At 36.9% G+C, this 144,179-nt stretch overlaps 3 protein-coding genes and 3 long non-coding RNA genes across 11 annotated transcripts; 5 read left to right on the top strand and 1 right to left on the bottom strand.

The window, feature by feature from the left end:
* Positions 1-2,428: 2,428 nt before the first annotated feature.
* On the top strand, positions 2,429-4,285 carry LOC105186968 (uncharacterized). Of its 2 annotated transcripts, XR_850066.2 has the most exons (4): positions 2,429-2,501; positions 2,603-2,664; positions 2,793-2,861; positions 3,403-4,285. It is a non-coding gene; the product is annotated as an uncharacterized LOC105186968 (long non-coding RNA). The 2 variants fall into 2 exon arrangements; XR_850065.2 differs by lacking the exon at positions 2,793-2,861.
* A 2,643-nt stretch (positions 4,286-6,928) lies between these two features.
* Positions 6,929-14,226, top strand: betaCOP (coatomer subunit beta). 2 transcript variants are annotated; one of them, XM_011147511.3, is made up of 10 exons: positions 6,929-7,072; positions 7,351-7,767; positions 7,874-8,207; positions 9,168-9,456; positions 9,560-9,900; positions 9,994-10,255; positions 10,416-10,783; positions 12,657-13,101; positions 13,184-13,419; positions 13,491-14,226. In XM_011147511.3, the coding sequence occupies exons 2-10, from the start codon at positions 7,400-7,402 to the stop codon at positions 13,719-13,721; spliced, it is 2,874 nt and encodes a 957-aa protein (XP_011145813.1). In that variant the 5' UTR covers positions 6,929-7,072; positions 7,351-7,399; the 3' UTR covers positions 13,722-14,226. The 2 variants fall into 2 exon arrangements, with proteins under 2 accessions (XP_011145813.1, XP_011145814.1); XM_011147512.3 differs by lacking the exon at positions 6,929-7,072 and adding an exon at positions 7,083-7,242.
* A 3,270-nt stretch (positions 14,227-17,496) lies between these two features.
* On the top strand, positions 17,497-20,338 carry LOC105186964 (uncharacterized). The gene is made up of 3 exons (XR_850063.3): positions 17,497-17,607; positions 18,189-19,041; positions 20,087-20,338. It is a non-coding gene; the product is annotated as an uncharacterized LOC105186964 (long non-coding RNA).
* A 5,653-nt stretch (positions 20,339-25,991) lies between these two features.
* Positions 25,992-32,447, top strand: LOC105186963 (uncharacterized). The gene is made up of 6 exons (XM_025304043.1): positions 25,992-26,061; positions 26,168-26,271; positions 29,487-29,561; positions 29,656-29,962; positions 30,219-30,661; positions 31,003-32,447. The coding sequence occupies exons 1-6, from the start codon at positions 25,992-25,994 to the stop codon at positions 31,558-31,560; spliced, it is 1,557 nt and encodes a 518-aa protein (XP_025159828.1). The 3' UTR covers positions 31,561-32,447.
* A 3,607-nt stretch (positions 32,448-36,054) lies between these two features.
* On the bottom strand, positions 36,055-41,311 carry LOC112589695 (uncharacterized). The gene is made up of 2 exons (XR_003113705.1): positions 40,706-41,311; positions 36,055-36,283 (listed from the first exon to the last, which is right to left on the bottom strand). It is a non-coding gene; the product is annotated as an uncharacterized LOC112589695 (long non-coding RNA).
* A 411-nt stretch (positions 41,312-41,722) lies between these two features.
* CrebA (Cyclic-AMP response element binding protein A) lies at positions 41,723-135,963 on the top strand. Of its 4 annotated transcripts, none has more exons than XM_011147507.2 (7): positions 41,723-41,921; positions 46,572-46,802; positions 128,032-128,362; positions 131,514-131,836; positions 132,286-132,564; positions 133,292-133,435; positions 134,076-135,963. In XM_011147507.2, exons 2-7 carry the CDS (start codon positions 46,728-46,730, stop codon positions 134,259-134,261), a joined length of 1,338 nt encoding a protein of 445 aa, XP_011145809.1. In that variant the 5' UTR covers positions 41,723-41,921; positions 46,572-46,727; the 3' UTR covers positions 134,262-135,963. The 4 variants fall into 4 exon arrangements, with proteins under 4 accessions (XP_011145809.1, XP_025159806.1, XP_011145810.1 ...); XM_025304021.1 differs by lacking the exon at positions 41,723-41,921 and adding an exon at positions 42,896-43,299; XM_011147508.3 differs by lacking the exon at positions 41,723-41,921 and adding an exon at positions 46,319-46,486.
* Positions 135,964-144,179: the final 8,216 nt, after the last annotated feature.

Genomic DNA, 144,179 nt, shown 5'->3' with positions numbered 1-144,179 from the left:
AGCACTATATAGGAAGTGGCATCCGGATACTGAAAAACTTTCATCATGATAAACCACCTCTTATCGCCGAAGTATTGGAGATCATCAAGCCTATTTATGAAGATTTGTCATCGGATACTTTGTTGCATTGGAAATCCAAAATAACAACGAATCGCTCAATTCTCTTATTTGAACTTTCGCTCCAAAGCATCTATATTCGGAAGCAAAAATTGCAACGACCAGAAATTATATTTAACGACGGATTTACGTCAGCTTTAAAAGTCTTGGACATGATGGAAGTGACCATTGGACAACAAGCGGAAATGCACGCGAACTCTCGATCTCACGGCTCGTTTAATTCGGTCGGAGTGGCGCTTGTCCGACTTCGCTTGAGAAGAAAGTGCACAACACAGGGAAGAGCTATCAGCTCTGCACGATTTTTACGAGCAAAAGGACGGTTCACTCTATGGTCCTGATTGATCGTAAGTAAAAGTGTCTCTGTGTAATCAGTACATAAAACTTTAAACACGTTTTTCTCAAAACCACTTTTTTCAAATTAATATCTCAAATATAATTTCCCATAATATCTCAAAAACTAGTTGAGCAATTGAGTCGTGCTTGTGCACACATCTTCAGCATATGTGTGACTATAGCCCCTACCACGATGAAATCGAAATTTTTTTTTTTTTATAGCCTTTTATAGCCTTTTATAGTTTTGTATTTTTTATAGCCTTCCAAAGGTGAAAAAATGATCAGGAATCGATACTCAATTTTCTACATAGCACCATTTTTTAGATTTTCACGATTTTTTTTTCATTCTGCTACCGTTATAGCGACACTCCTACTAATTAAGAATCTCTTTGGTTTTTTCGTTTCAGGTGAGCAGAACAGCCGAAATTGATGGGCGCCATCAAGCACCGTTTCTTTTTTCACGTTCTTTTAATATATCTTTTATATCATCTATTTGTAATTGTTTAGTCATATAAAAATTTGCAAACGTATTTCAAACATGTATAAACATATTGCAAAAAATCATTTCGCAATAACCCTTATATTTCTCCCCAAAAAAATCACTAATATAGCATAAAATCTCGACCGTTAAAGATAGAATACCCCTTTTAACCTCAATGCTCTTTGTAAGATATCCAAGAAAATTCGACGAGAAAAATTAAATATTGAGAAATAAGGTTTCGTTAGACAAGTTTGAATTATAGAAAGCCATTACAACATTAAAGAATTCTTTTTTATAAGTAAAATCCTAAAACAAATATATATATATATATTTGTCTCGACGATATCATTCCTATTGAAAATATCTTTGAACAATATTGCGACTTAATTTAATGCATGTATTCTTTAGTTTTTTCTTTAACCCAACAAAATTTGTCAGGTATTTATTACAATATTAACACGTGTTTCATGCTTATAGGAAAAGATTTTTGAATCAATCAAATAATCCCAAGTAAATTTGTATGCATATATTTGATAACTCTATCCCTGAGTCTCGCTGCGCGCTATACACTAATATTTAATTCTTTTAAGCTAGCTGCGAGCTCCCGATGACTGTCTTTGGCGTTTCGAAAATCCTAGCATCTTCCAGGCAAGTCACAATATTTTTTAAGAAAGTCGCACTGCCCGCTTGAAGTCGCGCGTCAACCTCCTTTAAGCCTGAACACATCAAAACAATTATAGCTTTGTTTGTTTAAACAGGAAGAAGCATGTACGTCTGTGTTGAGCTTTCAATGATATAGCTGATGGTGACAAATTATGTACATTATAATCAACTTTATCGTATCATTGAAAATTCAACATAAACTAACATCGTTAATTTAATTTTACATGCCTGAGCATCTTAGATATTTTGATAGTCAAGTTTTCAGTTACATTATCCGGGCACCCAGGTATTTTTCAAATTATTCGAAGAATTCGATTATTTCCCTGACAACACACGATCTCCTAGGAATGTCCTAAGAATATTTCTAGAACGTTAAGACGCTCTCAGACCAACCTCAGAACGTCCCCTGGATATCTGTGCTGACTAAATGTTTATTTTTTGTTGATCTTATCTTAAATAGTACGCGTATATGTGTATACGAATCGAAATAAATATATTTACATAAAAAACATGATTTTGTTAAAACATTTTCTTAATCCGATATACCTGGATAATAGCCACGAGTTTGGGCATTCGAATATAAAAATGCCGGATTATATTGGCCTTACATCTCCGTGTATCGCTTCCGTCGTGATAGTTACGTCACACTCTATAAAAATAAACACAAACTTCTCGAAAAACTTAATAACAAACTACGTTGGACAAACGTCCAAGTTAGAATTATTGTTTGAAGTGTATCATATCTAAAATACAAAGAGACATGTTGTCAGCCACGTTCAAATGCGAATCGTGGATAAACATAATGTGATGGAGCACATGTTTATAAGAGCTGATGTTTATAAGAGCTAATTTACGCAGGAGCGTAAATAGTTCAGTAAATTCTGTTGTGCCGCGACGTGTTTGCTTTGTACGTACATATCGCTATGTTTAAAATTTTCTTCAGTAGTAATATTTCTTCCATATTTCTTTGCTCATTTATTTATTGTTTAACCATCCATTTTGTTATAGCATTGTAAAAAAACATTTCTTGGTCCTTTGCATCATCTAAGTGGAAAAGCCACACGATAAAGGTATCAAAAGATTTTGCTATATATCATACAATGTTATTCTATTGGATAGATGTTGTTATCTGCTAAAGCATATTGTTGGAAAATTGATCAAAAAGACTGTGCTTAACATTCGCTTTTTGTTATTATAGCCACCCGTTGGCAATAAAATCGGGTTTCGAGATTCCGCGTTGCAGTCTCCTTTGCAGAATATTGTTGTTGTAAGAGAACATATAAATAGATAACTAAGATTTCTTTTGTTTCCTTTGTGAGATGGCCTCTCATATTTTCTCGAACATCTCGCGAGTTCGAATCGTCGTGGTGGGGCTTCGTGAATTCGAGTAGGGACATCGCGAGATATTGCAACGCGATTTTCGATGCTCGTCTATCGTCATCGATTATTTAATTATTAAAACAACAATTTAATTGTGTTTTGAATAGAGTAACACATTGCGATACATTTCAATTAGCAATATATTATAAAGATTGAATAATAGTCAATGTTCCGTGAAAGGTCACGCGGAAGCCAGACCAATGTTTAATCAATATCCGTTACACTTGCATTACAAATATCCTGCTAAATATTTACCTTTAAGAAGTGGTATAGGCGAAAATGCTGCCTGGTCGGTAAAAAGAATTTGATATACGATGTCGTGATCAGCCCGCCGAGTTGAAAGATCATACAGCTTGTAATATGACAGCGCCACAAAATACAAATCTAAACGTATCTTGATGAACAAAACGAAATTCTTATTTTCACAGATGAAACTCGCACTGATATTGATGGCCCTCGTGGCCTCAAGCAAGACAGAAAGTACGAATTTTGGCCGAAGCACGAGAGTGGAGAACCCCTTTGTCATCCTAGACAACATCGTGGATTTCTTCGACGAAATGAAGGGGATGGTTGAAAAACATTGGAGCTCTATTTCAAAACAGAGCTTGAAACTGTTTATAGAATTGTACATGAAATTGAGAGATTTCGTGGCTTACCTCGAAACAAAGCAAGACGTTTACCGTGTGATACGATTTTTCTCTTATTTCGGTATAGACTTTTACAAAGTAATAAATATTGCGCACAACTTTCTCGGACTCCCTCCATTCGTCCTAGCCGAGGAAATATTTTTTGGCGAGGACATCCCAGCCGGGAACATTATAACCTTTCATGATTAGATAGCGTATAATAATTAGAAGAAAGCCTAAAATTAGAGTGAATTCATTGAGGAAGTCATGGAAATTTTACCCTTATCAAACTCCTGATCTTCTACAGCTCGATATTAACGGAATCCAAGGCTTTCTCCGATTTCATAAAACAAATCAAATCCGACAATTTCCAACAGATCTTCAAGGCCTATAATCCTAATATCCGGAAAATCTTAATGTAATATGGTGTTAATCTTGAGCACATCAAGAACGTATTAAAGTATATCTTCAGCAATAATTCAGCAATAATTCAGGGTTCCCGACCGCCACTTAATAAAAACCGACACCGTCGTGAAACATAAGATTCCTTATTGCCAGACACATCAATGATATTTTTATTCAAAAATACACCTCGTATGTGTCTCGTAGACATTATATTCGGTTATGTAATTCTGTACTTCAAAATAGATTAAAGTAATAAATATCAATCTCACTGCTATATACACACGCATACTGCGGCATATTTTTTCTCCTTCCATCGGACTTCCTTTCCTTTGTTCTATGTTATATTTAAAAGAAATATTAATACGAAAATTTAGACGTCAATCGCTAATAGATTATTTTCAAGTTTTATTTCGTGGAATTATAGTTATAATATTCTATTCTTTGTTTATTGCCCGTCACGCTATATTTGTAGATAATATCGCAAATTGTATAGATAATAAATAAGTACTAAAACAAATATATCCATGATATATAATATTGAGATGTTTCAAACGCGAGTTTATACAATGATGTAAAATATATCAGAAAAGTATGTGAATGTTATTTCATTTTTCTAGTGCATCTAATCATTGCATCTAATATTTTATATTTATTCATAAATGCTCTGGAATATTTGTAAGTAATATAAGCAAAAGGCATACGACTTTGTGTTGCGCACTTCTATAAAATAAGGTTTCAAGGTCTGACTTTGATTACTTGCTGTTTGAATTATTTGTATTCATCTACATATTCTATACAGCACGGACAGTTACAGCAACATTGCTGCAACGTTGCAGCAAAGTTGAAGCGATGCAGCAATGAGTCTGTTCTTTATAGCTGCGCTACTGAACTAGTGCAATAAGTTAGAATGAGAAAAAATATAGTTGTCTCATTTTAACTTATTGCACTAGTTCAGCAGTGCAGCTATAAAGAACAGACCTAATATTGCTGCAACTGCCCGTGCAGTATGAGATAATACACAGTGTGGCTAAAAAGTTTAAGACTAAGCTCATAAACAACACGGAAAGTATAGTAAAAAAAATTTGTATTACTAATTATTCTATACATAATCCTTGTAAAGCTATACATTGTACGACACGCCCGGCTAGTCTTTTTAGAGCATGCTGGAAATCCGTTGCTGGAATGCTTCGTAGATCTCTCGTTGCGTTATCTCTTGGATCGTCTTGATATCGTCGAATCGCTGTCCTCCTACCTTCAATTTCAGTTTTCTTTGAAAACAAAAAATAATCCGCCGATGCCGAATAATCGGCGAGTACTGTGTATAGTGTATCAGAGTAATAGCTTTTTGCTAAAACCTGCAGGAACCAATTTTCATTTACATGCAAATCCGGACGCACACGCGCGATGTATTTCAGTAGCCGATCCGGACAATTTCTTTATCGATGTTTAATTGTTTCACGAGCAGTCTGATCGTTAACTGACGATCGTCTTCCAACGCACCGCGAGCAGCTTCGATATTCGTATCAGTCCGGCTGATACGCGGACGCTCCGTTCTTCCGTCATCCTGAATGCCTTCTATCTTTATCGTCTTGAAATTTACCAAATCACAAAAGTACATTCGACCGAAACAAACACTCCTCACCGTAGGCGTTCTGCATCATTTGATAAGTTTCGACAGCAATTTTACCATTTTTTAAACAAAAGGTGATCGCACATCTCTGTTCCAAATACAATTCCATGACAACCGCAAATAACAAACGACACGCAAAACGTTGGCAAAATCTTGGCGAGAATTCAACGGAAATTGATGCAACTTGGCAACTGTATGCAGAAGGCTTTGGACTATATACTTTCGTTTGTCGCATACAAATAACGCCACTTATACGCCACTTATTACGTTTCTATTACATCAATCTTAAAACGTTTTCAGTCACACTGTGTATGTATATATCATAAAAGAATATGTATGTATGTATGTGTATTGCAAATTTCGCAAAACGGTATGGGACTTTTATATTTGTCTTAACCTAATCTACCTTCATACTTCAGATTGGCAGCTAATTACCGGACACCCTGTATATAGCATAATATAATCAGCTGTGATATTCTACTGCTTAAAAATTTACTTTAATCGAGTGAAACCAATATCTTATATATTTTGTCGACTATATATTTTCCCTTTTTTTTTATGGTAGTCCTAACAACTTCTCAATTTTGCAAAGTCATAAAGTCACTTCCGTGGTGAACTCATTATGCATTTTGAAACAGCGTTAATGCTGATTTAATCTTACTTTAAGGAGATATAAGTTTTAAACCATATAAGCGTTAGGTAACGTTATTTCCATCTTTAAGACATTTCCGTGCAATACCTATAAGTTTTAGCCATTAGATGTAAGTTGTTTAAAACTCCAATTTTCTTTATCCTGATTAGATCGTTAAATATTGTTTATCTATATAAAAATTAATGAATTTTGATCCTGTGCCGTTAGATATTCGACTGTTGATATACATTTTCCTTACCCAATTAGCAGACAATATTTATTTAACGTTTTTCAAATATTTATTTTATACTTTTTTACATTTCTTCCATTTATTGTACAAAAAGTATTTATTTAACGTTTATTTAATGTATATTTTACATTAATTCTTCATTCAGAATGACGTTTTAAAAAAATATTTATTTAACGTTTATATGTAACGTTTATTTAATATTTATTAATAACTTGTTTAAAATTATTTTAAAACATTTTAAAAACATTTTTAAAATGTTTTTTAAATGCTTTTTGATATTTTTAAAAACATTTTTTAAATATGTTTTTCTGATTGGGTAGCAGAAAGTCATAAGGCGCGAAACGATAGCATTCATTAAACGCACACTTCTTTATCGATATTCTCATTTCGATCAGTAGATGTGGAAAAGTGGCGACATCGTTGTTTGGAACGGTCACCTCTTGATATCGCGTTTGACACGTAGACACGTACAACGTTTCTTCTTGCGTCTACATGTATCTAAATGTCTGTGAATTTTGACAAGCCGCTTATTTTCGGGCGTTTTTCTTAACACTAGGTACGTGCTGAATTCATGGATAGCGAATGGCTCGTATACGTGAAATTCGTCGATGGTATTATAAACGTATATAATATGTTGGGTTTCATAACCTCGCACATTTTTCGCTTAACTTTACTTCGCGAATTTGATGTAGAAAAGCTGATGTAATCGTCGATAATGCATATTTGGTAATACGTCGTTGATAATATTGTCATTCTCACGCTCAACAACATGTTTTGCGACATGGTTATACTTACCTATGATACGATACTATTGTGCTTCTGACATTTCCATAGGTCCTGAGTTGATTGCTTTTCTGTAACGACTTTGAGAAGAGCCGAAAAAATGAGCACAATGACTGAACAGCCGTGTTATACTTTGATAAACATTGCAACCGACACGGAACCCTTGAACGAGCTCCAATTAAAGCAGGATCTTGAAAAGGGTGATGTTCCGACAAAGATCGAAGCTCTGAAGAAGACAATTTACATGATCTTGGGTGGTGAGAGATTACCTGGACTGTTGATGACAATTATCAGGTTCGTTTTGCCTCATCAAGATCATACCATCAAAAAACTGCTGTTGATATTTTGGGAGATTGTGCCAAAGACATCTGCCGATGGCAAGCTTCTGCAGGAGATGATTTTGGTTTGCGATGCATACAGAAAGGATTTGCAGCATCCAAATGAGTTTGTCAGAGGATCCACTCTCAGGTATAGACACAAATACAGAAATATATACATATATATATATATATATATATATAACTATAACGAATGGTAATGCAGTACCATAAATGATTTATAATTTTCATCATAGATTCTTATGCAAATTGAAGGAACCAGAACTTTTGGAGCCATTGATGCCGGCAATAACAGCATGTTTAGAGCACAGACACTCTTATGTTAGGCGTAATGCGGTACTTGCTATCTTCACCATTTACAGAAATTTTGAATTTCTTATACCTGATGCTCCAGAATTGATAGCTAAATATCTGGAAGGAGAACAAGATATGTCGTGCAGAAGAAACGCATTTCTGATGCTACTGCATGCTGATCAAAGTAGAGCACTTGCTTACTTGGCAGCATGTCTCGATCAAGTACCCAGTTTCGGTGATATTTTACAGTTGGTTATTGTTGAATTGATATACAAGGTATGAAATAGATATAATTACAGTAGGCTAGGGATGGGTGATTCTAGGAAAAAAATAGATTTTTATATCAATTTTATGTGTAACAAAATTTTATGTGTAACAAAATAATTTAGTTAAAAATTACAACAAAAGTTTTCTAAATATTGATTTGGAAAAATCGCATACATGATGACAAATTTAAATATATTTGTTATATCACCTTAAGTCTAATATATACAAAAAATTTTATGTTTTAATTATAACTTTTACTTTCAAAGTAGATTTATTATAATTTTGATTTATAAAATTAGAAAATTACTTCTAATATATCTAACATTTTTTTTTGTTTATATGTGCATATGAATTCTTTATCCAAAATAGCCACATCTAACAAGTTTTTCATATGGCAAATAAAATATCAGCCTTCAGAGCTAATGAAATAATCAGGATTTTGATCGACTAAATGACCCTCGGTAGAAATTCTAATTACTTTCGCTCTCGGTTAAATTTACCATTATTTCTAGAGTCTTTTAAAATACCATTACTTTAGTTTGTTAAAAATCTAAAGCAACATCCAGATTGTATTAAATGTCGATTGCAGTATGATGAATTCTTTATTAAATACAACACTTATAAATAAGCATATGAACAAATAAACTGATTTTCTATTGAAACAATTAATTCGTATCGGACAGAGAGAAATCGATATAAAAACATTGATTTCTGTTAAGAAAAACCGATTATCTTAAAAATTAGAATGAAATCGCCCATCCCGAATAAAGTTGATTCAAAAGTATTTTCCCATAAACAGTGAACAAATATCGAGTTATAAGCAAAACTTTTTTTTTTATTTATAATAGAAATATATCGATAAATGAAATATGCATTCTATGGAAAAAAAACTTCCGAGTCAATTTAACAGTTCTTGTAAAATACTTCATTAAGCAGATACAGATGATACAGCAATAAACTATCTTCTAGGTTTGCCTCGCAAATCCGTCAGAAAGGGCGCGTTTCATCAGATGTATCTACAGTCTGCTGAATTCACCCAGTGCTGCAGTGCGTTACGAAGCAGCAGGCACGCTAGTAACTCTTTCCAGCGCGCCAACCGCAATCAAAGCCGCGGCTTCTTGCTATATTGAGCTGGTGGTCAAAGAAAGTGACAACAATGTTAAACTCATCGTACTTGACCGACTAATCGCGATGAAAGACAGTCCTGCTTACGAAAGGGTGCTGCAAGATCTCGTGATGGATGTACTTCGCGTTTTAGGTGAAGCATTAACAAATATGACAAGAAATCTTGTTACAACTTCTATACAATTTGTCTACTATCGTATTCTTTTATTACTATTATTGTTCTTTACGTAAAACAGGATCACCAGCCTTGGAAGTCAGAACAAAAACCTTGGCTTTAGCCATGGATCTGGTGACAACTCGCACGATTGAGGAGATGGTACAGCTCTTGAAGAAGGAGGTTCTCAGGACAGCCGGCGGGGAACACGAAGACGCCGGCAGATATCGTCAGCTCTTGGTGCGAACCCTTCACGCTTGTTCCATGAAGTTCTCAGATGTTGCTGCCACTGTTATCCCAGTGCTGACAGATTTCCTCTCGGAGAGTAACGAAGCTGCCGCTACAGACGTTCTCGTGTTTGTTCGCGAGGCGATTCAGAGATTCGAAAACCTCAGACCACTGATTGTCGAGAAACTTCTAGAGGTTTGCGTTTATGACAATGCTCCATTGTGAATCACATTAATTCATATCACAATGCAATTAAGTATTAATTTTGTGAATTTCGATGAATCTCAGGTGTTCTCTCACATACGTTCCGTGAAGGTGCACAGAGCTGCACTTTGGATTCTCGGCGAGTATGCTACGTCTAAAGAAGATATAGAGGCTGTAATGGGTCGTGTACGCTCTGCTTTAGGCGAATTGCCGTTACTCGAGGCGGAGAACAAGCGTCAAGCCGGCGAGAAGTCCACCGAGGATAACTCGCAAGCAGCGCCCGCGCAGTTGGTTACGTCTGACGGAACGTACGCTACTCAGAGTGCTTTCAGCGCTACATCCGCACGTGAGCAACTCTTCATGTTATTCCTAACGAACCACCTTTTATTTGTAGCTCACATGATTAATGGGCCTTGATCCTCCCTTACCAAAAATATCTGTAACTCTAGGAACTATTATATTGAAAATATTTTATCTTTTATATTAATTCGAATGTCGATCTGTAGGGAAGAAGGAAGAGAAGCGACCAGCATTGGTACAGTATATGATGGAGGGTGACTTCTTTATCGGCGCGTCTTTGGCCACTACTCTGGCGAAATTGGCTCTCCGTTACAAAACGCTAGAGAATAATATTCAAAAGAGTAACCGACTGCAGGCGGAAGCGATGTTCGTGATGTCCAGCGTGTTGCAGCTGGGCCGTTCAGGTCTTCCTATAAAAGCGATGACGCACGACGACGCAGAAAGGATTTCCTTATGCCTTAGATCTCTCGCCTGCCCAACACCTCTCGTACAAAAGGTCTTCACAGAAGGATGCCGCGACGCTCTTAGCAGAATGTTGGCGGCGAAAGCAGAGGAAGATTCACAAAATCAAAAGGTGATAATAGATTATCCTAGATCGCCAAACTTATAGAAACATATTTTACACAGTGTCTACTTTTAAATTTTTGTTGACATTTTATTAATAGAAGTCTGACAGAATCTGCTAACAAATTGAGAACAAAAATCGAACAGAAAACGACTTATCATTCCATAGCTATTTGAATTAAAATTATGTTCGAATTTAAATTTAAATTATGCTTTCCTATTTATATTTAAATGGTGATTTAACTCCTAAAGGACAGAGTATTTTGGCAAAATTTTCCTAAAATTTGTTTACGAGGTTGATCACGAATCTGAGGTCAGAATTTTATGACTTAAAATGGTGGTTCAAAATAGTAATTTTCATTATTCTTTAGACAATTTACATTAAATTATGTATACATATATAAAATCGCTAATCACGAATCAGAATTACAAAATTGAGGATAATATATCGGATGTGGCCATTGAAAACATAAGATAAACTACTATTTGCTAATTCTAGAATCAACGTTGACGTAACAACAGCTGATTCCATTTCATTTTATTCTTCTTTTGTTTTTGTAGTTAATTTCTTTATTTTTTTTATTTTTTTATCGATAATGAGTATATTAATTGCCATATTAAAAATTTTGTCATGTTGGGTCTGCCAGTTTAAATTTTACAATTCTTATCTTAAATTCGTGATTAGAGATTCCAAAATATGTGTACTCTAATTTTTGTTGGTTCTTTCCTACATTAGCTTATAAAAAGTTGCGATATCGAATCCGCTATTTTGAATTTTTTAATTCGTTTTTTATAATCAACGACTCTGAAAACTTTTCAAACAAGAGTTTTTAATCTGATCCGATTGGTAATTCTTCAGGTGAAAAGGAGTGCTATCATATAGTTCCATTTGTCCTTGAAGAATTAAGGTTTCCGATTGAAACCTAAAGATGTCATGTTGGATAATGACATCAGAGGCGAGAAATGACACGTTGAAAAATCTTGCGTGTCATTTCCAAATAAAAAGATATTTCTAAGAAAGAATATTTCGGATATGCTGGAGCATATTTGTAAAATGCTCTGAGTATTATGTTTTTCCCTTGATAATCAATCAACAACCAGAAAATGACTGCAATATGAGGCCTAGTCATGCTCATACACAATCATTCTATACAACCAACCTCATATTATAGTCATTTTATGGCTATTGATTGACCTCTAAAAAAGAAGCTTAATATTCGAGGCACTTTACGTGTTCTCATAATTGGACGTTCTTTTTCATGCAGATATTTTTTTATTTAGAAATAGCATGCAAAAATTTTAGACATGCGTTTGTACTCGCTTCTGACGTCATCAATCAAGAGTTCTGAAGAGAAGGATTAAGAGATTTAATAAAACATATCTCAGATCCTGTTTGCGCTTCTTCTATCGTCAATCTGCTGTCAAATTGTGTCAACAGGCTCTGTCGACAAAACATGGACTTAATATAGTCATGAATAACTATGGATATGCTATAACATTCTGATCAAATTTTCTATAAATCTGTCAGCATATTACGCACATTTTGCTTATCAATCTTCATCAGGATAAAATGATTTTACAACACAAATGAACAGGAGAGCCTCAGAGGCTCTCAATACAGAATAACTAAAATTAATAATTCTAAAATATTTTACTTCTTTTAATTCGCCTTATTAGTAAAATTATAACTTTAATATATACGATAGACTATTTATATTATTACATTCATTACATTTGATTTTTAATAAAAGAACCTCAGAGGCTCTTCTATCCAGATGAAGATTAATATTAATCCTTAAAAAAATATTAAAAGGAAAATGCCGATTGAAAATATCTCTACGTATTATTAGTTGCATTTAACTGATATTTCTCGTTTTTCTTAGGCTAAGGAGAAGCCAGGCAATATCGTGCAAGTCGACGACGCGATACAGTTCTTGCAACTGAGCCGCGGCTCTGATTTGGCCGGTGGTGCCGGCGATGTGTTCGAACAGAGTCTCAGCGCGGCTGTGGCTGGTCGACCTGGCGCTACCGGAGATGCTCCAGCTCCGAGCGCTTTGAGCAAGGTGACCCAGCTCACCGGCTTCTCAGACCCAGTGTACGCGGAAGCGCTGGTGCACGTGAATCAGTATGACATCGTGCTTGACGTTCTGATAGTTAATCAAACCGAGGACACTTTGCAAAATTGCACTTTAGAATTGGCCACTATGGGCGACTTGAAGCTGGTGGAGAGACCGCAGCCCATCGTGCTCGCGCCGAGGGACTTCGCCACCATCAAGGCGAACGTGAAAGTCGCGTCCACAGAGAACGGCATTATATTTGGGAATATCGGTAAACTATTATATAGTATACGCACGCATCGCAAAGTGCCGGAAACGAAGCGAAGCTGTCACTCGTTTATTTCTGTTCACAGTTTATGACGTGTCGGGTGCAGGCTCCGACAGAAGCGTAGTCGTTCTCAATGATATACACATCGACATTATGGACTACATAGTGCCCGCGACGTGCACTGACGCGGAATTTCGTCAGATGTGGGCAGAATTTGAATGGGAGAACAAAGTTTCGGTTTACACAACATTATCCGACCTGAGAGAGTACCTCGCGCACTTGTTGAAGTCTACGAATATGCGTTGCCTCACGCCGGAGAAGGCATGTCCATTTTCCTATCTTTGTATAGTCAGGATAACGTCACCGATGTTACAATAATACCTTTCTTACAGGCTCTGTCGGGACAATGCGGATTTATGGCAGCGAATATGTATGCCAAGTCGATTTTCGGCGAGGATGCTTTGGCGAATCTGTCTATTGAAAAACCGCTGAACAAGCCGGACGCTCCAGTGGTCGGTCATATTCGCATCAGAGCCAAGAGCCAAGGTATGGCACTGTCGCTGGGCGACAAGATCAATTCGGCACAGAAAGGTCCGCAGAATAAAGTAGTGCAAGCCGCCTGAGTCATGTCATCTTGATCAAAGCGCACCCTGCACAATATCCAAATTACTCGAGGCACGATTGACACCCTCGCGGGATTTACGATACTTCGGAGGCAATTACTAAAAGGATTTCATACGTCAGTGTCATTTGAGCTACGCGATCTAGACAACGTAGACGTCCTAATCCTCGGGGAATCTATGTATTATTTGGCAGTCGAACTGTTATACCGTATTTGCTCGTATCACAATGATGAAAGACGTGTTTATTATAATTTATGTCATGTTTAATTACATACTACACATTTTCGCTCCTCCTCTTTCCCGATGACGCTATTCTCATAATCACACAATCGATACACTGTAAGGTAAGGTACGCTACATCGGTAGAGTACGATGCATCTGTAGACGAGGAAATAAATATATACGATTCTTTGTCTATATAAGCCTCGTTCGTTTCTTTTTAGGTATGATTACATTAGAACGCAGTGTCTTTGTATCGTTCTGAATAAAATAGTTTCCAACTGGATCAAATGCTTTAATTGCTTGTATCGCCTCCTTTGTATCGTTAGAAATCGCTCTATGTTTTACATGCATAAATTAAGGTTTCTATCTCCTAAAAATTTATACAATTTCCTTGTTTCTGACATTATAAATTAAGATGGTCGCGACGAGGGAAACGAAGTGCTTCAACGCAAAAGAACATTGTCATATGGCAGCATGGCACTCCAAACATTCCTACAATTTGTCAATACGCAACATCCAAGTATTATATAAGTAGTATGTAATGAAAACAAAACAAAACGGCAAACTCTCCTTTTTAAATGTCTTGATTATAAGAGAATTAAACGGTTTCTTAAACTATCAAGTCTAGAAAGAACTCATACATATCAACTATTACCTTCATAGTATATCATATTAATACCTATCCCAAAATTCATCAGTCTTTGACTCCCTACTACGCAGAGTCTTTACTATTTGCGACCGGGACAGTATCTAAAGCAAAATTAAAAAGATTAAAGTACATACTTTAACAAAACTGATATACAAAATGATAGATGGACAAGCCAACTAAAAAATACCAAACTAGAGTAACATTTGAGAAACAAACCATCGGAGAAAAAAAACTCAAAAACATTAACCGTCATTTTTTCTGTATATATAAAGTAACAGATGAAATCGGCAAGATCTTAATGAAACATAATATAAAAGTCATATATAAATCCTCAAGAAAAATAGAGCACAGTTTCTAATAATATAAAACATAAGATATCTCCACTAAATACATCAGGTGTTTATAAAATAGTAAAGAGTCTATCTCCTTAATTTTAAAATCAACACCTATTTCCCTCAGAAATGCAGAGAATCCTTTTAGAAACTCCTCAACAATTTACGAACACTTCAATAATAGAAGAGGCGGCATGAAGGCAACGTGGCAACTTATACTCTCTTTCTCTTTCTCTCTCTCTCTCTCGGAGTTCTAAAAAATTACAATATACATTTCATTTCCTTTTTCATCCCATTCCTCTCCCTTTCACCAATTAATCATCCAACAAGTACTTAATTACTCTTGGAAACGCATATACAAAAGAAAAAACTCGGGAGATTAGCAAGTTCTTCTCTCTGATGAAGTGAATTGGAACATTCACGAAACGTTAAAAATAAACCTAAGATGAACACGGCACTAGTCTGTGTATGCAATATACACAACAAATCATATTTCATGAATATGATTCAGGTTTAAGTGTATACATATACACATATTTGAAAGTAAATTCGAACAATTGAATGTAAACGCTCAATATTTGAGTGTTTTTTTCCATGAAAATTAATTTTATATTAGTTAATCTAATATTAGATTTTAAATGTTATCGTTGAAATGTTGTCTTTATTGTTAATATTGTTTTTCAAGAAACACCGTGCGAATCACAATATCTTGGAACAGTTATAGCAAAGCAAAACAGATCTATAAAATCATGACTTTGTCAAAACATTAGCGCAAAAACTTATAAAATTCCATACCACGATAAATTTATTATTTTGTTAGTACAATTGTACCTACTCGAAAACTATATGTGTAATAAATTTACTTTGATCACATTTTGTTCCGCGAAAGTTAATCATACAGGGTGTCCCATTTTAAAGGACCCACTTAAATATCTCAGAAACATTGCGTTAAATCGAAAAATGCTTATAGTGCATTACCACGTTAAGTATCTACACTTTTTTGTACTAGGATCTTAGGATCTTCAAGCAGCTGAGAAGCCAATCGTCTGAATTTGTTCATAATAACGCGATACGTGCAATATCTATACGCAATTCAATTAACTATAATGTCGTCGGTCATGTCAATGCTAAATCCTGTGGTAAAAAGTTTTAACACGAATTCGTATATACCATGTACATGATTATACAGGGTGTCCCATTTTAAAAAACGAACCTCGATAATTTTTCAACGAAGCATTTTCCGCAAAAATATTTCGGATAAAAGTTGTATGATTTTAAGGGGGATATAAAACAACTATATTATTTTGTTTACAAATGCCACCATTTTTTAGATATTCACTGATCATTACTTTTCTTAAATGGAAACTTCAATTTTTTATTACACCGTCTTTTTCTACCAATTAACTTTTGTCTGAAATATTTTTTTATTTGCCTAATATTTTTTGATATATTTAATATTTTTTGAGATATTTAAGGAAAACTTGATAACTTTTTCAATATTTAACTCACGATATCTCGCTATTTGTCAGAAGAAAAAATGGTACTAGACTTTTTTGCTCTATTTAATCTCAAGAATATATTGTTACAATAGCGCTCTGACTTTTGTTAACTTACTGACTTTTGGAAATTTCAAAATTATTAAATTAACAAAAGTCAGGGCACTATTGTAAAAGTATATTCTTGAGACTAAATAAAGCAAGAAAGTCTAGTACCACTTTTTCTTCCGACAAATATTTAACGAGATATCGTAAGGTAAATATTGAAGAAGTTATCAAGTTTTTCTCAAATATCTCAAAAAATATTAGGCAAATAAAAAAATATTTTAGACAAAAGTTATTCAAATTAATTGGTAAAAAAAACAATGTAATAAAAAATAGAGGTTCTCATTTAAAAAACGCAAGTTAACTTTCAAATGACCTTCAAGTTCGAGGTCAAGATCAAATTTGAGGTCACAAAAAAAACAGAACTTCATGAACCCTAAAACTTTTGTGTGGGTCATTTTTCTCTATAATACATAGATTCTGAGATAGGAGGGGGTCCGTTACTTTTGGAAAACTTGGTACATAATTTTACACAATTATGTACAGGATATCCCATGTAAAACGTGACAACCCAGAAACCCAGAAGTATTTATCGTATCAAAATTATTCGTGACAAAGTTTCATGTATTCGAGAGGCCTTTCTAACTGTGTAAACAAAAGTCCGCCCCTACTCCTTTCTGAAGAAGGTTGAATACGGAGAGATAATTTTATAATTTTGTAACGGGGGCCAAGTATCAACCTGCCCCCGTTACTACCGTGACTGCCGACGACCAGCAGTCGGAGTACGGGTAACAACCGCCGCGAGCCCCCCTTAATAGCACCGTGCCGTGGCAACCCGGCATACAGCCGAAAAAGACCGGCCGATTTCAGCGAAACGCTCGGAAAATCCCCCCAAAAGGAGTAATCCACGCAAACGCATGCGCCAATTTCCGAGAAATCGGGGGAACCATCCCCCCGATTACCGGCCGATTACCGCCGGAGGAAAAGATAAGGGTATATAACCCGCTCTCTCAACGAGATCGACACAGAAGGCTACAGAGCAGAGCTCAACCGAGGTAACAGCAGTAGCAACCAAGGAATCAGAGAAGCACCCGAAGATCAGTAATCGCAAGGAAGAAGGCGAGTGAGCGCGGCCTAGGTCGGTGAGTAAAATTTCCAAAGTACCGTACCGAACCACCGGGAAAATTCACAAGATCCGGCAGCCGAGTCCAGTCAACCGACCGTCTCCGCGAAACTTTTTAAGTGTTCGTCCGTCTGTATCGGCAGCAGTTAACCACCAGCACAGAATATTACTAAGTATCTGTTCGCGGATTTATACGTGCTTGTCCTTCTGTGTCGGCAGCAGTTAGCCATCGGCACAGAATATTTCTAAGTACCTGTTCGCGGATTTATACGTGCTCGTCCTTCTGTGTCGGCAGCAGTTAGCCACCGGTCCAGAATATTTCTAAGTATCTGCTCGCGGATTTATACGTGCTCGCCCGTCTGTGTCGGCAGTAGTTAGCCACCGGCACAGAATATTTCTAAGTATCTGTTCGCGGATTTATATATGTTCGTCCACCTGCGAACGGCAGCAGTTAGCCACCGTCACAGATTAGTATAAGTTTCTGTTGCGTGAGCCGGTAGCAGACTTGCAAACTTGAAAGTGCTAGTCCCCCCACGACGGCAGCAGTTAGCCACCGTCGCTAACGCATTTTCCGTGTTATCCCGTTTCTTATTCTTACAGCCAGCTATCACCGGGACTTCGTGCCGAAATCGTGACACATGAGCCGCCGTAATCATCCTGACGGTAACGGCCTGGGCACACGTTGTTTGTGAAGCCTCACAATATTTATCCGCGTGTTTGCATGACCACCGGTTATTTAGAGCGATTACCTGTTCGGCAGATTGGTAATATCACCAAGCACGAATCATCGACAACCGCTCATAATCTTCGCGCGTATTACCGTTCTCGCTTGCCGCCGTTTGTTTGTAACCGTTATTAAGGTCTCGAAGATCATATTGCTATCACCGGTCGAAAGTCGGTCACGACCGTCCGTACCTTGACGTATAAAATCTCCGGCGGCATTGTATTCACAACCGTTACAATATTTCGTGATTCGTATTGATAACAATGGATCGCAGATCGTTAACATCGGATCATAACAACGGTGTTTATTTGCGTTGTTCCCGGTCAACGGTTATCAGGGCCGGTAACAGACGCGGTTACTCTATTTCAAAAGTACGAATCAGCGAGCCGAGTGGGACAGCCCTCTCCGATACCGCGGTTAACGGCGATAACTTCCTTTTCTATTGCGTATCTTGTCAGTCTATTGTATATCATACCGGCGATACGAATTACTAGATAGTTTAAGTATATATTAAGTATATATTTGTCGTATTTTGAATAAACGAGCTACGATAGAGGGTTCAAGACGTTATCACACCGACGAATAACTACCGATCAGATCATTCGGAGCACCTTCCTCTCCAGCTAGACCTTCCTCTTCGGCGAGCGACACCACGAGAGCGGCGAGCGAGGCGCGACGGTGTACGCGACCGATCGTATCGAACCACCGGGCGTACCGTCACAATTTCAAGTAAGAACTTTCTATAAAATGTTACACATTTGGATTCTACGAGTAGAAACAAGTGAATCTTATCTGGAACATTTCTTTAAAAAAATACTTTTATCAAAAATTAAAAATTTTACAATAAAGTGTATTCAAACTAAAATGATGAAACTATAAATTAAATAAAAGACTTCACAGTTTTTCACATTTTTTACTTTGTTAAATGTTCGAACTATTGATTATTCACATTTAAATACTTAATTCTTTTTACAAAATTTTGTCTAACTCTAAACAATATTTCCAGAGTCAGGCTAGTACAAGCTTCATTTACTCTTCGTTTTAAATCTTCTTTTGTTGTAGGTAATTGAAATATATCTTTCTTCTTTGGTATATCCCTATAAAAAATAGTTCAATGGTGCAAGTCCAATGGCTAACTTGACTCTAGAAATGTTGCTTAGAGTTAGACAAAATTTTATGAAAAGAATTAATAAGTGTTTAAATGCGAATGTTCAACAGTTCGAGCATTTAATAAAATAAAAAATGTGAGAAACTATGAAGTTTTTTATTTAATTTATGGTTTTATCGCTTTAATTTAAATGCATTTTACTGTAAAGTTTATATATTTTGATAGAAGTAGTTTTTAAAGAAATGTTCCAGATAAAGTTTACTTGTTTGTTCCCGTAAAATTCAAATGTGTAACATTTTATAGGTTTCATTTGAAATTACGAAGTTTCCCCCTACCCCCTTCAGGGGAAAGCGGGGCCGGCCTTTTGTTTATATAGTTAGAAAGATAGTTTCGAATATTCTCGAACCTCATTTTGTCACAAACAATTTTTTTATACGACCAATATTTTTAGAGTTTTTGGATTGTCATACTTTACGTGGACCACCCTATATAATCATATATGATCATTTTCTTCATAAGCTTATATTATCGAAATTGAAAAAATACTTGTAATTCTGAGAAAATTGATTTTTTCATCCATGTTTACTAAGCAATTTTCACTCAGTATAATAACTATCTACGCTATAAGTTCTGAATCTAACTTTCTTTACACTCTGTACATTATAGAAGTCAAGTTCGGCAATACTCGTCGGGACTGTGAAGTACTTGACGTCATAACGTCATGTTATAAGGAATTCCCTCTCGACATCAGAAGGCTACGTTTATATGCAATAAATTATGATAATTATATGTGGCTGAAAAGAGAAGTCGTCGAAACGTAAATAATTCCGAAATACAATTTATTCAATTTCCTCATATTAAATTCCGGGAAATAATATCCATGTCGTCATCTTGATTAGTACATCGTCAAAGCATTTGAACGGCATTTTCCTTGTAAATTATTATTCAATTTGTTTTCAAGCATGTCTCTTTTTTTTCCTTTCTTTCTTTCGCTATTTATAAATACGATATAAGTAAGATTAATATGTACTTATAAGTAATATGTACTTATAATATACGTAAGTATATGTATAGTATATGTAAGATTAATATGAGAAACAAAAATCCCGTGTCTTATATCTTTCGACGGTACATTATCAATGAGATATTTTAACATCGAAAACATAAGTGTTAAATGTATTATGCAAGTTAACGTTCTCCAGATTTGATGATGATAGCATCCATTCGTTTTTTAACACATAAAATAGATAAAACCTTGATGAATTTTTCTTTCGTGTTTTGCGCGATTACTTCTTCCGTTTCCTAGTTTTTCAGCAGGATTGGAAAGTAATACGTTAATTTGAACGCTTTTCTTGTTTCTCATATTTTCAATAATAATTTATTAATTGTGTTATCTTTTATTCGCTAGTAATAGTAACATTAAGGCAGTTACAATCTTTTTGTAACATTAACGAAAATATAATCATTGTTTTTATCAGTACTCTACATAAATAGAATATATTTACAGACTTCCGTGTAGCAATGCGCTCATGCAGATAGAGCATAAGATATGTTTATTAAACTGATTGAAAGAAAAATGTTAGAAGAGAAATGTGTTTACAAGATATACAGGGTGTCCCATTTTAAGTCCCCCAAGCAAATATTTCGAAAAATATGCAAGATACGGAAAAATATTTCAGACAAAAGTTGCATGGTTTTAAAGGGGGTATAAAACAACTATCAGTTATATAAATATCAATTTGTTTACAGATAATGCCACTTTCGAGATATTCACTGACTGTTACTTTTCTTAAATGGGAATTCCAATTTTTTACTATATCAGCTTTTTCTATCAATTAATTTGAACAACTTTTGTCTGAAACATTTTTTTATTTGCCTAATATTTTTTGAGATATTTAAGAAAAACTTGGTAACTTTTTCAATATATAACTTACGATATCTCGCTCATTTATTGTCGAAAGAAAAAAATGGTACTAGACTTTTTTACTCTATTTAGTCTCAAGAATATATTGTTACAATATCATCCTGATTTTTGTTAATTTGATGATTTTGAAATTTCCAAAAGTTAATAAGTTAACAAAAGTTAGGGCACCATTGTAACAATATATTCTTGAGAGCAAATAGAGTAAAAAAGTCTAGTACTATTTTTTCTTCCGACAAATAGTTAGTGAGATATCGTAAGTTACATATTGAAAAAGCTACCAAGTTTTCCTTAAATATTTCCAAAGATATTAAGTAAATAAAAAAATATCTCAGACAAAATCTATTCAAATTAATTGGTAGAAAGAGATGGTGTAGTAAGAAATTGAAATTTCCATTTAAAAAAAGTGGTGATCAGTGAATATCTCGAAAATGGCGCCATCTGTAAATATTGGGTTGGCAACTAAGTGATTGCGGATTTTGTCGACAGATGGATTTTACACTTTCTTTTGTTTCGTTAACGTGTTCAAAGTACCTAACCTATATTCCTTTCTTATTGTTTGGACTTCTACCTTTCATTTAGTACAAAAATTATATCGATTAGTTCTTTAGTTTTGTTTTTATCCCAATTTAAAAATGGAAGAGCAAGACGTGCACTTCAGACATATTTTATTGTATTATTTCCGAAAGGGCAAGAACGCATCGCAAGCACACAAGAAGTTATGTGCCGTATATGGGAATGAAGCCTTGAAAGAAAGGCAGTGTCGAAATTGGTTTACCAGATTTCGTTCTGGTGATTTTTCATTGAAAAATGCTCAACGATCTGGCCGTCCAGTTGAAGTCGATGAGACCCATATCAAGGCCATTATCGATTCAGATCGTCATAGCACAATACGTGATATTACAGAGAAGCTCAATGTATCGCATACATGCATTGAAAAAAATTTAAAAAAGCAAATTAAAAATTTTGAATTTTCATTCTTATTTAAAATCCGCAATCACTTAGTTGCCAACCCAATAAATTGATATAGTTGTTTTATGTCCCCCTTGAAACCATACAACTTTTGTCTGAAATATTTTTCCATATCTTCCATATTTTTCGAGATATTTGCCTGGGGAATTTAAAATGGAACACTCTGTATATAGGATGTTCGGGATGTTCCGGGAAAAATCGCAATAGTTATTAAGTTATTAGTGATTGAAAATGATTCTTTTAGTTGATAACTTGAAAATTTGCGTATTTATTTGCAAAATGGTAAAGGACTTTTTTGTTTGGAATGACAGAATCTACAATTATATGATGGCTTTTGTGTTTAACGATAGGTATGAGTATATTGAATTTTGGACCTTGAATCTTGAACCTGTCGCTAGGAACAATAGCCGTCATATAATCGTAGGTTAAGTTATTCTGAACATAAAAGTCCTTTATTATTTTGCAAATAAGTACGCAAGTTCTCAAGTTGTCGATTAAAAGAACCTCTAGATGTGATCATTTTCCATCATTAATAACTTAATAACTATTGTTATGTTTACTGATATAATGATACTTGTTATGTTTACTGATAAAATGATACATGACTTTTCTTCTGAGTTTGATCTGATTAGTCTTCACAATTATTTGTTTCCGAAAAATGCCGGACACTCTGTATAAATAACTTTTTCGTTCAATTTGATAAGTTCTATCTGCACATGAGCGGATATGCGTCATCGCGTGTATAGGATGGACGATAGCCAAATAAGAAAAATTTGATGAGAATAATAACGAAAAAATTACAATGACTCTTTACCTCTTGAGCAAAACTTTTCAAAATGAAAATCGATAACGATAACAAATTATTCTTTTTTTCGATGAATACCGAGTAGGTCTATAAATTATATTTGCAGCTTCGGATCTTCGAAGCTTCAAACTTCGAATTTAACTTAAACTTCAAAGTTCTATAGTATTATATTTGAATAACAAAATTTAGAAGTATGCATGTCTAAACATTCGAATAATAGAAAGTCTGAAAATATAATATTAGGAACTTTGAATAAAAAATTTTTAATAAAATAAAGTATATGTACAAAGAGAGAGAGAGAGAGAGAAAGAAAGAGAGAGAGAGAGAGAGAGAGAGAGAGAGGGAGAGGGAAGGAGAGGGAGAGGGAGAGGGAGAGGGAGAGGGAGAGAGAGAGGGGTTGAGATAAAATTTAATAACTTTTTATTTTGTAATTCATATACAAATAATTAACATTTACTTACGCAAACTATTACAAATGGAATACCGATGAGAAGTGTATGTTTCATAAAGTTTCTCATTCTTTTAAGCACTTTTGCAAACATAAGTAACATTAGTAATAATATTTAGTGTCTTGAAGAAAATAATTTTTTTGCATGCGTCATGTTATTACAAAATATATGAATTAATTTTAAAATAAAGTTAATAATTTTAATTGTTTATCATTTGCACCTTCTCAATTCGTTTTGTTTAAAGATAGGTAGATACAGATTTTAAATTTGAGCTAAAGATAATAAATTGATATTAATTTTACAAAATCTCGTTGCACTAAAATTAATTCTACTGAAAGCTTCAAAATATTTGGACTCTTTTTTAATTAAAATGAGGATTTTTCGAGGTCAGAAACCAACTATATAAACGTCGGATTGTACTGGAAAAATCTCGAGGCTTCGAACGTATCGAATAATACTACGAGATTAATGGTAACGAGTAATTTTTTTTTTAAGTGACACCTGCAATCTTAATTTTCGGCAATTTTATCGATCACAGAACGTAAGAGATATAAAGTTGTGCTTCAGCTTGTATTTGCAACTCCATCTAGCTCCATCTAGCCATCGTTGACCGTGCTTATCGTGAATCGACCGCACCGAGGTACGATAACATCGAACAACACATTATTGAAGTAACAATATATAGTCGCGCATCGCCACGTTCGTGTGCGCGTGCATGGATGTGTATGTGTCCCACAAATGATATTTAATCATTTCTGCCGGCGACTCATCGTCACGATGTTTCGTCTGCGCTTCCAACGCGTTACTTTTATAGTACACTTGTGAATAATAAAATATACTGCCACGCGATCGCGCGCGAAAGGAAGAAACGAGCTCAGAGCGGGGATTGGATTTCTAGCGAAAAAATCCTCGATCGCGCGCTTTCACTCCTCCCGGCTTACAATCGCCGCTTCTTCGAATCGTCGCGAGGAAGTGTGGTTCTACTCTCGCGTGGCGCTTCAAAGTTGTCAGCAGAGTCGGCTCACACTTGCGAGGCCCGTTTACTCATTGTCTCGCTACATACAACTCCGCGGGTTCTCGCTCGATGACTCATGTACAATCGTACATCGATATATCATCGAAAGATAATGAAATCTCGCACGCGCGCGTGCGCGCGCGCGCGTTACAAAAAAGAGATAACATCGCGAATCAAAAAAGCCTCTCCATGTACGATCCAAATAACGAGAGATGTCTCAGACTGATAGCGAAAGATACCGAGCGGTCGCAGGAAGCTCGCGCCCGCTCGACGCGAAATTCCGACGGACGCTCGGCGAAGTGCCTCATCGAGAGAAAACAGACAGTGGGACGGAGGGGGAGGGAAGACAGAGGAAGAGAGGAAGGAGGAGAGAGAGAGAGAGAGAGAAAAGAAGAGAGCCGGGCTTCCTGAAGAGTAACAGGCGACTGCGGGGGCCGGCGAGCGGCCGAGCTAAAGAATAATAAATTATCGACTCCTGACTCCCGCGAGATTATCGTCTCGAATTCTACACATGACGTGTTCCGGACGGCGCGACGCGCCGGCGCCGCGACGGCCTCGGCGGCCGGCGCGATTCGCGAACGGTGAGCGCATCGCGGCGGTGATTCGCCGCTGGTGACGTCCCCGGCGGCCGGCGTTTGGCATCGGTGAACGCGCTCGCGGAACGCGGTCCCGTGACGTGGTTTAATCCGGCACTACCGCCTCTCCAGCCGCATTCTGTGGGAGACGCTCGAACCGCTTGCACACGCCCGCTCTAGACACACATACACACATACACACGGGAGTACACGCCACGCACACCACGTATACACCTGACACGTCGGCTGAGCGAGCGCGGTGAGTCGAGAGCGAGTCGAGCGAGCGTGAGCGCGTTTTTCACCGGCTTCACCGAGACACAACAGATCGGACACGTCCTTGGGCGCTTCTCCACCGGCTCTACCCGGTCCAAGTGGAAGGTACATCGACATCGATCGTCTCAGGGAGGGTGAGTAATCGTCGCCGTCGCCGTCGCCGTCGCCGTCGCCGTCGCCGTCGCCGTCGCCGTCGCCGTCGCCGTGATCCCCGATATAGACTCGCGATTCTCGCGCGCTGGCATTATATAACGGCCCCCTGGCTGACGAGGGGAACAGGTGCATACAATAACATCGCCGTCGCGCCGCCTCCACCAAGGCGCCTTAACCCGCGCGACGGAGAACGTCAGCCGCCTTCGCCGCCGCCGCCGCCGCGCCGCAGCTGCAGCCGCTCCGGTTTGAAAAGTGCTGCGTAGTCGTGGGATCGATTGGGCCGCGCAACGCGTGTTGACGTCGTCGTCGTCGTCGCCGTACAGTCCTCGGCGCGACTATATATTTTCGGCCGCGACGCGGATGTAATCCCTCCTTCGAGAGTGTTCCTAGCGACGGAGGGACCCTATCATGGGATGGTACCTGCGAGTCGCGAATTCTCGGAACTGCGCGCGACCAACGGCTGATGTAACTCCCGCCGGTTCGCGAAAATCGCAGTCACATGCGTCCGAACACCCCCCTCCCCCCGCTGACCGTTACGTAACCAGTCGGCCTAGCCGCTGTGACTGCTGCTGCTTTTCCCGCAGTGCGCTCGTTCATCGGCGAGCATCGTCGGGAAAGTTGCAAGCGCGTAAGTCTCAGCTTTCAGCGAGAGTTCGCATTCCAGCGCTGGTCGCCCGCGAGGAAGCAAGGACGTGACACGCCTCTCGTAGTCGTCTTCTTCGCAGTCTGCACTTGCCGCTGTCGATACGGCTCGCGCGGTTTTTCCCTTCTGACTGACTACAGCCTGGAGCGCGATGATTGTTTGCGATTAGTTTCCGCGAGTTCGGTTCTCCCCCTTTCTCTTTCTCGCTCATTCGGACCGCACCGACTTCACGCCGTTTCGGGAGAAAAGTGTAAGGTTCAGAATTTGTTGAGCGATCGTTGTTGGAAAGCGTTGCCATGCAGCACAGAAGTTGCAGCAGCAATATTGCTGCAACGTTGCTGCAACATTGCAACATTGCAACATTGGTCCAACATTGCAGCAACGTGTTTTCAACTTTGTGTGCTGTATGGGTTGCTAGTTGCTAAACGATGACTCAGCTGTTGAAGGAGAGAAGTTATAAAATAATAGACGGATAAGGAAAACAAGGAGGTGGAGAGAAAGAAGTCAAGAGGCTGCATGTGTTGAGAGAATTCTTGTAAAGAAAGCTAATCATCTTTGCACGAGTTGTATAGTTTCTTTAATTAGATACAAGTTGTGTTTTGTTTATTACTGAGGTAGAAGCTCCCTTTTGATTAAAATTCTATACATATATATATTTGTGTGTGTGTGTGTGTTCGATTGGACTTCTTAAAAGGTTAATGTAAACATCTATCAAGCTAAGATAACGGGAAATTTCGGCGGAGAAAAGGTGCTTCGATCATAAATAAGGTTGCCAGATGGCTTTGATTTGACGGCCGGGATTGTCCCAGAATTTTTTGAAGTTTGTCTCGTGTACCGGAATTCAAGTCTTTTGTCCCGGAAAATCAGAATTTCCAGAAAATTATAATCGTAATATTCATGTTTTTAACTGGTACTAGAAAGAAATGTGAGAGCAATCATTTTGGGATTTATGAGGTCGAAGAATTTGACGTGCGACCTGAGAAACCATTCGTATAGTAAAAAAAATGGGGCAATCGTATGATTTATGTCTAAACTTCTCTCTGCTCTGTATCTAATTCACACATTTATTCATTGCAAGTAAGCAACGACATCTCTTAACCGTTTTACCCTTCCATCTGTCAAATTCAACTAAAATTCTCTAACAACCCATTTTTCTACCTAAAAAATACCCCGGAAATAATCATCTTGCATCTGGCAACCCTAAATCTGGCAACCCTAATGAAAGGTTCCGGCAAACCAGCCGGAAAATAAAATTCATCAAACTCGGTATCTTGCAAAATTACCCGTCCGTATCGAGAGCAAGCATGCATGAGCGCGATAGAGAGAGGGATCTACCCTCTTCCTTCTTTCGCTCATGAGACATCCTTGACAGTCGCGATAACTCGTCGGGAACAACAAAGCTGTTTGCTCGCTCAAACGGCTGAGCCGAGATGTGCAATTGTACCGGCCGAGATATACAGGGAGATAAGATAAGTTACGTACGAGGAAGTCGTGATGTAAGATTCGGGTGTTGCAGCGCATTCGGAAATGACTAAGCGAAAACGCGAAGATGCATCGTGAATCCGGCAGGCCGCCGGCATTCGCATTCATTGCCAACTAAACAACTATCGACTCTCTATATCTGCCGAGACGAGTTTGTGCGTCGGAGGAAAGTGCAAAATTTACGAATCACGCATATCTCGTGTGTGTGTGTGTGTGTGTGTGTGTGTGTGTATGGGTGATAAGTGCGATTAATTCCCAGGCGGGATTAATTCCCCGGGGTGTAGACGGCCGATTTTTTATTGTGATGAGTTATTATCTCGTTTTTTGTTCCGCATAGCCGCCGCGGTAGAGGCTCGAGTATGAATATCGGCCGACACTTGTTTATCGAATGAATCGAAAGTGGCCGGCAATGACCTGCCGCCGTTTCTCGGAAATATCGATGTACAGGCTGAAAATTGTGAAGATTAATCAGATGAAACTGAGAAGAAAAGTCATGTAGCATTTTGCAAAAATCGCCGTAGTTATTAAGTTATTAATGATGCTGAAAATGACTGCATCTAGAAGCTCTTTTAATTGACAATACAAAAATTTGCGCACTTATTTGCAAAATGGTAAAGGACACTTTCCTGTCCAGAATGACGTAATCTATAATTATATGACAGTTATTATACCTAGCGACGAGTTAAAGATTCAGGATTCAAAGTTCGATATATCTATCGCTGGGCACAATGGCAGTCATATAATTGTAGATTAGGTCATTCTGAGCAAAAAAGTCCTTTACTATTTTGCAAATAAGTACGCAAATTTCGAATTATCAATTAAAAGGATCATTTTCAATCGTTAATAGCTATTGCGATTTTTGCAAAATGGTACTTGACTTTTCTTCTCAATTTGATCTGATTAATCTTCACAATTTTTCGTTTCCAACATATTCATATCTGTCACTAAACACAACGGCCGTCATATAATTGTAGGTTAGGTCATTCTGAACAAAAATATCCTTTACCATTTTGCAAATAAGTACGAAAATGTTCAAGTTATCGATTAAAAGAGCCTCTAGATAAGGTCATTTTCAATTATTAATACCCACACAGCACACTTTATCTCAGGGACATCCGACAAACATCATTCTGGGATACTGCAATATCTTGGGGATATACAAATGTCCGCTGTTTTAGATCCTACAGATATCTTACGGATATCTTTTTTACAATAGTAACTTTGGTTCTTTTTCAGAAACTTTTAATTTCCAAAAATTATCACTAAAAGAGATATCCGTAGGATATCTGTGGAATCTAAAACGGACATTTGTATATCCCCAGAATATTATTGTAGGATGTCTTTAGGATAACGTATGTTGTGAGGGTAACTTAATAATTATTGCGATTTTTGCAAAGTGGTACTCGACTTTTCTTCTCAGTTTGATCTGATTAATCTTCACAATTTTTCGTTTCCAGAAGATCCCGGACACCCTGTATAACTATTAGAAAGCAACGATGTAGATGATGCGTACGGGAGAACTGACGTGATGATAAGAATAAGCGCGAACATCCGCGAGCCTGTGTGTCGGACTAAATATTTGAAGATCGGGATTTGATCGATCGGGCCAAGATCGAAATCGAACGATTTGTTGAATTTTGTGATCTCTAAAGCTTTTTCCACTAGAGTTTCCTATATTTAGTTCCCGATGTGGACTTCAAAGGAGGTCCCAAGATAAAATGCCATGCGCGATCGAGTTGGTCTCGAATACTGAATTGTCCTTTGCGCTGTTGTTTTAGGCTTCCAAAATCCCTCCCATCTACGAACGTCTAACAACCAGCAACATTTCAGTTGAGGAAGGAGGTGTTTTTAACGTGAGTATCGCGAAGGAAACATCGGGGGTCGAGAGAGGAGTGTGCTAGATGGGACGAGCGGGCCGATTTGATCGGTGTCATACGAACATTTTAGGTATCAAAATCATGCAACCGTCAGCAGCTTCCGTCATCTGTTTCTCGTGGCGTGAGATCGCGGCCACTGGGCGAAGGCATTGTCGCCTCTACGAAGGTAGATACCATACCTCTGCTGAGCCCGACGATGGAGTCCGAAATTTTGAAGGAGCCTTGGGTATTCCCGCGCACAAAGGCAAGTCCGACGAAAGAAGAGGACACCTCTGCTTGGGAGGAGGACTTTCAGGATCTGAGCAGTTGGTGCATGGACACGTTCCAGGCTCAATGCGATTTTCATATAGGTGAATCGACTACGTTTAAACTATCAGGTACATATTCATCCGATGAGATGTTATGCATAATTGTAGTTATTTCAATTAATATTAACATCACGCTTATATAAAACGATTAGAGTTAGTCGGGGGATGAAACTTGGGCCGGCTTAACATTGGGGGCGACGTAGATTGTCGGAAATCTTTGTCATAGCGTTCGTTTGGTCGGATAAACTATCGAAATTTTCATGCGAAATGCGGTATCGTTAAGCGAGTCAAGGCAAGAGCTAAGACACGCCTCGCCCGCTTCCAGGTACGAAATACGAGGGTAACGGCGTTTCGACTGTGGAAGAGGACGGGATATTAAAGGGTTTGAGGAGTAGTACTGATGAGAAGCGGAACTTAAAAATGGATACCGTTAAGATGACGACCGAAGAGTCAAGTGACAATCGTCACTTGCCGCTGTCGCCACTGAATAACAAATGCGAGAAAGGGTATGGTAACGAGGAGAACTATGCGTCCAGCTCGTGGTTAATGTCACCCGAATCTACAGCTTCTACAAGTACTTCATCGAGTAAACAGCATAACACAACCGATGTTAGCGCACCATTCCAACCTGAATATCGCAGGAGCAACGATTACGCTTGCCTGACCTCGTTTAATTCCACCGCAAGCCAGCACGAAAAATGGGACGAGTTACCTACAATCGAGGCGATTGGGTCGGACACGTTCGACTTATTGTCATATCTTTGCGACGTAAGTTGAATGGATTTTATCGCAGACTTGGTCAGCTCGCTCGATCCGCCAGGTGATTTTTATACCGCTGCCGACATCAGCGACAAGTCATCGAGAATCGCTATTATAGGTAGTTAGTATAAAAAGTTACCTGGCAAGTCGTGAAAAGTAATGTACGGATTGACTAGGCATGATTTAGTGAAAAAAAAGAAAGTATGTCATTTCGCATTTCGATTTAATAAAAAGCAGATTGTTGCCGCAGGACCTGCGTAGCGCGCTCGCAGATTGGTGATGGATCATTATCGTATTGGTTTGCCGGTGTAAAACTGGCTTCGCTAACGACATCGATGTTTCTATTGCAGGACGAAATCTGTTCACCGGAGGGTAGCGTTTCTACCGACTCTTCGGCGATGTTGAAACACAGACCGTTCGCGACGTCGTCACCGACACTCACACCGAGCTCTGCGAAGGTGAAGACCGACGAGATGAGTGAGCCGCCAAAGCGTCGGAGAATGGAGACTCGTGCGACGTCGACAATGACCTCGTCGTCTTCCGTAGAGATCCCCACGACGTCATCTCGGAGATCAGAGAGGACAAGGTCATTAGCTAGTAACAAGGACAAGGAGAGAACTACCGTGAAGGCGAAGAGAGACAAGAGCGAAAAGAAGAAATACTACGAGAGCGACTCCGAAGGCGAGGATGTCACCCTCACGCAATACAGAGAATCTCGCGAGAAGAACAACGAGGCGTCGCGGAAGTCGCGGATGAACAAGAAAGCGAAGGAGTCGGAGATGGCCATGAAGGCGATGGAATTGGAGAAGGACAACAAGATCCTGAAGATGAAGGTCGAGGAGCTGGAAAAGCTCGTGACGTCGATGCGCAACGCATTGCTGCAGTCCGCGTTGAAGAGGGAGTTTTGAGTATGCGTTATTTTACATTCAGACGTTCTCGAGAGAAACAATGTCGCGCGTAATTTATCCGATCGATAAATACGTTACATTCTATTTTCATCCGTTATGCATGCGCTGTTACGCGACGATTATATCTCTCGATGAGAAATCGCAATCGACGCCGACCTGTTTGCCTTAACTGTTGCGAGATGCGAGGTTTCAAGGTGTCCCTAAAGGCTTACTATTATTGTTACTTTGGTGTTGTTTTGCCGCTGAGACGCGGCTGCCGTCTACCGGCAGGTATCTGTATTTTTATGCAACTTAATTGTCCAAACTAAACTATCCGCCGGAAGAAAACAAGCGATAGGCTACTTGTACATTGTTGTTGCGATGCGTGTTAAGATGCAACGTTTGGCTTGCTATGTCGGTACACGGGGAAATATTGTATATTAATCGAGAGTTTATTTTGCTATAACAAAAGACACTGAGAGATTAGAGTATTTTACGGAGTACATGACACACAGATATATACACACACACACACACACTATTGCGTGCGCGCGCGCACACAAGTAAATATATACAATATATCTATAATAAGTTATATTGTTTTGTATACATCAAGAGAGGGTACTACACGAGCAGACACACGACTTTAAATGATGCAGAATCATAACAGAGGTTTAATTGATTCGAACAAAATCACATATAGTCATATTTTGTTCAGCCTTGTATTGTACCTGATGCAAAAAGAAGAAAAAAACAAGAATAATCACATGCATATAGAAAGTTCTATCGCAGAGAAGCATGTAATTGGTATATTACACAGTTTTCTACTACTACTACTGGTGTGGAATTAACGATATCGATATGATGTAAGAGCAAAATCCAATAAAAACTTTGTTTCAGAAAACAGAGAGAGAGAGAGAGAGAGAGAGAGAGCGAGCGCGCGAAAGAAGATTAACCTGCCTCTCATGCGTTACCCCTGCACACCCTGTACACGCACCCACACGTACGCGCGCGTATAAAAATAGCGAGACACGTCGTCCGCAGACGCGACTTGTGCGGCGGTTTTCCATATCAACCGTCTTCCGCGGACACAGAACGCGATACAAGTCCCGTGTCGATTCGCGTTGAGAGTCGTTCGCGACGACACACGAGATACTCACGTGGCTCGCGCAAGGATATTATTAGATCGCATAATAACGCGATCACCGTAAACACACATACACACACACAGACACATACGCATGCGATGCAAGACGCAGCGGCAGGGTATTATGAGATAATTGCAAAATCAATAGCGGTTCGATACGCGATGCAGAGGGCAAGACAGAGAGAGAGAGAGAGAGAGAGAGAGAGAGAGAGAGGGAGGGGGAGGGAGGGAGGAAGAGAGAAAGAGACGATGTGAACGCGGCAGCAGACGCGAGCTAAACATTGCCGCATTGTACGGCGCACGCTGCGATGTGCGCCGCAATGTTTGCTCGGCGCGCGCGCGCGCGCGTGATCCTGTTCTAATGTTGCCTAACACGAATGGTAGCCGGCCGGCCGGGCAACTTCCCGTCTGCGTCGTCATCATAGGAACGCGCTTGGAAGAGCGCGTCGTCAAAGCGCTCCGCTAATCGAAGAAACGGCGGAGGAGCAAGTGATGGCGGGCGCGAGGGAGGTAAGACCTCTTTTCACTAATTGAATATTCGCCGTGTCACGAGACGTGCATGTATGCGCGGAGGAGGGGGGGCGGAAGGCTGCGCGCCCCTCTTGTCCCTCGCCGCTATAGCGCGCGCCAACTCGTTTGCAAATTGCACCGTCTCGCGATACGGTCGGTGAATTGTAATAATTAGCGGTCAGACGCGGCGACCTGACGGCGGGAAATTCGCGAGCGACAACGAAAGAACCTTCGCAAAGAAGGTCGATTTTTTGCCCGTTTTTCGGTTCTCCATTTTGGAATCGAATTTTATGCCAGAAGATAGTTTATGATGAGACATTAATTACAGAAAAGTTTTACGTTAAGCATACGTGATTGGTTTCAAAGATGTGGAGGGTCAGAGTGGTCACTATCTACTAAGAAAATATGACACTAATAACGCTTTGTCGCACGAATTTTTGCAAAATTCGGTATCTATGGGTTCTTTGAGTTGCTGATTATGAATCTGATGTCAGATTTTAAAAATTCAAGATGGCAGGTGCAACATGGCGGACACGCATAGTGAAACAATCGTTTACTTTTATTGGAACTGTTATGTTGTGATTTTTCTGGCTAGCTGATTGCGAATTTTCTATTAGATTTTCGAAAGTAATTTTTTCAACGACCATTTTTGAGCGGAAAAAATATGTTTTTTGTTTTTTCATAAAAAATATCAAATTCAAATTGATACGTTACACGACGCATGAAGGATAATGTGATAGTTTTATTTGTTATATTTAGAAGCTTATCTTGCCTTCATTGACTGAATAACTTTTTCATCTTGCCTTCACTGGCCGGATAACATTCTTATCTTGCTTTTATTGGCTGTATAACTTTTTCATCTTGCCTTCAGTGGCTGGATAACATTTTTATCTTGCCTTCATTGGCTGGATAACTTTTTCATCTTGCCTTCACCGGCTGAATAACATTTTCATCTTGCCTTCATTAGCTGGATAACTTTTTCATCTTGTCTTCACTAGCTGGATAACATTTTTATCTTGTCTTCATTGGCTGGATAACTCTTTCATCTTGCCTACACTGAAGGTAAATGTAAATCTGATAGAAAGTTCGCAATCAGCTAGCCGAAAAAACCACAACATAACAATTCTAATAAAAGTAAATAATTGTTTCACTATGTGTGTCCGCCATGTTGCACCTGCCATCTTGAATTTTTTAAATCTGACATCAGATTCATAATCAGCAACTCAAAGAAACCACAGATACCGAATTTCGTAAAAATTCGTGCGATAAAGCGTTATTAGTGTCATACTTCCTTAGTAGGTAGTGACTACTAGTACTTCCTAGTAGGTAGTGACCACTTTGACCCTCTATATCTTTGAAACCAATCGTATGCTCAATGTAAAACTTTTTATGATTAATGTCTTATCATGAGCTATTATTTCGCATAAAATTTAATTTAAAAAACGGGGGACTGAAAAACGGGCACTTTTTGCGGATGTTCTTTCACATCTCGGCGTGGAGTAGTTACACAGTCTGTCCCAGATACGATGAAACTGGTTCCATCAAAGTTCTTAGCGCAGCGATATCTATGAGTGAATGATGGTAGGTGAATGTTCTACCCTTCATCTACTTAACCTCAAAATTTGAGCGAATTCGGTTGATATTTCACTGTGGTTTAACATTTTATGTAAAGTCACTTTATGTACGTCGGTCGAAAAACCAATTTTTAAATTGGGTAAAAGTGGTGCAGAAACGTACGAAACGCTAAAAAATGTGTACGGGGATGAATGCATGTCCCGTGCACAGGTTTTCCGTTAGTTTGGCCGATTCCGTGACGGTCGTGAGGACCTTGCAGACGATGACCGAGCGCCGCCGCCAAAAACCACTCGCAATGAAGAAAACATCGAGAAAGTCAAAGAAATTCTTCGAAGCGACCGCTGTGTGTCTGCCCAGATATTATCTGGGAATTCTACAACGATTGTGGGCCAGAATTCGACGAGTTCGACCGGAATATCGAGAGCCAGGCAGTTGGTTTTTGTTGCACGATAATGCACCATCGCACAAAGTCATCATGGTACGTGAATTCTTGACCAAAAAAGGCATCATTGTTATCGATCATCCACCGTATTCACCTGATTTGGCTCCGTACGACTTCTGGCTATTTCCCAAACTGAAATTGGCGATGAAAGGAAATCGTTTCGATACCATCCCGGTCATCCAAAAGACTTCGACCGCCATACTAAAGGCCATTCCAGCCGATGAGTATAAAAAATGTTTCGAAAAATTTGTTGAACGTTTCCAGCGCTGTATTGACTCAGAAGGAGACTATTTTGAATAAACAAGAATAAAAAATCAAAATAATAAACGCTTTGTATTTTTTTTAGACCAGTCTCATTGGATCTGGGACAGACTGTGTATATATATGGGCCGCTGGATGACCGGTGATGACTGCGCGGTTTGTGTTCTTTGTGTTTACAACGTACGCAAATATAATTACCGCGGACGAATGTGGAGGCGCGGGTCGCGTTTTTGGCATACGCCCCGGCGTGCCAAACACGCAAATAGGCAGCTGGCTATATCGCGAGCTTCGTCTTACAAAGAGACACAGTGTCCCGCATCTCGACGGACGTTTTCCTCCGACCGTGAATCCATTTTAGGCCTGTATAGCCTGGCCTGCTTATTGAACGCTACGTGTGTCTCTTGGGAGCCGACTGGGCTATATGTGACGTTTACGTAAGGAAAGCTGGAATCGGGTGATCATGTTTTAACGCCGCGCCGTACGCGCAGAGTAAGACCCTTGGGGTGGTCGTAGGAATTTTCCGTTGGGCAAAGAAATAGGGCGAAGAGTGACTAGTTCTGCGCGAGTTCGGCGACTTTAGCGATCATGTAACCTCTCGAACTATGGCAACGTGGAACTTTTCACCGTGAACTTGTTCACGTTTTCCCGCTCTCAAGGTAATATTTATAGTCTAGTGTAAAGTTGAGTTTATCTTGGTATAATATACATCTGATGAAACGGCTTTCATATAGCATCTATGTCGCATCTAAAGATGAACTTCCATGACCATCTCAATTGTTAGCATATCCTTAAGAGAATACTCAAGTTATCTGAAATGAAGAAAAATATTTAAGAAAGATAAAAAATTCAAGAAAAAAAGCTTTTGAAGAAAAAAAGCTTTTAATCAGATATAAGTGGTATCAGATATAAATTCTAATCAGTGATATGAGTGATATAAATTCTAATCAATGATATAAGTGGTATATCTTGTTCAAGTAGTAGACTACAAAAAAATACTACAGAAAAGCTTTAAAAATATGATGCAAAGTATTAGAAAATGTGCTCATATATTACTCAACTCGAGAGATAGAAGTTAATAACAATAAGCATCTTATAAATACTTGATTATTTATGGATATTTCTAATATAAAAACATTCTGCACAGGGTAAATCATGTTAACTTTCTTACCCATTATAATAACTTTTATATTTTTGATTGTAGAAAAAAATATTTCAGACAAAAGTTGTATGGTTTCAAAAAAGGATATAAAACAATTATATCAGTTTGTTTACAGATGGCGCCGCTTTCGGGGCGCCATATTCACTGATCATTACTTTTCTTAGATGGGAACCCCAATTTTTTTATTATATCATCTTTTTCCACTAATTAATTTTGACAACTTTTGTTGGAAACATTTTTTATTTGCTTAATATTTTTGAGATATTTCAGGAAAACTTGGTAACTTTTTCAATATTTAACTTACGATATCTCGCTAACTGTTTGTCAGAAGAAAAAATGGTATCAGATCTTTTTACTCTACTTAGTCTCAAGAATATATTGTTTCAATAACGCCCAGTTTGTTAATTTGATGATTTCGAAATGTCGAAAGATCGATAAGTTAACAAAAGTTAGAACACTATTGTAACAATATATTATTGAGACCAAATAGAATAAGAAAATCTAATACTGTTTTTTCTTCTGACAAATAATTAGCGAGATATCGTAGGTTAAATATTGAAAAGTTATCAAATTTTCTTTAAATATCTCAAAAAATATTAGGCAAATGAAAAAAATGTTCCAGACAAAAGTTGTTTAAATTAATTAATAGGAAAAGACGATATAATAAAAAATTGGGGTTTCCATTTAAGAAAAGTAATGATCAATGAATATTTCGAAAGTGGCGCCATCTGTAAACAAACTGATATAGTTGTTATAATTTTATGTTCTCCTTGAAACCATACAACTTTTGTTTGAAATACTTGTTTCTACAATCAAAAATAAGAAAGTTATTGGGATAGGTAATACACACCATAAAATGACTCATCCTGCATATCGATAGCATAATCTTTGATCTTATATTTAATATTGTTTTATGTTTATCTTCAGAAGTCGTAAGAGCCATTTCATTGACTACATAGCTAAATTTATATATCTAAAAAGTTTCATTGAAACTTTTTTATTTAAAGGTAAACTTGAGATGATTCCATATATGTGCGTGTATATGCCGCGTGCACGCGCGTGTCTGTGTACGCATGCACACATTGATACTGGCTATCAAACAGAATCAGTCTAAATAACGGATAGGAACAACACATGAGAGATAGAGGGCGCTTTAACCCATTTCGTCCCAAATGTCCAATATTTTTCCTAGAGTTTTAAGGCTCTAACTTCTCATGTAAATGTCATAGAAAAAAATATATCACAGCATTTTTGATAGTTTAGAATCTTCTCTTTCGAATACCGTAGTCAAAATTGGCCTACGGATCGATTACAAAAAGTTATAACTGGTTTTTTGAAAAAAATGTCAAAATTTTCGTCATTTTTTCTGAAAACTCTATATTTCGGACAAGGAAAAATATTGCTGGACCATTGCAATTGGTACAAATCGTGTACTAAACATCTACTCTTTCGAACCCCATTTGAATTTTCCCAAAATTCAAGATGGCGGCGTCAAGATAGCGGACAGAAAATTAAAAAATCGTGAAAAATCATATAATTCTTGATTTCTCTCACCGGATTTTTTTTCAATTGTTAGAAAAACATAATATACTTATTATTGGATACATAAATATCATCATAGTCCCTGATAAATACGAATAAAAGCTTTCAATGTTCAAAAAATGTGGAGATCCAGATATCGCGTTCTTTAGCGTTCTTTCGTCGAACTACATTGCCGTTGCCCGACTTTCACTACGTGGAAGTAAACGCTAATTGGGGAGTCTCCTTTTATATATCTTTTTATTTGTTTTAATTTTTAATTTTTTTCAATTTTCTAATTTTTAAATTTTTTTTACACTTTTGATTTTTCAATTTTTCCACCGTGAAAGGTATCTGAACAAGGTATGCAAAAGTATATGTTACAATTGAAACAACGCTAGCTTATTCGTTTTTCACATTTCTCGCTGCAGCAATACTTTTTTCATTGATTTTGTTGAATCGTGTGTGATGTCAAGTATCCAAGACTGGCTTTTTGTAAATAATGATCGGCAACGAACATAGCGAAATCCTTCATATTCGTTTTTTTATTGTCTGTTTGAGCAGCATTTGATATTATCACATCATTTGAGAGAGGTGATTGAATCAATCTCAAAAAAATCTCAAAAAAAGTCTTAGTTGAATCTGAAACAATCAGGCAAAGATTTTTATTATCTACATACATAAAACTTTTGGAATGCATAGAATTTTAGAGAAATATTAGGTGTACAAATAAATAATCCAATTTTTTCTACATTCAAGGTTTATTTTAAGAGAAAGTAAATTAAATTGTTCAATCAAAGTATTCGCCGTTGCTTTAAGCCATCTTTCAGGCAGCTGATGAATTCCATCTCGGAAAAATGTTACGTCTTTGGACACGATAAAGTCGTCAAACCATTTTCGGATCTCATCCACTGATTGGAAGTGCATATCGGACAAAGCGTGTTGCATCGACCGGAACAAGTGATAATCGGATGGAGCAATGTCTGGTCCCAGCCAAGACTCATTATGGTGTCTTTTGTATTGGGAGCAATGTGTGGCCTGGCGTTGTCATGCAACAATTTTACTGGACGTTCTCCTTTGCCAGAATACGGGCGTTTTCGTTCCAATTCTTGACTCAAGCAGATTAATTGACGTTGGTAGCAGTCCGCAGTAACTGTTTCACCCGGTTCCAACAATTCATAATGAAGCACGCCCTTGATATCTCACCAAATGTCACCAGAGAAGAACCTTCTTTCCGAAGCGATTGGGTTTTGCGACCGATTTTGATGATTCGCCGGGATTTACCCATGACTTTCTGCGTTTCGGATTGTCATAGAGTATCCATTTCTCATCGCCCGTAACGATTTTCCACAAGAAAGCTGCTTTCGACACTGCTTACTGAGAAGAGAAAGACACGCTGCCACTCGTTGATTTTTGTTGGTTTCAGTGAGTTCATGCGGAACCCATTTTCCTTCCTTCTGGATCTTTCCCATCTCATGTAGGCGTTTGGAAATGGTTTGCTGCGTTACTCCCAACTGTTCTGCAAGCTCTTTTTGTGTTTGTGCCGAATTCTCAGCGAGCAGTTGTTCCAAATCATCATTAGAGCACTTTGGAGGGCCTCCAGGGCGTTGTTTGTCGATTAGACTGAAATTACCGCTTTTAAACCGCTTAAACCAAAATATGCACACATCGTACGGTACAACACCTTCGCCGAGAAAGGAACAAATCGATTCGCACGCTCTTGCAGCATTTTTTCCTTGTTGGAATTCGTAAAGAATGCAGTGTCGGATATGCACCTTATCTGTTGCCATTTTCGACTGTACTGAACTGAATACTTTTGAAGGTTATGTTGGGACTTTCGCCAAACTATATGTTCTTTTCAATAGCTATATGTCGACATTGCATAATCACAAAAGAGTGGGAAAATCTATTTAATTTAAAATTGATTTCATAACTGCTTAAAATAATTTGGATTATTCATTTGTACACCTAATAATTTTTTGCAATTTGGCACGTTATTGGAAAAAAGTTCATTTTTCAAACTAAAATTTTGTTAAACAAATGGTTATTGGAAAAAAAGGTTCAAAAAATCCTACGTACTCGAAAGATTTTATACATGATAATAAAAATCTTTGCCTGATTGTTCCACGTTCAACCAGGCTGGAGCTAGAGGTCCCATCGTTTTTTACGAAAAAGAACACGTCTCCGTAGAACTACGTCGTAGAACGTAGCCAGTACGCCATTTTGAAAACGAAAATAGAACAAAAATATGTTTGTACAGTTCAAGAGCTGCGTAATACAGGCCTGCATTTGATTCTTTAATAAAATTTGTTTTTCTACTTGTACAAAATGCTCAAACTTAGGTTTTTTGGCCTCAACCATAACGTTATCCCTTAACGTTTGCTATGCTATCGAGAATAACGACGGCTGGTGAGACTCTCGAGTCGACCCCGGCCGATCGAAATCGAAGAATCAGCGCGGTGCGCTCGAAAGCGGCCGTTTCGACTCTCAACGCGGCCGTGTCGCTGGTGCATCGATTGCCCGCATATCGCTTTCTGCGCCCGCATACCGTTACCTGTATTAGTCTCCGTCGCGCTATTATTATTCCAAACTGTCGGGACATCGCAGCCGACCGCGTGCACGATCGGAGCACGGACGTAATCACTGTCGCGACGGCTGCGAGAACGTCTGGGAAAGATGGCGAACGTGACGGCCGAGTGAGCGCAGTTTCGCTCGTCAAATCGGAAACGCCACCGGCGCTGATGACGAGTCTCTCCCTTCGATTTCCCACGCGCGATCCGCGACCTTTCCCATTTCCCGCAAGCGAGACGCTTGCTCGTCCGCCGTCCTCTCGGGAAGAGCGAGAAGCGCGCGAGCGGCTCTTCGAAAAATCCGCTGCACGAATGAGCGACCATGCGCGCGCAGCGCGAGCCGCGCTACTTCCCCCGTTTGCCGTCGGTGCGCTGCGCTGGTAACAGGTGGTTCGTCGCGATTGGTTGAGCGGCAGCGGTGAAGTGCCTTGCGGCATCAGCACGTGCAGGCCGCCGGGCCGGCATTCACGCGGGGAACGCCGCAGCGTACGTATTCGGTCGAGGTTCGCTCTCCTCCGAACATCCGTTTCGCACACACACACGCTCTCTCTCTTTATCTTTTTCCTTCTTTCTCTCCGCCTACCTCCCTCCCTTTCTCTCTCTCTCTCTCTCTCTCTCTCTCTTGCTTTCTCTTCGCCGCACTTCTCGTTCCCTCGGCCGCTGGAGTTTCGACCAATCGTTCTCCATTCACCTCGCTCCGTCGAGTTTCGCGCCACCGTTCGAAAATCAATAATCGCAGTGTATGTGCCTTGTGCGTCCCGGCCGCGTGAGCCTTCACGCACGCAACATACGTTCGTGGCCTGCGAAACAGGCAGCAGTCGCCATTGACGGCCACCGGGGCCCCACGAGCCGCTCGTAGGTGCGCGGGTGTTGGCTATTGATCCCGCTTGTCCCGCTTTCTTGCGCGTTCATCGGCGCCTACATTGTCGTCGCCGCCGCCACCGCCGTCGCCGCCGCCGCCGCCGCCGCCGCCGCCACCGCCACCGCCGCCGCCGCCGCCATCGCCACCGCCACCGCCATCGCCGCCGCCGCCGTCACCGTCGCCGTCGCCGTCGCCGCCGGTGATCGTACGGTACAGTACGCTACGGCACGATACGCAGCAGCCGAGCCACGAGTAGTAACAGTGTTGTGCCTTACTTTGACGTACGAGAGTGATTACTTCGGGGGCTCCAGAAGCGACCCTCCCCCGTCGTCTCAGCGGTAAGTACTAGCGTGCGCGCTCTCTCCTCTTTTTCTCTCTCTCTCTCTCTCTCTCTCTCTCGTGTTTCTTTCCTGTTCCATTCGGGCCTTATTAATCCCCGTCTCGGCGCGGCCGCGCTGGTACCGCCAGTACCGCTACTCGACGGCCGCAGTGGCGCGCTCCGACATAATACGCATGCATTGGTGCACGTGCACGCGCTCGTGTCCGCTCAAGCCGGCGCTCCGTTCCATCTGGTGCGCTCCGATTGCGCCGACTTTACTGGATTTATCATTGCGCGCAAGGGCCACTTCGCGCGCCGCCGCGCCGGCTGTTTCGGCGGAAGAGACCGGGGTGATGCCTCTCCCGGGAAATTTTTGGAGACGTGCCGAGAAAGAGTGAGAGGGAGGGAGGGAGAGACAGAAAGAGGCCGGTGTGATGCAGCCGCTTGGAATGCCAGAGGCTGCGGTAGCCTGGTGATGGATCCTTTGGGACGTTTCCGAGGCCTTCCGAGGGTCTCGGAGATTTACGAGTTTTTCTCGGGACGTCAATTATGCTTTTCTCTTGTTTTCTCAACACGTAATGAGGAAATCGCTCGTCTTAGATCGCCGCGCGCTCATTCCCTCACTGCGAGCTGCGGTCCCGTTGCTCCACGACGGAACGGAGATCTCTTAGTCACGAGGACGACGATCGTCCCTCATTCATTCCTCTGCTTGGCTACGTATCGCGTCCTCGTTTTGTTGTTCCGCCGCGATAAGGCCGGGCGCTGAGCAAAAATCGTATTTATAAGATTGACGTATATCGTATCTTACAACGCCCATGATAAAAGGCGTCTTCGCGCGACGCTCGTCCCTGTTACGTGAATTGCGCCTGATAAAAACGTATTCTCGTCCGCCAATCGGCACGTCTTATCTTTTTTCTCTCCTCTCTCTCTCTCTCTCTCTCTCTCTCTCTCTCTCTTGAAATACCAGTTTCGATTAATATCGACCGCGATTACGTGGAGTCGTTGGCGTGCTCGTCGAAAGGTCGACCGAATCGAGCTAGACGATTGCATGGAAGTGACATTTGCGTCGAAAGCTACATCCCGTCGAAGAAGCAGCGGGTGGGCGACGCTAAGGAGAGAAGGAAGAAAGAAAACTGTTGAGGGGAGAAAGAAAGACTAGAATTCGCACGCGAGGGTGGGAAGCGGCGCGGCGCGGGAGGACGGAAAATTCCCCGGGCGGGAGAAATAGAAGATACAGCAGATACGCGCGCAGGAGTCCATGACGTCATCGATCGGAGGCGCGTGCATCGATTCCGGCGACGATCCGTTCGTGGAAGCGAAACTGGATCGGCCAGCCCGGCCAGCGCGAATCACTCGCGAGTGCGTCTCCGCCGCCGGTGCGAGCGAGTGACGCAAATGTTAAGTAACGGAGATTGTTATGTTATTGTCGCCGCGCCGCGGACGTGTCGCTGCAAATCCGCCTCGGCTGCGCCGAGTATGCTCGAACGAAAGACGACGCCGCCGCCGCCGCGCCTCCGTACGAGAGTACGGAGTTCCCGGATGATCCTTCGGATCACGTGCACTCGCGAAAGTGAATTTTCCGGCTGACGTCACAACGTCATCCCAGCGGCGGCGGCGCATCGTATCCTTTGGGCAGCGTAATACGATGTGCGTTATTATTGCGCTACTTAACCCTTTAACGTCTACTGCTAGCTATAGTTACCAGAAACGTATTTAGGAATCCATAGCTTAGTCAAAAGAAGGAGATGTTTTCGATTTCCTTGTAACACTGTAAAGGTGAATTCTTCTTTTAAAAAATGGTACATACGTAGATTGTATGTAGATTCGGTTTAGTCTGTTTCTAGCTCAGTTTTAGTGATGACATGGGGCGGTCAGTTGCATTTTGACAACAAGAAACTGAAGATGACCGAAGACATCAGGAAGTGTTACAACAAGTACATGCCTGTTAAGGAAAACAGTAAAAGAGACATTGTCAATTGTGCAGCTCGAAAGGGAAGCGCAAAGTGGGACAAAAATAATTTGCAAAACCTGTAAAACTCCCCTCTGCGTCTCTCGATGCTTTATGCAAGTCTCAGTTCAAAAAAACTTCAAGTTTATTCTTAAAACACTTATAAAAAAGTCGGGCGTTGAAGGGTTAAAGTAGCCTATTTATGCGCGCGTAAATCGCGTCCTGGCGATTGTCGACGGAATGAAAACGGTAAATGTCTTCCCATCCCCCCTCCCCCGAACGCTGCATTCCCCGCGATTACACCTCGCGGCACGATCGCGACGATCGCGTCGCGGCCGATCGCGCTTAATCCGCGCGCCATTAACGATCCTCTCTCGCGCCGCGTAACATCTGCGCGCGGCAAGACGCGCTCGGGTCCTCCTCGCTCTCCTCGCTTCGTAAATTTTTCCGCAAGAAGAGCTCCACCCGCGGGTAAGGCAGATGGATAAATAAAGAAATAGATGAGGGAGAAAGATAGAGAGAAGAGGGTGGAAGGGGGGGGATTTTAGGGGAGATAATTCGCGCGGCATATGGCGGCCGAGGCGTTAATTTCTTTCTCCGACGATGAGCGGGGCCGATTAGAATTCCCGGCGTGCTCGTTCAATTAAGCGTTCTCCGCTGTGATTTCTCAACGCCCGTGCCGCTCGCACGGATTGTGGATCGTACCTCGGCTAAACTTCGCCCGTTGCTCTGCCCGTGATAACGTCGATATTTCACATTAAATATCCTATTATCTTGAGATTATCGCTATCTCGCTCCCGGCTAATGAATTCCCGCGATACGAGCGCACACAGCGAGAACGCGTGATTTTAGTTACGAATATACTCTTATTTTATTTTACCTTTTGTTTTTACTTTTATTTTTATTTCTACTTTCATTATATCTTATCCTTTGTGCGACACATTTTTCTTCTAGGAATCATGTTTCAAAGACTCAAAATGGCGGATCCAATATGGCTACCATGTGGGGGTGCAAATTGGTTTATAAAAAGAAAAGATCTAGCGTGCGGAAAATTCTGGAATGAATACATATTATATTTCGACAAGTAATTTTAAATACTTTGCAAAAATTACCTTTCCTTTAATCGCTCTCTTTTAACTTTATTTGTTTATAAATAACCAAAAATGAGCAATCAAATATGAAAACTACTGGGAACATGTAAAATATTAGCATATCAGGAAAATGTCATACTTATTTTCATTAAACTATAATCATTACATTATGAAAATGAAAGGGAGAAAGATGGTAAATACTGCCGAAATTTAATTTCTTGCAAAGTATTTAAGATTAGAAGCTAAAAATTATACTGAATATTTTTCATATACGTCGAAATATAATATACAGTGTGTCCCATTTTAAACGAGCCAGGTAAAAATTTCGAAAAATATGATAGATACTATGAGAAACGTTTCGGACAAAAGTTGTATGGTTTCAAAGGGGACATAAAACAATTATATTACTTACTTACAGATGGCGCCACTTTCGAGATATTTAGTGTTCATTACTTTTCTTAAATGGAAACCCCAATTTTTTATTATATCTTTTTCTAACAATTAATTTGAACAACTTTTGTCTGAAACATTTCTTAGTATCTTTTATATTTTTCGACATTTTGCCTGGCTCATTTAAAATGCGACACTCTTTATTCCAGAATTTTTCTTTTTATGGACTAATTTGCATGACAGCCATATTGAAAATCTGCTATTTAAAATTTTTTTAATTTGACTTAGCACTGCCACAAAGAGTCAATACCTTGGCTGTGCCTCGCAGGGAATGCAAAGTCACCGGTCAGCGAATTAATCGATCGAATTTCCTTAAGATCACAACGAATCGACCCGTGCTCGTTTTTTCCACTTCTTTTTTTCTGTTCATTTCTTCCGACGATTCGCGCGCAGCCAACCGCGCGCTATCGCTCGACGCGCTCACACCTCGCCCCGTCTTCACCTCGCGGATGGTACGCTTAACCCATAAAGAGACAGGTCCGTTGAACTCGTCGCGACGCACCCGTAATGCGGCCGTGCATCATCCCATAATATAGGACAAAAGGCAGTAAACGCGAAACCGGCCGCGGCAGATAATGCCAAGCGTGATACTGAGGTCACGGATGTGCTCATATGCAGGCGTTGCGCGATCCATGCTGGAAGCTCGTAACGTGTGTGCCGTGTACGCCGATATCCTCTCCGCGGATCAGCATCCAACGTCCGGTTGGATCTTTTAATAACACTTACATAAACCGTCCGTCCGTCCGTCCGTCCGTCCGTCCTCACGAGCTGTTGCCGCTCATCTCGTAATCTCATCTCATCGCGTTTATTTATTCATATCCTGCGATTTTTTCCTTCGCACGAACCTATTTCGAGCTGATTGCAGTTGTAACGTCGGGTCCATTTTTGGCGAAGAAAATTCTGCATTTAGCTCGTCGGGAGATTAAAGGAGGACGTGCGGTAATGGAGGAGCTGAAATACATAGCTGAAATAACAGGGCGGTCTTTGCGATGTTGCAGTTAGTTGATGCAATTGTGGATGTTGTGATATATGTATTTGGGAAGCTTCCTTCGGTTTGTTAGTCTGAGAAAGCTAAAGAGGATCGATTGAGAATCGGTAAATGTTAGACTAAGAAGAGATTTAATTTCACAGGAGATTCCATCCCATTAAATTTCATGGGAGACGCGATCTTTACTTTCAGGCGCCAACAGACTCGAAGGACCAGTCGTGAGGAATCGTCGAGTTCCCCTGACGGAACTACAAGCGCGTTTTAATTCTCTTCGTTCTCCATGAGCGAGTGCCATGTACTTGTAATCACCGACGCTCGCATCGTCCGGAAAACCGAAGAAAACAAAATATGTACTATGACGCGGGGAAATATGACATCGAGGACATGTGGGAATCATTTGGCTCATCTCCGTCCTACATCACAGTGAGTGTTTGGCTTTTTCTATGTAGCGCTACCCGAAAACGATAGAAACGAGAGTTTGTCGAAACAACTCGTCAAGTCGAACACATTCCGAGAATTTTGTCGATAATCTGATACAGAAAACATGCGGGGTGTTGCAATTTGAATTTCGAAATGTCAATCGATATGCTCTCCAAATTTCTTTGTGTAGAATTGAGTGACTTTTCATTCACACGAAGCGAATTCTTCCATTCTGAATCGTTGAATAAATATTTGTATTTAATCCTTTGAAACATAGTGGGATCCCACAATCCCATCTTTCATGAACATCTAAGAAATTAAACATATGGATGGATACAAGATAAAATTAGCTCATATTTGTCCTTTGTGTGGCATATTTTTTCTACCTGACGGATTTCTGTCGAATCCTGCATTTCTATTTTTTGGATCGCTAATTACAAATTTGAAGTCAGATTTAAAAAATTCAAAATAGCAGATTCAATGTGGCTGCCATATAGAGGTAAATTAGTATAAAAGTTGTCGTTAATTTTATGTCAGATTTACAAAATTCATTCAGGTAATTTGTTTGTAAAAAATATCTAGCATGCGCAAAATTTTGAAGAAAAAAATACATAGGGTATATAAAAAGTACCGGAACGGCAAGAACTAAGCATTTTAGAAAAAAAATGTTTTGAGACAAAAGTTGTTAAAAGTAATTAGTAGAAAAAGATGATAATAAAAAATTTGGAATTTCCATTTGAAAAAAGTAATGATCAGTGAATATCTCGAAAGTGGTATCATCTATAAACAAAATGATATAGTTGTTTTAGGTTTACCTTGAAACTTTTGTCTGAAACATTTTTTTCTAAAATACTTAATTTTCGAGATATTTCGCCGTTCCTGTTCTCTACTTAGTTTTTATACACGCTGTATATTGACACATGTGAAGAATATTCAGTAAAATTTTCAGTCTCTAATTTTAAATATTTTCCAAGAGATTAATATTTTTTTAAATCGCTTTTTTCAACTTTGTTTATAAATAATTAAAAATGAATAATCGGATATAAAACACATGAGAAATATGTAATGTATTAATATATCAGAAAAATTGATAAGATCATACTTTCATTACATCATATTTTCATTAAATCATAAATATTAAATGTATGTAAAAATTTTAGTCTTTTAAAATTTATTAGTAGTAGTTTATCATATATATATAATGCAGTGATTATAAATCAATTTAAAAAAATATTTTCCCTCATTTTCCATAATTTCCTACAATTGTCAGATTCTTTCGCGAAAAAAAGATATCTATTCGGAAGCAATAAATTTATCGAGCCATTTTCGTACCTCTACCACATTTCAAAAGTGCTGTCCTGCAGCATCGAAGGAGTGCTGCATCGACCGGAATAGATGATAATTCGAAGGCGCCAAGGCGAGTACGCCACATGCGGAAGAACTTCCCAGGCCAAGTTAATGATGCTTTGTCGAGTGGTCCGAGCAACGTACGATCTAGTTGTCGTGTAGCAAAACGACTTTCCGACTTCCTTGTTCAATAAATAGTCTTTTCTCTTAAAGAAGGATGTCGAAAAATCGCGATTTTTTAACTATGAGTGGAACGTAATACGTGCATTCTGCATTATCAAGAATATCCTGAATAACATAAAAAAAGTGGTTATATATTCTGGAAACTCAAGGAACATCAATTACCAGATCAAAGACGCACATTGTTTAGGATACCGTTGATCGACTGTTCTGCAAACTTTGTTCGCAAAGCAATTCCTTCATTCTAATTAACGTCGCGAGATTATTTTTTGCCTTAGATGTTAATAATATTCGATTAGCTATTTCAATATCTAGATCTGATGTCGTAACAGGCTTGAAAATTATGTTATGCAGAAAATAAGCAATTTTAAAGTCATCGAAAAGATATGTTATAGTTGTATTATGTATAGTTTTGTTAAAGTATTGGAACCACGTTTTTCATCCTTCCATTTACAATTTCTACTATATGTATGTCTAGTTTTTGTTATCTAGTTTGTTATCTAGTTTTGCTTACAAGACGTGAATTATTCGCTTGTTTTGTTGTGAGCTGTGCTGGCGGCGTATCAACAAATGATGGCATTTCTCCAAAAAAATCTGCTTTGGTGATATCATCCATAGCGTCCCGAAATCCTCGATCAATAATGATTATGTCACCATTTTGAAAATTATCCCAGACGTCTTGCTTAAGAAGATTAGCCATGATGATTGCATCGTTCATGTTATCGGGGTAAGATCCAAAAACGCCTGCTATGAATCCATCTGGAGTAACTATCATCATTGGTTTTATCAAATTTCTATGCTTATGTCCTGAATAAGTCATTCGCTGAAAGGCATAATTCCCACTTTTTTGAACGAATATGTAGGTTCCACTTAAAATAGCAATAACGAAATTTCCCAATAGCGAATGAAGAAATTTTGATATTTCCGTGCAATGTTTAAGTAAATTATCTCGATCGCAGCTAAGATTTAGTGAATTATTCGCAATGTCCACAAGAGATTTCCGAATCACATCAAAGTATCTGCTTGCAGTTCTCACATGCTACATTTCCCACACCTGTGGTGCGATTCTGTAACTCGTTATTAGAGTTAGCGACACTTTCGTTGCGCAGCTTTTATATGCGTAGAACGATAACGAAACTGTCGTTAACTCCAATAACGAGTTAAAGAATCGCACTACTGAGACGTTATCTAAATGACACAGTACCTGCTTAAATTGTGATTTCTTCAATCCTATTTCAGATATAAGATTTTTTTCTTCCATATCTATAAATAATGGTTTTTTGGTTCTCAGTCCCCTTTCCATCAAAATCATCTCTTTAAAACCACTCATCATTGACACTCATCTTATCAGCGTTCATACATACTTTATTACAATTTAACGAAAAATTCTCAGGAATTTGAAAGGATTCTTTTTCTCCATGTATACAGCAAGCACGTACTCCATATTTGACGTATATGTTTCTTTGAATGAATATTTATAGACACTCTTGCTTTGATAACAGTCTCAGATGTCGTTCTGGGCAACCAAAAATATATTTTGAAGAATGTACTGGAACTATTGGAAGATCTATTTTAATCGTCGAATTCGGATCACCATATTCATTCTTAACATCTGATATTCTATCAAGCCTCAAAGTAAGACCTTCATTGGATGAGTGCGATATAAATCTGTAACAGTTTTGGCAATATAGTATTTTTTTATCTCGCTCATGATAATCGATACGCTTGAGTTTTTCAAGATGCTTTTTGCAGATTTCACAAATCTTTGACATTTTAATAGTGGTTTGCTTTATCGTCCGAATATATTATAATAATGTAAGTAGTGTCATATTCTGAATATGGAAAAGTTTAAGAGAATAGTATTTTACAAAAAAAAAAATCACGAGCTAATGCTCATTTTCCATTAACATTTGTACATAATATACATATATATATATATATGTTTTTTTTTCCAAATATTAAAATATAATATATATTACTTCAACATTATAAGAAAAGATAAGTAAGATACAATCGATTTAATCTTAACATATATGGTAACGTTGTATAAAACAATTTTATCAAATGACTTTGGATTAATTGACAAGCATTTGTTTTTTATCAGCAATCAAGTATTGAGTATTGTTTATGAGTTTAGGACATGTGAATTTAAGTTTTATTGGAATAAAATTGTGGAATTGCTTTGTGAGCGGACAGTTTACAGGACAGTCGGGCAATGGTATCCAGCACCTGAACAATGTGCGTATTTGACCTGGCAATTGGTATTCCTCGAGTTTCCAGAATATATAACCACTTTTTTATGTTATTTAGGATATCCTTGATAATGCAGAATGTACATTTTATGTTCCACTCATAGTCCAAAAATCGCGATTTTCCGACATCCTCCTTTGTCGGCCAAATAATTCAATTGACGACTGTACAAAAGGACACATACAAAAGGACCCTCTTGCTATGAATATCTGGTTTTACCACTGATGTAGAGAGCTGTCCGGGGTCTACCCACGAATGTCTGCGTTTAGGATTATCGTACCCAATCCACTTTTCATCACCAGTAATATATTTCGACAAAAAGTCTTCCTTGCGCTGTCTGGAAAGCCATGAAATGTATGTACTGAACTAGCGGATAATGCCGCTTTTTGCGACAATTCATGCAACAACCATTTTCGAGCTTCTGAATTTTTCCCATTTCATGCAGTCGCCTTGAAACTGTTGCTTGGTCAACTCTTCTGCAAGTTCTGTTTGTGTTTAGGGCAGATTTTCATCCAACAACGCTGCTAAATTGTCGGCTTCGAGCCTTTATAGCGTCCCAGAAGGCGGACGATTATTCATGTTAAAAGCACTATCTTTAAAGAAACGAAAACAATATTTGCACTTATTGCGGGATATTTTCCCCAAGAACAGAGCAAGTGGATTTGTACATTTTAGCAGCATTTTTCCTCGTTGGAATTCATATCGAAAATGTCTCAGTTTAAAGTATTAATTACATCTGACTAAAACTTTTGCATATACTTAATAATACATCGCAAAAATGAAAGAGAAAAGCTGGTAAGTAAACTTACTGTCCAATCAGCAGACAATATTTTTTAACGTTTTTCAAATATTCATTTTATATTTTTTTTACATTTCTTCCGTTCATTGTGCAAAAAATATTTATTTAACGTTTATTTAATATTTATTTAACGTTATATTAATTTTTATATTAATTATTTTATATATATATTTATATATTTATATATATATCTATTATATATTTACATTAATTTTTCACTTAAAATAACCATTAAAAAAGAATATTTATTTAATGTGTTTTTGATATTTTCAAAAATATTTTTTAAATATTTTTTTCCGATTGGGTATCATACAAAGGATTAAGGTCATCTCGGCATTTGGCATAACGACTTTAGTTCAGCATCACTTTAGCATCACATATCACAGCTTCACAATGCGGGCTGATTTAAAGCACGCTACAATATCCGCAGCGGAACTGCTTGAAGTGTTATGATATTCCCGTTATCGCTACTTGGACGGTACTTTCACTCGTATACTCTTCGGTCAAATATTTATATATTAATAGACGTTACTTCGGTATTATGTTGATATTTATTTTTCCGAAGCCAAACAGCAACAGGAGGCTTTGTTTACTGCAAAATAATTTTAAACGCTCGTCTATTTTAAGCTGCAGGTCATATTTATTCTATACGCGGCCTTGTTACCTCGGCTTGCTGGCCAATTGGCCCTGGTACTAGAGCAAGATGCCATGTTGCTGCACGTTCGTATTTCGATTATTGCAAAACAAAATATACAGTTTACAGAATCGATTGCGGGCACAGACATATAGAGGAAAGCTGTATCCGTCATATTTGTATAATCAATCGTAAGTATTAGTTGAGGAGACGGACTATTAGTTACCTGAGCAGTTGCAACTTCTAAATTCTGAAATATATCGGTCTCTCTTAAATTTAATTTAACAAATTCATTGAAATCGACTGAAACACATTTCAGATTAAGAATCCACTCTAGATCTGAGTTAAACGTTCGCTTTTATGATTCTGAGCGGCGGAATGTTCACTTTTTGATAAATTTTCACTTGTTTTATGTGAGACTCGACACCATGAAATTTAGAGAATAATGTCCTTGCTCACGATCGGCAATCTGTCGTTCCTGCAGCATGCGCTCGCAGGACGAAAGTTGCTAACGTAGGGACTACTGCGTCTTTTTACTTGTCCATAATCTCCCGTATTATACTCCGAAAATGTTAATGTCAAATCCAGACAAGTAATATAATGGCCCATAATCTTATCGTCGAGATATCTTTACATGTCTGGTATATCTGGAGTATATCCTCGAATGACGAATACCTCTAATCGTTCTTTTTAATGTTATCCTCGTGTTGCGGAAAGAAATAAAGCGGGACTTCGCGACGAGGACTTTATCTGCTACGTTCAGAAGTTTACGATCCTTTTTTCTTTTTTCTTTAATGCGAAACACGATGAAAACATTAGAGCACGCCATATTTATCAGTCTTATCAATTAAACGTCATTGAGAATTATATTTCTGTTCGCTTATTCGCTGCATGTTCCTCGCGAGTGATAATGCGCACGATTGCTCGCTCGATACTCAATACTCGATACTCTGTAGAAAACGATAATTACTTTTCGCTTATATTCAATCGAAGTTCAACGAATGATCAAAATTACCCGAAGAATGTATTTGCTGCTTATTATATAATGCATGATGCATCAGAATTATTCACTATTTACCTATTTCTCGGATAATCGTTACTTTAATTAGCTTAATTTGGTTTTTAGTTTTAAAAAACCAAAGAAGTTTATAGATTTGAATAATATTATTTATATTTATATGGTATTATATTTTGAATAATAAAGAAAAAGATCTTTTTATATCAAAGAAATATAATCATTTAAGATCTACTTTCTTGTGCAATATAAATTTGGACTTTATTCAGAAGATTTTTGGTAACATTAAGCAGATTATATATATAGATTATATATAGGATGTCCCATTTTATTTTTGACAGTCAAATATCTCAAAAAATATGGAAGATATGGAAAAATGTTTCAGACAAAAGTTGTATGGTTTCAAGGGGGATATAAAATAACTATATCAGTTTGTTTATAGATGGCACCACTTTTAAAATATCCACTGATCATTACTTTTCTTAAATGGAACTTTTTGTTATGTCATCCTATTCTATCAATTAATTTGAACAACTTTTTTTTGAAATGTTTTATATTTGCCTAATATTTTTTGAGATATTTAAGAAAAACTTGGTAACTTTTTCAATATTTAATTTATGATATCTCGTTAATTATTTGTCGAAAGAAAAAATAGTACTAGACTTTTTTACCTTATTTAGCCTTAAGAATATATTGCTACAATAGTGCCCTAACTTTTGTTAACTTAATTTAGACATTTGGAAATTTCAAAATCACCAAATTAACTAATGTCAGGGCGCTACTGTAACAATATATTCTTGAGACCAAATAGAGTAATAAAGTCTCGTACCACATTTTCTTTCGACAAATTGTTGTGCGAGATATCGTAAGTTAAATATTGAAAAAATTATCAAGTTTTCTTTAAATATCTAAAAAAAAAGATTAGGCAAATAAAATAATGTTTCAAACCAAAGTTGTCCAAATTAATTAATAGAAAAAGATGGTTCATAAAAAATTGGGGTTTCCATTTAAGAAAAGTAATAATTAGTGAATCTTTCGAAAGTGGCGCCATATATAAACAAACTGTTATCGTTATTTATGTTACCCTTGAAACCATATAATTTTTGTTTGAAACATTTTCCCATATCTTCCATATTTTTCGAGATATTTGTCAAAAATAAAATGGGATACCCTGTGTATATATACACATTAAGTGAAGTAAAAGTTATTATTTTTTGGTTCAAATATAAATTAATTTAAATTAATAAAAATGTGTATATAAAGATGTTGACGATTATTATACAATTTTGGTTATTGTTCAGGAATTTTTCAAACTTTTTGTAAACCATCAGCAAAGAGAAAGAGAGAGAGGGGAGAAAGAGACGATTTTGTTTTTTACAATCACGCTTATTTCAATCATAAATCTAGTTATATCTTTCTTCCTCTCTCTCTCTCTCTCTCTTTACTGCAGAAATAAGAAAAACATGACCAAATATGAAATAGCTTACGCAGATATAAATTTTTAGCACGCTTAATATATACAATTGTCATTGTCATTATTTAATATAATATGTGTAAATATTATAGCAACGTTACAGATGCAAGAAATTATAATATTTTTGAGCATATAATCATACTGTTTTTATAGATGAATACTAATACGATGATTAATCATAACAATTTTAGTTAATTAAAAACAAAACATTATAAAACTACATTTATATTAACTGGAAGTAAAATTTAAAAAGAAAAAAAAAACAGATTTTGGGATTAAGAAATATCCATTTCAAAACGATATCCAAATAATGAATTATTCACCTGTTGTTACCAAGAACAGATGCAAGAACTTGTCAATAAATTGATATGTTCTTGCATCTGTGACATTACTATAATATTTACACATATTATACTAATTTAAATAATAACAATGACGCATTGTATATATTAAGCGTGCTAAAAATTTACATCTGCTTAAGCTATTTCATATTTGGTCATGTTTTTCTTATTTCTGCAGTGAAAAGAGAGAGAGAGAGAGAGAGAGAGAGAGAGAGAGAGAGAGAGAGAGAGAGAGAGAGAGGGAGAGAGAGAGAGAGAAAGAAAGGGATGATCTCATTGAGACTTTGCCTAAAGAGTTAGTCGTTGATTTTCTTTGATTAATAATTAAATAAGTATTGTGCTTGTTTGCAAAACGGTATATGACCTTTTCGTTTAATTAGATGAGATTTATCTGCATACCAGCGAACATCATATATGCGTTGCGTCAATCCCTATATCTTTTGCGCCCAACTGGAGTCAAAATTTCCATGGCAGTTGCTACACAGCATCCTTTTTCGCAATGATATCTCTTGACAGAGATATAAATAAGAGCGTGTACGGGTCGCAAATAAATTGGCACCAGTCCGATTTACTTTTCGGGGCCTCTCTCGAAAATGTCCTGAAGATATTTGTATGTTGCATGACTCATGAAAAGGTGTTCAAGACGTTGTTGAAACACTTTCCTGATAACTGTACATAAATGTATTATTATACCATACTAAAATGTATTAACGCAGAGCAAGTATCTTTAAGATATGAAAAATGATTTTTTTTTACTCAAACGTACTTTTGCAAAACCAATAATACATTTATACAACAAAGTAAAAATAAATGTGATTGTTTCGAAAGAAATTTTGATAGAAAAATCACTTTTCCATACGGATAATTTATAATTGAAATTTATAATTTTTAAAATAAATATATCGGAGTTTTTATTATCAATAAATTTTTTCTGTAATAGACTCTAATTTAACAAAACTGATGTTCTGCTTTTGCATTGTTCTGCCCGAGTAGAAAAATTAATAGAGTTCTGGTAAAGGCCTGATTATTTTTCTCTAACATTAATCGGGCCCTAGTAGGGATAGAAAGACAAGGGCCCTACAACATGTGTAATAAATGGTTTAACGGGTCCTTATGAAGTAATATTATATGGGCCTTATAAGGTGATATCAACAGGGCCTTATAGGGTAATATTATTAATAGGGCCTTCTTTTAATTATTAATTCCTATTAATTATTAATAGGGCCTTATAAGGAAATATTTTTATTATTGCTTGGGCAACAATATTCATTAAGTAATATTCGTTCTTTTTATTCCAAGAAATTTAAACTATAATTTCTTTATTTCTTTATAACCTTGTTAATATACAACAAGAATTTTTTATTTTAAAAATATAGCATACTTTACAATAAAATATAGGATTCTGTACATATAAAAATTTTGCTACTATTTTTATTAAAATTTGCTGAATTTCAAAACGAAAGCAATACTAGAAAAATTTTTGGATGAGGCTAATGAATATGACAACTAATAAAACTAATAAAATTTGTTTTTACTTGCGGTGTAAGTAAAAAATCTTTAAAAGAACCAGATCTACTAAAGATAACCAGAACGTATCTACTAAAATAATACTAAACTATGACAATTTTATTACACGCTTCAGATCTTATTAATTTTCTATAACTAAACTTGATTTTGTATATCTAAAGCATATCCTCTTAAAAGATCTTTTTAAGATCTACATCACAGTTTTCCATGTTAAAGTGTTATTTCATAAAATTTAAGGCATCCTTAACAAAATTCTTCTAAGGCCCTTATCAGTTTCCCTCTATCAAAGCCTTGTTTCGTAAAATCTAAGGTATTCTTAAAAGATCCATCTTTGGGCCTGATATGGTAATAATGAGGCATTCCTTTTTAGGGCATCCTAATTTTAATCTTATTGGAGCCTTATGCTTCATGAGGATGGCTCTAATAATTTTTTGCTCAGGTGTGTTTAAATATATTCACTGCTGGAATCAAGTAAACAGTTATTTACTTTGGAAATATTTAAATAAATTACTTCCTTAAGTCGAATAATTTTTTTGAAAGGAGCAATATATTTTTTCATCATGATCAACATTATGATAACTATACATAGATATATTACTATACTATACTATACTATACTATACTATACTATACTATACTTATATTAGAGAAAAGGTGGAAGTTGACATATTTTTCCCGATATAAGTTTTCAGTGCGTGCATGTCCCCGTATGCTTCTTGCCGGTTACCATTCATCATCGCGCGGGGACAGAATTCGTATTAATTAAACTTAAAGAAATGAGGGAACGGGGCAAATTTACATGATAGCGTCGCGTCGCGATGAATGTGCGTTTCATAACGTTGGTAATTCCGCCTGCTCCGCGGTGGATGTACCACACGGTATGCTTTGTGTCTATCTACTATACCGCAAATGCGACGGAAACTATTTTTCATCGCTCGTTACATTCGCCGACGATAACAATAGTCTCGCATATGCGCCTTTCATTCACACGACGAGCCCTCGCTCGTGTCTTCGATCGCGACGCACAAAATAGGGCACGAGAACGTAGTTTCGTCAGAGTTCTTTCCTCTTTTTTTTTTCACTTTTTTTATTTCGAGAATCGCCTACAGGGGGGGGAGGTTTTCCGTTAACTAGATTGTACTGCGTCAGTTGGTGCCACATGCATTCATTTATGTATCTGTTGCAAGAAAAATAATGAAAAGGGGATCGTGAAGTGCTTTTTTTTAGAACACAATTATTTTCCCTGAATTCCATTATACAATCGGAAATGCATTGCAATTAATCCTTTTCCTGTCTATGCATCACATATGGTATGATACAGTGATACTTTTGTGATAAGACCTGATTGCGTTATGTTAGTGTGATACATTGCTTCTTTATAACAGTGAAATAATTATCACAGTTTACCGCAATGATTATTATTTGTGAGAAATTAATTTTGTTAGAAGAATGTATTTTATGTTCAAAGCGTAAGAGAGAAAATTGGCTGGACAGAAAATGAATTATAGAACTGAGTCTGATCGAGCAGCATTACGTGAGGAAAATTTTCATCTTGAAATTTCGTGAAAACATAGAAGGGAAAAATGATGAAATAATAAAACTATGAGGTGACAAAAATAATGAGATGATTGGAATTGAACACGCAAGACAGATGGAGTAGATGGGCTTAAATTTGAAATTGGTTTGATACCTAGCATTACAACGAATTTAATGGATGCGTTGCGAACCGTTGAATGATTATTGCTTCTGATTGGGGAATATTTTTAGATTTACGATGGATTCAGAAGAATATTTCAATGACAATAAGCGCTCGCTCATCTATTTCTCTTTTCTGAACGTGATTTATATCGCGCGCGCAAATTCGCTACCGCAGATGCTTGTTACTGATAGTATCTTATGTACATTGCGCTTTGTTGTGAGAGATTTGAAGACAATACTTGAAGGACAACCCCTTATGTTCGCAAGTATTCGATCTTTATTTAGCTCGACTCTACCTAGCTTCAGTACGAGCCCGGCTAGGCAAAGATCGAATGCTACGTTAGCAGGACATCCTTTTCTAATTAATCTTCACAGACTCTTGCGGAGCATTCAGTCTAAAAGTCTATGGTGTGTGTCTCTCAATATATGAGTCTACAATAATATCGAACGATGTCGGACGAAACGTTAGAATTCGTAAGTAACTTTTGTACAATTGTATTGTACTATTTTTTTTTTTAATATTATACTTGTACCAAACACACCCAGACAATTGACCGCGATCAGTGCGATTAGTGAAATTGTTAGACATGTTGAAGATTGGATGTGATTGTCAGTTGCGACATTATATTTTGGAGGTTAGCCAACAAATAGTTTCTATCAGTTCGTTGCTTTGATCGTTGTTATAACTGGTTTGTGTGACATTCGAGAATGTGGCAATTTAATAGCAGATTATAATTGTAACAATGAAATGACAGATGTTTTAAATATAATTTTGCTGATTTATAGAATAGGTCGTAATAGCTTAGTATATGATTTGATATACATAATAAATTCGTTTCCCGTAGGACTGAACCAGAGCAATAAGTTCGAGTGAAACAGGTATCTTTTCTGAGCATACTTTCTTTTACTTCAGTTTATCGCCTTATTTCAGAAGTTTTCCGAAAATGAACAAATTCGGATGCGTCGATTGGCTATCAGATAAAAAATTTCTAGAATGCTCTGAGAAAATATTAGAAACTTTAAGGTGGATATACACTGAACCAACAGTAAGGGCCGTCGTATACAAAATGACATAAAAATATCATAAGATCATCTCGATCAATGAGAGTCTAGGAAAAGGTTATGTTTTGTAAATCGACATGGCAATTTTTTTTCTAAGTGCTCATTTGAGGCGGACTTATGCTATGCTATACATTTGTGTCATTTTGTACGCGATAGTGAGTATTCAGAATTTGCACTCACATTTGTTATTCATTCGTCTCTTTTCAACTTGCGATGTTGAAAAAAAGATAAATAAACGAACGCGAATGTTGAAACATGTATGCCCATTGTTCGTTCGCTCAATGTATACCCAGCTTTAAAAATGCTCTACTTGATAGCTACACACACACACACACACACACACACACACACACACACACACACACACACACACACACACACACACACAATCGTTACTTCCCACAATACTGCTTAGCTTTACAAGTATCAAATTTAGACGTAAAATAATAATAGCAAACAAATTCTAATCACCGTACTTATCTCACTAATTCTTTCATTGTACGAAAATAAAATAATTTTTATATTTCGGAAACGTTTATGATTATTTAAGAATAGGACACCATAAAACTACATTTATATCAACTTGAGGTGAAGCTTTTAAATATTTTTTGAATTAAAAATATACATAGTAAAAGGCTCAAATAAATTAAAAAAAGGATAAATAAAACAACTGTTTTTGCTTTACAATATAATCTCCTTTTGTATTAGTACATTTTTTTAGAACGATAAATTTATTTTTTATACTTATAAAACTATATTCTGAATATTAGTTCTTAACGTTGTTTAACGCTGCGGAGATTACTTCTTCACTAGTAATTAGGCAAATTGGATTTTAATTTTGAAAATAAAAAATAATCATTACAGGCTAAATTGAGATTGTGAAGCGAGTGATTTTTTATCTTTAATTCATTAAAGTCCGATTTGGAAAGAAATTTGATGAATGAAATGTAAAGATAACCTCTTCCCAGTTTTAAACCATTTTAAGGATAACATTTTGAGATAGTTTTTAATAGTATAGAAAAATAGTTATCGTTTTAAAAAATATATTGAAACAAAAAGAAAAAAATTGTTTCATTTTACTATCTTTTCTATATCCTTGGGGCGAAAACTCTTGGATCTTATTATATATGTTATAGGCAGTCTGAAAAGTTCTCGACCTGACACATACATGGCATTAGAAACTATCAAACTATAATTGTATTGGAAAGTGGCATCCCTGATATAAACCCATGTAAAATTTTATTCGATCTGTCAAATCATTCGAGTAGTAGCACCAGTTGAAAAAGCTTTGTACAAGATGGGTGCCGCATTTGCTAATAATTGACCAAAAACGTATTCGAATGCGTATTTCTCAAGCGTGTTTGGAGCGTTTTAAGCAAAATAAAAATAGATTTCAAGCGTCATTTCATAACTGTTGATGAAACTTGGATCCACCACTATACACCAGAACGAAAAGAACCTTCCGGAATCACACTTTAATGATGGTATTGAATTATTGGAAAAACCGTTGGAATAAATGTATTGAAGTTTCAGGAGATTATATCGAAAAATAAAACATATTTCACGGCAAACAAAATTTTTTTCATTGTTAGGCCGAGAATTTTTCAGACTACCCTCGTATATATCTTATAATTCAACTGAGAAATTCAGATCTAACTGTAAACTCAGACACAGTTCCCAGAAAAATCTACTTTTAACTCATCCAAGTATCTATTGTGAAACAAATTTTAGGCAACAACTATGAATGTGGACCTAACGAATAAAAAACTAGTACATTATTGACTGTCTACAATCATATGAAACTGATTATTATAATAAATAAATTAATGAAGCTCTCAGATCTATAATTAGTTACAGATTAAAAAAGTCATATATATTAATACAAAGTATATATACTAATATATACATAAACCAGTTTATCGGTCAAATTAATATGGATGATTCGTACATATTTCATAAAATATACTGAATCTTTTTTTTTTATACGAGGAAACTCAAATTGATTTGTATTTACGTACTTTTTTACGTACTTTAATATTACTCTAATATTACTTTAATATTAATTACGTTTCGTATAAATTTTGTTAAATATCATCAAAGTTTTATTGGCCGAATTGAACGGCACCTGACCTTGCACATTTAATTTTTGGTTAAAAATATATTTTTTATAACAAAGATGATTGGAACAAATAGAGACTTAAAATCAATGTTGTGGAAAAGAAAGTAATAGTTATTTAAAGAAAAACACTGTCAGAAATGTGAAGCCTCTCCACATGACAAAATTAATTCTGATTACAACGCTTAAAGAAGAATATATTTCTCAAGATGCCCGGTTCTAAGATCTCGTCAAATTTTTTGGAATGAAATTTCACTCGAAACGTGAATCATTATCCAAAGCGATCCAGGAGAAACACTGTCATTTGGAATCATAAGAATGAATGTTTAACTCAGACTTAGAAAGAATAGATTCCTAATCGATATATGAGTAAATATTTTATTCGATAGAGTCCACTTAATTCTTCTAACAAAGATGAATCACATTCAAATGCACTCACTCAATTTCGAGTAAAAATGTCTACTCGACGATTCAAAATAGAAGGTTTCACATGAGGAAAAACACGAATTCGAGAAACTCGGTTGTTATTTTACTTACCGAGTAAAATTTCATTCCAGGATATTGAAAGAGCATAAAAACACAAAGGAAAGATTGTCTCTACCATTTGATAGAAAAGTCGCAATATTTCTTTTTCAATGAGCTTTGCAACGCAGCCGTAGACAACAAGAGAATTCGTTCTCTTATTAGTAATTACTGGAAGACAAACTGTTCTATCGGAATACTAGATGCGTCTTGAGACTTGAGATAAGAATGTTACGATCACTGACCCGGACAGCACAAGACGTCCTCGGGATGATTCTACACATGCCCAGAATATATCATGGGGGATACTTCCAGGATATTTCCATATCCTGAAAATATCCCAGGCCATATTCCCAAGGATAATTCTGAAATATTTCCAGAATATTTAGTTATATTATTGTATGTAAATATTTTAAATGAGAATTTTGTGTATATTTGACCTCATTAATTGTAGTACAACATTAGAAGTAATTTCAGAATGTTAAGTACTGTAATAAAATATAAATCTTCGATATAAATATCCACTGTATATTTAGTCATTTACTAACAATAGACGCAATAAAAATTTTATTAATACCATTTTAGAAAGGGAGCTTCCTAAAGAGCGTTTTCGACATACGTTGCTTTTGTTTTTTAATCAGAAGAAAACAGTAGCTGAAGGTCACAGAATTCTGAGAAAAATTTATGGTGATGTTGCTCTATCAATTAAGACATTTGAATATTGGTTTGGACGATTTAAAAGTGGTAATTTCAATGTCAACGACAAAGATCGCTCGGAACAGCCGAGAAAAACTTGAAAATGCAGATTTGCAAGCATTATTGGATGAAAATCCAGCACAATTCACTTTAGAACTTGCCAGAATATTAAATGTTGATCGCACAACAGTTACTAAACGTTTACATGATATGGGAAAGATTCATAAAGAAGAAAAATCGGTTCCAGGAAAATTCAGTTATTGGAAAATGCCATTGCGAACCGGTTGAACATTTGCATTTCGTTGATCGCCAGACAAAAAATGAAGAGATTTTTATATCGAATTGTTATTGAGGATGAAAAATGGATCTATTTCGCTAATCCCAAACGAAAAAAAAATTATGAGTTGATCCAGATCAACCAGCAACATTCACTTCGAAGCGGAATATTCACGGTTCAAAGGTATTGCTGTGTATTTAGTGGAATCAAGCAGCAGGTATTGTGTATTATGAACTGTTAAATCCGAATGAAACTGTCACCGCTGATCGTTATCGACAACAATTATTAAATTGAAGCGAGCATTGGACCAAAACGATCACCAATTGCGAGTAAACGATGCAAAGTGATTCCTCTTCATGACAATGCTCGACCTCATGTCGCATTATCAGTGAAGCAAATGTTATTAGAGCTGGAATGGGAAGTCTTACCGTACCCCTCATATTCTTCAGACATTGCTCCATCCGATTATCACTTGTTTCGGTCGATGCAACATGCTCTAGACTTCTAGAGCAGGATTTCCCAACCTTTTTTTATATTTCGCACTCTTAAAAATTTAATGAATCTTTGCATTCCCTACAAGATAAAAATTATTCGTATGTTTTATGGTAAAAATTAGTTGTTAGGATTTTAAGATAAGAAGTTAATTTATAATAATTTATTATTACATAGTATTGTTTTATAAAAATTAACTATCATTTTAATATTATAAAATTATTATCTATGATTAATTATTATCAAGCTTCGCATAGTGATACGTAATGAATATATATATATATATATACAGATACATAAAAAATATAATTTTAATAACATTTCTTTTAATTTGATGGAAAAAATGCCGGATTATTCCAGAATTCATCTTAATCATTATTAATTACAATCACTTTCCCTCGCATCCCTAAGAATGTTTTTGCGCATTCCCAGGAGGTGCGGACACCTCCGGTTGAAAATCCCTGCTCTAGAGGATATACATTTTTATAACTTCGAATAAGTGCGAAAATTTGTTGAAAATTGGATCAACTCGAAAGAAGAATCTTTTATCATCGCGGAATCCATCTCTTGCTAGAAAGATGGGAAAAAGTTGTAGAAAACGAAGGAAAACATTTTGATTGTGGTATTTGTTCATTATCTTGTTTAAATAAATCAGTTTTCGAGAAAAAAGAAACCCTTATCTAAAACTAAATCACACTCCTAATATATCCGGGAATAAAATTTAAATATTTATAGGATATCCGCAATATCCGTTCTGGGTATATCTTTAGGATTTCTGGAGAATGTCATTGTGCTGTCTAGGTGACTACATAGTCAATCACTTGCTTACAAAGTTTCAACGCCAAATAACAAGCTCTGAAAAGCTGACAAACCTGACCCGATTTCATTCTAGTCGTGCAGTCGTCGGCGATGGATTTCAATTCGTACGACGCGTTTAGCACACGGGCAGCGAGTCGTCGCATGCAGCCGTTGCATATTACGCTCCGCGCCGGACGTATACTTATTATTAGTTATTGTTCCTCTTATCGCTCGGCTGTCACCTCAGTCGGCTTCGCCGAGTAATTTCGCGCCGACCGGCGGCGACATCGCTGACGGAACCGACCGGTATTTTTATTATTATTTCCTAGAAACGCCTAGACGAATGCGCCGTTCATTCGATCCCGCGAGGGAATAAATTCAATTACTTGCACCCGCACATATATCTGTCGTCTCGAGACCCAACTCCATCTCGCACCATTCATTTCACGCGGGCGCGTGCACGTGGGCTTCTTTGTCTTTCCTCCTTTCTTCTTGCTCGGAACTGCGCGAACGGGAGGACAACGGCGATAACGGCGGCGATTATTATGCTAATGATTCGTTCGGTCTTGTAAATTTCAAATGCGGGGCGCTAACGGATTGTAAGCTCGAATTGCGCGGCTCCTTGCAATGTCTTGACACTTTGACTCCTAAATTGACTTATTTTTTCTATTTTAATCTATTTTGTCTCCAGTCTGCAGAATTTATCTGACTGTTCGCGGTGTTTTCTCTTATCTAGGTGAAATTATATAGATGGTTAACCAGATAAAACTCTGGCCAACTTATCTTTAACCCTTTCACTGCTGAATTAACTTTCCTTGAGAAAATTACTAAAATATTTGGTAGTCCTACGTTTTTTAGGTCGCTGATTACGAATCTAAAGTCAAGTTTGCAAAATTCAAAATGGCGGACTCAATATGGCGATTATGATGTACAAAATTAATGAAAATTTCAATTTTTATTGATGGTGTATGGGTTTTTCGGGTCGTTGATTACGAATCTGAAGTCAGATTTACATAATTCAAAATGGCGTATTCAATAGGGCAACCATAATGTACGAAATTGATAAAAATTCCGATTATTATTGATGATATATAGGTTTTGCGAATCGCTGATTACGAATCTTTTGAGTAAAATAATATTGACAGTATGGATAAGATGGAGATACAAAATGAAAAAACTAGGAAAATAGAGTTGAAAAGTGCAAAAAGATCAAATTTCGGTCGTTTTTGTAGAAATATTTGTTTATAAAAAAAAATCTAACCTGCAAGAAAATATTGAAAGAGATATATGTTTTTGTATATACAACATCAGAAAAATATTTGGTGAAAATTTCAGACCTCTACATTCAATACTTTCCGAGGAATCGATTTTTCCCTAAAAAAGCATTTTTTCAATTTTGATTTGTTATAAGTAATCACAAATGAATAATTGGGTATAAAAACCTATTGAAGTATGCTGAACAACTATTCAGTTATCTGAAAAACTCAAATCCCTGATTAGTTCTTCAAAATTATGTGATTTACAACGCAAAATTGAATCAAGAAAAGGTGGGAAATATACTTCCTACTAACAGTGAAAGGGTTAACTAAATGATATTAATATACAAGGTATAATATACAAAGTGTTAAAAAAGAGAATTCAGGATTTTAAGGGCAGATAGTATTTACAAAATGGAGGAAAAAGTACTGATAAACACGAATCGAAAAATTAATATTGTCGAAGTTGCGAGCAATTATTTATCTTAATTAAAGCAAGTGACTTAGTCGCTTTTCATGCACGGCTATATACGAAATACATTTCTGCCACTTCTCGATTAGAGTAATATGATATCATTCTTACCGTACGGTGAAAATTTTGTGATAACTCTCTGCAGCTATTCACTGTTCACAAGAGGATATGTAACTAACAATTACTTTGTGAAGCGTATGTATAAATAGGAAGCAAATATTTGTTAGGAATATATAATAGGAATATATGTTTGTTTGCATTCCTAGCAAGAATGAAGAGACTTTTCTTAAAGGATTTCTTTAAAGCATATACTTCACCGATAAATGATATAGACAAGTTACATCAGAGAATACAAAAGCACCAGAAGCGAGTAAGTCACTTGCTTTAATTAAAATAAATATTTGTTCATAACTCTGACAATATTAATTTTTTAACCCATATTCATCAGGACCTTTTTCTTCCATTTAGTTTATATTACTCTTGAAGTCCTGAACCCTTTTTTCTCGAATGCCCTATATATTGTTCTCATTTGTATATTAAATCAATAAGTGTTATCTTGATAAGATTATCTAGATGATGTTCATAGATAATTTAGTCTATGTCGTTGCAAATATATAAAATATTGAAATATCTGTTTCTACATCGTAGACGTTGCGTTAATATTGCATTATTAGATGACATTACGGTTGAGATTGCTTTGGGACTCATCTGTAATCAGGACATTAAAACGAACTTACAAATTTTATTTTATCTTTATTGAGCTAATTTTTCAATCATTTAAGCGCAACACTAGCTATTCGGCATTTATATTCTAAATGGAATTGTTATTTTTAAGGTTAAGTTAGGTTAGGTAGATCTTTATATTTTCTACGTGAATATTTTTCTACCGATGCACGTGAAATATTATTAACAAATAAAACTGATTAAATCGCAGGAAGACGACGAATGATCGGGGAATATATTTTACTTTGGATAGAACTTGGAAAACATGAAGAACAAACGCAAACGTGATAACACGAAACAGAAAAATATCGAATGCGCCGAATGCCAATCATCGACGTGAAAAAAGCACAGCAACGTCTCCGATTTGCAAGGTCGAACGTAGTTTAGCAGCTGGAACGTTTCACTACCGGGTCGTCCCGCGTGTACTGTCATGGCCGCGCGATTCGGTAGCTGTACGCAAATACCGCCGGGAGATTCCCGTTGTTCATCGGGGAAGAAGCTGGTAGTAAGTTCTCGCGACACACCGTCGTGGTGCAGCGAGGATTCGTTATTTGGGCAGCGAGGTTGCACACATTAGCGCCACTTCGCACACCTGAGCAAATATCGCATTATTCCTAATAAGCGTTTATCCCCCGCATGTACGTCTTTCTTTTTCGAAGAGTTCACCATTGGCCGAGCGTCTCCGTCGGTGTGCCGTCGACCGTCAGTAGTGTGCGTGCGTCGCATTCTGGAATTATTATCTCGTAAGATACAACAAGCGACACTTTCCTCCGTTCTGAAAAACAATCGGATTAGATAACGTTTTCACGATATCGCTGCAAGGCACGGGTCTCTAATGCACTTCCAAGGAAAATATATCTCATTCTGTAATGTGACGAGAAAAGATTCCCCGAGCAAAAAATTGTTAGGGCCATAAAGAATAAGGCTCTGATAAGACTAAAAATAACCCTAAAAAGGGATGCTTCATTGTTTCCACATCCCGAGATGGATCTTTTAGGGATATTTTAGATTTTACGAAATAAGGCTTTGATAAAAGGAAAACTGGTGAGGGCCTTAGAAGAATTCATTAGGGGTGCCTTAGATTTCACGAAATAACACTTTAACATGGAAAACTGATATGAAAGGATCCTTTAACGACGCTTTAGATATACAAAATCAATCTTTTAATGGAAAGTTAATAAGATCTGAAGCGCGTAATAAAATTGTTATAGTTTAGTATTGTTTTAGTAAATACGCTCTCTATCTAGTTCCTTTAAAGATTTTTTAATTATACCACAATTAAAAACCAATTTTATTAGTTTTATTAGTTGTCATATTCATTAGTCTCTTCCAAGGATTTTTCTAGTATTGCCTTCGTTTTGAAATGCAGCAAACTTTAATATAAACAGTAGCAGGATTTTTATATGTAAAGAATGCTATATTTTATTGTAAAGTATGCTATTTAAAATAAAAAAGCTATGCTTTTTAAAATAAAAAATTCTTGTTGTATATTAACAAGATTATAAAGAAATAAAAAAATTATAATCTAAATTTTTTGAAATGGAAAGAACAAATATTTTTACTCAAGCATAATAAAAATATTTCCTTATAAAATCCTCATAATATTGCCTTATGAGGACACGTTAAATCATTTGTTACACGTTTTGTAAAGCCCTTGTCTTTTTATCCCTACTATGGTCCGATTAATGTTAGAGAAAAATAATCAGGCCCTTACCAGAATCCTATTAATTTCTCTATTCGAGTCTGGCGAAGACCAGTCGAGGACTGCTTCGAGTTTGGCGTTGAACTTGACGCTGAACTTGACATTCATGCGAATCCTGCCTCTTGCGCTTTGATTGACGACGACTGACGGTTTCGGAGTTGTGCACACGGCCAAGAGTATCATGACTGAAACCCGTTATCTGCCTGCCTGTTCATTGGAGTGAACGGGCAGAATGCTCGCGAATAGTTCTTGTGTATTCGCGGCAAATATTAGTCCATGCTTTCGGATCGAGCAAGAAAAGAAAAGGTTATCGCGATATTTAGAGCTAATAAAATCGCAATAAAATCGGACGGGTCCTTATTGTTAGAATAAACGCTGAGCAGTACGAATAAACTAAATATAAATAAAGTCGTAGATATGTAGGCGAGATGTATGATGTGTGAATTAAGGCACGAATGTGACTTCTTGAGTAGTGAATTTGCAGAACTGATACGAAACATTTATAAAATGTGCCGGGTATAAAACGCGGAACGCAGTCTTTAATAAGAGCGTGACTGACATAACTTTTAAATTAATTTATTACAGAAAATAAATATAAGAAAGATGTTATAAAAATTTATTATAAACACGTTTATCTTTCAATTTTTATTTAATCTCTTTATTTTATTTTTTATCTTTTATTTTTAATTTATTATAAAAAACGTTATGTTATTTTATTTTTATTTTTATTTTTTAGTTTTTACTTAATCTTCTTTATTTTATTTTTTATTAATTTACTGTAAAATAATGTTACATATCTACACAGTCAGTAGTACAATGAACTTGTATCACCGTTGTTTCAATTACCGCCCGACATCTTTCATGCATATTTCTCAGATTTCATCAATTTTACAGCACAACTCTCGAGATAAAGATCGAACTTTCGAGATATCGAACGGATCTGTCAGGATATTTGTTACACTGTATACACTTTTCCCCATGAAGCTTCATCTTCGTTAATCTCCATCCATTTTCAAAGAGATTTGCGCGTTTGGCGACTGCAATGACCCCTAGTAGCACACTTCATTGGAGTTACATTGGTGTTACATTGGCTACGATGACATAAATTGGGTTTTATTACATTGGCCCAATGCATCCCAATATGCAGCCAATATTGGTTAGATATCAAATTACAAGATATCGCCAATATTGCATAGTATTGTTATACCAATATTGACTTACATTGGGGTTATATTGGCCAATATTGGAGGCCCAATTTGTAGCCAATATTGGACCAACAATATGTGCTGCTAGGGGACCGGTCTAATGTTTCAACGTCGTATTCTTCCTTCTATTGGGAAAAAGACGACTCCGTCGTTGTTTCCTCGAGTCGATCGGAGTCCGATCCTGGCTTTTCCCTCGAAACTGCACCTTTCGGCAAATGGAACGAATGTTCTCTGAAGTGCATTTTGAGTCATGGTTTGAAAAGTAGCCTCAAACATGCACCCTTACCTTTATTCATGTTTCACCGAATCCGCCGAAGAAGTCTACTCGTGCTGTTCGAGCAAGTTCGATTGGTTGTACCTTATGCCTAGAAAAAAAGACGTTTCGTCGGAAGGAAACAACCTTGTGCCAATCGCGATTAATATTTTCATCGCGCTCAAGCGATTCTCCTTGCGATATGTTTTTCTGAGAGAAACGGTTTCTTCATTGTGCACCGGTATTTGAGGTCGGAGACGAGTTCATTGAGCTCAGAGACGAGGTCATCCGAGCTCGTAGACGAGTTCTAATATACTGTCACATGATAAAATAATGCCTTTCTTTCCAATTTGCCTTGTCGCTGTTGGCACAACGACAGTACCGAGTTCATAGAGAATAACTGTATTATTTTTTTATCCTGCTTCTTTGTTGTTTCTCGTGTCTTATCGCTGCCGAGTAAATCATCAACAGTGTTTGTTGTTTCATTCACAAGCGCCTCTGACTTTCTTATGCATTTTGCAGCCGCATCTTGCGATACTTTTGGTCCTTTCAGGTGCGTGCAAAGGAAAACAGCTTCGAATCTTTTGGCGCGTATGCGTCATCATTCAATGTATCATCTTTTAACGGAAGTTTGGCGATAACTGAAACTCTCTGTTTAATAAATCGCACAGGGGAGGAATCCTTCTACCTGCTCGCTCAAAAATTTTCGATGTAACGCTTTCCAGACAGAAGTTTGCCCAGTCACGCTCTTGTGAGACAGGTCATGTCATTATTCCTGAAAGCTCCATATCGCCTTTTTAATTTTTTCGCTATACAGGGTGTCTGGGATCTTTTGGAAACGAAAAATTATGAAGAGTAATCAGATCAAATTGAGAAGAAAAATTATGTACCATTTTGCCAAAGTCGCAATAGTTGTTAAGTTATTAATGATTGAAAATGATTACATCTAGAGGCTCTTTTAATTGATAACTTGAATACTTGCGTATTTACTTGCAAACTAATAAAAGACTTTTTTCTTCAGAATGACTTAACCTACAATTATATGAGGGCTATTGTGTCTAGCGATAGATATGACTAATATTGAGCTTTGAACTCTGAATCTTGAACCTGTCGCTAGGTACATTAGCCGTCATATAATTATAAATTAAGTCATTCTAAAGAAAAAAGTTCTTTATCATTTTTCAAATAAGTACACAAATGTTTATCAATTAAAAATGACTACCAATCATTAATGACTATTACGATTTTTGCAAAATGATACTTGACTTTTTTTCTGACAAGTAAACCTACTCAAGTGTCCTATTCCGATTTTAATGAAATTTTGCATGCGTATACAGCATCGAAAAATATTAGATATGTATTTTTTTATATCGGCCCATAAAGCGTTTTAAGGGTAGAAATTACCAATAAAATGTCAATATTTTCGCTTTCTTGTCATGTACATAAATACTCAATGTCAAGAAATCTTTGAGAAAATAATGTTTCTAGAGGAACACATTAGCTGTTTTTATGTTACCAAATCCGAATTCACTAGAAAATTTGAGACTTTCAAAATGGCGGGTTCAATATGGCGGATTGATATTTGAAAAATATCATATTTTTCAAAAATTCGTGTACATTTATTAATTTCTCGTGAGTCATGTATCTCAAGGCCTTTAAAATTAAAAACTATAATACATAATCAAATTTAGAAAACTATATTTAATAATATGTACTTCACATATATACTCATTAGCCGAATAGATCCACATATCTTCATTATTTGGACAAAACATCCGTCTCATTTACTTATTACCATCAGCCTAGAGAAGCTACGTACACCAATTTCAAAAATTGATGGAGAAATATTTTCATCCGCCATGATGAATCCGACATTTTGAGTTTCAAAATCTGATTCTAGATTTGCTTCTTACTCTGAAGACCTTGAGATATGTAAATCGCAGAAAATTAATAAATGTATGCCAATTACAACAGAATCATGATATTCTTCAAATATCGATCCGCCGTATTGAATCCACCATTTTGAAAGTCTCAAATTTTCTAGTGAATTCGAATTTGGTAACATAAAAGTAACTAATGTGTTCCTCTGGAAACATTATTTTCTTAAACATTTCATGATATTGAACATCTATATATAGGACAAGGAAGCGAAAAGATTGACATTTTAGAGGTGGTTTCTACCCTAACAACGCTTTATGGTATAATATATAAAAGTATAAATATAAAAAAATACGTGTCTAATATTGTTCGATGCTCTATACGCATGCAAAATTTCATTAAAATCGGAGTGGGACACTTGGGTAGGTTTATTTGTGAGTTTGATCTGATTAATCTTGACAGTTTTTCATTTCTAAAATATCCCGGACACCCTGTATATGCGATTAACTCCCAGACTGTGAAGGTTGCAAATATGCAAGAATCTATTGTGTGTAAATAGCACCTCAGGTTGTTCACTTATTAACAACCTAACCTAATGCACGGAAATAAGGCATCGTCATGATTAACGCCAAATCCACGCTGTAGGCAGCGATCGCGTCGCTTCTGAGCGGCCCGCAGTCTAAGCTTGAAAAAATCAATGTTGCGAAAGACTTGGAAATAGATTGAATTGTGAAATTAAATCTGTATTCCATAGACAGAAGCATGTGGAACAGATCGACTGTTAAGTTAAAGCTTAAGCGCACAGTCTCGGGAGGAAGGTCACAACATTTATTTCGAAGAACTTCGAGACACATTTAGTGTATTCAATGTTGGGAAATATATTTTCTTATAGAATTATTGAACGTCCAATTTTCCCATTGGACGTGGATGCGCCACGAAATTTACTAAACAGAAAATATATGTTAGAGTTTTTTTTCGACTTGACTTTAGCAGATCGCACTCGCTCGATTTGCTGAAACTTTACAATGTTCAGTGTGTTTCCGATTATTCAGATTTCAGTTACTCGATTTAATTACCGTTTCTCAAGATTACCATATGAAAAAAATGCTAAAATGTACCGTGAAAAACATTTTGAAACGCTCGGAAATAAAAATACGTTATAAAGAGTGCTAGCCATTATGTATTGATATATTAGCGTCACTGCGCTAACAGCGAATTACTAAATAAATAATTCCATAAGTAGTAACTGGAATTCGCTACCTAATGACGATATTGAGAGTGGTCATAATATCTACAAGAGCGATAACACCACCTTTTCCTCTATCTGTAAAATTTCATAAAAATCGGATAGAAGTAGGCTACTATAACGCCCTTTTCTCACTGACTATATACTGGAAGTAACATGGCGCCTCCAACCTGTATTCTCGTTAAAAGGATAATCGCACTTTTGCTTATTAATTACTGTTTAGCGACCTCCCGGTCGGTGATCAATCTGATCGCATATTCATCGTAAACACTGTTTTCCATTCGATCAACCAGCGTGTGTTTGGCCTTCTCGCGTGCGACCATTTAGAAACAGGACGTTTACAGACAGGTATCCTTATTAACACATTGCACGCGGGAAACGTACTTTTACGTTTTTTGCAGTCTATCACTAAAACGCGGATCACGTAAAAGTACGTATTTAGTAGATTTGTGCTGGAGAGCGGGTATCGTATAAATACGATGGGCATTGTAAGTGTGTATGGTGTTTGTGTTGCTAGGCAACGATTTCCATTGTTTCTTTCTAGAAGTTTAGTTTGTCGAGTTATGAAAAAATATTTTTCAATAAATAGTAAAATTAAAAATTGTCTATTTTCCTCTCATTTTTAGTTCACTATTCTGTATTTACTTATTAAAAAAAAATGTTTTTCTTTTTTAAATAATCGTAGAGCATATATTTAAGTGTAAAATAAAAAAGTTTCGTTGAGAAAAACGAAGTAGTTATCGATTTATTGCGATTTTACTGAATGACCAAATTCCCGCGAAATTCAAACGCGAAGAAACGCCCGCTACACGCGTAAGTCCGCGGCGAAATATACCCGAAATATACCCGCATGCAATGTGTTAATTGCTGCATCGGATAACGAAAACGCTTCGTCATAGTTTCGTTACACACAAAACGAGTCTTACACGACTTGGAACACAATCGACAGCGAAACAGACGCGGTTGACGTATGTAAACATATGCGTGTACACCACTCCGGCTTGCTTTGAGATTTAAAACTTTTCCAATATCGTGAAGATAGACCCGTAGGGTTGTGTTTTGGGTTATTCGAAAAGTTAGGTTGTTCGGAAAATAATTTCGGTTTTTTGCATAAAAATGAAAGACGATATTTCTAATAGAAGGAAAAGTTTTATTCCGTTAAGTATTGATCATTTTGTTCTAACATCTTTTTCCATCTTTGAGGTAATAATATGATTCCATGGTTTGTAGAACTTCTGGTCCTTATTGGCAAAAAACTGAATCAAGTGGTTTCTGACACCTTCATTTGAATCGAAATTTTTACCATCCAAACAATTTTACAGTGACCGAAACAAATGATAATCGGATGGTGCCAGATCTGGTGAATATGCTGGATACGGCAAATCCCATCCAAGTGCTAATAACTTCTGGCGAGTCATTAAATTGGTGTGAGGTCTGATGTTGCCATGATGAAACACAACACTTTTTTTGTTCGCCAATTCTGGTCTCTTCTGCTGGAATCATTCAATTTGTCCAATTGATGACAATACACATTCGAATCAATCGTTTGGTTGTTTGATAATAGCTCAAAAAAAAATCCATTCCTTTCCAATCCCACCAATCCAAACAGAGAGCATTACCTTCTTCTGATGGATATCGAGCTCACGTAGAAAAGGATGCACTCTGTTTCGTGTCTGTACGTTCTCTCTCGCATACGCGGTAGAAGGGGAATAAGGGAACGCAGGTATCATAGACATAGGCTCATATTTTGAACTCTTTTCTATCGTTAAAAGTGACTATAAAAGTGGCTTGTAAGCCACTTTTCGGCCTGCCAACTTTTCTACCAACTTGCAAATCTGACAACCCTATGCTCACCGTGGCTGATTTCGTCAGAATTTTCAAGGTGACTTCATCATCGCGCATAACAATGATTCATTAATATGCATCGATATGGGCTTCTCGTTGCTTCTCGTTGCCGTCAATCGAGTAGCAGCCTCGTGGTAGAAATTGAAGGGCGAGTCAGCGCGCATATACATCGACGCTTTCTCATCATATTCGGGGGGTCAGTCCCCTTCGGTTCTGGCGAGGATTACGTCATGAACTGGTCGCGAGCGCCTGCGAATACGTTCAGCCAATAGAACGTCTGCGTGAAGCTAACAAGCATTCGCGGAAGAAAATCAACGGAAGGAATCATCGCGACTGGTGGAATCTGTATCTTGCAGACGTGTCGAAAGCCGCGGTGTCGTTAACCACACACGAAGAATTCTCGATCCGAAATGAATGATTGAGGCGGACGAGAGCGAATGTGGGCGAGTCGAGAACATGTCCTTAACGAACTTCTAATTACGACTGTTACTAACAGCCGCCGGCAAAACTATCGATTTCTCGCTTGATCGGCTTCTTTCTCTCTCTTTCCTTCTTTTTTCTTTCCCGCTCTCGCCCCATCTTACTCCCTCTCTCTCTGTCTCTTTCTTTCCTGTTATAACGGCGCTGCACGATATGCCGGTACAATATGAGTGTCGCGAGATTGGTCAAGCGCCATTACGCGGAAGCGGACGATAAAGCAACAACGCGTGGGGAAATGTAAACATATATGGCATGGACTCTCGTGATGCACCGAGTAATCAATACGGCACATATCTTTGGAACTTTGCACGTAGCCGAGAAGCATGAAGATGGATCGCGTCGTGGAACGCGATTTGTACGAGGTACACTTGTACGAGGTATTATACATGCTTAGCTGTTACGACAAGAGTTATTTGTACACAGGACTCCATTAATGCATCCCCTTTCCTTAAACATAAAGATATCGAAAATTCCCAATCATACAAATGTCTGTTGCACGTTTTTAACTATTGGGTTGAGTAAAAAGTAATTTTACAGTTATTTATATACAGGACTCCATTAATACATCCCCATTCCTTAAACATAAGGATATCGAAAATTCTCGACCAGACAGATGTCTGTTGTATACTGTCTGTTTTAACTATTGGGTTGAGTAAAAAGCAATTTCGTATTTTTAAGTGAAATTCAAAGACATTTTTGCATGAAAAAACACCTTTAATGAACAATATGTTCACCTTTTTGTTTGATAACCTTTCGCGATCTTTCAGGCAAATTAAAGATTCCATTCTCTTAGAACTTCCCAGTTCTCCGGGCGAAAAACTGCTCAAGATGCTTTTTGCAGGCCTCCAAAGAAGTGAAATTTTTTCCATTGAGCGAATTCTGCAAATACCTGAATAAGTGGAAGTCTGATGGTGCCAGGTCAAGTGAATACGGAGAATGAGGCAAGACATCCTAACCAAGCTGCAATAATTTTTGCCGGGTTGCCAAAGATACGTGAGGTCTAGCGTTGCTTGGTGGAATATGACACCATGACGATTGCTGAATTCTGAACGCTTCTCATCGATTGCTGCCTTCAAACCATTGAACCAAAGTCCAATTGGGAACAATAATTGTTGAAATCAATTGTTTGGTTTTTTGCGGAAGCAGCTCATAGTACACGATTCCTTTCCAATCCCACTAAATATACAGCATGACTTTTTTCGTATGGATGTTTTGCTTCGATACAGTTTGCGGCGGTTCATCTCGTTTTCCCTTGATATTTTGCGCTCTACTATTGTTATACACAATGTACCACTTTTCATCGCTCGTTGTCATCCATTTAAAAAATGGAACGTTTTCATTGCGTTTGAGCAATAAATCGCAGATGGAGATGCGGTCCATTAAATTTTTTTCGCTCAAATTGTGAAGTACTCAAATATCGTATCGAAATACATAGCCAAGCGTGTGCAAGTTGTTCACAACGGTCTTTTGAGATACGTTGATTATCTCTTTCGTATCGTATAATGTGGATTATTTTCAATCAATATCTTGATTTAATCATCATCAACCATCAATGGCCTGAGTGCTTATCATTTTAACATGTTGTATCACCAGCACGAAATTTCGCAAACCAGTTTTGGCACACATAGTTGCTTACGGCATCTTCTCCATATATATAGCATGTCTTTTTTTGGTTTGCTTCGCATTTTTCCCTTTGCGAAAATAGAAAAGCATCAAATACTGAAAATAGTGCTCATTTTGTTCCATTTATAATATCGCCAAATAAAAATTACTGAATAGATTTTGGCAAGTAACAGCTTGAAATACGCAGCAAAACCTAACCTTTCAGAAAAATATATGGTGTCAAATATTGAGTGAATATTGCACGAAATACTTCCCTTTAACGCCATCTACCCGCAAAATATGAAATGTTTTATTTAACCCAACAGAAGAGGAAGTGATAGTTCTAAATAATTTATTGGATAGTCGACAACAACTTTGTAAGAAGAAATTATAGATAAAGTAAGCAAGATTAAGAAGTAAATAACGACAACTTGATATCAGAAATACCCAAGTTTTCATTTTAAAGTCTATTTTTATATTAACCGTTATGTATACTTATCGTAACTTTCCTTATTTTACGTTAAATTTATTCTTACAAAGCTCTTTCTGGACGCTTGATAAGTTGTCCACAAGTGTAACTTTCTCTTCTTGTTGAAAATATGTAGTAGACATTTGAAACAACTTATCGACATCGCTCGCATTTTTCGCGTTATACAAGCCAAATGTAAAGTCGTCAAGCTGATGCGTATAGTGACAGGTCAGCAGTTTTAAAATACTGTTGTCGATTCATCGAATATAAAACTCCATCCATATATACCCAGATATGATATGTCTAACTGAGAATTTGCAATATCACCATCATATTTAGAAAATGGAAATGCATCAAACGACTCCTATGTGTATGGCTTCAAACTTTATATACAGGGCGTTAAAAAAAGTTATAGCCAATAGAGTTTATATTTACTAAGCAGTTTTTACTCAGTATAATAAGTACTATCTACCCTTTTGAACATTTTTGAAGAGCGCGATTCGCTCTTCAAAAATTAAAAGGATAGAAAGGACTTATACTGAGCAAAAATTATTCAATAAACATGACTCGAAAAATCAAGTCTTTCAGAGTTACAAATATTTTTCGGTTTTAGTAGCACAAGTTTCTTGCTATATTATTATATTATTGCTTTATTTATTATTATTATTAATTTGCTATTTACAAAAGATGTTCTCTATCCATCTGATAGATATCTTTATATTATAGAATTACAAATCTCTTTAAAAAATCTCTGGTCTTTATGTAATTCTTACATACATTATTTTTATAAGTGAAACATATGTAAAGTTTTTAAATTATCTCCATAAAAATTTGAAAAGATTAAACACACATACAAACACACATATGTGATGCATAAAATTAAAAAAAAAAGATCATATAAGTGATCTTAATTATAACGAACAAGCTAAATATATTAATCTGATTAGTCTTCCGTTAGTTGCAACGTTTTTCATGTATGAATGGTCACAACATATTAGGAGTATACAAAAGTTTTCATCGTTTTTAAGGCAATGTTTTTTATTAATATTATTATAAATGACATAGTATTTTTAATCGAAATATTTTCCGATATTTTCTACTACTTTTCGCTATCTTTCAGACAAAAGATAGATATCATGGTAAAAGAAATCTTTGCTCTTCAAATGAATGAAGTTATCGATGAATTGTTGCACTTCCTCGATATTGCAAAATCAGAAAGAAACTATGCTGCAAAGAATGAAATAAGTGAAAATCCGATGGGGCAATATCTGGGAGAATATGCCGCGAGTGTGGTAAGACTTTTCATTGCAATTTCATTAAAGTTTCCCAGGTCGATGCAACATGGAGTTTGGCATTGTCGTACAAAAGAACCATTTTGTTTTGCTTTATTGCAAAATATGGCCGTTCCTCGATCAATTGCTCATTCAATGCCACAATTGTCGACTGTATAATTCCGCGGTGATAGTCTGAGATGGTTTTAATAGCTCATAATACAGCACTCTTTGCATATCCCACTAGGTATACAAGAGAACTTTATGACCATGGATATTTCGTTTTGGCTGTGAATCCCGGTTCTCCGGGATTTACTCATGATCTTTCGCGATTGGGATTATTATAATAGATCCATTTTTTTGTCTCCAGTCACAATTCGGTACAAAAAAGACTTGTGTTTGTGTCTATTGAGCAGCGAAAGGCAAATGGCGACTCGGCTGGGAATAGCGTTCTCGAATAATTCATGGAGAACATAATTTCCTTCTTTCAGAATTCTGCCCGTTTCATGCAAGTGTCCAATTACAGTGCTCTGACACTGCTGTAACCTTTTCGCAAGTTCTCGATTGAGTCAAATCTTTTTGCAATAACGTTTCGAAATCATCGAAACTGATCTCTTACGGTCGCCTGGCACTCTTCTTGTCTTTTAAAATCGCCATTTTTAAAGCGCCGAGATCACTTACAACATGAATTTTCAGCTATCGTTCCCTCACCATAAGTTTCGCAAATGATTCTAGTTCTAGCTTCGGCAGCTGTTTTGCGCTGATGAAATAAAAAAAGCATACAATGCGAATAAGTGTCTTATCGACTTCCATCTTCATTCAAATTAAAAATGTCTATGTCCATGAATATGACTTATTATGCATCAGTTTCTATGCAGATCGACCAATACTAACATAACTTAACAAAAATGCGTCGCAACTTTCATGTGAATAATTCACAATGCCATCTATACATGAACGATGAAAACTTTTGCATACCTCTAATATTTCACAAATATACTAATTTCTCCATCATTTTCCTCTGTTTCTTGAAAAAATTTTCCTTTCGTTAGCATGTGGCTAATAGACCAGGCACTAAAGTAAAACACACTGAAGAACAAATTGACAGGTAAGATGGATAGGAAACCTTGAGGTCGTATAGCAACGTGTGTCTACTGAATATTATGGTTAATATAGGGAGTTAATAAAACCTCTTAATATTACACATGACGCCGCGTGCACATTCGGAGTCGTACATGTCTAAATGCTACAACACGTGTGCGATTTTCAATATACGCATATAGACACAAGGTTGAAAATTGCACACGTAACCCTGGCTATAATGGCCGATATATAAAATATGTTGTACCGATAGGATTTTCTCCCAACGTTTTTTTTCTCTATTGTGAAGTGACACAGCTGCAATTAAACCACTATCTACCTTCAGCTGTATTCGCGCCACTTATTCCGATAAGCTTCATTATCTCTCCGGCTTGTCGGTTACGTTTGTCGAAGTTCTGCGTATTTTTAATTTCAACGCTTCGTCCGTACGGAGAAAGAAAAAGAAACTTGAGTTCTCGCTCTCGAGCTCGTTCCGTTTCACCTTCATTCGCGTGCTCCTCTATTGATGTTCGCACGCCCGCGTCCTGCTCTTGTAGATCTTACAATTTCGTGTCGATAAGAAACGGTCGAATGAATCATGAGGGAGTGGGGAGAGAATGGAATGGAATAAATAAAATTTATTAATATAAATAAAAATAATATAAAATATAAATATAAAATAAAAAACGCGACAGGCTCGATCCGTTTCTGTATTATTGTTGAGAATGTAGTCGCGACGGCCATGATCGTGTCCAGGCTGGAAGCACGTTGTGTTTTATCGTGGACGATGTAAAGCAATTTTCCTCGCTCGTTGCTCGTGCTTGCGCAGGTGCTGCTGACGCAAGTGTTGACGATAGTCCTCGCGTTGCACATACACACACACACACACGCTCGAGCGACCCGCGAGTGTTGAATTCAAGCAATATTTGTCAACGGCCTTTCGCGAGTGCGCGACTTTATTATTCGGGAAGTCGACGCTGCTCGATGTCACGAATTTCGTCGTTACGAAAGAACGACACAGCTTCGAGATTAAACGCTCAGACGCTCCCGTCGCGCTCTAATAGTCGAGCATCTTCGTCGGATCGGCCGGCGTTCCAGATAAAAGTGAAACCCGCGATTTCTATTTTTCATACATAAATTGTACAATGTGTTCGCTGCCTTATCTGACTGCACTGTTAATGCGAAGGTCGCGTGCATCGAGAGCCCCCCTTCTGTCGAAAGCTTTTACCTCATGTATGTCGTTAAGATATGGGAAAGCGCGATGAGCGCGAGTTTGGGAAAATCACCGCGGAAGTGATTCCCTCGGCATGACGTGAGTCGGATCAGGAAAAGAAACCGCCGGCGATACATTGTTGTTATCGTAAACAGGCGGTATTGTATTTCATACGGAAACAGGAAGCAACGCTTTCTCCCTCTCTCACCTCTCGACGGCATAATTTCATCTTGGTGTCATCGTTTTATCAATGTTATCGATATCACGTTGTTGATATAGTAAAACTTCGTTCTGCTATCAATACCGTTCGACTTGGAATAGAGGAACTTTGAAAGACGGAAAATTCCACTTCGCTTTAAAAAAAGATAGATTAAAAGTCATCCGATGAAAGTTGAATTAATTCTTATCAAGTTCTAATGACCAATGTTTCTTTTGTAATGGTTTCCTTATGTATTCCCTTTATCCTTTGCAATTTTAATGTCATTTAAATTTATCTTCCGAATGTGTAAATTTTGAAAAGAATAACGTGTATAATGAATAGATAAGGATACAAAATATCGTTTATCCTCTTGTAAAAAACGTATATGTGAATAGTTATCGCTTTTTAACGAGTATAAATGATAGAGATAGTATCATTATCAAGATAAAACGCACTCATCATAAAACACAAGGAACATTCAAACACAAACGTAATTACAAATATTTAGAAATGTAAGAAAATTCTTATTTGTAGAAGTCATTTGACTAAATAATATATAATACGTAACATAAATTATAATATAAATAAGATAAATTTTCTTTTTATAAATTATAATATAAGTAATATAAATTATAATATAAATAACATAAATTTCTAGTAATTTAGTTTAATTAATTTAATTATTCTATTTGTATTTTTGCCTATGCAAATAAAGTTACAGTGGCATATCCTGTTTCTCTGGAATTTTAAAAGGATAAATAAAATACAATGTAATATAAAATATATGTAAAAAGTAGAGATGTGCGAATCAAGAATTTTTATGTCGAATCAAATCGAATCTTTGAAATTTCATTTGAATTCGAATCGAATCGAATGAAATCGAATCAAATAACTAAAAAATTTAACATGACTATTAAACATGCAAATAATAATGGAAGATTTTAATATGATAGGGAATATTGATATTGTAATATCATATTAAAGTAGAATATATATTTAAATATTTAAAATAATTTATAATTAAGTCATTATTATAAGTTAAGTTAATTGCAAATTAAGGATTTAAGCATAAAAGATGGCCTGTTTTGTAGCTGATGCGCGCAAATGCTAATTTATTTGATTCGTATCCGAATCTTCGCGATTCGAAATTTTCGAATTATTCGGATTCGAATCATAGGGATTCGAATTTAAATGGTTTGCACATTTCTAGTAAAAAATGGTGGATAATATGAAATATATTATTCTTTAATAGCTGACAACCTAATCTCGATTTTTTCACAATTAGAAATTCCATACTATAAAGAAAAAGAACTTAGAAAATTGACTAAATTAGAACTGATTTTGTAAATTAGAAATGATTTTGTTCTGCAAATGAAAAAGAAGAATAACCAACTTTACATGGAATGTCTGTTAAATTATTGCGAATGAGCAGAGAAAAATGAAGAATTAGGAATTAAGAAAACATGCGCACTAGACATTCATATAAAACCGGTTCTTCACGTGTTAGGTTAGATGTCAAGCAGTTACCAGGTCCCCTATTATTCAGTTGACTGCGTGACATTGTACAGAATAGAAATTGTGATATTACCCGAAGTTCCTCTATTATGAAACCTGACCGAAACATGTAGTAGATCACGCTGGAACGAAAAACTGCGATGCGATCTTGGTGAAATTTTCTAGCTGAGTATGAGGTAACCGAGAAAGTTCGTGTTGTTTTAATCGACAGAGATAAATGATACACAAAGTGGGCCAAACAATACTTTATTCAGAAAAATAGTCTCACCTTCCACTTCTATTATTTTTTTCCAACGATCTAACAACTCTGTTTCTTTTTCATAAAAATTTTCCTCTCTGCTACCAAGAAAGTGCTTCGACTCCCTTCCGATGTTTTGTCGATTGGTTTGTCAAATTTCCGGAATCACTTTCGACCATAACGTTCGTTCGCTGCATCATCTTCGAATGCGGAAGATATTCTTCCAGCGGCCTCCAAAGCTCTGGTGGTCCAATTTGAATTCATCAAATGAATAAGCCCAAATAATTGACTTTGACACAGTCATATTGAAATCACCTTTTCAAAACTTCAAACGATTAATTACCGTGAGTGTTATACACAGAGTGTTAAATCCTCTGTTAAATAAGCTTTAGTTTAAATATACATAACTACACTTTTAATCGACAGAGTGTTCGCATGTGCAATTTGATTGTTACAAAATATAAAAACGGCATAAACTCTTTCGGTTAGCTGATAGAAAAGAGAAAGCAAAGAACAATTGATGATTGGTTTTTAATCAATCATTATGTATTGCTGTTCGAACATAGCGGTAAATTATCGTGTGACCGTCGCCTTGAGAAGCCTCGTAGGCACACCACTCATTTCCCAGTCGGAGTGACGTACGGCACAATTCTCGACTACGTATCTAATCTAATTAGGCTAACGATAAATACGACTATAAAGTTATAGCAGAACACCCACCATATCTCCGTCGCGGCAATAACTCGCGCGCGTGCGTGCAAGATATCGTGATTGGCCGCTTTGGAGCACAAAACCGGAAGTAGAAATACGTCAAGCTCGTTACCGGAAACACTGCCGAGGAGAGTGGGAGACAAAAGACAATGGCGATAAAGCGATATCGTAAGCCTCTCTCTTCTCCTCTCCTTCCTTTAACAGACATCATAGAAAAATGAACAAATGAAGAATGCGAGCATTGTAACCATAGATTTCTATATTATACAGTGTGTCCCGGAACAAAGGTACCAGAGTTCGTGGGGGTGTACAACAGATTAAGGTGAACAAAAAGTCCCATTTTACGATATTCACAATAATTATCGAGTTATTAAATATGGAGATCTGAGGAGTGAACGCGCGTCGAGATGAATAATTGCAGGACCATTAATCCTTAATCCGTTTCATGTCTCCACGAGATATCATTGTTCTGGGACACCCTGTATATTAGACTGGTAGCATTCGTCCCTAGAAGATATGTGTACACGTATGTGCGTTATATGCAATCTCGAGAGGAATGCCATTTTTGCTAGCTACATTGAAAAGAGAGAAAGAATATGTATGCATTAATACAGGATATCCGGGATCTTTTAGAAACGAAAAATTGTGAATATTAATTAGATCAAACAGAGAAGAAAAGTCTTTTACCGTTTTACAAATAAGTATGCAAGTTATCAAAAGAGCCTCTAGATATAGTCATTTTCAATCATTAATAATTTAATAACTATTGCGACTTTTGCAAAATGTTACATGACTTTTCTCTTTAGTTTGATCTGATTAATCTTCACAATTTTTCGTTTAGAAAAGATCCCGGACACCCTGTATAATTTACATGTTTAATAATAAGTGAAATCAATCCCCAAAAGATATGCGTAGACGTATTTGTATTATATGCTATCCCGAGAGAAATGCGATTGTTGTTAAGTCTTTGAAACTACACTAAAGAGAGAGAAAGAATATGTACATATGATATATTAGGTGTACAACTTTGCCTCCGTCGCTTTCCGCTAGAATGGCTTTAGCGGTAAGTAGTGGTCGAAATAAATAGATCATAGACGTCATGCAATAAACTTGGGCATCTGTCAACATAATCCCATAGAAACATTAGTCGATTTGTGTCTGCATCATAAAGTTATTCTCGATTGAAAATGTCAGTTTACGAGCCAAATTCTCGTCATTTGCGGGAGGTTTTAATTTTCTGCTTCAATATGAAGAAATCTGCGGCTGAGGCTCATCGAATGCTCTCAAATACTTATGATGAGGCCGCTATTAGTGAAAGAACGTGTCGTGAGTGGTTTCAACGCTTCAGGAACGGTGATTTTCACGTCGAAGACCGGCATAGCGGTGGAAGAGAGAAGGTTTTCGAAGATGCAGAATTGGAGGCATTACTTAATGAAGACTCGTGTCAAAGTCAAGAAGAATTGGCACGATCATTGGGAGTGACTCAACAAGCAATTTCAAAACGCCTCAAAGACATGGGAATGATTCAGAAGCAAGGAAATTGGGTGCCGTATGAGTTGAAACCGAGAGATGTTGAACGGCGTTAGTTTGCTTGTGAACAGTTGCTTGAAAGGCAAAGACGGAAAGGATTTCTGCATCGCATTGTGATTGGGGACGAAAAATGGGTTCATTACGATAACCCCAAGTGCAGAAAATCATGGGCATATCCACGTCGACGGCCAAACCGAATATTCACGGCTCCAAGGTCATGCTCTGTATTTGGTGGGACCAGCTCGGCGTAGTGTATTATGAGCTGTTAAAACCGACTGAAACAATCACAGGCGATCGTTATCGAACGCAATGCGTTTGAACCGAGCATTGAAAGACAAACGGCCGCAATACAATGAGAGACAATCGGAAGTCTGTGATTGGTGGACGTTTTGAGAAATGCTTTGTACATAATCCGTAAAAGTGTCTTCGAAAATGTATATTTCATTCCCGATAGTTAATTAATCAGTTAGCTAATTAATTGTGTCGGCTTGACTTCGATCTCCGAATAAATCCTCGGCGGCAGCCGCGAGATTCCTTTCTCTTCGCAGGCCCCTCTGCAACGCGCTCTCTCAAGGATCTCATCCTTGAGCGAACTGTGGAAAGTAGGAAACGTTCGTGCCAGCGCGATACAGATGAATCACGCATATTTTATAAGCCGATAGCGCGCATGCGGTACGTGCACGGCGTGGCACGCATCTCTCTCCTCGGAAGTAGCGACGCGTCGCGAAATCCGGCAGCCTCCGGTCGTGCGGTGAATTCTTCACCTTGCCGCGATCGACGCGATCTCGCCTCGCTCGTCAGCTTTCTCTATCTCGCGCACGCTGCCGCCAAGAGCTGGAGCCCCGTCGTCGCAGGTCACAGCATGCTTTCCGCCGAGCGAGCGGAACTCGTCGGGTCGGCTCTTCGCGGGCCCGGCGCCGACGTCGCCGGTCGCCGGGCGTTCTCGAAGCGTAGAGAGCGGAGAAGAGAAGAAAAAAGGGGAAAGAGATGGTAAGAGAGGGAGAGAGAAGGATGCTAATTTCCAGCAATCGTTCATTTTCTAGCGGCGCATTTCCTTATCGGTGAGCGCGCGCGTGACCGTGGCACGAAAATAATTATTGTTTTTCCCGGCTTCCCGTTTATTTGCACGCTTCGCTTCCCCGTTCTTCGCTGCGCCGCGACTCGGCCGGGCCGGGGGAGTATCGCGACGAGTTCATCGTAGCGTGACCTCTCTCTTCCTCGCAGCGCTGCGTCAAATCCTTCTCCGCGAACAGCCTGCTGGCGACGCGGTCCCCGGGGCATTCGACCACGGCGGTACGTGAAAGTACCGGCGATTTTCCGGAAACTTTTTCGCGCTTTGCCACGCCGCGCGACGACGAGAGACAGGCATTGTCGTTGTGCTATCTTTTCTTCTTTAATTACGTCGTTCTGCGCTAGAAACAGTTGAATCGGTGTCGCAGGAAGCGAACTTGGTTGGATCCGCGTCCAGCTGATGCCCAGCTGAGTTTCTCGCGTATCTCGTATCTTTCTTCGCATCGTTTGCATCGTTTGCGAGCATCGTGAAGAAAGGAATATTATGTCGCTTCCTAGAGCACGATTGATATTAAGGCTGTGACTTAAGCTTCTACAGCTTCGAATGACTGAAACTTTGAATAATGAAATTTCGAAGTGTGAATATTTTCGGAACTTTGGAAACTTGAGAAAATATTGCCTTCTTGGACTTTCCAACATTATTTCTATAAGAGCTTCGATACAATTTTGAAGTTGAATACTTTGAAGCTTCGATCTTCCCAACCTCGAATTATATCGAAGCTTCAAGTGCATTAACCCTTTGAGCCACTCTTTTCCTTTTAACCGATTTCTATAAAACTTTGTATCCAGGGGTTTTCTGGGTCGCTGATTACGAATCCGTTGTCGGATTTTCGAAATTTAAAATGACGATCTTGGTCATCTTGAATTTTGAAAATCTGATGGATTCGTAATCAGCGACCCAAGAAAACCTTAGATACCTGGTTTCACGAAATTCGAATTTTTTATTTTATGTCCGCCATATTGGATTTTGAATTTCTAAAATCTGACAACGGATTCGTAATCAGCGGTTCAAAAAAATCCCTGCGTATCAATTCCCAGATAAAAATAGTTAATCTTTCGCCTTGCTGTACATTTATTCTTAAAAACATTTTACTATATTTATTTATTTACTATAGCAATAATAAATTTGAAGAGTTTATAAATAATTACAATTATTTTACACTAGTTAGGGTCTTAAGAAGCTAGAAAATATAATTGCTAAGAAATCGATCATTAAAACTGTTCATAAAATATAAATAACTGACGGAATATAGGTGGCTCTCTGGGTGTCCTTTTGCATCACAAAGGATTAAATAGTACTCGGATAAACTTCTGAGAACGTCCGGCATTAGATTGCTATAAATTTCGCCAGTAATACTTTAAATAACATTATTTAACAATGTTTAACTTACAATAATGTTATACAGGGTGTCCCATTGTAAACAGTCGATTTGAATATCTCGAAAAAACTAAGCCCGATAGACAAAAATATTTCAGGCAAAAGTTGTATGGTTTCAAGAGGAACATAAAACAATTATATCGGTTTGTTTACAGGCGCCATTTTCGAGATATTCACTGATCATTACCTTTTTTTAAATGGAAACTCTAATTTTTTTATTGTATCATCTTTTTCTACCAATTAATTTTAACAACTTTTGTCTGAAATATTTCTTTTTATTGCTTAATATTTTTTAAGATATTTCAGGAAAACTTGATTCTTTTTCAATATTTAATTCACGATATCTCGCTATTTGTCGGAAGAAAAAGTGGTACTAGACTTTTCTGCTCCATTTAATCTCAAGAATATATTGTTACAATAGTGCACTAACTTTTGTTAACTTATCAACTTTTGGAAATTTTAAAATCATCAAATTAACAAAATTCAAGATGCTATTGTAACAATATATTCTTGAGACCAAGTAAAGTAAAAAAGCCTAGTACTATTTTTTCTTCCGACAAACAGCGAGATATCGTAAGTTAAATATTGAAAAAGTTACCAAATTTTCCTTAAATATCTAAAAAAAATATTGGACAAATAAGAAAATGTTTCAGACAAAAGTTGTTTAACAACCAAAAGAGCTTGAAAATACAGATTTGCAAGCATTATTGAACGAAAATTCAGCACAATTCACTTCAAAACTTGCCAGAGCATTAAATATTGATCGTACAATAGTTGCTAAACGCTTACATGATATGGGAAAGATTCATAAAACAGGAAAATGAGTTCCACATCAATTATCAGAAAATGCCATTGCGATCCGATTGAACATTAACATTTCGTTGATCGCCAGGCAAAAAAATGAAGAGTTTGTTGTATCGGATTGTTATTTCTGATTAAAATATTCGTTTATTATCTTTAAATAAATCAGTTTAAGTGAGTCTTTGAGAGGAAGAAATCTTCCAAACTAAATCACAGTCCTAATATTTCTGCCAAAGTTCAATCCGATATTAGACGTCTTCAGAAGAAGTTCATTCCTAGTACTCTCTAATTGAAACGATAATCAGCGAGGAAATTGTTGTCGTCCGCCGATTTCGAGCGTGACTACCAGCGGGGAATAGAAATTCACTGATTGCAGAGAATACGATTGCTGCGTGCCTTACCGTTTCTGGCGGACCGTGCGTGCGCGTAACACCGTTAGACACAGGATTCCACCTTTGTACGTGCGTAACCGTAAACTTTTCTTTTGCGCACGCTTGCACACAAAGCAGTTCTCCCTGTCCATTTTTCCCTTCTCGCAGCTCGCTTTTACGTGCAATGTGAATGGCAGGATTTCCCGTCGAGGCAAGACAAAGTGTCCCCTCGGCGAAAATCATCGCGATATCGCGCGAAACAATGTTGTCGGTCGAGTGTGAGCGATTACGTCATTCGACTCGCGGATAAGAAATGCCGCACGGCGGGTATCCTCGTTCTCCGTTCGCGGATGTATTCTTCGAGGAATGGCGATGAGATGCAAAGGATGGGAGTAATCCGCGCGAGTTAAGCCGTCGCGCGCGACGTCGTTATGGGCATAGTGATCAGGCAGTGCGAATCGCGAGAAAGTTCTGAAAGGGATTCCGCGTCGGGTCAGATGAGGAAAATAATCTCGCAGTTATAGCACTCGTGTCCCGCCATTCGGCCGCTCGTATTATGTAGTTCTCGTATTTTGCTGTTACAAACTGCTGTCAGTCAGTCAGTCAGTCAGTCAGTCAGTCGATTCAACGCAAACGACTGTCAATCTTCCCATGGTGGGTCGACCGACACGGAACCGTTATCGTTATTATCGCGACGTTCCGCGGTTTGCGGGCAAGTGTAGGGGAAGAAAGAAAGAAAGAGGTGCAGTTCCGCGTCGTGCGATGCTAGAAAAGAAAATTTTCCGTCGAGAAGGAAGTCTAGTTGCGTCGCGTCGCATCGCCTTTGTCCTTATCTTTGTTTTCATCCTTGTCCTCATTACCGTCCTCGTCGTTTCTGTCTCTATCCTCATTCACGTCTTCATTTTGTTCCGTCCTCATCGTTCATCCTCATTATTCTTAACTTCATCATTAATCTCGTCGTCTTCAATCTTATCCTCGCTGTCTTAACTTTCATCCTTATTCTTATTCTTATCCCTAACTTCATCGTTAATCTCGTCATCCTCATCTTCGACCTTGACCTATAGCTAATTCTCATCTTTGCGGTCATAATTTTCATCCTTATCTTTATTCCTAACCTCATTATCAATCTCGTCGTTCTCATTCTCATCCTCGACTTCAACCTAATCCTTACCCTCGTCCTTATTACCATCATCCTCATTCTTATCTTAATAATCATCATCCTCATCCTTATCCTAATCATTGATCCATAATGAAGACCAAAGACGCAATCTCCTCTTGGATTCCAAGATTGTCGTTAGCATCACAATAGTGAATAAGTGAGGGTAAAGTTCCTGAAGCGCATGACGAAATGAAAGAAATCTAGTTTTGGAACGATTTGGAATTGGACATGATTCAGAAAAAAAACTAGAAGGAGGGAGAAAAACGATCAATAGTACTGCAAGAAGCCAATCAGAGCATACGTCAGATGTCAACAGCAAAAATCTTGCAACTGCAAAACAAGATTATCCAAGCGTTTCGATCGTTACTCCGATCCTCCTCGATAGGGAAGAAAGAGAAACAATTTTTTCACAGCATGGACGCAATTGCTTTTATATCTGAAGATCACGATGAGACTAATTATGTCGAAAATGGACAATGCATATAAGGAACATGTAGAAAAATATATACAGGACTTTGTTTTTCTTTTTAATTTTTATGAATTCAAAAAGCAAAGAAATAAGCTAGTAGAAGTCAACATAGATGACGGGACGAAATATTTCATTCAGTTTAGCACTGGCCCTTCCTGTTTCTTCTGTATTTAAACTGTAAGTTAATACTGTAAGTAAACGATTACACGGCTCGTGATGTAACGTGGAAGAAATGCTCCCGACCTTGGAATGTCCCACAGCGCGATTGTGATCGCGCATTCGCGGCGGCACACGCTGTTTTTCGCATCGCATCGAACGACAGATGCTCGCTTATCCGCTTCATTATCAGTCATTACGATTGGCCGCCAGCGCGGCGAGATGTCTACGGCAGATCGCAGATAACGCTTACTTTAAGATCGCCGATATAGTATCGATCTGAAGGTGGTTGCTGATTGCGACCCGAGGTCGTACGGAGACTTTAGGGGTCTTTCACGTAGCTGCCATTGACATTTGAAATATAGCACCAAGATTGCGTTCTGAAATAGTGCTGGCAGCACTGACAGTTACTGGAACTGTTACTGGAACCAGTCGTTCGGAAATTGTCAGTAAATGGTCAGCGACACGGAGAACGGAACGCGTTTGCAGTCTCGTGCAGTGATCAGCAGAGTAACAGAATCTATCTGAGTATAAAAATTGAAGGTAAATTTGTGCAATTATGGCCAACTTAATGCCAATTTTAAAAACTTAGCGCACAAAGTGTCGTAAGTTTTGTTGAAAATAACTTTCGAAGTTCATCATCAGACGATGAAGAAAATATTTTATATATTTCATATGTTTTTTTCTCTTCCGCCAATTATTGTGTAATTTACTAATGACATTTTTTATACTTCTTATTGATATAAGTCCAACATAAGTCAACAATCAAACGCCATATGCATTACTGTATTTACATTACCTCGGGATAATGTACGGAATTAATCGGAATCGCATCAATGTGATTTCCCAGAATCTATCTTCGTGAAAAAGGCAATAAATTTTGCCATCTTGCAGTATGTTAAAAACTATATTGCGAATTTTCAGTTTCGCTGTGCAATGCATGAGAAAAATCATAGAAGTTTTGTTAAGGAATGAGACGCGAGTAATTTTCTCTCGATCTGCAACACCATAGAGTGGCCTGTGATGTTGAAATCATTTGTCTGCAGAATTTAGTACATACGAGGAAGAGACTTAAAAAATCCATTTAGACTTCCTCAGCCCTTTCCAACCTTATCGAGCAACGTGCGGCTGCTATCAAAGGAAGAAGATAAAAGCCCCATGATTACTCACAGACTCTCCGCTGATTACGGACTCGCACATGTGTGCTCTTCCTCGTAGAATACGGCGAGGTACGCGAGGACGCTTACTTTTGAAATATGCGGCTGCATCATGCACGCCTACTCGCGTAGAAAACTTCCTGGGATCTAACTGGGACAGTTCGAATTTCCCGAAGTCTTTGTAAATACAAGATACTGTTTCAAATATACGCTAACGACGCTAAGTAGGGAATTCCAAATAGGGTTCTCCCAATATTTGTACTGGTTTTTATATTTTTGAGTTCTTGTTTTATTAGGTATTAAACTTAATTTTAAAGGATTTATAAGAGATGGCGCAATGAGCACTTAATGGCCGAAGCTTATAGGGATTATGCTCCATCGATCTCAACTTGTGAGTACTGGTTTAGACGATTCAAAAGTGGAGATGTTGATTTGGAAGACAAGGATCGCCCTGGTCAACCGAAAATGTTTAAAGACGAAGAACATTGCTGAACGAAGATCAATATCAAACGCTTGAAAAATTGGGAGAAGCATTAAGATCATCAAACATTGCTCCTTCTGATTTCCACATGTTTTCGATCCATGCAGAATTACCTTTCTGTCCAACACTTCAGTTCTTTTGAAGATATCAAAACATGGCTCGATTCATGGATAACCACAAAAAACGAGTCGTTCTTCCATCCAGGAATTTACCTTTTACTAGAAAGATGGGAAAAAGTTGTAGCTAACGATGGACAATACTTTGAATAACATGTATTTATCACTTTGTTTCGAGATAAACGTTCATTTTCACAAAAAAATCCCTTAAAATTAAGTTTAATATCCAATAGAATATAATGGTTGCTGCAAAGATAGAATTCCTTCATACTATAAGAAAGTCTACCAACATATTACCGACTGCAAAGGGCACATTTCTACAGTATTTCTGTTTCGATTCCAGGCGGAAAACCTATATTTGAAATAAGAACAAGAGATTCCACAATCAGTATTGTGAAATCGGGTAACCAATTTTAGGACGAATTTGGGAATTCTAATTGGAATCTATACTATATGTGACAAAAGATTTTTGAGAAATTTCTACGCGGTCAGAGATGCAGACGTGCGTTAGGGAGGTAGCTGATGATAAAATAACACACAGAATGCTAAAAGGAAAGGTCGCATTCTTCGAATTTTAACTCCTTGCGGCCATTATCCCGGTTATATCGATACTGGCTATAATCGCTCGACAGGTGAGTCTAATGGTCAGGAATCTTTCCGGGACCTCGGCATTCCTGTGTGTCAGGGGTGCTATCGGGTGGTAGCACAAAACAACGTCGGAGCGAGTTCAGTCCTCGGGTACAGTTGCATTCCAGAGCGCGATGGTTCTCGATTTCATCTATATAGGTCTGTCGCCGATACCGTCGTGCGTTACTTAAGGTGGTTGACACGCCGGTTTCCTTTTTTCTCGCTTGCGTTTGCTTCGCATTGCCACGCACTGAATTCGGTACGAACCATACTTGGACAGCTGGACGTTACAGCAGATTTAACGTTCGGCTGATTTATGGCTGTCGGCCAATCAAGTTGTGGATCATTATCGGCAAATTATTGAATATCCACTCGCGTAGTGCGATCCAGAATCGAAGAAAGAGGCTTATAAAAGACTATTAGACCTTGTTAGTGCGGATTTTTATAAATTATTGTAGGTTAACACGCTGACAGCATGATAACGCATGCGCCAAATATTTTCAGAGACTTTCAGTGAAAATTCCAGACTTCCATAAGAAATCAACCTTCCATGTCAAACCATATTCGCTTTGTTTCAATTATTAATATTAATATTACTCATTATTCTTCCCCAATTGATAAATTATGCTTTATTTTTTTTCTTTTGAATGTCACGATTTACAATGTTTAAGTAAGACAAACGTCATCATAGCTGCGATACAATGAAGCCTCTCTTCATATATGTATATAGTCGAAGCATGTAACGAAAATGTAAACTGAGACGGTTTATAATAATTTAATCATAATTTACTCGTATAATTTATCGTGACAAACGATGATCATATTCTCTGCCATGCGATTCGTCCGCTTTTTTTTTTTTAATCAAATAAAAATCAAAATCACATTTTTAATCCGTGAATTTATCCGAAAAAATCAATTTTCCAATATATCGCAAAATCAGCCAATAATACAAAAAAACTGGACATCTGTTCAGCAGAAATAAGACGATCTAAGTTCTCGGATTCAATTTATTTTACGTTCCTATGGTATTTCTATGCGCAGTTATTGATGAGCTGCGAATTTAAATGAGGACGCAATATTGCGCACTTCTCTCTAGTCAAGGTTATCACCATCTTCGGAGAAGGGAAAAGTGTCAAGTACAAAATGTGAATGTACTATATGCTATGTACTATATGCTATGTACGGGGCACTTTTGAAAACTTTCCGCGTCTATATACTAGTGCGAAATCGACATAAAAGCATGAAACAAACGGTATTTTCTTTTTTCTTCTTTTGAGATTTTGCGTATTATGCTCATTATGTGTATTTTTGATGCATATCATGATGCATGCCTGTAATGTAAAAAAAAAGAATTATATACTGGGTGTCACTCCTCCTCGACCACTCCTTCCCCCTTGTACCAGCCGAATATTTCAAAAACTGAGCGCGGCAGACAAAAATGTTTCAGATAAAAGTTGCTTGGTTTGGAGGAGGACATAAAAGAGCGATAGCATTTTGTTTACCGATGGCGCCATATTCAAGATATTCACTGGTCATCAATTTTCTTAAATGGAAACCCCAATTTTTTATTGTATCATCTTTTTCTACCAACAAATTTTAACAACTATTGTTTGAAACATATTTTTATTTGACTAATATTTTTTGACATATTTAAGGAAAACTTGATAATTTTTCCAATATTTAAATTACGATATCTCGCTAATTGTCGGATAAAAAAGTGGCACTAAACTTTTTTATTCTATTTGGTTTCAAGAATATTATTACAATAGTCCTGATTTTTATTTCCCAAATTTGATAATTTGATAATTTTGAAATTTCCAAAGATCGAGGTAAGTTAACAAAAATTAAGACACTATTATAACAATATATTCTTGAAACTAAATAGAGTAAAAAAGTCTAATATTATTTTTTTTCGACAAATAGCTAGCGAGATATCGTAAGTTAAATGTTGAAAAAATTACCAAGTTTTCCTTAAATATCTTAAAAAATATTAGGCAAATAAGAAAAATGTTTCAGACAAAAGTTGTTAAAATTAATTGATAGAAAAAGCTGATATAATAAAAAATTGGGATTTCGATTTAAGAAAATTGATGATCAGTGAATATCTCGAAAGTGGTGTCATCTGTAAATAAAATGATATAATTGTTTCATGTCCCCTTTGAAACCGTACTACTTTTGTCTAAAATATTTTTTTTAATGTTTAGTTTTCGAGATATTTTGCCGTCCCGGTAGTTTTTATATATTCTGTATATCTATATTTAAATCGCTTTTCTTGGATACAGGTTAGAATAAAGTCCAATGAGACAACTTCTTTGCAGACTTCACAGACACTTTCATAAAAACATATTCTCATTGGATCATCAGCTACATTCCGTATTGCATCTAAGCGAAAGCGTCAAACCGTTTTGAAACTTAGTTATATGCCTCCTTTTAATTTTGTTCTTTTCCTCCTTTTCCTGCGAAGTATCAAAATTGTTGCTTCAATTTACTGGGAATCACGTCTTCAGTATGAGTTGATACAAAGAGAAGCTGAAGATATCCGAAGAAGTCGCAGACTTCTGCGTGTATATTCTCCTCTTATCGTTAATCTTAGCTTCCTTTCATAAAAGACTCTGTTTATATTCTCGTCTTGATACGGTTATGAAATATCGTTAGACGAGGATGCTAGAATATGTTTAAACACGGAAATAAAGAGAATACTGGTAGTTCTCATCATATAAGATACCAAGTTTTGCGGTGTGTGCTTCGTTTGAGAAATTTTACGCAGATTTCTGCTTGATTCTTTGTTTTTTTGTAACAGGGGATAAATTTTAAAATCTGGGCGGCAACCATGCAATCTTCTCCTACGAGCTAAATCGTAAAAAGTGGAAGGTTTTAAATGTTCTCAGAAAATGTTCACCCTTCACGTTGACGAGTTTACGTTAAAGAAAAAATTTACAATTAACTCAAACTATCTCAATGTATCTCTGGATATAATCAATGTCAGAAATTGAAACTCCAGTTTTGGCTGATGTAGCTGATGACGGTGTAAATATTCGTCCAAGTATTTTCTCTTTCGCGAGAAAGCTGATCAAACCGAAATTGTTTGGTAATGTTGAATTGACATTAAAAACTTGGGACAAATTGACGTTCAGCGAATTACCTAATACAGAGTCTTTCGTAAAATCTTCTCTCAGAACAATGATAAACGTTATTAGCACATTCTCGAAGATACAAAGACCTAGATTGCATTAGAAGATTTACGAATATCTGCTAACGGAGATCTCTAAGTTCATCCCAAGCAGCGAGAAATTTTGAAAGATGTCCGATAGGAGCTTGTAGAAATTTAGGACTTGTCTCAGACACTACTTGACGGTGTTTCAAATATTTGCGTTCTACGTCTTGATCTTGTTGAAATATTACTAACAATTACGTAACAATTAAACAGTAAGCTATTCTTATTTATCTTGTTCAACCAAAAGCGATAAAGAAAGGAAACAAAGCTCGTAGCTTAACTTGGATCTTTATCAGCCTCGTGTCTCCTAAACTTCTTCTAAAGACTCGACCTAAAAATCTACTCTGAAATCTATTGAAAATGATAACTCGAAACCGAGCGACTTACCATTCGAATAAAACGAAGTCCTCCATTCTGAATCGTTAGAAACACATCTTCATTTAAAATTGAAGAGTGAATTTGATGTTATTCCTCTATTACTGAAACACAAATTCATCATAATCAGCATTTATGCTTATACGAGTTAAGAATTTATTCTGCGATTGAGTTAAATCCTAAATACGATTCAGTTCATCCTTGTAATCCTCTCCCTCCAAGTGGCGCTATTTTAACCATCGCTTTGAGTAAATTATTTCCTTATTTTAAATGAGAATTCGCCCCAGAAGATTTAGAGATGTATTTTTTTACCTTGAATTGTTGAGTGGAAGTGGTTTATTCGAAATTGAAGAATGAATTTGCCATACTCTGCTTTTACCAGGACAAATAATGAGCAACCGAAACTTTTACCCATGTGGATCAAGAATTCACTCTCTGAGTTATTAGGAGGTTGAATTAATTCTGATTTTATTTTGTCAATTTTCTTATTTGTATTTTAAAGAAATGATTAAATGTACATCAATCAAAATATTTTTCGTCGTTAGCTATAACTTTTTCCCCATCTTTCTGGCAACATAACGATTCTGCGACGATAGAATGAATGATCTGTCTTTTGAAGCAATTCAGACCCATTTTTGCACATCCTCATAATTATTGAAATGTGTATATCTGCTAAAAATCTGCTAATGTTACATCGATCGGAATAGATGGTAATCAGGTAGTGCTAGGTCTGGAGAGTACTCTGGGTGCAGAAGGATTTGCCATTCGAGCTCTAACAATGTTTATTTAACGATTGAAGTAACATGTGGACAAGCATTATCGTGCGAAAGAATCATTTTGTGTCTATTACTAGCTATTGCTGGCCTTTTTTGCATGAATTCATCATTCAATTTGTTCAATTGTTGCTGGTATCGCTCCTCCGTAACTGTTTCATTCTGTTAGAAACTCATAGTACACCACATCTTCCATAACTCACCAAATACAGAGCATCGCTTTGTGACCATGAATGTTTCGTTTTAGTGTCGATGTTGATGGTTATCCAGGATTAATCTATGATTTTTTTCGCTTCGATTATCAAAATAAATCCACTTTTCATCTCCAGTTACAATTTGTCACAAAAAAACTCTTTTTTCTGTTTGACGAGCAAAGACATATGGCGATATTTAAATTATTTGCAATGGCACTTGCACTCAATTCATGTGGAACCCATTTGCCTTCCTTTTGAATTTTTCCCATGGAAAAATTTCCCATTAGAAATTGTTTATTTATCGATGTCAAGATATTCAGCCAATTGTTTTTCCGTTTGAACGGTGTTTTCATTTAATAATGCTTGCAATTCAGAATCTTTAAATTTTTTTGGTTGACCAGTACGTTTTTTGTCACTCAAATCGAAATCGCTACTTTTGAATCGTTAAAACCAAAATTTACAATTGGAATACGATGGAACTTGATCACTTTAAGTTGTAACAAGTATTTCATGAATTTCAGTTGCCGAGTTTTTTTAATCTAAAAAAAGTAATGAATATCGAAAATGCAATTTTGTGATGATTTATTTTAGACGCGTATAAACAATGAAATAATCAGTAACATTAACGCGCAAACCTTCATGTATCATAGAGAAATGTCAAATCTTTCAGTGTTGTCAGATTTTAACATTCGTACTAACCATTAACTTGTTACCATTAAAGCCATCTATTGCTAGGGACCAGAACTAATTTAACCTCCTAATAGATATTTACCCTTGTAAGAATTCCGAACAGCAATATTTCACTTCGAGTGAATTTTCACTTTTCTAGGTGAGAAAACTTCGACTTAAGAAATTTAGAGACTATCAGACGAGATATTGGAGACTGAGGCTCACGAATCGAAGATAAAATAATCGTGACAAAACGAAACAAGATCGAACTTAATCAGTTCGTCGAATGTTAACTTTCATCCTTAAAATCCTCAGTCCCCAATATGTCTGATGTCAGCTTTAGGGGAAACCCGTCATTAATCTTTCGCAAACCACGTGAGGTTAAATTAACCGCAGCAGTCTTAAAATTGCTGTATTTTTTTCGAGATATACGCAAGCAACTTGGTTTTCCGAATAGCCGAATGGAAGTTGACACATTTTTATGTTTATGTTTCTTATAATAAATGGTTCATTCTTAAAAGATAAACCTTTGTCTTATTTAGATCTATCCTTATAAGAGCGACGAAACACCTTGACGTCTTAAAGTGCATTCTTGTTCAAATGATATATTTGTGGATGAATAATGTTCCGGGTAAAATTAACCCCGCGTGTTTCGGGGTGTGATTTTTATTCATCTGGTTCGCGGAGGGTGAATCTTCGACTCACACCGAATAGCGGTTTCGGAAGTTCTCGCTCACTTTCCGACCACGAGCATTCATCAGATCACGATTCCTCCGGACCGCAAGCGGGCCTCGCACCTGCCTTTTTCTTCGTTCTCTCTTCTTCGTTCCTCCTCCTTCCCTCCTCTCCCTTACGTCGACGTGAAAAGCGTGTCAATCATCGTCGGCTCTAGCGACGTCGGCCCGCAGGTATATGCAACGGCGATAAAGCGAGAAATGGAGTCCCGGAGCGGGAGTGCCGTTGAATAATTATGTGCGCACGTCCATCTGCTGATAAGCCTTTATCAGCTGCTCCCTCCATGCGCCGACACGGCTTTCCGCCTCCTTTTGTGTGCAGTCGATTTTCCCCGGCTCGTTCGCTATTTCCCGAGAGGCCCTTGCAAAACTGGCTCCTCGTCTTCGTCGTTCGACCCAATTGATAATTGCGTACGGCCTTTCCCCCACAACGTCGATTATCTCAGTCTTATCTCTCTATTGTCCGCGCACGCGAATGTGTCCACGCGCTTCGCCCCGGCGCACAGTGAGTCGATTCAATAGAAAACCTGGACGCGGACTGAAATTTTTTTTAGCTATAAAGACTTGGAAAGTGACTCTAATTATCGTTCAAAGGTTTATTAAAGTGAATATGAAGTAAAAAGTTGAAACAAAAGTATTTGTTATTGATACGAACATCAAATATGTATAGATATAATATTTATAGAGAATTGAATTATATCTGAGGTATATCTATTTAAAGTAATGCCGTATGTAAACGTAAATATTATTTGCATTGACACTTTTCTACTGCTTTTGTCCTTAGTTAGAGCTACTAGAGAATCAATTATTAAGATTCAAAATTTGTTCTTGTCAAATAAAAGCTTGATGCACTTTAAAAGCATCTTCGGAGCACGAGAATTTAAAATTCTTGAAGATGTATAAAAAAAATCTTAAAAGATCCCAAAAAATTTCTTTTTGAAAAATATACAGGAATCTTCCCTTAACGTAATAGGTTCATTTATGTTTGCACCTTTTTGCTTCTTTTCGAAAAAAAAACGAAATTTTGTATGAACGAAACTCAACTAGATTTCAATCCGAGATGACAAACGGATAGTGATAGTAGGACATAGACCTCTAAACGTAATAAATCCACGCATTCTCTCTCAATTTGCAACTTTTCAATATTTTTATTATATTTATTGTTATTTTAATTGTTTTTGTTTTTTCATTATTTTATTATTTCTTTGTAATTTTTATTTATTATTTTTTTTAATTTCTGCTAGTTTTATTGTTTCTCGTATCTTTTATTATTTCGTATTTTTGTTATTACGTTTTTATTATTATTTTTATTATTATTTTATTATTATTATTTTGTTATATAATTATTATTAATATATTATATATTTTTTATAAATCAAAATTATCTCCTGAGTCACTATCAGTATCGAATTTTATGGGAATATCGTTATCTCTGGAGGATACTAACCAATCAGAAAAAAGAACTTTCTTTCCTGAAGTCACTGATTTGTTAATATTCTCCAGAGATAGCGATATTCCCATGGAATTCGAAATTCATAGTGACTTAGGGGATAATTTTGATTTATAAAAATATATAATATATTAATAATAATTATATAACAAAATAATAATAAAAACATAATAACAAAAAATAATAAAAAATATAAAAAACAATAAAACTAGCGAAAATAAAAAAAAACAATAAATAAAAATTACAGAAAAAATAATAAAATAATAATAAATACAAAAACAATTAAAATAACAATAAAAATACAATAAAAATATTGAAAAGTTGCAAATTGAGAGAGAATACGTGAAGTTATTACGTTTAGAGGCAAACTATATCCGGGTTTTGCTAATTGCTATACTTCGACCTACTGTGCGGCGTCCTATATCGGCTCCTGCCGATACGCGTTATCGCGGAATAAATTTGTCGCGCAGATACAATGTAAAGTAGTATAACTTACAGTGTTCTTAATAAACTTTCAGGAAACGCGCGCAAGACGTATTCGGAGTTATTGCATTACGAATTGGGTCATCCCTTCAGGATTATGCGTTGTTCCTTTATCGACCTGATTTACACACGATTAGTTTTCATATGCAGTGGGAGCAAGTTTAATCTCAAATCAGTATTAATTGATTTTATTAAAATTTATTTATAAGTAGATTGCTTCTCAGTTGAAGTAAACAGAAGATTAGAGAAGACACGTAAACAGAAAATTAGAGTACAGTTGTTTCAGTTGATGATATGCAGGGTATCCCATTTTAAATAAGCCAGGCAAAAATCTCTAAAAATATAAAAGATGTTAAAAAATGTTTTAGACGAGTTATATGGCAAGGGGACATGAAACAACTATATCATTTTGTTTACAGATGGCACCACTTTCGAGATATTCACTAATCATTACTTTTCTTAAATGGAAATTCCAATTTTTTATTCTATCATCTTTTTCTACCAATTAGTTTGAATAACTTTTGTCTGAAACATTTTATTTGCCTAATGTTTTTGAGATATTTAAGGAAAACTTGGTAACTTTTTCAACATTTGACGTTAGCTATTTGTTGGAAGAAAAAATGGTATTTTTTCTTTTTTATTCCATTTGGTCTCAAAAATATATTGTTACAATAGCGTCCTGACTTTTGTTAATTTAATGATTTTGAAATTTTCAAAGGTCGATAAGTTTTCCTGAAATATCTAAAAAATATTAGGCGAATAAAAAAATGTTTTAGCCAAAAGTTGTTAAAATTAATTGATTAAAATTAATTAAAAGATGATATAAGAAATAAAAAATTGGGATTTCCATTTAAGACAAGTATGATCAATGAATATCTCGAAAGTGGTGTCATATATATAAACAAAATGATATAGTTGTTTTATGTCCCCTTTGAAACCATACAACTTTTGTCTGAAACGTTTCTTAATATCTTTCATATTTTTCGAGATTTTTGTCTAGCTCATTTAAAATGGGACACCCTGTATGCAGTATCCCGTTTTAATTTATAAACTAAGATATCTCGAAAATAGTGCATATTTAAAGAAGAATGTTTCAAATAAAAGTTGTAGGATTTGAAGAGGGTCCTCAGATATGATATTTGGGTTTTAGGTCCGGGGTGCACTTTAAGCCTAATAAGCTTCAGGTTATTTTTTTTTGTGGAAACACTTATTTTTTATTGTAGATTTATACTCTACGAAAAAAAGTAGAGAAATTTTGTTTTTTGTAATTTTTCGTTAAACCTCTTTCGACAAGCACAAAGTAGTGCTTAAAGCTTTTATTTTGAAATATATTTCGGCCAATAAAGGCAAAACCAGCGGATGACGCATCTTTGGCGGGAACATTGAGATAAAAGATAATTTTATTTCTTCACCGTTACTCGTTGGTAATGTGCGAATGTTCTATTCATATATCATTATAGGACACGTATTGTGTCATGTGTAGATATTCATAAAAACTTTGTATTTCTTTTGATTGTCTATCAAAATTCGATCCTGTTACTTCTATATATCTGTTATCCTCTTTTGCTTTCATAAAGAAAAAAGAGGACAGTATCAATGAAAACTATCAAGTTTTCTCTGGGTAAATATGTCTTCGTTGGCCGCAATATACTATAAAATAAGATGAGCACTATTTTACGTCTTTTGGAAATAGTTTAGCGAAAAATTACAATAAACAAGATTTCCTTACTTTTTTTCATAGAATACGAATTTGCAATAAGAAATAGATATATCCTTCGGAAAATATCAACGTGAGCCTTATTGGACCCGAAATGGGAATTGGGTCCTGAACCCAAAATCTAGATAGTTCATCTGATGGCCCCCTTCAAACTCTACAACTTTTATTTGAATTAGTTTTTGAAAATGCATTGTTTTTGAGATACTTTGGTGTCTATGTTAAAATAGGACATCCTGTATAATAAACAGACTGTTTTATTTATTCTTTTTTCTCAATAAATTTATATATCCAACATATTTTGTTTAATTCTAATCATTTCTTTTTATAATTTGCTGGGAAGCGTGTAACTTTAATGCAAATTGGGAAAGAAAATACTACTGAAATAAAGTTGCAAATTAAAATCGTTTAACGTTAATAATTTTGAGATAACGAAAACGCAATATCGGTGTATTAAATATTTAAAAAAATTTGCGGACAAGGGATGTCACACAGATATAATAATTAATAAGTTTGTAATATTATTGTAAATTAAACTTAATTATGTTTATGCATATTTTTAAAATACCTGGAATATTGTTTCTTGTGCTAGTGAATAGCTTTAGAAAGTTTCGACTTCATTAAAAACCATCATGTGAAAAAAGGTAATGTGTTCTACATCTCTACAAACGGTTCGATTGAATGTTAAGATTGAGATAAACTAAAAATAAATAAAATGTACCAGATCGTACGAATAGCGACGTCAATGATTCATTTTTGTTAATTCTAGCCCCGCTGTGTGACGCGTCGATATATAGAGCAGATCGAGGCGAATGGAAAACCCGAGTCGCGTAAAAACCGAAAATTTACTCGGTAAAGGTTTGTTCGTAACTTTAACTTTTAGAAGTCGCCAACAGCTGGAAATTTCCGAGTATCTGAGAACTCACGAAGGAATAAGAGATACTGGGAAAACCGCATGCGCGATAATTTATGTAAATTGTCATTTTTGTTTCGTATGTTTATCGATTTTTTGCAGACGCAAAAGAGGCAGTTTCACTCGATGGATTTGTCTACAACATTAGCGCACAGATCAGATGGATATTTTAAAATGTTAGACGCGCGTTCGGGACGCTTACTCACGACAACTCGTAAAAACGGTCGTTTCTCTGTACTTATCCCCTGTATTTTTCCCGCAGACACAGAAATCGACGTTTTATACGACGTGTTTGTCCGCGAGGCTAATGCACAAATTCAAAGATCGAAGTTGGAAGCGTCAAGTGCGCGTCAGAAGCGCTTACGCGGTAACTCGTAAGAGCCGTCGCTCCTTTGTATTTATCGCCTCGATACGACGTCGGTGTTTGAATCGATCGGAACCGGCTCGCTGTTCGCCTCTCTCGGAAGTCTATTCTATTAATCTTAGCGTCATAGACCACGCTCCTCGATGACACGCCGCTGTTCGGCGGGCAGGGATTCTCAAACCGCGCTGTCGCTCGCCGATAAGGAAGCAGAAGCGCCGCGCCGCGCCGCGCCGACAGCCGAGAGCGTCCGATTCAGATGATTTTGCATCGACCGAAGTTCCCGCCGCTTGCGTCGAGTGAGCAAAAAAGAATCTCCGCAAAAAGAGTCGATTTTCTGCCCGTTTTTCAGTCCCCGATTTCTAAATTAAATTTTATGCGAAATGATAGCTCATGCTAAGACATAAAAAGTTTTACATTGAGCATACGATTGATTTCAAAGATGTAGAGGATCAAAGTGGTCACTATCTATTAAGAAAGTACACAGAGAGAACGATTAAATTTAATTGAATTTAACAAATGCTTATTTGGAATAGTCCAAATAAATTTTTTGATTGATCGAACGAAGTTTTGTTTGACGCAACAAAAATATTTTGTTGCAGCTTAGTTCCGACGAAATGTTTTCGTTGCGCCAAACAAAACTTTGTTCGATCAATCAAAAAATTTATTTGGACTATTCCAAATAAGCATTTGATAGATTCAACTAAATCGTTCTCTCTGCGTATGACACTAATAACGCTTTATCGCACGAATTTTTGCAAAATTCGGTATCTATGGGTTCTTTGAGTTGCTGATTACGAATCTGATGTCAGATTTAAAAAATTCAAGATGGCAGGTGCAACATGGCGGACACGCATAGTGAAACAATCATTTACTTTTATTGGAACTGTTATGTTGTGGTTTTTTTTTGGCTAGCTGACTGCGAATTTTCTATTAGGTTTTCGAAAGTAATTTTTTCAATGACAATTTTTGAGTGAAAAAAGTATTTCTTTTATTATTTTTTCATAAAAAATATCAAATTCAAATTGATACGTTACACGACGCATAAAGGATAATGTGATAGTTTTATTTGTTATATTTAGAAGCTTATCTTGCCTTCATTGGCTGGATAACTTTTTCATTTTGCCTTTACTGGCTGGATAACTTTTTCATCTTGCCTATACTGAAGGTAAATGTAAATCTGATAGAAAATTCGCAATCTAGCTAGCTGAGAAAGCCACAACATAACAGTTCTAATAGAAGTAAATAATTGTTTCACTATGTGTGTCCGCCATGTTGCACCTGCCATCTTGAATTTCTAAAATTTGACATCGAATTCGTAATAAGCAACTCAAAGAACCCATAGACACTGAGTTTCGCAAAAATTCGTGCGATAAAACGTTATTAGTGTCAAACTTCTTTAGTAGGTAGTGACCACTTTGATCCTTTATATCTCTGAAACCAAATCGTATGCTCAATGTAAAACTATTTTGTGATTAATGTCTTATCATGAGCTATCATTTCGCATCAAATTTAATTTAAAAATTGGGGACTGAAAAATGGGCTCTTTTTGCGGAGGTTCTTTCTATGTCCGATGAGAACGGAGAATGAAGTGCATGAGGAAGAAGACCGAGCGAAAAGTCCGAGTAAAAGCAGCGATGCCTGCCTTCGCGCATCGATGCGAATTACATACACAGGCTGATTAATTGGCATCCTTGACACGGATATAAGTGTTGTATATAATGAATCGCGAATCTGAGTATTACGAATATACGGTTCATCGCTAATAAAACCGCGTCGGTCTAAGTACGTGCTGCGCGCTTTTATGCCCTTCCCCTCCCCTCCTCCGCCTGCCTCCGCGCTCTAATCCAAGAAATTTCACGCGTGGAATTATTCCTGGGTATCCAATGAGTCACCGAATGCACTGGGGAATCACAAATATACTTTGGACTCGCTTTATGTGCCGACAATGTTTACCCAACGGGTCGCCACTACGAGATCAAAGACTGGCGAGGATTTAAGAGCGATTTAAGAGGATTTTCAGGAGAATATTAAACATTACACAACATGAGATTTGAGAAACGCAATTTTATTTACGCAATAATGCTCGTGAAAAAAGGGCGAATTTTTTCGCCCTTTTTCCTTGCCCTTCAGGTTTATTTCAGATCTTTTCGCCCGCCCTGTCAGTCTATTTTTATGTCAAATAATGACGGTCCTAGATTTCGTGGTAGACTTTTACGGAGAACTCAGTTCTGTATATCTATTTTCAAGTAAAAGAGAAATTTTTAACATACTAAAGAGCGGATAAATTTACGTGTAATATATGCAGATTATCATATTGAAATATTGAACATAAATTTTAAGATTATCGACTGTCTTGTTTTGAAAATACAGCGCGGTAGGAAGTTCATAATTTAAAGTAATTTATAGTAATACTTGAAATATATTTAAACATTCATTATTACTTACATAACATACATAACATACTACTTTCTGTTATCTGTGCATCTTTATTCGATCAACTACGATAAATGAATGAAGCAAGAAAAACAAAACAATATTTTTCATACTCATTATGTATATATATTTTTCTTAACTTTATTTCAAATTGACGTTTATTGTTTAGTCAATGGAACACATGCATAGAAACATATACAGGTTGTTCTATTTTAAATGAGCCAGACAAAAATCTTGAAAAATATAAAAGACACTAAAAAACGTTGCAGACAAAAGTTGTATGGCATTTTGTTTGCCTAGTATTTTTTTAGATATTTAAGGAAAACTTGGTAACTTTTTTCTCAATACTTAATTATGATATCTCGTTAACTATTTGTCGGAAGAAAAAATAATACTAAACATTTTTACTCTATTTAGCCTTAAGAATATATTGTTACAATAGTGCCGTAACTTTTGTTAACTTATCGACGTATGGAAATCTCAAAATCATCAAATTAATAAAAGTGAGAGTGCTACTGTAACAATATATTCTTGAGACCAAATAGAGTAAAAAAGTCTCGTACTATTTTTTCTTTCGACAAATAGCTAGCGAGATATCGTAAGTTAAATATTGAAAAAGTTATTAAGTTTCCCTTAAATATCTCAAAAAATAGTAGACAAATAAAAAAATGTTTTAGACAAAAGTTGTTCAAATTATTTGGTAAAAAAAGATGATATAATAAAAAATTGGGATTTCCTTTTAAGAAAGGTAATGATCAGTGAATATCGAAAGTGGCTCCATCTATAAATAAAATGATATAGTTGTTTTATGTGTCCTTTGAAACTTTCCATACAACTTTCGTCTGAGACGTTTCTTAGTATCTTCTATATTTTTCGAGATTTTTGCCTAGCTCACTTAAAATAGGACACCCTGTATAATTAACTCGAATGATAGTAAATTTATAAGCGGCTGTTTGATGCGCCGCTAAAATATGGCACTTGGCGATACAATCGCCGCCTTTTAAAACCTGATTATTAATAAAGCGTTTCGAATTCACAGAGAACGCAGTAAAGTGAGGGTCCCGCAGGCATTCCCCCCGATTTACAATCGGCTCATTTGAACGTCTCATCAACCGGTCGATTTGTGTTTCTGACGATTTATTGAAATTCACACTGTTTCGTTGCGTTGACCGCCTCCCTCGTGTCGGCCGTGCACTGAGAAAAAAGATTTTGTTGTATTAACAAGACACCGGTAACCAGTAATCGTAACAAATATTTTTTTAATGTGGTACAACAAGTGACTTTGTTGTGGTAACAAATGATTTGTTATTTATGATTTGTTGCTCTAACCAACAATTTTATAATGGAACAAATAATATTGTTATGTTAATCCAACAAATCATAAGTTTTTTATTTGCGGCAATACAGAATATGAGCAGACGTTAGAAATTATATATAAGCAAGTTAGTTGTATATTAATTCTAATAATCTTCTTTAATAACGTATAACATATAGCAAAATTCGAAAGAAACTTGATGAAACCGTACATGCAATGCTACACTACCGCATATCATAATTATCAGATAATTTAAATATAGCTGCATTATATCTTATCAGACATTGGTAAAATAGGGTTAATAAAATAATAATTCTGTGTATGTGTGTTTTATAGGAATTCGGAGATAGAAATAGAGCAACGCATTATTACATTAATCTTTATTTTTGGCACGACATATTATATAAAATTAATAAACTATTAGGTAAGGTTAAGTAAGGTTAAAAGGTATATACACACAAAGGCTCGTATTGCAAACGTACTTTTATCAATAAAAAAATGTTCAGAAATGGCTCGAAGCTACTTAAAAAAGTTTATAAATTACTTTCAGAGATGTTTTTATCTATTATATATATCAGAGTTCAGAATATAGACCACAGAAGAGTCAAGTACATGTATATAAAGGGTACGCAAAAAGTACCGGAATAGCGAAATATCTCGAGAACTGAACATTTTAGAAAAAAATGTTTCAGACAAAAGTTGTTGAAATCAATTGGTAGAAAAAGATAATATAATAAAAAAAATTTGGATTTCCATTTAAGAAGAATAATGATCAGTGAATATCTCAAAAATGGCGCCATTTATAAACAAAAAATGATACAGGTTTTTCTTTTATGTCCCTCTTGAAACCCATACAACTTTTGTCTGAAACATTTTTCTTCTGAAATTCTGAGTTTTCGTGATATTTCACTATCCCGGTACTTTTTGTACACCCTGCGTATTACGTTATTACGACGTTGCTATTCTTTTTATTATATATGATTTATGTCTCCAGCGATGTTTACTTGTTAAAATTACAAATAACGAAAAATAATTTGTTGCGGTAACCGTTCGATTTGATCCCCGTGCAATGTTCAAATAGCGAACGTTCAGTTGTGTTATGACAACACAAGTCTTTCTCAGTGTGTCGACTACGCCCGACAACGGCAATAATCGAAATTGGCTCCGCGATTACGTCCTTTGATTCTATCATGAGTATTGTATCGCCCAATAGCCATACGTCGCCTTTATTGGCCTTTATCTACCTCGCGGAGTCGAATAGTAATCGATGGAGTGATATATCCCGAGGTCACAGGTGTACGGGGAGAGAATTGGCCCTCTGCATTCGATTCGAATTATCGTCGCTGATTGCTCCATTCTTGGGCGAGCAGTGTATCAGGACGGCGAGACACATACAGCGTCGAATTACACGTAAATTTAGCGAAATTGCAATTGCAAAATATTCCGTCAATTTTCTCTCTTTCTTTCCCCTCCTCTTCTTTTTTCTTTTAATTATTGTTATTTACTATGTATGAGCGCGAAAGCGCTGCCCGATGATAAAGTTAAACGCGAATGGCCCGATTCCGAGGCGGTGCTGGCTTCACAAAGGCGCAATGAGCCGGCTCATAATGTCAAAGAGACGGCTGTGCTGAGATTTATTAATTTTATCTCCATCCGGTTTATCTCGAAAATGTGCCTGACACATCTACGACACGAAGAGTTGCTTCACGTTACGCTTCACGGCGCGAAGTAAGAACGAGAACGGTGCGACGTAACGAGGAAATGGCGGGATATTTTTTCTTCGTGCTTATCGACTGCGCGAAAATCTCTACTCTACGCATGCAGCGTCTGCTTTTTAGCCGCTATCGCGCGTAGTCGTCTGAATGGAACTACCTGTTGATTCCAACGGCGGGCAGGAAGCCCGGCTGTTAAATATTGTCCGCGTCGGGCGATGCGACGAGAGAAGACCGATGTGTAAATAAATTCGAGCGTATTCTTCGAGTTCCCAGCGACGCTCGCAAACGCAGCTTACGAGGCGTTAATTTCGCACACGACCGCGAATACTCGACCTCGTCGTATTCGTCGGCTTATTTATTTTTATTGCTCTTGGGCGCAGCTTGATAATCGCAACAACATTTGCGCTACAAGATTCTCCTCGCTACGGTAAATATTTACATTGGAATACAGCCGGTAGAACACATAGAACGAAGCTTGTGAATACAATTAGTATAATTAACAAAGAGGGAGATACAAATAGAACTAATTGTGTAACCGGGTTTTAATAATATAAGAAAGTTACGAGAATTCTCGCGGTACGTCTCGGTCTCTTGTTTTCTTTCTCTCCTTTTACCGAGATACAAAAATGAACTCGGTATTGCGATAATTGCGCAAATTTATACTTTTAATCGTCGATTCACATCGCGTGTATTCCACGTGATTTTATCTAACGTCTCTATTTTACAGCGCTTTCTGTAGAAAAAGAAACTGAGGTTTGTCCAACATCGATGCACTTAACGTCAAAAATACAATTCGGAATAAAATAAAAAATAAAAAATAAAATGAGAAATAAAATAATTAATAAATAGAGAAAAATATAAATACAACTAATAATGTAACCGAGTTATTAATATAAGAAAGTTCTGAGAATTCTCAGTCGCGGTACGTCTCCGTCTCTTGTTTCCTCTCTCCTTTTACCGAGATATAAAAATGAATTCGGTATCGCGATAATTGCGAAAATTTATACTTTCAACCGGTGATTCACGTCGCGTATATTCCACGTGATTTTACCTAACGTCTCTATTTTACAGCGCTTTCTGTAAAAAAAGAAATTGAAGTTTGTCCAGCACCGATGCACTTAACGTCAAAAATACAATTAGAAATAAAATTAGAAATAACAAATAAAATGAAAAATAAAATAATTAACAAACAAAGAAAAAGATAAATATAACTAATAATGTAACCGAGTTAATAATATAAGAAAGTTGCGAGAATTTTCAGAGAACAGTTGTGGTACGTCTCCGTCTCTTTTTTCTTTTCTCTTTTTATAAAGATATAAAAATCAATTCGGTATCGCGATAATTGCGGAAATTTATACTTTCAATCATCGATTTACGTCACGTACACTCCACATGATTTTACGTAATATTTCTATTTTACGGCGCTTTTTGTAAAAAGAAAAAGAGATTTGTTCAACACTGACGCACTTGACGTCAAAAATACAATTGGTATAATTAATAAACAGAGAAAAATATAAATATAACTAATAGTGTAACTATTAATAATATAAGAAAATTGTTCTCAGTTGAAGAGAGTTCTCAGTTGCGGTAAGTCTTTGCCCCCCTCCTCCTCTTTTGCTCTCTTTCTTTTTTTGTTAAAATAATCGCGGAAGTTTATAGTTTTGACGATCGATTTATGGTAATATATCCATATTGATTTTTATATCTTTATAAAAAGAGAAAAGAAAAAAGAGACGAAGACGTACCACAACTGTGAAAATTCTCGCAACTTTCTTATATTATTAACTCGGTTACATTATTAGTTATATTTATATTTTTCTTTGTTTATTAATTATTTTATTTTTCATTTTATTTGTTATTTCTAATGGATATTATGGTAATATATTATGGTAATATATACATTCCACGCGAGTCTACCTGACGTTTCTATTTTCAAGCGCATTCTGTAAAAAGAGAAACTGAGATCTGTCTAACATTGACGCACTCAACGTCCTTGGAATTCGAATAACGCAAAGCACCTCCGTATCAGCTCGCAGAACCTTTCACAGCAAACGGCTCGGATAAGCGTTATTCGATCCTGGCGCTATTTCATGACCGAGCGTTAAGCGGCTAAGCGTTTCGGTCGTTCCCTCCGAGGCTTTCTAGAGTTTCTCGACTTTCCTGAGAGGGTTCACGGCAACAGTAGTAATACCTGTTAAGAAGGGATCTGGTTTTGAAACAAGTCGTATAACTGCGCCGTGACTGAAGGCAAAGGAAGAGGAACGACGGCCTGTCGTCGACGACGTCGTCGTCGTCGTCGTCGTCTTCGTCTTCGTCTTCGTCTTCGTCCTCGTCCTCATCGTCGTCGTCGTCGTCGACCATGGTGGGGCAGGAGTAGACGAAGTGACGGGATACTTTGGATGGAACTCGAGGACGTTCACCTTTTTTCGTGACTCCGTCGAGGCCGGTGCACGCCGCCGCCGTCGCCGAGGTACCTCCTGGAAGTCTAACCTATTCGTCTACGAGATGGAGGATGGGGAGAGCATCCCGTCGTATTTGGAAATAGCTATTGCCATGTAGACATTGCGGCGAGTGTACTTCAGGGAGCTATGAAAGACCCCGTCTTGTTCAGGTCGTTTTGTCGAATGCGCAAAATGTTACGTCACGCGCGCGCAATATTGATTCTTTCAATCTTTCCTGTTAGAGACCTTCCTCTGCCCTTACTCGAGAGACCGTCGTGTCTCAGGTAACCCTGCACATTTTTCACTTTTCGATACTGCTCGTTCGAGAAGTTGCGTCCCAGATGCTTCGGCTTAGAGCATAAACGCGCATCTGGTCTTAGAGGATAAACGTTGTAAATCATATCCAGCGTGTTTCTTTTAGCCGAACTAGCCTGCACTGAACGGCTCTCTAAAGCGAAACAAGTATATGGGATATCCCATTTTAAATGAGTCAGGCAAAAATCTCGAAAAATATGAAAGATATTAAGAAACGTTTGAGACAAAAGTTGCATAGTTTCAAGGGGGACATGAAACAACTATATCGCTTTGTTTACGGATGACGCCACTTTCGAGATATTCACTGATCATTACTTTTCTTAAATGGAAATTTTTCATATTTTTTATATAATTGTTTTCTATCAATTAATTTTCACAACTTTTGTCTGAAACACTCTTAATTTGCTTTTAATTTAATATTTTTTGAGATATTTAAGGAAAACTTGATAATTTTTTCAATATTGAACTTACGATATCTCACTAATAATTTGCCGGAAGAAAAAATAGTACGACTTTTTTACCTTATTTGGTCTCAAGAATATATTGTTACAGTAGCACCCGGACTTTTGTTAATTTGATGATTTTAAAATTTCCAAATGTCGATAAGTCAACAGAAGTTAGGGTATTGAAACAATGTATTCTTAAGGCTAAATAGAGTAAAAAAGTCTAGTACCATTTTTTCTTTCGATAAATAGTTAGTGAGGTATCATAAGTCAAATGTTGAAATGAAAAAATTACCAAGTTTTTGCTTAAATATCTAAAAAAATATTAGGCAAATAAAAAATGTCGTTTCAGACGAAAGTTATTCAAATTCAAATTGGCAGGAAAACATGATATAATAAAAAATTGAGGTTTCCATTTAAGAAAAGTAACGATCAATGAATATCTCGAAAGTGGCGCCATCTGTAAACAAAATGATATAGTTGTTTCAGGTCCCTCTTCAGACCATATAACTTTTGCCTGAAACGTTTAGTACTTTACCTTAGTATTTTTCATATTTTTCGATATTTTTGTCTGGCTCATTTAAAATGAGACACCCTGTATAACCGAGTATCAAAGGCAAAAAGAACGATGTTCACTAGAGAAAATAAATAGAACAACATTGGAATTTCTTTGAGTTTCAACGATTGCTTGATCTCACTAGAAAAAGTCACATTTCCTGGTTAGGAATTGGAACGAAAATCGATCCTCGGTTTTACAGTTAGTTTTCGTTCATCGATCTTGAGAATAACACATTTTATTTTAGCTTGCGAAAATAAAGCATTCGTTACTTTAGATGTCCCTTTTTAATTTCAACGCTTCATTTCGCTACATTGAATATTATAGAATAGTATGAATGCGATCGGCCAAAATTAATTATTTTTCATTCGATACTTATTGATACGTATTGATTAATATTAACGCACGATGTGCAGCCGGATGTGTAACACGTTTTAATTAATTAATTAAAGCAATCATTTGCTTCCGTTACAAACAATTGCACTCGTAATCGCAAGACAATGGAGAAGGGAAAATCAACATTTGTACGATAATCTGGCGATATTTTATTCTCTGAAGGACAACCTCTTTCCTGTTGAAGTAGAATAATTACTGTCGATCGTTATTGGCAATTGATCTGCGCGATAATGAAATCGATTCCACTGTAACGGCGAGCGACTTTCCTCGTGCGTATACAGGGTGTTTAAAAAAAATGGTTCAGGACTTTAAGAAACAATACTCATAAAATGGAGGAAAAAGGTCCTGATAAAAGTCGACACAGGTCGACAAATTAATATTGTCGAAATTGTGAACAATTATTCATTTTAATTAAAGTGAGTGACTTACTCGTTTCTATACCATATATATATAAAACGCACTTCTACCATTTCTTGATTAGAGTAATACGATGTCATTCTTAGACCGTACTGTGAAAACTGTGCAATAGTTTTCTGTAACTATTTACTGTTCACGAGGATGTATGACTAACAATTAGTTGGTGAAACGTGTGTGTAAATGGGAAGAAAATAGGTGTTTGTTTACATCCCGAGTACGAGCGAAGAGACTTTATTTCTTAGGGAATCCTTTAGAGCAGGGTACTCTTCATCTATAAATGACATAGGCAAACGTTAGAAAATATAAAAGCATCAGAAGCGAGCAAGTCACTTGCTTTAAATAAATAATTGTTCATAACTCCGATAATATTAATTTTTCGACCCACGTTTATCAGGACTTTCTTTCTCCATTTACTGAATACTACCTGCCTTAAAGTTCAGAACCCTCTTTTTTAAACGCCCTGTATATGCATGTGACTGCTACGTGAAGGCAGTATCGATCAGCATACACGTGAACATTCGCGGTCGGAGATCGTAGAAAACAGCTGCGCACACCATCGTAAAACGGGACCGAAACTATTATTAAAAGTCGACAGAAAGCAGAACATCGAATTCGCTAGGAAAGTACGATGTATATACTTGTAATTCATAGAAAACGCATTCGCGTGCCTGCGTTTCTACATGCATTTCAATCTGTTTAAAAGTAAAGGTCGAATTATTCTTGCAGCAACGCGAAATATTTTTGAAAAATTTTTCACGAGACTGAAACTTCATAAGTCGTTATAGCATTATGGAAATGATATTTTAGATACTTTAATATGTATATAAATAATTAACTCTTTTTTTTCTCTCTTACGCGATATTAAAAACTCGTCGATAATTATTACCCTCGACATTTCCTGATTCAAGCTTTTTTTAAAAGATTTTTTAAACAATACGGCAATATACATATTAGACAATAATATCGTGAAGAGCAATATTACGCTTACGTGTGTCTCCCGATATTATTATTATCATTATCATTTCAAAATTATAACGATTGTTGTGATAGAAATTGTTCTTAATATTTAATAATCTTCATTTGCAACTTTGTTCACAGTAGCACCTCTTCTCGATCTACATTAAATACTTTCACAGGTCTTTCGAATTTAAGAAGATAAACTGTTGTGTGCCACCAAAGATAAAGAGAAATAAATTTATTGGAAAAGAATAGAACATGATTCGTGTATACATTATATGCGTTATCAAATTGATCATAAGTAAATATATATACAGGGTGCTTCAGAAATAAGTGAACGAACTTTTTAAAAACATATTCTACTCATTGTAAAAATAAAAAACGTGAATCCAAAAACGCTTTTTTCCAAGTTACAAAAACTTTTTATTAAACACATTTCCAACACATTTCAGTCGTATTGCTCGAGAGTTTTTGAACAATAATTACATTAATGGATTGGCGAAAGAAGGACTTATTGTTTGGCCTGCACGATCTTGATTGATTGAAAATGACAATATCTAAAGGCTCTTTTAATTGATAATTTGAAAATTTAAGTACTTATTTGCAAAATGGTAACTGACCTTTTTCTTGACGTAATCTACAATTATATGACAGCTATTGTGTTTAACGACAGTTTAAAGATTTAGGATACAAACTTCAATATATTCAGATCTCTCGCTGGACACAATGGCCGTCGTGTAATTGTGGGTTGGGTCATTTTGAACAAAAAGGTCCTTTACCATTTTGTAAAAAAGTATGCAAGTTTTCACTGTATCAATTAAAATAGCATCTAGATGTGGCCATTTTCAATCATTAGTGACTTAATATATATAACTGCGAATCTTTGCAAAGTATTACTTGACTTTTCTTTTTAGTTTGATTTGATTAATCTTCACAATTTTTCGTTTCGAAAAGGACACTCTGTATATACGAATCTGAAGTCAGAATTTTAAAATTCAAGCCGATCCCCAGTTGATGGAGCAATTATTAAAAAATTGTGATTTCTCGGATTTTTTCATATTTGGAATATAAATTTTTTTCTAGATTGTTAACTACAAAATAATCGACATTCAAAATGGCGGATTAGTGGATAATAATAAAAAAATCAAAATAAAGATAACACCAGTATTTTAATAATTTATCATAAGAAACGGAACCTGCAAGAAATTTTGAAAAAAAATATGTAAGATACTGTTAAATGTCCTTAATAAGCTTTCAATTTTGCGATGTACCTAATAGGTTCCTAATAGTTCGTTTACAAATGAATTTTTCTAGAAAAAATGCCTTTCTTTTATTCTCATTTGTTTCTAACGAGTTCTAACAATGATTAAGCATCTGAACTATATGTATATACGTTATTCATTTTTATTTTCCTATGTGCTTCTGAGAGTGTATAGTGATAATAAAGTTGATAGTAATAATAGAGTTAGCGCTGCCTAGAAGTTAATTAAAATCACTGAAAATGAGGAAAATTTATGTAGGACAACATACGTCCCACTGCGGCTCAAAGGGTTAAATGCACAAGTGGCCGCACTATGCGTCGAGTGGGATTTAGCGAGTGATTCCATTGACGTAACTCGTGATTGTCCGGCGTGGTATGCGGTAACGTCACGTCGCAGCGCGCATCGCCTCGGAGATGTCTGCGTTCCGTCTTACGCGAGTCCATTGATATTCCGTACGGACGAGTTTGGGACACCGTCGCATTAGCGTAATTAGATATTCAGCCGTGCGTGCGTTCACCTTTACGCTCGCTCGCCGGCTGGACGCGCATTTCTGGTGGTGAGGTTCTCAGCAACGCGGCGTGATGAACGGTTAAATTTTATCGGCCGCGAGCTCGTATCGCCGGCTGTATATTTAGATATGTACTTCGCGAGGCGCGTTATAAAGCTGTCCATGGGCGGCGCGAGCGAACACGCGCATGCGCACGCGCGCGCGCGCGTGTGTGTGTGTGTGTTTGTGTCACGCGCGCTAAATTATGCAGAGAACGGCAAAAATTCAGGTCGCATTTCGCCTTACAAGCGTATTTTTCGTCAAGGTTTCAATTTATCGCGAATTGTTGTCGCAGTTTATTGGGAATTTACAGTTCTATTCGCACGCAGGTGACGCGAGTGTCGAACGTTGTCACGGTTGATCGTAAGAAACACCGTGTCATATTTCTCTCTTTTATAGTACCTTGTTTTATAACTTCGGCGTGCGCTCGTAAAGTTATTATCTATGTACACTTTCGTTTCGGTCTTTGATAATAAATGAGACGGGCGGAGTCGCACGATTTATCAGCGGGTGATTTGGAGAAAATAATTGCATGTACATGGACTGTCTCGCTCACATGTTCTCTCTCTCTCTCTCTCTCTCTCTCTCTCTTTCTCTCTCTCTCTTTCTCTCTTAGCTATTTTGCAAATATCTATATTCAGCACACTACCATTACTTCATTACTGTTCTTTTTAAATACAAGCATCATTATTACTATATTTTCTATAGTTATTATCAGTGACATAACTTAAGTTGTATATAATTACATATAGAAAAGTTGCGCGTTACATTTTGCGTGAGTTTCGAAATCTTATTCTATGGAAGAATTTTCCTATTGGAGAACAGACTCTTTTCAACTCCATCAAATAAAACGGATGCGTTTTGAAACACACACAAAAATAGCGGACAACTTTTCTGCCCAGGATTGTGCACTTTTAAGTACATCTTTGTGCACTTTAAAGTAATTGTGTCGCTAAATTGTCAATGGCTCACTATTCATTTTATTATTTATTGAAAAAGTACGTATCTGTATATTTATTTCATAATTTAAGTAATAAATATTAACTTGAGATGAATGCATATACCCGAAATATTATAAACACGAAAAATATTATTATTATTGTTTATTTGTTTTATGCTTTATTTATCGGTTGATCTAAAATGCACAGATAACAAAAAGAGGTGAATAAGTGCTTAAATAAGCGAATATGTATTTTGAATATATTTCCGCTATATCTCTTCAAGGTAAAATAGTAATTTTAAAATGCATGCTCAATGATATTCGATATATATTACATGTAAATTTATTATTTGCTCCTCTTAATATCTTAGATATTCATTTTCGTTGAAAATAAATATGCAAATCAGGTATCCCCCATAAAAAATTGTAAAAAAATTTGAAACTTCGCTACTAATTTAAACAAAATTCGACTGATGCAAAAATCTGAAAAAAATTCGCATGCAAATGAAATTGTTTCATATCTTACGCAATTTTTAACAATTAACATTTTAATAATTTATATTCTTTTTACAATTTCTTTCTTCATCCTTTTTAAACATTGTCATTAGGGGGCGTGCCTTAGGACTGAGATAACTCTTTTCTCTCTCTCTCTCTCTCTCTCTCCTTTTTGTTCCTTTCTCTGTCACATACGTATCTCAATCGTTGATATGTGCAAGCGGAACGATTCCCAACCATGTGTGCCTAAGCGGCTGGATGGATGGATCAAAATTTTATTTCGCGTTATATGCACACATCACACTTTTACGATCTTCGTTCTCATTCATATGTATTGCAGCCTTTGAAACACTGCGCGAACATGCCACTACAATTCTCTCCGCTGCATTACCCACGGCGAGTGCGCATCTCTCTCCCGCCTCCTCCCTCTTCTCTCTCTCTCTCTCTCTCTCTCTCTCTCTCTCTCTCTCTCTCTCTCTCTCTTTTTCTCCTCTTTTCCCTTTCTCCCTACCTCTCTTCTCTCTTGCGCGCGCGGTCTCTCTCCCCCTTCAACGCACCGGCGCACAATTGGTTTTCGACTAGTGCATCGGAGTTTAACGTCGAAGCTACGAAAGCTGGAAAGGTCAGTTCTGTTAATGCCTGGCATAACTTCGAGGCCATATCGTCTTTATCACGGACCTTACCGCTGGTTAGGTGAATATCACTCGATCGCGAACGGTACGCGGGACACTGCAGGATCACACCGGCCTTTAACACGTTGGATACTGTGATGATCACCGCCGACCGGCATAATGATACTCTATTCACGTCTCATGAAATTGCCTGTATAAGGTATAATTAAGTGCATCGAAAATAGTCGCTATAAAACAACCAATGGAGGGACGATGAAACGCATATAAAACAGATATGTGTCTCGAATTACGTTTCTTCGTAATCGTATCTCCAGTAATTCCATTGTTAGTTGAGCTTTTGTGCAATCAACGGAGATCGACGAGGCGGTTAACGTATTAGGTTACGCAAGATACAAAGTATACCTAATCGCATTTGAAAAATCGATCTTACGGCCAATAGAGAGCCACTGGAACGCGAGCTAACGGATGTATGCACCTCAAATTACACTTTTTTACTACCAGTAAACAAGGAACATCTTAAACCGATCTTATAATTAAAATCATCTAAAGTGTATTTTCAGATGCTTTCGTAGACAATGAAACATCCTGTATCTGAAAATAAGTTTAAGATTATCTTAAATATACAGAGTGTCCGAGATCTTTTGGAAAGGAAAAATTGTGAAGGTTAATCAGATCAAACCGAGAAGAAAAGTCAAATATCATTTTGCAAAAATCACAATAGTTATTAAGTTATTAGTGATTGAAAATGATTCTTTTAGTTGATAACTTGAAAACTTGCGTACTTATTTGCAAAATGGTAAAGGACTTGTTTGTTCAGAATGATCTAATCTACAGTTATACGATGGCAAAATCTAGCGATAGATATGAGTATATTGAACTTTGAACCCTGAATCTTGAACTTGTCGCTAAGCACAATAGCCGTCATATAATTGTAAATTAGATTACTCTGAACAAAAAGGTCCCTTACTATTTTGCAAATAAGTATGCAAATTTTCAAGTTTTCAATTAAAAGAGCCTTTAAATGTGGTTATTTTCAATCACTAATAACTTAATAGTTGTTGCGATTTTTGCAAAATGGTACGTGACCTTTTTCACAGTTTGATCTGATCAATCTTCACAATTTTTCGTTTCCAAAAAAGATCCCGGACATCCTGTGTATAAAATTGCATTTCAAATTATATTTTTTTACTGTAAACACAGTAAACACAGAACATCCTGAGCCGATCTTATAATTAAAATCATCTAAAATGTATCTTCAGATGTTTTCGCAGCCAATCAAACAATCCGTATAACATTTGAAAAAAGTTTAAGATCTTAAATATATAAAATCCGGTCATATAGATATCGTCCCCTTAAATTATCGGTTTAGATGATAAATCTGTCTTGAACGTTAATATTCTAAAAGTATCCCAAAGATAATGCCTGTTATAACGTAATTTCCCCTTTTGAATATTGCAAACATATTCTAGTAATATCGAGCTATCGAAATTATTCATAATAATGTCGATGTAACATTATAAACTACACATTCGAAAACGCTATACGCTGTTGAATAATATCGTTGAAATAACATTTTATTGTTGATTTTTCGCTCGCTGGGGGATATCCTTAGCAACTCAATTATCATTTAAAAACTCCCTCTTCCCCATACGGCCATCTTGATTTATGACGACAGAAGCGAGGAAATGCACTCTAAAACTTTGTTAAAAATGTGTTGAAATAAATAGATAAAACACAGGGTGTTTTAAAACAAAGGTTCAGGACTTTAAAGGCAGACAGTATTCACAAAATAGAGGGAAAAAGATAAACATGGGTCGACAAATTAATATTGTCGGAATTATGAATAGTTATTTATTTTAATCAAAACAAATGACTCACTCGTTTCTAGTGCACGGTCATACATACATGTACTTTCGCCATTTATTGATTAGATTAGAGTAATATAATGTCATTCTTATCGTATTGTGAAAACTTTGTGATAGCTTTCTGCAATTATTCACTGTTTACAAAGATATGTGACTAACAATTGCTTGATGAAGCGTGTGTGTAAATGAGAAGAAAATAGGTGTTTGTTTATATTCCTTTACTTTACTTCTTAAGGAATCGTTTAAAGCATGGTACTCTTCATCTAAATAAATGACATAAATGACATAATTTTATGACTTTATAAATGATATAAACAAGTTACATCAGAGAATACAAAAGCACCAGAAGCGAGTAAGTCACTTGCTTTAATTAAATTAAATAATTGCTCACAACTCCGCAATATTAATTTTTCGACTCATGTTTATTAGGGCTTTTTTTCCTCTATTTTGTGCACACTATCTGCCCTTAAAATCCTGAATCCTTGTTCTTAAACATCCCGTATTGACAAAATGACATCTGAAATCGATCGAACTAAAATATCTAAGTATAAAATAATCTATCTACTTTCCTTCAGCTCGAAACATTAATAAATAAACATCAAAGTGACAAAGTCATGAGAAGAAGTAGATGGGTTACATGTCACATTAATTTTACGATAATTTACCGATTGGGAAAGTGTTTGAACTATTAGACAGATCTGCTCAATCGATTGCGAGTGCCACTTTATGGAAGTGTCTCCTTATTTCAACGTTTCAATGAAATTCCACCAGAATTTCTAGCCATGTATTTTCTCCTCTCTGACATCATCAGTCGAGAGTTGTGCGACATGGAACCAGAAGCCCCGAGCTTTCATGCATTCGATCATGCAAATTGACGTGATATTCAACGTATGGCCGCGTACCGACGCGCTAAAGCGAAGCTTTCGATCGATCGGACTTTGGAATATTCGCCACCCCGATGAACTTGCATCCAAATCTGTCAGCGATCGATCAGTCGATTTCCGCCTTTCGTCCGATCGACTACCGCGGATGCTAAATAGGGGATCATAAATTCGTGAATCATGCGCCTTCGCGTTGACGAAAGAGCGCGCGCGAGTGATAATTGTACGCGAGGAAATAATAGCGATTTCGCGCGCATGCGCGCTTGCCGGCGCGAAGCGTTGCGATTTCTCGGCGAAGAAACGACTGAAACGGCGAAATAATGTCACGACGACAGCGAAATAACTCGCCGGGGCCGAGGAAAATTGCTGAGCTCGCCGTGACTCTCCTTCCCTTCTCGCTCTCTTCACCTAACCTCTCCCTTCATCCTCACTCCACCGCCCACGGTTGTCGCGTTGTTGCCGCAAACTCGGTTAATATTCGCCGACTCGCGTGCATTGTAATTTCGCGGCGTGCGAATTCAATCGGAATTCCTTGTCCTCCTCGCAAGAAGCGGAGGAGCCGGAGAGGAGAGCAGAACGCACAGCCACTCGAAGCTGGTTAATTTCTGGCGGAAATATCGCGAAGAGATGTTCGCGCAATGACGGACGAAAGGAGAAACTGTCACGGAATGCGACAATCGATCACTCGATTGGCACCCGAGACTCATTAGACACACCGTCGCCGTTTTCATTCTCATTTACGCACAAGACTTTTGAACCACAGCATCTATATCTATATTGCACTAGACTGCTAACTCTCGTGTTTCTAGAGATAATTTTGGACCCCGAAAATTATGTATTACATAGTGTGAATAAATGTCTGCGCATGCGTAATATAAATGATAAAGAAGACATATAATATGGTCGATATTCATTATATTTATGCGTATAAGAAATTATATATATATACATATACGTACATATATTACTTGTTTATTTCAACCAATTGGGCATCAGTATCTTACCACCTGCAGGACGCATGCGCATGAGTTCAGGGAATCATAGCTTTCGTAACCATGTATTTTATCCTAGTTTAACAGTCTAGTAATAACATAGATGTCTGTGTTCTGAACACGCGCGGATCAATCGCAGTAATAGAATTGCGAGCTCGCCTCAATATTCAGAAATCGATCTTTCCCTCTAAAAGTCGATTTTCGCAAATCGATTCTTTTCTATTCGAGTTTCATACAAATCGATTTCTCGAACGTTGATTCCAGTTGAATTCTTCATTGAACGAAATAATATTGACGAATAAGTACATCAGCTGATTGAAACTCGATTCTCCATCGAGGAGGATCGATTCGTAGGAAAACGAGCGATTTTTGGAGGAAAAAGATCGATTTTCCAATCGTGGGTTTTTTTTTAAGCCACGGATCGTTCGTCCTTTCACGAGAACATCGAGGACACTTTCTCCTCGTTTCATTCATTTTCACTTACATATCTCCATAAGGATTTCGCATCTTTCTAAATCTTTCCCTCTTCCCTTTTTTCTTTTTTGCCGCGGAGAAACTCTCGCGTGAGTTTATTTGGAAAATTAATTATGCCGTGAGTTCCTCCGCGCGAGGCGCGAGAGAGAAAAATCATCTTGAAAAGATTAAAGGAAGCATCGATGATGTAACGTCGCGATTCTGCTAAATGAGGAAACCGCCGACGTATATCATTAACTGGTGATAAATTAAAAGTAGAAAAATAACGTAGACGTGCAAAACATCGTAGCTTATCGTCGATCGCTGATAGAGGATCACGAGGAAAATCGTCCGGGTGTCCACTACAAAGCGCTATTACGCGAATATAATTGATTACAATGAGTCACTACTCGCTACATATCGCGCGCAAATTTCTGGCGTTCGCGAAAACATCGTGTTATGAAATTCGAACGTAAGAGATAAGCGACGACTGAGCATAAAAAAGAGAACAAATCTGAAATTGCAGACGGAAGAGAATATGATACCGGCGGCAAAAAAGAGAAAAAAAAGAAAGAGAAAAAAACAAAAAAAGTAGCGCCGGAAAAGATGATATCGAGCGAGGTCGAGAAGAGCCGATAAGAGGAGAAGGGGGGAAGACACATGCGCGTTTCCCCCGTCTTAATTTGCACAAGACAAGATTAGAAGACCGTCGCCCGAGTTTGTCGCTGGTGATACGTTTCCGCCGGAAACGAGACGTAGAGAGAACGAGGGGGGAGGATAAGCGTCGGCCGCCGCGCGAACGGTCGAGTATAACGGGGAAGCAGAAGGGCAAAAAGACGAGGAGAAGATCCACGCGAGGAAGGAGAAGAAGCAGCCGGAAAGGAAGAGTGGTGCGTGTCGTGACCTTGCGAGTTGAGTTCCGCATTGCCGCGGCCGAACGGACACGCTCATACAGCCGGATGCCAGATCAGCTCTCCGCGATCGGGAATGACTCGAGCGTATTTTCGACCAGTTTAGCCGGTCAAGCGAGAATGCTACTTTGCTCGATCTCGCTCGTGTACAGCGATTCTTTTTCTTCCTGCTGCTACGTCGGCCGGCTAAACGCGTTTCATCGTCGAGTCATCCTCCGGCTCCTCCGAGATGGCCACTGATGTAAGCTGTGGAGGAAAGAAGGAGAAAAAGGCGGGTCGAATTGAATTAGTTGAGCCTAGCGAACCTTATACTCTCAGTGCGCTGCGATTAAATGACTCTTAAATTTGCTAGATAAAGATAAGAATGTTAGATAAAGATGAAAAACACGCAATTCCTCTTAGCGCTTTTATCCTGGTTCTATCGGGGAAACCCGATGCAGTTTCAGTCACAGTGCTGTCTGATGTGTATTTACGCAAACGTCTGCGATGTAGAAACAAATGTTTTAATATTTTACATGTCCGCAGCGATGTAGGTTAAATTACTTATGAACGTCTTTTTAGATAATTTTGTAAAACAACGCTATTTTCAATTTAAGAGATGCAAATGAAGATAATATATAATTATATTATCTGTAGATAAAGTGTGTGTGTATATATATGTGTGTGTATGAGGTTAGTTTCAGAACTTTGTTTGTATTATTATCTATTTGTTTATTTACGGGAGAAATCGTGTGATAAAAAGGAATACAAAAATAAACTGCTAGGCAATAATAATTACAGAACTTGCACAAATCCATATAATTGAATCTAGATAATAGCAAGTGCTATTTATACATTTGCAACAATGTAGATTAAATTATCTATCAACGTCATTTAAGTAGTTTTGTAAAAATAATACTTCTTGTCTTAAGAGGATGCAGATGAAAATAATACACAGAGTGTCCGGGATCTTTTGGGAACGAAAAATTGTGAAGATTAATCAGATCGAACTGAAAAGAAAAGTCAAGTACCATTTTACAAAAACCATAATAGTTATCAAGTTATTAATGATAGAAAATAACCACATCTAGAGGCTCTTTTAATTGATAATTAATAATTGAAAATAACCACATCTAGAGGCTCTTTTAATTGATAACTTGAAAATTTGCGTACTTATTTGCAAAATCGTAAAGGACGTTTTTGTTCAGAATGACGTAATCTACAATTATGTGACGGCTGTTGCGTTTAGCGACAGGTTCAAGATTCAGGGTTCAAAGTTCAATATACTTGTATCTATCGTTAGACACAATAGCCGTCATATAATTGTAGGTTAGGTCATTCTGAACAAAAAAGTCTTTTACCATTTTGCAAATAAGTACGCAATTTTCAAGTTATTAATTAAAAGAATCTATATATGTGGTTAGGTTATTTAATCATTACTAACTAAGCATTTTGCAATTTTACAAAATGGTACATGACTTTTCTTATCAGTTTGATTTGATTAATATTCACAATTTTTCGTTTCCAAAAAATCCCGGACACTCTGTATATTTATATTATCTATTTAAACATAACTAAACCATCTAGATAATCATCTATATAGTTTTATCCAGATAAGATCAAACATTGCCGATATTTTACTGGAAGATTTACATGACTTGAAATGAGAGAAAATGGAGTGAGATATATATAGAGGAAAAAGTACAAGCAGTCTATCGTGTTCTCCTTGAGCTGCAATTATTAGTTACGTTCAGCGAGACCAGAGTCCAGGCGTAAAGATATGTGATAATGAGCTCCACGCTGAGTTTATCGGCGTTGATGAAGCTAACGTTTGCAGTAAGGATCATAGAAAACTGATCGAAATTCACTAGATAGAAAAAATATGGCGTCTAAAGTACCCACTTTCATTTCTCTTTTTTCACCCGGGCGCTGAGCTTTCCAGCGTAACATAAAGTTCATCGATCGAATCGACGTCGCGTCGAAGACAATGAAGACGAATCTCCGTGGAAAAACGCGAACAATAATGATGGCTGGTAAAGCACAGGCGACTCGCAGAGTTCGAGGCTGTGTTCCGCGTTGTTGTGTACTGATGGCTTTATTGCAACTAATTACCCGCTTGCGGAAAATTGCTGCATTCTCGTCCAAAGCGGCATATATGAGAAAGAGGAAGCGTCGCAGGATCGAGGAGCAGAGGTAAACAGCGGAATGATGAATCGAAGCTCGACCGCGCTCGGCGAGGGACGGAAAAGGAGAAGGAGGAGACGCACAATTGCGCGATCACGTTAAAAGCGGGAAGACGCTTGTTCTGAAGAAACGATCGATCGGAATGGAGGAAACGACGTAGTCGAGCACACGACTGCGACGGAAACTCCTCGACCACACCTCTCACATCCTCCCCCCGGGTCGAGTGTCTTCATTGAGCAGGCGTTAACACGCGACGACAAACGAGCAAACAAACACATCGCTCGAGTCGGCCAAACATTATTCCGCAGCTCGCTCAGCTCCGTCTCAGGCTGCTTTCCGAGCTGCGCATAACGGAGCAACACGGAAGAGAAAAACGCGCGACCAGACGAGAAGATGCCGAAGAGACGGCGACGCCGAGCTGAACGTCGCCACGTGCGCTCGGTAGCAACAGCAAGTCGTTAGCAGAAGACGAAGAGAGACGCGCCTTTGACCTTGACAGCGCGGGTTCCGCATTGCTGGGTCGCCGGGCAAGGCAGAAGGGCGTCAAGTCGTTGCTACCTTTGGACTCGGGTAACGGCCGACCTTCAACTTGACCGCTCGACTTGAGCACCCTTCTCCTTCGCTTACGACACGTTGCCGGCGTGACCGCTCGCGGAACGCTCGCGTATAATTTTAGAAGCGGGGTCCTTGACACCTAGCCGCGAGACGACGACGACGACGACGAGGACGAACACCGGTGGCGGCGGCGGCGGCGGCGGCGGCGGTGGCGGCGGTGGCGGCCATTGACAATCCTCGAACGTGCTGTTTCTCTCGTGCTCATTGACTCGCGACGCCGCATGTCGTCGTACGTCGTCGCGCGACCGGTGAAATTTCGCGTGGGACGGGATCGCTGCGTGATCCACGTTTCCGTCGTTTCGCCAGCTGAACAGCAGTCACATGCGACGTCGAATTCCTGGGAAGAGTCGTCGATTATTTTGGAGTTCATATGTGAAACTCTCCCTTCCCCCTTCCCTCCCAATGGAAAAGTAAAGACTTTTGCATATAGAAAATCCGTAACCCGTAACCGTAAAGCTGTAATCGTAAAATCTGCTATCCGTTCTTAGTACCCCAATGTACGCATGCGCACAAAACTCTAACCTAATAAACTGAAGCTAAAAGTATTCACATATGATCTGAACGAGATAACATTCAAGATGCAACTCAGTTCTCGATGTTTGCCTACGTTTACGAAAAAAAACCTCTAACAAACGAAATTACCGCCGAGTAAAATATAGGTTATTTTGCATGGATTTTTCTATCGGTCAGCCGTAAGGCGTCAGTCGTAAAATTCCAACGTAACGTGGAAATTTTGCGATTACGGTTACGGTCTTACGGTTATAGTTTTTCACTTGCGTTGTTCCATTTGTACAACTACGTGTTGGAAACTTATGACTTTGCGGCTACGGTTGCGGATTTTCTACGTGCAAAGGCTCTGACGATCAATTACATAGACATCTCGAATTACAACAATTAATGATCAATTAATAATTATTAATCGTTAATAATCGATAATGTTATATTCTTGTAGTCTGTTTTTACTTGCGTTTAGCAGAAGCAATGGCTTCATGAATGCTTGATAATTATCGCCTGTGATTGGAGTATACTTTTAAATCCTTGATAGATCCAGAAGAATGTACTTTAATTAAAAGCGATAATCACTGGGCACTCACTATACTCACTTGTATTGAACGCAGCCATTTTGGCTAGCAGTTTGCCATCAGAATCTTTACGATATGTTTCTATATTTGTGTGTATTTTAATTATATTAATTAGCTAGAATTACCTAGAATTTACAAAAAATGTCTCTTCTCTGCCTTATAGCGATTCTCTTGATAGTTTATTTTTTTATTCCAAGACTTCATCAAGTAGAAATATATTTTTCTAAAACTCAAATAATATTTATCCTAAAAGTCTGTATTGTCCAATGAAGAGATCCAACATGGAAATTATATAATGAAATATAATGAAATAATAACCCCTTATAATGAGAAAATATCCCTTTTTCTGATAAAACGATCTGAAACATTCATGAAACGCTGAAAACGAATCCACGAGAATCGTGGCTCAACCCGGAAGCCAAGCCTAGCATTTTTCCATGTCGTGAAAACTTCATGCAGAAAACTTCATCAAGAAGACAGTCAGTTTTCTAATGACTTTGAAAGAGATTAGTGTGTCTGCCATATCATAGTGCGATCTCTTGATATTGCTTTATTTTTCAAATCCAAAAATCGAGATGATGTCTTTTCTAAAATTCGAACGAACTTTCGCTCTCATTACAGACGCTGCCTCAGGATATCTTAATGAATACTAAAGAAGAAGAGTGGAACAATGTTCTGTATGTCCAGAATGACGACGTGGTCTTGAGAGACCGTTTAATGACAGACGCGGCTCTAGGTGGACCTCGGCCGATCAAATCTGAGCATAGTTACAGCCTTCTGATTTCCAGTCCTCCTCCAAGCCCGGCTACGCCGGGAGGTAGTCCTCACACGCCCAACTCGGGCTCATCCTCGGGTACAGTTGATTCAACCACGGCGAACACAGCTGCCTGCATCGATTTTATCCACAACTTAGATCAGAAACCTCTCGAACTTCTTCGGAGCAGGGACGACGGTAAGATCACTTATATTACAGCATATAAATATTTATGCATACAGCTACCTATGTAATATCTATGAAAGAGTGACTCATTCTAGGTCATTCTTCTTCCTGATAAAGAGAACCGAAATATTCACGAAACACTCTTATAGAAAAGTATTATTGGCTGTAATAAATTAGCCAGTGATAAATTATTGTTGTTCAGTAATTTTAGTACTCGTCTGAGTAATAATAATAATTATCACTGGCGAATTTATTACACTAATCCTTTTCTATAAGGGCGTTATGGAAGTTCACGAAAAACGCGATTCCAACTTGTAGTCAACTTGAAGTAAAAACTAACCTCATTTATTTTATTATTAATATCAGGCTGGCAAGAAAGTCATTGTTGTTTTCTTCTATGTAAGTGAAAAGCGATTTTTACAAGATTATACAAAGCAAAACTTTATCCTGTAATATATTGTCTGTTTAATTCAGTTACCTTTTGCCATCTGTTCTATCTGTGGTAGCTTCATGATTCCGGCCTTATAGAACTTCTGGTCCTTATCAGTAAAAAACTGATCCAAATACCGTTTGATAACCTCATGAAAATCGAATTTTTTCCCCTCAAAGAATTTTGCAAGGAATGAAATAAATAGTAATCTAATGGTCAAGGTCAAGCGAATATGATGGGTGTGGTAACACATCCCACCCAAGCTGTAACAATTTCTGGCGGATACCCACGATATATGTAGCTTAACGTTGTCATGGTGAAAGACAACACCTTTACGATTCACCAGTTCTGAGCGCTTCTGCTTGATTGTTTCGTGTAATTTGTCTAATTGACGACAGTACAATTCCGAATCAGTCGTTTGATTGCGTTTAAACAGTTCAAAAAATATAATACCGTTGTAATTTCGACCGAACAGATAGCAAAATCTTCTTTTGGTGAATGTCTGCTTTAGAAGTGCTTTGTAGCGACTCATCACGTTTGCTTCACGAACTTTTTCGTTCCACATTGTCATAAACAATCCATTTCTCATCGCCAGTTAACATTCGTTTCTAAAACGAATCGTTTTATTCACGTTTCAAGAAAAAGTTGCTGATATTGATGCATTTGGTGAGATGAATTTCTTTGAGCTCGTGTGGAACTTAAATATCGAGTTTGTTGACATATCCAAGTTGTTTTAAGGGGGGATCCTGGTGCAAAAGTCTAAAAACAAGGATGTTCTTAGCAATTTTTTTTTATGCGTAATAAAAACAATAAATCTTTTGAGATATTGGGGATATATTGTACTATATTTGAAGTATGCAATCAAATTTTTTTGAGTACAGAAATTGCAATATTTTCGAAATATTGCAATTTCGAATATAAGGGCGGATGTCCAAAGTGTCCAAAATTTAGATGCAAATCGGCGATAGTAATATCTCTTCGCAGGAGTATCTAAAACAGAAAAGCTAAAGAGGTTTCCATTACTCATAGTTCGTCACTTCGAACCTAAAATATTTTTAAAAGGTCGGAAATTAACAAAACGGCGGACTAAAAAAGAAAAAATATAATTTTTACCCTAAAAATTCGTTCGTTTCTATTTAAAAAAATATTATTTAAACAAATTTTTTGTTGGATCGGATAGGTTCACCGACAAATGACACATGTTAGCTGTTTGTATGCACAAGGGCAAGTTGATTGGTTAAATAGTTTTAAAATAATCACGCCAATTCTGAAAACGTGATGTTAAGAAAAACGCAATAATAGTTTTCGATATGGAAAGATACTAGGAAAAACTGAGTTTTTGAAATCTTACCTCAATTTTTCATTAATTCACTATTCCAGGACCATATAACAAGCCGTCAGCTTTTTCATACATCTCGTTTTGTTCGATTAATTGCTATTTTCGAGCCAATTGAGCATTTAGTGCTGCTTAGGCTGCGATGTTTTTGTCGTTTTGTGCAGCCAAGGTCGATGCTATCAGCGAACGTTTTGCATGTCGGTCCAATTTTGATATCAAATTTGATATCAGGGTTTCTATAATCTTCAGAACTGCATAGTAGTCTTCGTTGAAGATGCCTGCAGTAATAAAAGCGGCGATCTCAACTATTTAACTATTTTTACAGTTATTCCCCCGAGTAGATATAAGAATTCTTACCCAAACGCTTCAGAAATATCTGCTGCTTATAACATCATTGAGCCTGCTAAGCAAAGGATATCGATACAAAAGACTTTAGTGCGGCCACACCGGGCGCTTTGCTGTGCTCTGTGCTGCGCGCAAAATGTGTTCCAAAAAACAAATAATACCTCGAATATGCAACTAGGGATCTAGCAGTACATTCTACAGATCGAAAACTAGCGATTTAGCAAAAAAAAAATCGATTTTCCCGATCCTCTACACCAGGATTCTTCTCTCCCTTAAGTTTTTATGTGATATGTTTAGCTTCTCAGCGATCTCCCATGTCATATAATGGCGATTGGATTCAAGTAATACTTTTATTTTGTCGTCATCGACCTCAATTGGCCGGCCTGACCTTAGTGCATTTTTCACAAAAAGATCTCCCAAACGAAAATAAGCAAACCAACGCTGATACTGGCGTTTTGTTAAGGATTCTTCACTATAGACATATAACTTTTGACGGGCTTGCATAGCGTTCTTCCTTTTGTGGAAGTAAAAAAGTAAAATATGACAGAAATCCTCGTTTTGATTTTTCATTTTTAACTCAATGCTAAACAAACAATTCTTTACCGAATGACGCTTTTTTTTTTTTTTTTAAGAAAGCTTGAAGTGTCAGCTGTCAAATGATATGAAGGTTATAAGATTTACAGTGAAGTTAGTTGCGTTTAATAACAAATAAAGCCATTTATTTATGAAAAATAACATGACTTTGTTGCCAACTTGATAGTTTCTCCTTATTTCGTAATGATTAAAAGCATAAGATGCCGATTTCGTTTACGTGGAATTTCGAGATTTTTTCTTTCTGTTTTTAACAGCGTGAAATGGACTAATTCTTAGATCTCCAAAAATATCGAGATCGCTCAAATCAATTTTTAATCAATCGGAAGCCGGAATTTTTCCACATCACGAAAACCTTAAATATCATGTTACACTTATCTTGTAATTTTTGTATAAACATAATATCTGGCCGATAAGTGTTCTTCCCTCTTTTGTTCTATTAATAATTTGCTTCATTTCAGAAATGGAGGAGGAGTATTATCCGACTATCTCGATGAACACCACCTCAAACCGTGGTGAACCGTCATCCTCGCTCACATCGTCCTCTACCTCGACCTCAATCCTCACGAAGAGCAGTCTAGTACCTGAAGACAACGAAAACTGTCCCGAAATCAAGGACGAGCCCATTAGCGAGCCGTCCAGTCCTTGCGCGCCTTGTCAGCCGAGTTGCGACACAATTGACGATAAGAGCACGATAACAATGGTGTCGCCTCAAAGTCTTCACCCGAACACCCGACTGCCACACACGAGCGACAGTGAGGAGGAAGACGAAGAATGCTATACGGTATATTAATCTATGTGAAACAATACCGTGCGATACAGATTTTTCGTGAGATAAAATCATGTTGACATTATATTAACTTTTATTCACGCCAGTTTTATCACGTTTTATTTGCTTCATCGCTCATATTGCTCATATCAGGACATACTCCACGATTCCATTTACTTGAAGACACAGGCTGTCCACTCTAGCATGAGCAAAAGAAGACAATAGACGAGAACGTAAATGATAGTCGTGAACGTAACACTGAATTTAATCGCAAATCTCAAAATATAGTAATTCTTTTATTGCAAACGTTTCAAAGTGCGGTAGTTTTCTAGTATTCTTCTAATATGTAAAATTAGGAACACAAATAGAATTCAATAGGGACTCAGACACGTTACGCTCCGATAATTTGATTCAACTATATACGCGAGTATCCACTGCTGACCGCCGCAATTGTTTGCTTCCAGCCTATGGACGTCGAGAACAGCAATGTGGTCGACGAGGAGAAAGGGACAATCTTGCACGCTTCGCGGCAAGGGTTGCCACCTACACCACCAAGCAGCGCAAGCTCTGACAGTGAAGGTGCCGCTTCCGCTTCCTGCTCGCCGGAACGTCGAGATTCTCAGATCTCTACGCACGTGCAGAATCTCAAAGGATTACTGGCGCCGTCAAGGCTTTATGTCACTACCAACACCACCCACACCACCAGGCAGCCTATTCATACACCCCTGATTTCCTGCCAACCGGTAAGACGCGATCAAGTTTGCCATCGATAATTGCGCGCTGATTATCATCAAGCGGATGTATTAATGCGACCCACGCAATGAATTACAAATAAATAGCACGGTAAACAGAAAAAAAATGAGGAGATACATTTTTGCGAGAATTCGCAATCGATTTGCGAGTAAAGATAATTGTGATAGATAATCTCACTTATTTTTAATTTTTTTCAATATCTTTATAATTCTTATTTAAAATGGTTTTCATATATTTTTTCACACGTGTTTTCTTGTTATTTGTTATATTTTTCTCGATCCTACATACGTTATCCTTGGTTTCTGAGCAGTATTGACGAGCGATTTCATAGCGAGGAGAAATTTTTATGCTATGACCGACTCTCGAGCTTGTTATTTTAAGTTATTTATGTGTTCGGACGATACGATTTTACGATTTCATGTACAATAATTTTTGAAAACTATTTTTCAACCTAAAAAGATAAACCGTTACTGATTTACATAATGATCATTTGTATAATGTTAATGCGCGCGATTTTGCATACCGTTACACCAACAAGGTTACCGGGCCTTCGCGAACAAAATTAACATTATTTTTTATGCGTGGAATTTTAATGCAACGAACGTTTTATTCTTGTCGTCGCTTGCCTCATCCACAGCGCGATGATCCAATTTTATTATCTAAAACTATCTATCTGATATATTAACGTGATACACTTGTGTGCGATCGACGTTACAGAAGGGATCAACAGGAATGTTGACATTGACGGAGGAAGAAAAGAGGACCTTGATAGCCGAAGGATATCCCGTACCTACGAAGCTTCCTCTGAGTAAACAGGAGGAGAAATCCTTGAAAAAGATACGGAGAAAAATCAAGAATAAGGTAAGTACATCACGTTAAAAGTTGCGCGCTTATGCATGTAAAGAAAAATCCTTTTTATATAGTAAAAATGTCTCGTGAAAACATTATGGTAAGTGTGAAAACATGTTAATTGAATAGAAAAACTTTTTATTTGATTTTTTTCTTCTTTTATTTCTTCTCTTATTTATAATAAAGGGCTAAAAATACAGTGCTTAATTTTATTGTAAAAACGTTTATATATATACGTTTTATAAAGCAGTAGAAAATTCAAGCGTATCTATATTTGATGCTAGATATCTAACTAAATAACTATACACTAATAACTTATCGATATGTAAATATATATTTAACCTGTCCCCATAGAAAACCGTCGAAAGTTGCACTGCATGCAAAATTTGCGCACCATTTGATTTTTTCTTTTTTAAAAATTCAATTAAGCAATTATTTAAAATAAACTTAGAAATCTGAAATAAATTTAGAGAATTAAAGATCATAGTAAATGATACTTAATTCATTTTGAATAAATCAAGATAATAATTTATTAATCCCTGATTTGAGAAACATGTTGATAAAAGACAAAGGATTGTTCTATGTGCATAAGTATAAGCATAAATATAAGCATAAATGTAAATAATCTTTATTTCCGTGATATATTTTATAGATATCGGCACAAGAATCACGGAGAAAAAAGAAGGAATATATGGACAACTTAGAGAGGCGAGTCAGCATATTAAGCAGCGAGAATTCATCATACAAAAGTAAAGTGAATGCTCTGGAGGACACAAATCGCGAATTAATGAAAGAAGTGCAACGTCTTCAGGCAATGCTGCATATACAACGTTCTTAGATTTATTCGCTTTATTGAAACAGCATAAATCCGTTTGATGGCCCATTAAAAATTAATCCTTAATCTCGATATATAATGCGTGTATCAATCTCGATACATAATGGGTGTGTTAAGCCTTTAGCCTTCTACTTTTAGCCAAGAACTATGACGTAATTTTTAGCCAAAAGCGTTTCGTGCTAAACAAGTTGACCAAGTTCCAACTGTTAATATATGGAGAAAATGCCTTTTACCAAAAATTATGGGGTTCGGAGCAAAAAGCTAAAGGTTCACTACGCCCGTTGTGGGTCGGGACTTGTACTGACCATTCTTTCGAAAAATTAAGTTCTGTCAATTCCGAGAAATTAAAAAATGCAAAATCTCGAATTGGATTCTAGATTACAGGAAGAATCTTTTACAAGCGCCAACACAGATCTATTCTTCTTGTCTTTTTTTTTTTCATTCTTACAATTCTCCTTTATGAGACTCAATAATCTTGTCCTTTATGAGACATCTATCTCTCCGTATCATCTTTATATCATAAAAAAGGATTGCATGGGTACCATAAAGTATAGTAACGATCATTACGTGTCCTTATGTCTAAGTCACGGAGAGATCAGAAATGTATTTTTAGGGATTAGTGCAATTTCTTTACATTCCTAGTGTGTCTTCCTACACGCAAGACGCGGCGGAACTTCCTGCGAGTCGCGATCGCGACTGCAACGTCGAATGTCGCGCAAGAACTACTCGAATCGTTCTTCCTGGCAACAATGTAAAGCTTAAAGCCAACATAGTATATACACCATTTTACGTCCATCGTCGCGTTCGATCGATGCGTTTTCGCCGGGAGTGCCTTCAATTTGCATTCCGTACTTCTTCTCGTCTGCTTCTGAATTATTCTCTTATATTTATTCCTCGGACGACAATTACGAGGTTACATTTCTCAGACTTTTCGGGAATCGACGAGATATCCTTAGGAACCACATGGACAGCGTGGTTCATTACTACGACGTGGTTATCGTCAAGCACCGCGTTAATTAGTTTTAATTGCGTTTTAAATGCACGTACATATGACACGAGATACAACACACATGATATATTTTATATAGCCTAGCAGAGAATGTGAAAGTATGATTATAACCGCTAAACTCCGAAAACCAACGTGAAAGTATAAACTTGAGGCAAGCCACCCGAGACCCGAGTGGATTTTGCGTTTGCGTCGTTATCGACGTGAGAATATTCAGTTGTGCGCGATTTATCGCATTATCACACGCAATCGCGACAGATCGACATATAGTGTACTATTTTTCTAGGATGCCAGCAGTCAGGTGGACATTGTTACATAACGTACGTAACACCGGCCCTAAAAGATTATCGGTTATGCACGACGACGACAACAACGATAATCTCTTTTTGGTTCGAAGCGGTGCGATAGGGATGTTCGCGGAGCGGAAAGTTCGCGGTTGTGTAGGATACATTTCGATATTCGTATACGATATTCGTATACGATGAACCACCTAATATTCGCGTTGCGTTTGCGAGTCGCCAGAAATCGATCGATGCGGCCAACGGCGGCAGCAAGGTTTTCACTATGGTCGCATAGTGCACAGACGGGTTAATAGCCGCAATCGCGTGAAGTATAATATTTTAGTATTAGCGTAATGTAACACACAAGAGCTATAACATTTTATTGCATACAATATGAAATATATGTTCTGCAAAGTTACAGGTTCGTATGTTTACACGTTAACCGGCTTATTTTCATCACGACTGTGCGAAGGTTTAACTGGTGATCGAATTACTATCCGAACAGTACGATCCACATGGAAAGTTTCGTAGAATTTAATCAGGATCCAGTCCTTTTTCTCAAGACAATTGTAGATCTGATTGGGAAGTCTACGTGGATTCCAAATTAGAAGTGTGAAACTTCAAACAGAAAAGTTAAACAAATTCCATTTATCCTTCAACGTGTTTCTTTCCGAATATTTTTCTACATCAGTTTCTTCTCTACATCAGGATTGCACAGAACACATGAAATACTTATTAAAAACTTATTTTTCAAACATGAATATAAAGAAAATATAAATGTTCAACAATGTTTACGAGTTTTAACAAGTTGTACAGTCGTCAACAAGTTTTACATCAGACTGGCAAGAAAGTCATATCGTTTTTTCTGTGTAAATGAAAAACAATTTTTTCATACAAAGCAAAAACTTTATCCTGTCATATATTGCCCCTTTAATTCAATGACCTTTTGCCATTTGTTTGGTAGCTTCATGATTCTGGCCTCACAGAATTTCTGGTCCTTATCGACAAAAAACTAATCCAAGTACCGTTTGGTAGCCTGATCAGAATTGAATTTTTTCCTCTCAAAGAATTTTGCAAAGAACGAAATAAATGGTGATCTGATGGTGCAAGTCAGGCGAGTATAGTAGATGTGGTAACACCTGCCACCCAAGGTGGGACAACAATTTCTGGTTGGTGACCAACGATGTATGTATAATGGCGGTTGAATTCAACTTATACAGCATAGAAGTTGCAGCAATGTTGCTGCAACTTCTATGCGTTGCAACAATGTTGCAATATTGCTGCAACTTCTGCCGTGCTATATGGGAAGCAATGCTTTTATTTTGTCGTCATCGACCTCAATTGGCCGACCTGTCCGTGATGCATCTTCCATAGAAAAATCTCCTGAATAAAAACGAGCAAACCAACGCTGACATTGGCGTCCTGTTAAGGATTCTTCATCATACACAGCACATAACTTTTGACGGGCTTGTACAGCGTTCTTTCCTTTTTGGAAGTAAACAAAATATGGCGGAAATGCTCGTTTTGATTTTCCAATTTTAATCTAATACCAAATAAACAATTCTTTACCGAATGACACACTTCTTTTTGTTTAAAAAGCTTGAAATATCAGCTGTCAAATGATATAAAGGTTATAGGATTTGGAAGTAAGTTGCGTTTAATGACAAGCAAAGCCATTTATCCGTGAGAAACGACATGACTTTGTTGCCAACCTGATATATTGGTATAAAAGTGAGATTCTTTATTCATTTTTATGCAGGTATAGATTTTATTCGTCGAAAGAACGCAAATTTGCATTAGTTTTATTTATTATGAATGTGAAAACTCGTATTTTATATATATATATATATATATATATATAAAAATAACAAAATTCTTAATGGTATTATGATGGGAAATCAACTTTGGGACATTTTGCCTGGAATTTATACTCTTTTTGTATATCTGGTAAAATTTCGAGAAATTTTTTCGTAGAGAGATATCCTAGAGTAATCGTCTCGATTGTGCCCAGGGGGTTCTGGGAAGTGCCTTACGACGTCCTGAACACATTCAGGATGATTTCTGGATGTTTCGTGCTATCCAGGTGAAGATGCAGCGAAGAAATAATCCGAGACGCACACATTTTTTATTCCATTACATTGGCCGTACAAGAAGTTTGTAGATGATGTTAATTGGGTGTTGTACGTAACTTAACGAAATGTGGTGTTATAGTACCGATCACTGGTGACTATTGACATCGCAGACAGCGTAAACTCAAAAAAAAAAACAAACATTTAAAGACGTTTAAGAGAAAAGAAGTAGTACGTATTTTAAGACTTCTTTCAGAAGTTTACGCCGTCTGAGATATTAAGGTTATTATGTCGACCTGTGTGCAGGCATTGATACGCAAAGATACGTTCACGCTTGAGAATATCACATGTAAGACGTGAAATTTGAGCGACTTTCTCAGATATGAAACTGTATCGTTTGCGATATCATTTCGGCCAACTTTCAACCAATCAATGGTTAAACTGTCACTGTGCGCGCGCGCACGCCGTCCGCCTCGCCTTATCATCAGTATCGTGGGATATCAAGTTGCGCAACTTTTTTGGGAACAATCGTTCACCTTCGGAATCTTAGCCTATAATTGTTACATGCAGTCAGGTACTGTTACTGCGATATTGGTAGATGCCAAGGATCGCTCATAACGATATACCGCATGAAAGTTGTGGAAAGGGACCAATGTGCGTAGATGAAATCGCGGACTTTTCCCTCTTTCCTCTCTCCCGTCACATTTCACTTCGTACGATTGCCAAATAAACGTAGAATTTAGACTTACATAGCGTTCGGGATATAGCAAGACAGGACGGGTTGTGTCGGCCATGCGATTTCATATTTTTTAGAAAGAACAAAAGATTTTTATTTTTTCTTTTTTGGAACATAAATTTCTTTAGAACATAAGGAAAGTACTCGTTTCTAAAAGGAGCATTTTCAGATTCAAACATTACAAATACAATTAAAGTAAATTGCTTGTGTTCATGGTAGCTCGCAATGTAGACGTACAATTGAAGAAAATAATCTAATCTTCTCTTCATTTAACAGCATTTCTTTTCAATGTGGACATATATAATTTCCATGATTTCATACATGGCCACATATAGAAGTGAAATTTATACATGAATCATATAATCATATAATAATCATATAATAATATATAATTTGTGTATAATTATGTATGATTTTATATAATTATATGCAATCTTTTCTCAACGGCCATTGTTCCTTTTATAGATACATAAATAAAATGCATGGCCAACACGGCGCTTAATTGCCAATTTGACCCGGTTTCCCTACTGAACGGTGTCACAGATACCTCGCATAAGTGTCTATGGAGGAATCACGATATTACCATTGTAGCAATGTTATATGTCACTTAAATGCGGATTCTCGTTTCGATCAGTCGAGCCAATTCTCTGTCGTGCAAGTGCCCTAACAACATATGTAGGTTCTGAGAATGTCCGGAGGATGTCGCAAACATAAATTGCAAAAAATGTCCCTTACATATCTGAGACATACATTATATCGATTGTTAAAGAATATGTTTATATTCAGTATATCAGTATTCAGTACGACTGAAGAATATGTATATATAGATTTATCTGTATTTCTCACAGTATACTTACTGCATACTGGAAGACGTTCTCAGTATGTACCGGGAGAACGAAAAAATTGAACACGCTTAGTACGTCTTTTGTGTAATATAGTGCATTAGTAGCTTCGGTTAATTTTCGCTGTTCGCATTTAGATGGCTCCAGCTGCAAATATAGTCAACTGTGAGTCAACTGGAACTCATGCTATATTAAAGGTTAGACGTTTTCCAAATAGAATTCAGTCCACCAAGGTTTATTTTTGCAAGCAATGATATTGTTTTTAAATCAGTTCAAAATAGGACGTGATAAGTTATTTTTTCAATATGTTTTCCTCCACTAATTTGATATAAAACTGCGGCTGAAGTACATCGAGTGGAAATTTATGGTAATCCTGCTCTATCAGAAAAAACGCGTACAGATTGGTTTCAACGATTCAAAAATAGTTATTTTGATGTGAAAGATGTGAAAGACAAGGAACGTCCAGGCCAGTCAAAAAAGTTTGAAGATGCCGAACTATAAGCATTATTGGACCAAAATTAATCTCAAACCCTCAAGGAAATGGCTGAGGCACTAAATATTGCAGTTTCGACAGTTTCTGACAGTTTACATGATATGGAAAAAAATCCAAAAGGAAGGAAAGTGGGTGCCACATGAACTGACCGAAGCGAATATGCTGAATCGTATGTTTATCGCCACTGCTTTGATTGTAGATAGAAAAAAAGAGTTTTTTGTATCGGATTGTCACTGGTGATGAAAAGTGTATCCATTTTGATAATTCTAAACGCAAAAAATCATGGGTAGGCCCAAGCCAACTATCCACATTGGCGCCAAAACGCAATATTCATGGTCATAAGACATTGTTCCGTATTTGGTGGGATCAAGAAGGTGTTGTATATTATGAGCTCTTAAAACCGAATGAAACTGTTACGACTGACAGATACCGACAACAATTATACAGCTAGTTGAAGCTAGTGTTGAATAAAAACGACCACAAATCGCACACAACAAAAGGAAAGTGATTCTGTTGCACGACAATGCCCGGCTATATGTTGCAAAAGTCGTCAGGAAATCGCTGACGAAGCTCGAATGGGAAGTTCTTCCGCATGCCGCGTATTTTCCAAACCTGGCCCCGTCTGATTATCACTTGTTTCGTTCAATGCAGCATGGCCTTCAAAGCACACGCTTTCGAAATTACGATGAAGTCCGAAAGTGGGTAGATGAATGGATTGCTTCAAAACCTGAGTCGGTCTATCGTCGCGGAATTCGTCTCTTACCTCTTATCTCTTAGATGGGAAAAATACAAAACTATGGAAAATATTTTGATTGATTAATCAATTCATTTTGTAATTGAAATAAATATATTTTCCAAGCAAAAAACAACGGAAATTAACCGAGACACCTAATATATCTCGAATATATAGAGAATATATGCGATTTATGATAATATTTTACAATATTCTCCAAACATTCTCAGAACCTACATGTGTTTGATTCCGGCGATAAATGTAAAGCAAGCACAGAAAAGAATGAAAAGAAATGAGAGAAAAAATATATAAAGAGAATGTAGTCTCGTTACAGAAATATCTTCATCTGTCTATGCTCTCGAGATTGATATCGTATTTAAATTATTAGATTTCAGTCACACTATCTTTAGATATTTGTTAATATGGGCCAAATGCTAGTTTTGATGCGTATAATAAATAATAAAAATAATTTGCGAATCTATTGTGTATTGAAGACAATTTTCTACAAATTGTCAATTGACAATTTTCTCAAATATTTCGCCTTTGGATTCTTTTCGACAAAAGAAATATATATAAATAAGTCTAAATAATCACAATAGATATCAACAATTAAAGTTTGTACAAAAGTAAATAAGCCAAATTGAATCAAACTTGAGTGAATATATGTCAGTATACAGTATGTTTGGTATAAGAAACGGCGGATCGTGACATTTTTCCTTACAAAAACCACTCGTTCTATATTATGTCTTTTCTAAACTTGCTGACGATTTCTCAGTGTTAGATTAAATGGTTAAAATATAAATTCAAAGGCAAGCATTTCTGTAGTTAAACTCACAACGACAACATCATTATTATTTTAAAAAAAGAAACAAGCATAATACAGATCGAGTTAATTAACAATAAAGTTAATAAGAAAATATACAATAAGAAAATATTTCATTATTTACCAAGAAGCATAAATAACGCTCGAGATTTGTAAAGAATTCTTTTTTCTTTAATATTTATGTAGATTAATAGTTTAGATTTAGTTAGCGTGATCTATTTTTATTATTTATTTCACGCACCAACACCAATGTTGAAGCTTTTACCAGCATTGTTTTAAGTTTTACGTTCATTTCTAGAGTTTTATATTTAATTTTGTTTGGACTTCTTGTCGAAACTTCGATGAAAAGTCGATATGAAATGTATCGAAAAACTCTAAAAAAAATTCACCGTGCTACCTGGGTTGCTTAGAACAGACATATGAAATCAGATTAAGACATAGTTCTAAAAAATACGTATTGTTCCTTGGAAAATTCCCTTTACACTACAAAACTTTAAAACTTGCTTCCTTTTACTTTTACTTGCTTCCTTTAACTTTTACTTGATAGACTTGTATCGAAGAGTTTTCAGATAATGAATCTAGTTCATTTGTATTTTTCAAAATTCGTAATATGATATATGAACACATTGAGCAATTATTCATCTTGTAACCGTTTACAATACCGATAATGTTTTACTAGCAAACAGGATTTCTTCGTGGAGTGATTTCTTTCGTGGAGCTTAATTGATCTTTCGTCAATTCTTTCTAGAAGATTCATAGATTTTGTTACATAATGCTGCAGTTATTATTATTTATATATCTATCCTTACAAGACTGAGTGAAAAATTGATTTCATGTGAATCAAGACTTTCATTATATGACTTTCATATATGAGCATATTATTCGAATTGTTATAAAAAAATTCTATAATGTACCAGTAAGCAAAATGATAGCAGTATCCTTGGTTAAAAGATGATTATATATAGTTATATATAAATCATATACAATTATATATGACCCGTATATGAATTTTGTTTATGGCATTGCCCAATAAACGTCAACTAACGTAAACATTATATCATTATTATATTTCAACAATGTAACTATTACATACAACATATGTTATGTTGCACTGTCGAGTGGAAAATTATAATATTGATGTGTTATGTTACTGTTAGTTGAAGTTTACTACTGTACTTTATAGTCTTCTCTCCGTTCCTAAACTATTTCTCTTAAATTCACAAAGTATATACATCTCTTCATATGGAATAATTCTGTATAAATATTTTAAGAAGTCTTCAGGAATGCCAATCATGGAAGTGATCCATATAATTTCCCCTCAATCATCTTTATAATATCCTTCTATGAATTTTTAAAGAGTTATAATTCTGGAAGAAAGTAAAATTTTAGAAATGCTTTGAGAATTCACCGTATTATCTGGGACGTAATATTATCATTAAGTTTTTTATTGGTCGTACTTTATATATATACAGGATGTCTCAGACCACTTGAACAATCTCTAGAGATGTAAGGCGAGTTGAAGCGAACCCAAAAATTCCATATCATTTTGTAAAATTCGCAATAGTTATTGCAATAGTTACATTAATTATAGAAATCCGAATGAGCGCGCGCCGAAATCGTATTGGACGAGCTTTATCAGCGGCCGAGTCAAATAGCGGCATATTGTTCTTCTCCTCGCCACGTGTCAGCAACAGTGCTAGATCGACCGTGCTGTGATCCGAGTGGCTGCAATGCTTCTCCAATCATCTATCTCGGCATGCGGTCACTCGACAGATTTTTGTAATTAATAACTCGATAACTATTGCGAATTTCGCAAAATAGTACGAGATTTTTGAATTCACTTCGACCCGCTCTACGTCTCCATGAGGAATTGTTCAAGTAGTTTGAGACATCTTGTATACGTACGCATATACAGAGCGTCCCATAACTCAGTATGAGGATTTCATAGAGATATAAAGCAGATTAAAATAAACATAAAAGTCTTATACCAATATGTTTTGATATGTTGCTGATATTCATAATAATTATCGAGTTATTAATGACAGAAGTCTGATGAGTGAGCTCGTGCCGAGACGGATGATTGAAGAAGCGTTGCAGCAACTTGGGCAAGAACACGGCTCAATTGATCTAGCAACTGTTGCCAGCACACAGGAAGGGGAAGGACAACGCGCCGCTGTTTTATTCCGCCGCTTCTACATCTCGCCGTATCGTTAAATTTCTGTAATTAATAACTCGATAATTATTATGAACACTGCAAAACAGTATAGGACTTTTCTGTTTGTCTTAACCGTCTCCGTTTTATATGTACACCTTGTATATGCGTACATAAACAGGATATATCAAACCACTTGAACAATCTCTCGTAGAGACTTAAGGTGGATCGAAGCGAACACAAAAGTCCCATATCATTTTGCGAATTCCTCGTACTGAGTTGTGGGACACCCTGTATATGCATGCTAGGATTGAAAGTTGAGTGAATTTTAAAGACGATATCGGACTTTTAAGAGAGTCTAACGATGATATGAAGAAGAGATTGGCCGAAGATACCTTGTGAGGAATAAGTATAGACTTATATACATAGACCAAACACTCCACAAGAGATTGCGAAGACTATACCTGGAAAACGATAGCTGTTAGTACAAGTATTCGATCTTTGTCTAGCTTAATTTCTTTTGGACAGATCGTCTAACTTGCGCTAATATGAAACATGCCAGACAAAGGTTGTGTTCAGGAAACATGACGGTTATTAAACTGTCTAGTAAAAATAATCCATGATACTTTTAAATCTACCAATGACATCCTTTTATCAAAAGTCGATCACTTAACGGCTAAATTCATTTAGCGCGCTTCCGTGTTGGAAGCATAATTCTATCTTTATTGCTCCTTACTTGCTGAAGGAAGATAAAAAATATTGTTAGCATGAAAGTATACAAAGCGA

This window comes from Harpegnathos saltator, unplaced genomic scaffold (assembly GCF_003227715.2).
Source record: "Harpegnathos saltator strain DR-91 unplaced genomic scaffold, Hsal_v8.6 scaffold587, whole genome shotgun sequence".
NCBI classification, from domain to species: domain Eukaryota; kingdom Metazoa; phylum Arthropoda; class Insecta; order Hymenoptera; family Formicidae; genus Harpegnathos; species Harpegnathos saltator.
Note: the sequence above shows the minus strand (reverse complement) of the source record. Positions and strands in the feature narration are given on the sequence as shown.

What these genes read in the sequence shown, in the direction of transcription:
- betaCOP (XM_011147511.3), top strand. Translation starts at nt 7,400, where the DNA reads ATGAGCACAATGACTGAACAGCCGTGTTATACTTTGATAAACATTGCA. An exon ending in GTCAGAGGATCCACTCTCAG is followed by an intron (nt 7,768 to 7,873) that starts GTATAGACACAA and finishes TTTTCATCATAG; the next exon opens with ATTCTTATGCAAATTGAAGG. An exon ending in GTTGCCTCACGCCGGAGAAG is followed by an intron (nt 13,420 to 13,490) that starts GCATGTCCATTT and finishes CCTTTCTTACAG; the next exon opens with GCTCTGTCGGGACAATGCGG.
- LOC105186963 (XM_025304043.1), top strand. Translation starts at nt 25,992, where the DNA reads ATGGGATGGTACCTGCGAGTCGCGAATTCTCGGAACTGCGCGCGACCA. An exon ending in GACTACGTTTAAACTATCAG is followed by an intron (nt 29,963 to 30,218) that starts GTACATATTCAT and finishes GCCCGCTTCCAG; the next exon opens with GTACGAAATACGAGGGTAAC. An exon ending in TATTGTCATATCTTTGCGAC is followed by an intron (nt 30,662 to 31,002) that starts GTAAGTTGAATG and finishes TTTCTATTGCAG; the next exon opens with GACGAAATCTGTTCACCGGA.
- CrebA (XM_011147507.2), top strand. Translation starts at nt 46,728, where the DNA reads ATGTACTATGACGCGGGGAAATATGACATCGAGGACATGTGGGAATCA. An exon ending in TCTTCGGAGCAGGGACGACG is followed by an intron (nt 128,363 to 131,513) that starts GTAAGATCACTT and finishes GCTTCATTTCAG; the next exon opens with AAATGGAGGAGGAGTATTAT. An exon ending in GGAGAAAAATCAAGAATAAG is followed by an intron (nt 133,436 to 134,075) that starts GTAAGTACATCA and finishes TATATTTTATAG; the next exon opens with ATATCGGCACAAGAATCACG.